The 104154-nt window shown below is 53.3% G+C and overlaps 5 protein-coding genes across 6 annotated transcripts; 2 read left to right on the forward strand and 3 right to left on the reverse strand.

Moving 5' to 3' along the window:
- Window positions 1-1896: 1896 nt before the first annotated feature.
- Window positions 1897-11452, forward strand: SOX10 (SRY-box transcription factor 10; the record flags this gene model as incomplete). Its single annotated transcript, XM_080812435.1, has 3 exons — window positions 1897-2336; window positions 7044-7312; window positions 9511-11452. 3 exons carry the CDS (start codon window positions 1897-1899, stop codon window positions 10212-10214), a joined length of 1413 nt encoding a protein of 470 aa, XP_080668561.1. The 3' UTR covers window positions 10215-11452.
- Window positions 11453-15103: 3651 nt separating this feature from the next.
- Window positions 15104-25563, reverse strand: POLR2F (RNA polymerase II, I and III subunit F). Its single transcript, XM_080810547.1, has 5 exons — window positions 25430-25563; window positions 23521-23590; window positions 20511-20641; window positions 15796-15867; window positions 15104-15275 (listed from the first exon to the last, which is right to left on the reverse strand). The coding sequence occupies exons 1-5, from the start codon at window positions 25447-25449 to the stop codon at window positions 15185-15187; spliced, it is 384 nt and encodes a 127-aa protein (XP_080666673.1). The 5' UTR covers window positions 25450-25563; the 3' UTR covers window positions 15104-15184.
- Window positions 25564-25631: 68 nt separating this feature from the next.
- LOC308347291 (UPF0193 protein EVG1) lies at window positions 25632-32434 on the forward strand (the record flags this gene model as incomplete). The annotated part of the gene is made up of 7 exons (XM_080810549.1): window positions 25632-25791; window positions 26103-26214; window positions 27204-27266; window positions 30943-31125; window positions 31745-31876; window positions 32077-32177; window positions 32363-32434. Exons 2-7 carry the CDS (start codon window positions 26112-26114, stop codon window positions 32432-32434), a joined length of 654 nt encoding a protein of 217 aa, XP_080666675.1. The 5' UTR covers window positions 25632-25791; window positions 26103-26111.
- Window positions 32435-33969: 1535 nt separating this feature from the next.
- MICALL1 (MICAL like 1) lies at window positions 33970-60310 on the reverse strand. Its single transcript, XM_080810548.1, has 16 exons — window positions 59948-60310; window positions 55759-55807; window positions 55155-55296; window positions 50614-50702; window positions 49344-49486; window positions 47249-47694; window positions 46531-46588; window positions 45285-45676; window positions 43076-43491; window positions 40936-41070; window positions 40278-40404; window positions 40052-40142; window positions 39805-39878; window positions 37237-37351; window positions 37014-37060; window positions 33970-35833 (listed from the first exon to the last, which is right to left on the reverse strand). Exons 1-16 carry the CDS (start codon window positions 60091-60093, stop codon window positions 35712-35714), a joined length of 2592 nt encoding a protein of 863 aa, XP_080666674.1. The 5' UTR covers window positions 60094-60310; the 3' UTR covers window positions 33970-35711.
- An 11739-nt stretch (window positions 60311-72049) lies between these two features.
- Window positions 72050-98738, reverse strand: EIF3L (eukaryotic translation initiation factor 3 subunit L). 2 transcript variants are annotated; one of them, XM_080812296.1, is made up of 13 exons: window positions 98659-98738; window positions 98069-98117; window positions 96380-96590; window positions 93766-93845; window positions 90726-90787; window positions 87364-87433; window positions 87077-87150; window positions 83110-83281; window positions 81173-81327; window positions 80254-80424; window positions 78915-79412; window positions 73117-73197; window positions 72050-72256 (listed from the first exon to the last, which is right to left on the reverse strand). In XM_080812296.1, the coding sequence occupies exons 1-13, from the start codon at window positions 98689-98691 to the stop codon at window positions 72218-72220; spliced, it is 1695 nt and encodes a 564-aa protein (XP_080668422.1). In that variant the 5' UTR covers window positions 98692-98738; the 3' UTR covers window positions 72050-72217. The 2 variants fall into 2 exon arrangements, with proteins under 2 accessions (XP_080668422.1, XP_080668423.1); XM_080812297.1 differs by lacking the exons at window positions 93766-93845; window positions 98069-98117; window positions 98659-98738 and having other exon boundaries at window positions 72051-72256; window positions 96380-96586.
- Between the last annotated feature and the right edge of the window lie 5416 nt (window positions 98739-104154).

Here is a 104154-nt window from a genome sequence, read left to right on the forward strand (position 1 = left end):
GGCCTAAGGCCTTGCCCAGCCGCTGAGCTCAGGAGTGTACGTGGTCGCCAGCGTGGGCCCAGGCTTCACGTGCCCCTCCACGCCCACCCGCACCTCTGCCTCAACACCCACTCCCTGGGAAGAGAGAGGGGCTGTGACCTCTGGGGGAGAGACCTGGGAAAGGGGAGAGGAAAAGGAGACTTGGGTGATGGGCGGGAAAGAAAAAGGAGAGAGGTCACCCCACTGGGGAGATGGCCAAGGACAGAAGCGGGCAGAGAGATGGGAGAGGGAGGCAGGCAGGCAGGGAGACACCCTGAAAGGGTGGGGGAGTGCGGGACTTCATGACAACCCTGAATGAGAATCTCCCCCCGAAGACCGAGAGCATGAACCCAATGTGGAGGAAGCTGGGGCCCCAGAAACCTTTCAGACCTAGCTGAAGAGGACCCCCCAGCCCAGTCCCACGGCCAGCCCCCTAGGAACTTCAGTCCTGCCTCCCTCTACCTTGAGCCAGGCTAGCCCTTCCAAGTGCTGCGTGTCTGGTGAAAAGGGCCCAGGGCTGGAGCTAGGGCCTCTGGCCTGGGCAGGGGGTACCCAGCCACCCCTGCCTCTCCAGGTACGGACCAGCGTGTGCTTTCTCTCGCCATATGAGCTGAGGCAGAGGGTAGCCTGGGTCAGGGTGGGAGGCGGGTGAGGCAGGCTGAGAAGCAGGGTCGCTCAGATCACAGTAGGCCCTCCCTAAGCATCTTAAACCAGCAGTGCAGGCCAGGCGCCCTCAGATGTCCACAGAACCTTCCCCTGTGTTCTCTCCAGCCCCAATCCTTTGCCACCTGCCCATCCCGCCACCTGAGGCAGAGGCTGGGGGTCCCAGTTGGACTCAATTTTCCTGCAGGCAACAGGTTCCGACCCTGCCCACCTGCATCCTTTGGCTTTCCCGGCCTAACCACGCCCACTCCTACACCTCCCTGACTAAGCCCAGGCCCCAAGATGGGCCTGGGACAGCCGCGCCTGGAGCTGGGGTGGGGGGGCCTGGCGGAGGAGCCCTGAGTGTTGGGGATGAAGGACAGCGCTGGAGGCTCCACCTTCTGCCCTTCCCTCCCTCCCCTCCCCCTCCCCCTCTCCCCCTCCTTCCTTCCCAGCCCTCGGCAGCAGCTCAGTGCTCAGTCAGTCTCAGGCTGTCCGGCCGGGGTGGTTGGTGGTGAGGTTTCAGGCTCCGTCGGGACGAGGCCGTGGCCTGAGGCTCAGGGCCCCCCAGCCCCTCCCTCCCAGCCCACCAGCGTCACCCCCCAGCCCCGAGCTGGACCGCACACCTTGGGACACGGTTTTCCACTTCCTAAGGACAAGCCCCAGACTGGAGGAGAGGTCCGAAGAGGTGAGTGAGTGCGCAGTCCGCTCCTCGGCTCCTGCCTTCCTGGGCCCGGGCCTGGGACCCCGCGGTGGGGCGTGGGTGGAGAGAGAATGACACCCGCATCTGCCCCCTGCCCCCGCCCGCTCCTCTAGACTCCATGGGGGGCAGGCAGAAGGGAAGACGGAAAGGTGAGAGAAAAGGTGGGAAATTCCAGGAGCCAGGATTAGAGCAGAATAAAGAGTCCGTTTTTCTTCCTTTCCATCAACAAACCTCCACCCAAAAAGAGGTTTAAAAAAACCCAAACCCACCCACACCAAGAGACGGTTGGGACCAGGTGGTGGGAAGACGCGGAGGCGGGCGCTAGGAGGCCGAGCCCGGGTCTGGCATGTGCGCGGGCCCCACCTCGGGGCTGCGCCCGCGTCGCGGCTCGGGCTGCCGGGCTGCCGTCGGGGCTGCGCTCACCGCCGCTCCATCGCGCCCTCCTTCCCGTCCAGGTGGGCGTTGGACTCTTCGCGAGGACCCCGGCGGCGGGCCCCGGGGAGGCGGCCGAGGCGGCGGCGGCCGGGGGCGACATGGCGGAGGAGCAGGACCTATCCGAGGTGGAGCTGAGCCCCGTGGGCTCCGAGGAGCCCCGCTGCCTGTCCCCGGGGAGCGCGCCCTCGCTGGGGCCCGACGGCGGTGGTGGCGGCGGCGGCGGCGGATCGGGCCTGCGAGCCAGCCCGGGGCCCGGCGAGCTGGGCAAGGTCAAGAAGGAGCAGCAGGACGGCGAGGCGGACGATGACAAGTTCCCCGTGTGCATCCGCGAGGCGGTCAGCCAGGTGCTGAGCGGCTACGACTGGACGCTGGTGCCCATGCCCGTGCGCGTCAACGGCGCCAGCAAGAGCAAGCCGCACGTCAAGCGGCCCATGAACGCCTTCATGGTGTGGGCGCAGGCGGCGCGCAGGAAGCTGGCCGACCAGTACCCGCACCTGCACAACGCCGAGCTCAGCAAGACGCTGGGCAAGCTCTGGAGGTGAGCGCCCCCGACTCGCCTCCGGGGAGCTCCCGCGGGCCCCCCTAGCTGCGGGTGGATCCAGGCCAGACGCGCGCTGCCCGGGCCCTTCTCGCGGGGGCAGCCACCGCTCTGATGGGACTGGAAGACCAGGTGTGGGGCTCGGGCCCGCCCTTCCCCCACAAGGACCCCCTTGAGGTTGCGCCGCCTTAGAACTCCAGTGGCCTAGGCAAGGCTCCCCACCCGGGGCAGCGGGCAGGAGGGCGCCCCCTCGTGGTTGGAATTCCATCGGTGGCAGGCGAAGGGCCTGAGCTTCTTCCTGGGGGGGTAAAGGAGAAAGGGGGGGGATCCCGAGGGGCCCACACCAAAGACCTTCACTAACGTCTCCCGCCGGCCCGGCGCACTCGAGGGTGCCACTGCCACCGGCCCCACTAGTCAGGGGGGATGCCCGAGAAATGCTTGGGACAGAACGGAAGTCCTGGCTGGCGAGGCAGGGAAACTAAGGCAGCCAGATGGAGAATTGGGGGGCAGTTCAAGGAAAATAAGGAACTCAGACAGGAGCCTTTGAAAGAGTGAGGGATGGAGAACCGCCAAGGGCAAATCTGTCACTGCAGGATCCTGTCTTGTCCCAACTACCTTCATCGTGCCCTCCTTATCCTCCCCTCCTTCCGGGTTGGGGGAGCGGGGGGCTCTTGTCTTTATCCTCTAGGGAAAGGGACCCACAGAAAGAAGTATCCCCTCCCACCCTGTGCCAGAGCTGCCCGGCCTGCCCCTCTCTCCCTCCCTCCCGAGGTCCGGCGCCATCTTCTTTTCCAGGGCCCCACCCAGCGTTGAGTAACCTCCTACCCCTCCAGCCCCAGAGCTGGAGCCGAGAGCCCTGGCCAGAAGGAAACCTTGGCCCCTCTTCCTACCCAGGGTGCCTCGAGTCCTTGGTTCCCTGCGGCCAGCCCAAACCTCTGGGGGAAAACATGCCCCCCAACGAGGAAGCCAGCCACCCCTCCCCTCAGGTCTGGGGCTCAGCCTGGCCCCTTGGGATATGTTGAGCAGGGTAACCACCTCCCACCTCAGGTGTCCTGGGCAGCTCAGAAAAAGAACAGGGGATCCAGGAGATGCAAGCCTGCAGAGGCCCCCTGATCCCCCCACGAGACTGTCCAAGAGACAGGCCCAGAAAGGAAAAGGGACCTCAAAGGCCATGTCCCAGCTGGTGGCAGAGCAGGGTCAAATCCAGGTCTACTGGTCGTCCTCCACACTGTCCTTGGTGACAGTGGCGGGTCACCCCTTGGCTCTAAGGCGTGGTCAGGAGCTGGGGGGACAGAGAAGGGAAGAGTGGAAGTACAGCACACCTGAGTTCCAGAAAGTCGGCACTTCTCAAAGGAGCCGTCTTTCCCTCCTGCTGCTGCCCTCCCCTGGTGGGCCCCAGCGTAATGGAGATGGGGCCTAGAAGGCCAAAGGTTTAGGGTGGTACAAGAAGCTAGAAAGCCCTCCAAGAGACCAAGAGGGATTCATATCCAGCCCCTGGATGCTGATGGCCTGGTGCCCCTTCATATCCCGTCTCCGCCCTCAGCGCTCTGCTCATCCCGGGCAGGCAGGCAGGCCTTGGGCTTAGTGACCAGCCTGCTGTGTCGACTCAGAGGCTCCAGCGCTGCCCAAGAGCAGGGGTCAAAACTAGCTCATCCACCCAAGGTCCATCTGCACTGGGTAGGGCACAGCCCAGGCCAATACCCTTGGTGTTGTGGGACAGAGAAGAGCAAATGAGAGACAGACAACCAGGAGGGAGACAGGCAGAAGGAGCAGGCCCTGGGGATCAGGAACAGACCACAGCACCAGCTCAATGACAGCATCAACGCAAGGATGGACCCCCACTTGTCCCTCAACCCATTGCGAGGGATTTAAGACTAGACCCTCCATTGTCCCTGTCCTTGTTCCTCCAGCCCAGAACCCTGGGCTTGGGCTCCCTCCAGAGGACTAGTTCCTGGCCATCCGTGATTGGCCCCAAGGGCCAATCTAGCATAGGGCCATCAGGAAAGCGGGCACTGCTTGCTCAGGACCCAAACCTAGGGTAGGAGGGTGGCAGGACAATGACAAGGATCAAAGGCTATCCCCACAGGTGGGCAAGCTACCTGGATCCTGGGTGGGGGCCCCTACTGAAATCCCTCCCCGGTTCATAATTCCCAGGCCACCAGGGAGGGGGATGGGCTAAACAGGCAGAACTAGAAAACAGGGCCCTAAACCCAAAAAGAGGAAGACATGAGGACAGACTACTTAGGGTGCTGGAAGTAGGTTGGGGTCAGACACCCAGCGTCCAGGTCCTGGCTTCTAAGTGGCTGTGTGAGCTCTGACAGTCACATGCTGACGGTTGTACATTGGTTGACTTGCCGGAAAGAGTAATTAAACCCCAGAGACTGGAAAGGGGGGGTCACAGGCTGGAGCCCCTCTTGACCCCCAAGTCCACAGGCCCCTTCCCTAACAGAAAGAGCAGACAGAGCAGCAGCCCGTGCCCCACCTTAGGAGCCCCCCCCCCAAGTCGGGATTTCCAGTTTGCAGGGGGAACCAGCCTACCCTCTCCTGGCCCCTATTCCAGACCCTGGAGATCTAGAGGACAGAGGCCAGGTGGAGTGCAAATGAGGATCGGGTTTGCAGTTAGAGCTGTGGGTACATGGGGGGTCTGGGGGACAATGCTGAGCAAGGCTGGCGCGGGGGGTCAAGATGAACAGAGCTGAGGTTGGAGTAAGGCTGGGGTCGGGGCTTGGAGGCTCGTTAGCCAGCTGGGCTGGGGTGGGGGCTGGGTGTGGGGGGGACCAGAGTTCAGGATCCTGTCAAGGTTAGGGTACTGCTGGGAACTAGCAGGGAGGCAACAGTGTGTCATGTTGGATTCTTCCCTCTCTTGTGGCCTGTGCCCCCACTCCATGGCCCCTACTGTGTTCTTGCTGATTCACACCCAGTTGCCAGCTGGATAGAGGGCACAAGCAAGGTTCTGGCTAGGAGAGGAAGCTCAGTGTCCCCAGCCATTCCAGAGCCTCTGAGCTGGGGCCCTTGGAAGCGCCTGAGTCCTCTAGTGCCTCTCTCTCTCCGCCCCCAACACACACACACACACACACACACACACACACACCCCTGCGGCCCAGCCTCCCTGAGGCCTGGCTGGGGGGGTAGCCTGCATGGCTGGGGGAGAAAGGGGGCAGCCCACTCCCTTGTCCCCGAGGAGGTGCTGATCTGGGGTTTTCATCCCATCCCTCAGCTGGAGGGATCCTTGGAGAAAGCTACATTAGGGCTGGGTTCTGGCAGCCCGGGGGGAGGGGGCGGCCAGGCAGGCTAAGCTGCACAGGAATGCTGCCTCCGGCTAGGAGGTGCCTGGTATGACCACCCCCTCCCATCATGGACAGGAGGGCTAGGCCTTTCACTGGCTGGGGGAAGAGGGCAGCGGAGAGAGGCCCTTTGGGCAGCAGAGTCCCACCCGCAGAGTCCCTCATGTCTAGGACTCTGAGTCTTCTTTCCCCTCAGCCGGCTCCGCCAGGCACTCTATTCTGCCCTCTTTGCCCTGGGGACAGCCAAGCCTTAAACATCACCCCCTCCACTGTCCTCCAGCCCTGGCCTGAGGCTGGACTTGAGTCGGCCCCGGGCACTGCCTTCAGGGCTGGTCTCAGGCTGGGGAGAGGGTCTATCTGCCTCTGTCCCAGGGTCTGGAAAGAAAGTCTAGCTTCCTCTACCCTCTGTCACCCCCTGGACAAGGAGATGTGATCTCCCCTGGGATGCTGTGACCCCACGTAGCAAAGGGGACTTACATCCTGCCCATACCACATTGGGACTCACAAAAGGAGCATTCCAGAGTTGAAAGGGCCCACCCCAGGTCCTCCTGGCCCAGCCCCCAGCAGTATGAGAACAGCACCTGTTTCTCAAGGGTGCCTGCCCTCCACCACCAGGCCTCGTGCAAAGCGCTTCACACCCAGGACCTCAGCCAATCTGACACCCAGTGAAGTAGGCATTATCCTCTACGGACAAGCAAAGAAGCCCATAGGAGCAATTTGCCCGTGGTTCCACAGCTAGCCGGTAGCAGAGACTGAGCCCTTCCCCCTACTATGCTTTGCATACCTCCAGCCCTAGGGAGCTCATCCCCTAAGAAAGCAGCCAGCTCTACCTCCAGACAGATCTGATGACGAAAAAGCTTTTTCTTTCCTTGAAATTAAGTTCCGTGTCCCTCAAAAGCCCTATTCCTGGGGGCACCTGGGTGGCTCAGTCGGTTGAGCATCTGACCCTTGGTTTTGTCTCAGGTTGTGAGCTTCTCCTGGCTCCTGGGGTCAAGCCCTGCCTTGGGCTCCTCAAACAGAATCTGCTTGTTCCTCCCCATTCCCCTCCAACCCCCTTCCCCACCCCCCCACCCCCCACCGTTGTTTGTGTGCTCACACTCATGCTCTCTCTCCCTCTAGGATAAATGAATAAATCCTAAAAAAAAAAAAAAAAAAAAGCTCTATCCATACGTCTAACCCATCCTCAGGGTTGCCAGGAGCCCCTGAGAGTTTAGGGATGATCACAGCCTTCTGAGCCTGTGGCTCCTCCTGCCTCACTTCCTAGTTTGTGACTCAAAGAGCAAACCCCCCCAACTCCCCCTGCCCTGGACCCCGCCCACCCTCTGCACTTGCCACCCCTACCCCCCACCCCCAGGCCTCATTTGTCTGAGGGCAGGGACTCACACTGGCCACTGGGCTGTCTCCCCCAACTGTACCGCCCCAGGCTGCTGAACGAGAGTGACAAGCGCCCCTTCATCGAGGAGGCTGAGCGGCTCCGAATGCAGCACAAGAAGGACCACCCGGACTATAAGTACCAACCCCGGAGGCGGAAGAATGGAAAGGCGGCCCAGGGGGAGTCAGAGTGTCCCGGCGGGGAGGCCGAGCAGGGCGGCGCTGCTGCCATCCAGGCCCACTACAAGAGTGCCCACCTGGACCACCGGCACCCGGGAGAGGGCTCCCCCATGTCAGACGGGAACCCCGAGCACCCCTCAGGTGAGCGCTGGGCTGATGACGAGTTGCGGGTGGGGAGAGCCTGGGCACTGGGGAGGCTCGCCGGGCTGCACAGTTGCCCCAGCTGGGGTGCAGGGTCCCAGAGGGAGCTCGGTGGGAACTCAGGCCCCCAAGGAAGTAGCTGGGCAAGATGGCTCTGGTGAATGGAAGAGGGCACAGCTACTGAGTGAAGAGGCCAGTTAAGGAGGCCATGGAGGCCATGGAGGCCAAGGGGTGAGTTACAACAGGGAAAGCAGAGACAGGATGATTTTGAGAGATGGGAGATCAGATGGAGGAGAGATTGCCTCCTTCCCGCCTCCCAGTCTGATGGGGGAGCCATGGCATGGGATCTTGAGCAAGTGCCATGGAGAGGCCAGACATAGGGCATCTCGTTGCATTTTCATTAATGAAAATACCAGCTAACATTAATTGAGCACCTACTGTGTACAGGCACCCGAATTACCTTATGTGTATTATCATTCAATTACTCTGAGCTGTGATGAGGCAGCCACACTGGCTGGGCTCCGACTTCAGCTGTGTGGCAAATGACGCCCATGTCGCCGATGAGAGAACGGACACAGCTGAGTCTGAGCCCAGGCACTGGACTCCCGGGCCCCTGCTGACACTAGTGCTGCCTTGCTTCTGTTCGTACAACGTGTAGAAGGCCGTACATGGGGTCAGGCACGTGGGAAGTCTCCATCGGCACAGCTCTGCCCTCAGGAGACACGCCCGAGTCCTCCTTTGTGCCAGACCCGGGAGCAGACACCAGGGGCACCAACAAGAGAAGCTCCCTGGTCTACGAGGTCCACAGTGTAGAGGGAGGAGCAGGGATGAAAACAAATGAGTAAATCAAAAACAAGTGTGCATGAAGCCTGCACCTTCCAGAAGGAGGCCATGTCTGAGCCGCTTAGTATCATCTCTGTTTTTTTTTTTTTAAGATTTTTAAAAATTTATTTATTGGACAGACAGAGATCACAAGTAGGCAGAGAGGCAGGCAGAGACAGAGAGGGAAGCAGGCTCCCCGCTGAGCAGAGAGCCCGATGCGGGGCTCGATCCCAGGACCCTGGGACCATGACCTGAGCCGAAGGCAGAGGCTTTAACCCATTGAGCCACCCAGGTGCCCCAGTATCATCTCTGTTTTACTGATAAGGAAGCAGGTTAGAGAAGATGGGCATTTTTCCAGGATCACATAGTAAGTGATAGAGCCAGGATTCAAACCCGGGTGGGCCTCTCAAACTCCAGAGCACTTGGCCAGTGCCGGACCTGGCATTGCCTCTAGCCTGATGGGGGAGACATGGGCCGGCCCCCAAGGAGCCCCCAGTCTCATAGACCATGGGCATGTTCTCTCTCCAATGGGATCCCCAGTCCGGCCGTCTCTCCCACACACTTACATACCTTACCTTCAAAGATTCAGGGACACACACACACACACACACACACACACACACAGCAGAAGACCACATACCAAACAGCCACCTCGGAATACAACTGTGGGCCTGGGCCTTTGCTCAGCCTTCAAGGCCCAGCTCAGCTTCCTTTCCCCAGAGAGACCTTCCCCAAGTGCCCACGGCAGGGTGGGTGGCGTCTTCCTCTGGTCTCCTGAGCCCTCTGCACGTCCTGTCACTTCTGAGGCTGCCCTCCAGTTCTGTGTGAGTCTCTGGATCCTCCCCCAAGACTGGGAGCTTGTAAAGACAGGATCCCTTTTATTTCTGCTTGTATGCCCTACACCTGGCACCACACCCCCTACGCAATTGCTGAATGAATGTGTGAATGAGAAAACCAAGGAACAGGGGTGGAACAAGTCAGCTAAATGCCCATCGAGGGGACAGCTAAGGGGCAGCGGGGGCAGGGAAGGAAGCTGACTTCAGCTGATATGAAGAACAACTTCCCCAACAGGGAAGGTCTTTCAAGATGCAGCAAGTCTCTCCAGGAGGTGGGTAACAGAGAGAGTCCTGCTGTGGGGGGGGGGGGGGGGAGGCAGATGCACCCCTCCAAATGGGGGATTTCAGAAACAACTGGAGACCAGCCCTAGACTGTTAGAGAATTGAGCGCCAACTCGGGCTGCCCAAACGCATAAAGCTTACAAGGTCACAAGGTGATCCATCCTCAGCCCCCGGAGGCATCTTTTCTGACGGTGAACCATCAGAATCCAGAAGCCTCTGACTCGCTTCCCACTTTCTTTCTGTCTCCCTTCCACCCAGGCCAGAGCCATGGCCCACCCACCCCTCCGACCACCCCAAAGACAGAGCTGCAGTCGGGCAAGGCAGACCCCAAGCGGGATGGGCGCTCCATGGGGGAGGGCGGGAAGCCTCACATCGACTTCGGCAACGTGGACATCGGTGAGATCAGCCACGAGGTAATGTCCAACATGGAGACCTTTGATGTGGCTGAGTTGGACCAGTACCTGCCACCCAATGGGCACCCAGGCCACGTGGGCAGCTACTCAGCAGCCGGCTACGGGCTGGGCAGCGCCCTGGCCGTGGCCAGTGGACACTCCGCCTGGATCTCCAAGCCACCAGGCGTGGCTCTGCCTACAGTCTCGCCACCCGGCGTGGACGCCAAAGCCCAGGTGAAGACGGAGACCGCAGGGCCCCAGGGCCCGCCGCACTACACCGACCAGCCGTCCACCTCGCAGATCGCCTACACCTCCCTCAGCCTGCCCCACTACGGCTCCGCCTTCCCCTCCATCTCCCGCCCCCAGTTTGACTACTCTGACCATCAGCCCTCAGGACCCTATTACGGCCATTCAGGCCAGGCCTCTGGCCTCTATTCGGCCTTCTCCTACATGGGGCCTTCGCAGAGGCCCCTCTACACGGCCATCTCTGACCCCAGCCCCTCAGGGCCCCAGTCCCACAGCCCCACACACTGGGAGCAGCCAGTATATACGACGCTGTCCCGGCCTTAAAGGGGGGGGCCCTGTCATCGCCACCTTGCCCGGCCCCTCTGGGTAGCATGCCCCTTCCCCCAGCCCTCGTGCCCTGTTCCTCACCCATCTCAGGCCTGGTGGTGGCTGGAGAGGAGGCTGCAGAGGCTGACAGCTGAGGGAAGGCTTTCTGTCTGGCTCACTGCCTTTGATGACCCCACCCCGTCCTATCCCGGCTCCAGCCCAGGCAAAGCCCTGGGCTACTAGGCTGGGCAGAGGAGAAGGAGGTGACTGTTGCCCCTAGACTGAATGATGAGGGGCTGCACCTTCCCCCCCAGGAATGACCCTCATCCCAGGACCTGAGAAAGACCCATTCACCCTCCTCTGGGAGTCGGGGAGGCATCCAGGGTCGGATGGGAATCGGAGGCCCTGCCACGCCTGTGCCCGTGTTGGCTTTCTCGTGGAGAGTGAGGGATCTGACATAACCCGTGCCACTTGGGCCACGTGCCTAAGATCAAAGCCAGCCAGAGACCTGCGTCAGTGCCTACAGTGGGCTACATCTGCCCCTCGGGGGCTGAGGACAGCTTTGAACAGCCTGGGGCGGGGTGGGGGGTGCTCAGAGGGAGGACTCCTCATCCCCGCAGGGCCCCCTCCCCTTCTGAACACAGGGAGGAATTGGCACAGAGGCCTCCGGACCCATTTCTGTGCCAGCCACCTCATTCTTTGTCTCGCGGAGCCAGGGTATCCTGGTCCTACTCCACGACAGCCCCCCAGACCTTGAGGCACCTCCCGGATGAGAAGTAAGGAGGCAGGGGCTCTAGAAAAGGATTCAGAGACAATTCACAGAGCCTTCCTCCCAGGCTCCCCGCCAACTCCCTCTCCCCTCACCAGGCTCTGCGGTCCCTGCTCTGTCAGCCCCAGCCCCTCGGGCTTCCCAGAGGGTCACAGCTGCTCAGACCCCTGCCCTTAGCTCCAGGAGGAGACACAGGACAGGGCCCGGGACCCAGGTTGCTGGCAACAGGCTGGACACTAGACTCCTGACATGTACGTTCTGCCCTGGCCTTTTGCCCTTTGCCTCCCAGTGGTATCTGAATAAAGTATGTAGCTCTGTCTGCCCCTATCTTCCTGTTCTGCAGCCCCTGCAGTCCACATGTAACTCATTACTGCCCCCTCTTATTTATCTCAGTAGACCCCTCTCCCCTGTCCCCTCCTCCTAGGTACTCCAGCCCCTATTAACTCTGCATTAAGCATTCCACATAATAAAATTAAAGGTTCCGGTTACCTGCTTGGTGGGCCTGACCTGGCCTGTCTCTTGGTCTCTTATCCCTGCACCTGTGCTTCCTCGGACGCTTTCTGGAAGTAGCTAGGGGCATAATGCAAAGGACAGATAATGCAGAGGTCTCCTCTCTCCTGTGAGACGGTGGGGGCCGTGCCGTGTGTTGGGACAACTGGCATCCCGGTGGGGTCAGCGGATGCCCGGGCTGGGAGCTCTCCCCCAGCCCCGCTGTGCTCATCCTGTCAGGGGGCCACCTGCGCTTCCAGCTGGAGCTCAGGAGGAGCAGCCCCTTTTACTTGCCCAGCAGTGGGGTGGGGCCCGGAAGCATTTAAGGGACAGGTATTTGAAAGAGGGGGGTCAAGTCTGATGTCCAGCTGTCTACAGCCAGCAGGCCTGTCCTTTGGGATGTGTCGCCGGGCTTTCTCTCTTTATGCACCCCTCTTTATGCTTCCCCTCCCCTAGCGCATGCGTGCGCGTGCACACACGCGTGCACACACACACACACACACATACACACACATACCCCTCGGTCTGCTCCAGGATCTAGCCAAGTCTTCACGGCAGCTCCATGGGTCTGTGTGTGAACCCGGAATGGCAGACACGCAAACTCATCCTTCAGTGCTCATTCCCTAAAAGCTCTTCCCTCGGTGGAATTCCAACCTGTGCTCGGAGGCAGAAGCCATTCCATGTCAGGGACAAGGGAAACCTCTTTCCTGCCATCTTCCACTGATGGATGGCTCTGGGGGCTGGAGGTCTTCCTTAGGCCGGGCTCCTAACAACAGTACAGCCCCCGTGCTCCGAGTGCTCCCTGACCAAGTGCTCTGCTGAGTGCTTTGTCATTCAGGCCTAGGACCAAGCGGGTCTGCTTGTTATCCCTATTTTCCAAATGGGCGGCTGAAACTTTGAGATGTTGATGCTAATGAGACCCTGCCCACGGCTTGCAGGCCCCCATTCTGCTTGTCATTGGGAGTGATGCTTCTCCCGCTGCTCTAGACCAGCGTCCCCAGCCCCCTTATCCATTTCTTCCACCTGCAGGCTCCAGCCCCTCACCGCCTCGTCGGGACCTGGGGCGGGGCAGGGAGCGCACAGTCCCCCAGGCTGGCCACACTCCCACCTGGAAGCTGTGTCACGCGGGTTCTTCTGCCAATGTCAGCCATAGCCACTGGCTCCCATGAGGCTTAGCGGTAACTACAAAGCCCTGCTCTTACAGACATAACTGCTGCCAAGTCAGATCACCCCAAACTGTACAGAAGCTATTTTCTGGTGTTTTCTTTTGTTGTGTTGTGGCGAAAGGCAGGATTTTATACTGAGTTTTGACAGATCTCGTCTTGTTGGATTTGACCGTTTTCCCACCTGTACTCAGTCCAGGAATTCTGAATCCAACTTATCGATGCTCCTTCTGAGCTTTATGTATCTGCAAACCTCAATATCCCTATTCAAGTCACGAATAAAACAGGTTGACATGAAGAGAGGCCCATGTCCACCACCAAATATTTCTCCATCATCTGTTCCATTATCTACACTCTGAGGGAAGGACTGGCCAGTCAACTCTGAATCTGACTGTATCACCATGAGTACAACCTTCTCCATCATAGCTATTTGGAAAGACCGCCTGATGCCTTGCTGAAATCAAGATTCGCTCTACCTGTGGCATTCCTCCAACCTACCAGACCAATCAGACTACTAACCTTTGAGAAGCGGATATCGGATTCATGTGGCAATATTCCTAGAAATTCTGCTAGCTCCGGGATCTCCTCTTTATTTACCTCTGTGTTCTCAAATAGGCAACAACCTAGTCTACAAATTTTGTCAGGGACGGATGAGGACTGACCTTCGGTGCTCCTAAGTTTTACGACCCAACCGTTCCCCTCTGTTGCCATGCAGGTTGTTAGTCCATTTCCAGGTGCTCACTGCTCCTGCTCTCAGTGGAGCTGTGGACAGAGCCAGTAGGGCAGAAGGGAGGGGCTCCATGGAGATGAAACCACCCCCTTCAGGACCCTGCCTCTCAAGAGATGGAGATGGACTGGGAAGTCACTGGGGATATGGAAGGAGGTAAAAATGGCCCGAGAGAGGAAAAATGACCTTGGAGAAGTCAGAAGACCTGGCTTGTGCTCACCCCCTTAGACCTAAGGTTCTGGATGTGCTTGGGCCTCAGTAAGGCAGTGGCTTCCGTGTGTGGAGAGATGGGGCCAGATGCTTCTGGAAGGGACTGAAGAAGCCGTGCCTAGGCCTGGCCAGCTGAGCAGCAAGGGACTGACTCCATGAAACAGGAGCAGGTTGGAAAGGGAGAGACGGGAGGAAAGCCACCCCTTCCTCCATCTCCCCTACACCCTATCCCCTAAGGGTTAACCCCCTACTCCCTCTCTCAGCCCCTTCTCTCTTCCCCCGCCCAAACCCCATCTCCCTTTAATCACATCTGATACTGAGCGGCCCAGCAGGAACAAAGAGACCATTTAGAGAATCGGGGCCGAGAAAGTGACCCCGCACTCCGGGGCGGCCGCCTGGACGCCAGCACAAAGGCGGCATTTCAGAGCTGGAATTTCAGCACCCTACTTGATTAAAGGACTCCATAGGCTTGGAGGAGGGAGGAAGGGGGTGCTGAGTCCAGGGCTCCCTGGATTAACCCTTCTCCAGAGAGGCAGACACCCCTCCCACTGCTGGGGACACTTGTCACTCCCACTCTGTCCACGGCACACACACCCCGGAGGTCCTGCCTCTTGTGGAGGTCGGGCAAGCTCACTCTTCTTCCTGGAAGGGGAGCTGGAGGGGAGAATGGAGGTCAAGGCTGGAATATTCAGGGAGCCAACTTTCCCTCTCTGTGGGTGTCAATATACACCCTCTCCCTGTCCCCCCAGGGAGGGAGGAAGCAGTGAGATTCGTCTTACTGCAGGTTGGGTAAAGCAGGATGAAGAGAGCAGGACCCAGAACCTAGGACAGAGGAAGCGCCAGTGTCGACTTCATGTCACACCTGGAATCCGGGAGCCCTGCTTCCCTGCCCACTGTCATCCCAGTCAAGGCCTGGGAGGAGCACGGGCCCTATACAGTAGGAAAGGGACATCCTGCAGAGGTGGGGAAGGAGAGGAGATGGGTGTGGCCGACCAGAAGGCCATGGAGGACAGTGGCCTGAGGAGTGGGGACAGGGGTGGGCAGGTGTTCGGTCTCTGCTCCAGCTGCTGCCTTGCCCAGCAGGGCTCTGCCTGGGGAGGGCGGGAGATCACTGCATCCCTAAGCTTCCTGCTGGGGCACTAGCTCCTGAAAGGGGATCCGAGCCCACGATAAGAGGCTCCAGGCAGGTCCTCAGGAAACAATGGGTGGCTTGATGAGACCTGCTCTGTGATACTCCTGAGAAGGGAGAAGCCCCTGCAGCCAGTCCCCACTGGAAAGGAAATTGGGGGTTTCCGTGGCAACCAGCTCCCTGGGCACAAAGACTCGTCTGTCTGCTGGGAAGGCAGCTGAGGTGTCTCCCCGCAGCAGCCTTTGCACTGGTGAACGGGGAGATGGAGGGAGGGACGCGGGGGACCCACGAGGAGTAAGGCCCCCGGTGCTCCTCAGTGCGGACGGTCAGGGGGCCACATGAATGGGTGTCCCCGCCAGGCAGCAGGGCAGTAACAGGGAAGGACCAGGCGGGCATCAGAGAGCTGGAGGCAGAGCGGGCTAAAAGGCTGAACAGTTTATTATTTACACGTAGAAAGAATGTGAAAATAGGATGAGGCACAGTCAGGAAGACGACTCCAGCTCAGTCGGTGATGATGAGCTCGTCCACCCCCCAGTCTTCATAGCTCCCGTCCGGCAGGTAGCGGCGAATGATGATGGGGATCTTTCGGGCCCTGTGGCAGGGGGAAGTCACAAGTATATGAGGGTTGGTGGCCCCGGTTCTACAGCAGATGGCACAGACTGTGTGCAGAATGCCATGAAAGAGAAGCCTGGACAGCATCCTTTTGGGACTATGAGGGCACTTTGTGGGAAAGAAATTACAATAAAAAGAAACTTCCTGCATTCTCAAGTGTGGGACAGTGGGTCTGGAAATCGTATTGAGAGTGGGTCTGCCATCTTATGAGAAAGAGAAAGAAGTGTGGAGGGATACTGGTAAAGCCAAGAGCAGCAGGAAGAGGGAGATTTCGACAGACAGGAGAGGACCGTGTCTCATTAAAGCCACCCTCCTTCACTTGCTCCCTCCCACCCCTCTTCCTACCGGGCTGACTCCTGAACAAACTAAGGACCTATAGGAACAAGAATCACACCTCCTGAGCCAGGGGTGTGGGGGGGGGGGGGCGGGGTATGCAGCAGAGAACCTAAGGGATGCCTCCCAGGGCTCTGAAGAAGTGAACCACAGTCTGGGTGACTTACTTGAGCTCTTTCATAGCGATGAGCAAGGGATCTGTCTCCCCCTCCAGCTCCACCATCACGGGGGCACACATCCTGTAGGTATAGGGACACGTGTTGGGGGAGTAGGGCCCAGCAGGAAGACGGGGGCTCACTTCACACATAGGATCAGATCAGCACCCTAGTCTTCCCCAAGAAAGGTCACCTTCTAGGGAGGCAGGCAAGCATGGGGGGTGGGAAGGGGTTTGGAGGCACTGCCACAGTGACTATAATAAGCAAGTGGGAGCCAGGAGACAGGCTTTAAATTCTACCTCCAGAGACACTGAATTTCTCTCCAAATCTCAGTATCCTCACTCAAACATGGGAGACATAGAGCCGTGACTTGCCTACAATGATACAAAAACACTACTGGCTAACTTAGTACTGTATGCTGTTCCCCGCTCTTTCCACAGAGGATCTCACTTGAGGTGAGGACTCCTATAATCCTCATTTTACTGAGGAGGAAACTAAGAACAGAGACATCAGTGACTTGCCCAAGCTCACACAGCCAGTAAGTGGCAGAGCCAAGACTGGAATCCCACATGCACCTACCCACTATGCTGTAACACCTCCCATTAATAAGCTAAAGATCCATAAACTTGGGGGTGCCTGGGTCACTTAATCGTTTAAGCATCTAACTTCAGCTCAGGTCGTGATCCCAGGGTCCTAGGATAGGGCCTCACATCAGGCTCCCTACCATCGGGGAGCCTGCTTCTCCCTCTTCCTCTGCCACTCTGCCTGCTTGTACTCTCACATTTGCGCTCTATCAAATAAAATCTTTAGAAAATAAAAATTTTAAAAAATAGGGCACTTGGGTGGCTCAGTCAGTTAAGCGTCTGCCTTCAGCTCAGGTCACGATCCCAGGGTCCTGGGATCAAGGCGCGCATCGGGCTCCCTGCTCACCGGAAAGCCTGCTTCTCCCTCTCCCTCTGCCTGCCGCTCTGCCTACTTGTGCTATCTCTGTCAAATAAATAAAATCTAAAAAAAACAAAAAAAATAGGGGCGCCTGGGTGGCTCAGTGGGTTAAAGCCTCTGCCTTCGTCTCAGGTCATAATCCCAGAGTTCTGGGATCGAGCCCCACATTGGGCTCTCTGCTCAGCAGGGAGTCGGCTTCCTCCTCTCTCTCTGCCTTCCTCTGCCTATTTGTGGTATCTGTCAAATAAATAAATAAAATCTTTAAAAATAAATGTCCATAAACTTAATAAAGATACTGTGAACAGGACACATGTAGGCTTTCCTCACTGGGCCATTAAGACATTCTTGTCGGCTCCCTTGACAAGGGCCTTCCACAGACTCCTGAGTCCGCCCCCCTCAGCAGAGTGTCCCAGCACAAAGGAACAACCACCCAAAGGCTAGTTCTAACCCAACTCCTCAGGCCTGCCTCAGGGCCCAGCCAACTCGATTTCCTTCTCTGCCCAAGCAACAACCCTCAGCACCCTGCTCTTCAACCTCCATACAGGGCCTGCGGGCAGATGCTCTCCTCTTTCCAACCCTTCCATAACACCCCATGGTCATCAGCAGAACCCAGTCTGCTCACCTCTCTAGGAGCACCTTCTCACGCTACCTGCCTGTACTCATCCCACGTTCCCGCCATACCAAACTCCCATGGGCCCCGGACACACCCTGGGGGCTCCCTTCTGCACCCTCCAATAAGCTCTTCCTCTCCCTAGAAGCCAGGGATAGGCTCAAATTTCTCTTCTCTGGCAATCCTCTGCCCCGGAAATCCCTGCTCGGCGCCCTGCCGCATTTCCATAAGCTTCTCAATCTCACTGGATCGTAGTTGCTTATCTGGAGTCTTCTGCATTAGACCATAAGCACCTGGTGGCCTGGGACCGCACATCCTAACACAACACTTGGCTGGCGGCAGAGGCTCTCAAAATGAACGGGCAGACCGCCAATTCTATGCTCTAGGAAGCTACCATTCATGATTTCATCACAAGTTTACATGAATGGATCCCAAACCCCACAATCATCAGAATTACTAGGAAAACACGCTAAAACAGGCCCTCAGGGCCTGCTCCAGACCCTCTGAATAGAAATTCTAGTGAAGAAGCCTGAGAACCTGCATTTGCAAAGCTCACCAGGTGATTCTGATCATAGCCAGTCTGAGAGACGCCAGTTTACACAATGTCATTTACAATTTTATTATGACTTTGATTTGTTGCTCCCTGAAAATTTCCCAGAGGCAGAGACCAAATGTTTAACCTTCCCTATATCCCCTCTCAAGTGTTTAAATTTCCCACTAATTTAACGCTTTAAAATATATAGCAAAATGGTTTTCCTGATCCGTGTACACCTTATTCCTTTCAAGATATTAATAATTCAAGTCCACTCATCCAGCCTTGTGCATACAATGTGCGAATCACGAGTGTGCCCTTAGGTATTTTGTCTTGCACCAACGACCCCACAACTTGCCAATGATCCTCAAGAAATGGCTGTGGTAAACATCGGCCACCAGGTGGTGCTAATGACCCAGAGCGACACTTCATCCAAAAAATTCAAAGAAATGTTCAGCACCTTAAAGGTGCAGGGTCCCATGCCTGGTACTAGGTGACAAGATACAGCCCTGGCTGTCAGAGGGCCTACAGCAAGCAGGGAGCCACCAGACAGCGTCCCAGCCCATAAAGTGAAGGAGCACAATAGACCCAACTAAGCTGAACCAAGCTTCTCTCCCAAAGCAAAGCAAGACCCTGGGACTGGTGGTGTACCGAATGTCCGCCTCCCAACTTTTCCCCACACTGCCCACCAAATGCATGCCGATCTTGTGAATTTGTCACTCAAGGCACCGGTGACACCTTTTCCAGCCTTGTGCCCCCAGCTACCTGCCATTCCCCCACCACCATCCATGCTTGCCAGCCCTTCCTTGTGCTGTCTCTGGCACCCGGGATACCCTCAAAACTGCCTGCCTCTCCCCATCCTCCTGGGCTCTCCCAGGCAGCCCCCCAGTGACTCCCTTCTTCCTCGTGCCTTCTGGAAAGCACGGCACCCGGCTGCTGCGGGTTCTGGTGACTTGTGAGCCATCTCCCCCAGCAGACGGCAAACGCCTGGAGGCCTGGGGGCCTGGGGCCATCTGCAGTCAGCTTCCCCTCCCCAACAGGTGCGAGCCCAATATCTCACTCAGTGCTGAGAGACTGTAAGCTGGCAAAGAATCATTCTACTTGTTTGAAAAATAATTTACAAGTTATTCTTTCCGCTGGATCATTTTTAGCCTGGACAAGCGCTGCCCACTGGAATGTTCTGCAGTGATGGAAATGTCCTCTATCTGCACTATTACGGAGACCCTAGCCGCATGTGGCTACTGAGCACCTGAAATGTGGCTAATTAGACTGAAAAACTGAACTTTAAATTTCACTTAATATTACTTGACTTAGGGATGCCTCAGTGGCTCAGGCAGTGAAGTATTTGCCTTCAGCTCAGGTCATGATCCCAGGGTCCTGGGATTGAGTCCCACATCGGGCTCCTTGCTCTGCAGGGAGCCTGCTTCTCCCTGCCTGCTGCTTCTCCTGCTTGCGCTCGCACTCGCTCTCTGACAAATAAATAAATAAAATATTAATTTTTTTTTTTTTACTTAAATGGCCACATGTAGCTAGTGGCTACCATAATTGATGGTACAGACCCAGAGGATCCTGACCCACAGATAATCAGAATTATCATAGTGAGTGCAGCACTAATTCCACCCAGACCAGCCAGGAGTACAACCAGGCTAGAGAGGTCTATTACTTTGAAGGTGAGGAACAGTGTGGGCCACCCATAAAACCCTGCTCAAAGTGGATATGGTGGTCATCTTTACCCCAGAGAACTAGAGGCGATAAAGCCCAATGCTGTTTGAGAACAAAGAAGGGAACACAGATCAGAATCTCCTCCAGCATGCAGGACCCCACAAAGCTGACCCCAGCTCTTCCTTCTAGACATTTTCCCACTATTCCCTACTTACAGCTCCCACTCCTCCAGACACCCACCATTTCCCACACCAGCTTATAAGATGTTTGGGGTCAGGGGTTCATTCCCTCAGCCTGTGTTCCCTGGGGAGGACATTCTACTAGAGTAACCAATAACGTATCTGCCCTCTCTCTGTCCCCTAACTCACTCATCCCCAGGAAGGAGAATAATAACTCCCAAGAGGGGAGTCAGGGAGAAAAAGCTGTTACCTGGAGCCCAGCCTCGACAGTTCCTGCTTTCTCAAAGCCACATGCCTACAAGGGAGGCTGTTTTCAGGGCCTTGGCAGGCAGGCTTACCCCTGCAGACACAGGCCTTGGAGGCCTGCACTGCCTACGGCTGAGAGGGTGAATATGCACCCTGGCCTCTACATGGAGGGCCTCCCCTCTTCTCAGGACTGGCCACAGTCCACCTTGAGTCAAGAACCACCTTAAGCCCGACAGGTGTTCCCGCAGTGCCCCTGACTAACCAGCCACAAGAGTCTACAGCTCCCTGTAGTCACACTTTTTTTTTCTTTGTTTTGCTTCACTAATGTGACAGGCACTCAAGTTCTGTATTTTTATGTTGCTACTGTACTGTTATTTGGCTTCTCGGATGTTCATGTTCTATTTCTCCTACTGGATCGCAAACTCCCTGAGGGCAGGAATCTAGTACAGTGCCCGGCACACAGAGACAACACCAGCCTTGTTTAGCAGATGAGAGCAGGGACAGTGTGTTCAGGGGCCTGACCGACAGAAAAGACCGTGAAGGGGCATACACTCACGCGATCTGGAGGGCGCGGGTGCCGAGTACACGAGCTCGCTCATACTTGGTCATATACGGTGTTGTGATTCGCTTCTGGTTGGCCTGTGGTCGCTCTCCAGAGGGGAGGATCTCAACGTTCTCCTGGCCCTCCTGGGCACCAAGACAGAAAGCACGGAAAGTCTCAGGGAGTATGTTCTGGGTTGAGGGGGAGGATGCTGATGACAATGACAACAATCACCGCCACCATCACCACTTATTATGTTCCTGCACTCATGCCGCTACAGGTAGCGACACCTCATTTAGTCCTCACAATGACATCACATGGTGGGGGTGACAGTGACCATTTTAGAGGCTCAGAGTAGGGGCTGACTTAGCCAAAGGCTCAGACCTGGTGAAAGAGAAGAACCACGACTGGGATTCAGAGAGCCTGGAGATGGGGGTGGGGGGTGGGCGGGTCCCAGAACATTAGCTGTGCGCAAGTCCTGGAGCACAGACAACAAATCTCTCTAAGCAGGAGGCAAGGGGCAAGCACTCCATCCTTCAGACAGGGTAACTGAATCAACAGGTCGGGTGGCTAAGAAGTCAAAGTGAAGACAGGAATGTGCACGCACTCACACGCATTCAACAATTACTTTAAGCGTCTGTCATATGCCAAACATCATGGCAATGGTGGTAAGACAGCAAGCTAAGCGTTTCTGTTCTCAAAGAAGTCAGTCAGCAGAGGAGACATGAGTAAACACGACAGCAGGTGCTACAAAGGGAGGCAAGTGTGCCACGAAGTTAACAAGAAGGTGGGGGACATCAAACTCATGCTGGGGGTACAGAAGACCGTCCAGAGAGGAGACTTGAGACTAGAAGAATGAGTAGGAGCTGCCAAGCCAAGAGGAAGAGAAGGGCATTTCTGGCAGGCCGGGCTGCATGCACAAAAGCACAGGGGTCGGAGAGAATGTACTACTTAGGAAGTATGATTAGAGCAAAAGGTGAGCATAGCATTTCAGGCAGAATAATAAATTCTGTAATAAATAGGGGCCCTTGGCTGGTTCAGTGGGTAGAGCATGTGACTTTTGATCTCATGTGACTTTTGACTTTCAGTCCTATGCTGGGTATAGAGATTACTAAAATACAGAGAAACTTTTAAATAACAACAACAAAAAAAATTAAGTCAACAAATATTTATTGAGTACCTGTGTGTCAGATAGTATTCTAAGTGCTTTAAATAGAAGAGCAAGACAAAAAAAAATTATTTCCCCTATAGAGCTGACATTATGAGAAGAGGTAACAAAATTAACAAGTAGAATTTGTAGTATAAAAACAAAAGAAAAAAATAAGTAAAATTAAGAACAGAAAGTGAAAAAAGGGAGTGCCAGGATGGGTGTGGGAGGAGGGGAAGGATGCTACCACTTTAAATAGGATGATCACGGAAGCCTCACTTAGGGGACACTTGGACAAAGGCCTGAGGGAGGGGAGCCGTACGTCATGTACATACATACAGGAAAAGCACTCCTGTAAGAGGGAACAGGGTGATCAAAGATCCTGAGCAGGAGTCAACCTAGTATGACAGGAACAGTAAGAAGAGATGAGAAAGCAGGTGGCCAGAGCATGGAGGACCTTGTACTTCTGTTTGGCACTTACTCTGTATGAGATGAGAAGCCCCTGGATGAGGGTTTTGAATAGAGGAGAGACACAATTTGACTTAAGATTTAAAGGTATCCCTGGACGCCTGGGTGGCAGAGTCGGTTAAGCATCTGCCTTCGGCTCAGGTCATGATCTCAGGGTCCTGGGATCGAGTCCCACATCGGGCTCCCTGCTCCGCAGGGAGCCTGCTTCTCCCTCACCCCTTGCCCCCCCTCCCTGCTTGTGCACGTGAGCGCACCCTCTCTCTCTCAAATAAGTAACTCTTTAAAAAAAAAAAAAAAAGACTTAAAGGTATCCCTGTGGATGCTCTGTTGAGACTATTCTGTAGGGGGCAAGGACAGCAGCAGACCTTATAGGAAGACCAGCAGTAATCAATCAGGTAAGAGAGAAAACTCTGGCAGCAGGATGGCAAATCAAGCAGCGTGGAGGGAGACTGAAGGCAGGAAAACCAGTAAAACATTTCCACAACAAAGTGAGTGAAAGCAATGAAGGCGGAAGCACTAAGAACGGAGAAAGAGAACCAGGGCTGGCCCAGGTGTGGGAGGCAGAAACAACAGAACAGGGATAGTAAGAGACCAGGGGGATGGGGAGGAGGTTTCTGACTCAGTGAACAGGCAGCTCAGAGTGCCATGCAGAAAGAGAAAATCCAAAAAGGGGGACTTTGGCTTCCAAGTCTAAAAAAATTGAGGGATCGTTCTCTTTCCAGGAGCCATAAAGCAGTTCTTCCTCCATTAGTCACAGGACAGAAAGCTGTATGTCTTTCATGAAGTTAGGAACCCATCCACCTAGTTACGCAAGCCAGAAACCTGGGGGTCGCCCCTGTCATCTCCCACTTTCTTACCTCTGTATCCAATCCACCAAAATATCTTTCAACCATTTTGTCATCACCTATATTACGAGCACCCAAGCCTAAGCCACAGGTCTCTCACCTGGATGGAGAGACGCTAATGGTCTCTTTTACTCCTGTACCTCCCCAACTCATTCGTCACTCGGAGGCCAGAATGCCCTTTCTAAAATGTACACTGGATCGGGCCACTCTCGGCCTCAACACTTGTCAGGGGCTTCCAGAACCTTAGGCTAGAAAATCCTGCCTGATGTGTGCCCTTACCTCTCCAGCTTTATCCTGCTCATTCTCCCCCTAGCTCCTTACATACACCCTGCCCACAGGGCACCTAGTACATAACAAACATTCAACAGAGGCTTGCTGAAAGAATGGCGGTATTTCACCCATCAGCAAACCAACTGCCCCAAAAGCCATAGGCTATGGCCCACCCTGTTGGACTTTTCCACCACCCAGGACTGGGACACTGCTCACTCATTCAGGCAATTATCACCAAATGGCTTATCTGGCAGCTTAGGCTGCAGAGAAAGGGAGCCCACAGCTAAATACTGACCTCCTCAGCATTCTCCAAGTCACCAAGCCCTTCATCCTCCTCCACATCATCGAAGTCGTCACCATCAAAACTGGACAATAAGAAGAGATCAGTTAGCTGGAGCATCACAATAGAATCAAAAAAAGAAGAGGTCTGTGTCTCATCCGATATGTAGAAAGGGCTCAATAAGTAACTACTTAATGAGCGAATCAAACTTCTGCTCCATTTTACTCCTTCATCTTTATTCCATCAGCCCACAAATTTTGCTAGGACTCATTCATTCTCCATCACTGTTTCCCTCTCTATTGGGTCATTCCCATGAACATATAAACAGGTAGTTATTTCCCCATCTTAAAAAACAAACAGGGATCCCTGGATGGCTCAGTTAGTTAAGCATCTGACTCTTGGTTTCGGTTCAGGTCATGATCTCAGGGCTGTGGGATGGAGCCCCATGTCCAGCTCTGCGCTCAGCACGGAGTTTGCTTAAGATTGTCTGTCTCTCTCTCTCTCTCTGCCCTTCCCCACCTCTCTCTCACTCTCTCTCAAATAAATAATCTTTAAAAACAAAAAATGTGCTTCTCTTTTACCTCCCGCAGAGTCCTAGTTCCATGCTTCTCTTAGAAGCAAAATTCATGAGATGCCTATCTTCCCTGTCTCCAATTCCTCTCTTCTCATTCTGTCATAATCTCACTCCAGTAAGACCTTCACCTCCACAGTTCCAGCAAAACCACTCTTCTCAAGCTTATTAATGACTGCCACACTGCTAAATCCAATTGACAATTCTTGTTCTCATTTAGCTTGATCTATCAGTTGGACCACTCCCCCACTCCCCCCACCACCACCACTCAATATACTCTCCTCATTTGACTGCAAGGCCTCCTCTCTCTCCCTGGGGTTCCTCACCTCACTGGCTGTTCCATCTCGGTCTCCTCTGCTGATTTCCCCTCTTTTACCAGGAGCACTCAATGCTAGAATGCGCTAACACCTGGGTCACCAGCCATCTACTCTTCCCTACCGACACTCCCCTGGTGATCTCACCTGGTTCTTAGTTCTGACTAACACACTTAGGCTGCTGATTCCACTATTTTTTTAAAGATTTTATTTATTTATTTTATTGTAAATTTTATTATAAAATAATTATTATTATTTGTTTGTTTGACAGACAGCGATCACAAGTAGGCAGAGAGGCAGGCTCCCCATCCAGCAGAGAGCCCGATGCGGGGCTCGATCCCAGGACCCTGGGACCATGACCCTGGGACCATGACCCGAGCTGAAGACAGAGGCTCTCCTAACCCACTGAGCCACTGAGCCACTGAGCCAGCCACCCCTGATTCCACTATTTTTATCTTCAGAGAAGACTCTCCTCCGACCACGCACAACCGGAAATCTTCGCGCCCTAGCTTCTTAATCAATCCAGAATTCAAAAGCACCTGTCACCACGTCTACTAGTGTCACCCCAGTCCAAGCCACTACCTTCTTTCACCGAGATTACTGTAACCCTTACAGACATTCACACACACACACCCCCGGGGCTCGCCAGACTCTCCCCTGGAGGACTTCTGGGCTACACGCTTCTAGCGCGTACTCTCACACGACCCCACACTACCTGTTTCTGCGCCTGTCCCCTCTCCGGTGAGCAGGACTATACCTAATTCACCTCAATACTCCCAATACAAAACATACAGCCCGGCTCGCCGAAAGTATGCTTTAAGTCCTTTTCACTGCTCCTCTCTGGGCCCTCGAGTCGGGCCTTTCCGTGCCCAGCCTCTCCCCTGGTCTTCACTCCGGGCTCCCCGCCCTTCCCCTCTCCAGCCCCGCGCCCCCTCACTACCCGCAGTCCCCTCAGAAACTGCGCCTGGAGCCTGGCTCCACAGCCTCCTTCGGCCCAGGCTCCCGCTTCACCCGCCCCTTCCGAAGCTCCCGCACTCACTTGTCCTCGTTGTCTGACATGACGCCCGCACCGACGCGACGCGGCCCGGCGCTCGAGACCCTCGCGGAGACCCTCAAACACGGAGCTTGACTCCCGCGCGGTGCCCCGCGTACTCTACGCCTGCGCCGTGACCCAGAGACAAGTACTTCCGGGAGGCAGGCCGGAGCCGTAACTGTGCGCACGCGCCGAGAGCCGTGAGGCCGTTACCATGGTAGCCAGAGTCGCTAGTGGCGGCTCTGGTCGAGGTCTGCGAGTATTTGTGCGGGGTCCAGGCACTGTGCCGCTGCGGAGCCGTGTTTACGGTCTCCGGAGCCCAGCCGCTCTCTGTGGTTGGGGGTAGCCAGCCGGGGTCTCACTTTAGGGTGAGGTTTCAATGTTGGCGTATCCCCCGACGGGCACTGTCCGGACCACGGCTATCCTATCGCCCCCTTCCTCCAGAGACCGCTTCCCTGCCGCAGGCGTCGGGTCAGGATGAGGTCTCCGTTTGTGTGTGTGGGTCTGCCTGTGTATCTGTTCGGGGTTGGGGGATCAGGCACTGTCGCGATAGTGACGGCGACGTCACGATTCTCCTATGGCTCGACAGCCCCCCTCCCCGCCAGACTTTGGGTGGTGTTGTGGGGTGCGGGAGCAGAGGGGAGACAGGGATTGTGCCGTTGCGTTTTTCCCTCCTCAGAGCCCTCCCATGGCTTCCCAGGAAAGGGTGGAGACGGTGACCAAAGGAACAGAGTTCTGGCGCTGCCCCAGGCCGGCCACTTACACCCCGGGGACCTGTGAGCTGCTCAGAGGTCAGTATTTGTAAAGGACAGGAGAAGAGTGGTGGTAACAGTTAACCCTCTGCAACTCAGTTCTCCTTTACATGACCGGCGTCTCAGCAATTTCTTTTGTCATTTTATAGATAAAAAGCCTGGGGTTCAGAAAGCTTCAAGGATCCTACAACTTACAAAACTCTTGTAGACCCCATAGACCACACTTTGAATTTTCCCAGGAAGCCAGGAAGCCTCCCCACCTGCCACCACCACAGTGGAACCAACAGCTCTGCCCTTTCACAACACCAAATACCTTTTCCTTCAATGGACGGCACAACCTGTAGTCAGATGTTTAGTTCTTTCCCATTGGGTTAATATTCATCTACCGCTCTAGACCATGAACTCCATCAGGGCAGTGATTATGCCTGTTTGGGCTCACAACTGTAGCTCCAGCCCCTGGCACATGCTTAGTAAATATTACCCATTCATTCATTCACTCAACAACAACAAAAATTTTAAACCCACTTTACGTGCTTTAGACATTGCTCTGAGTCTTGAGGATACAGCAGTTAAAAAAAAAAAAACAGCAAACATTCTTGCTGTCTCATGGAGCTAACATTCTAGTAGGCGGGGTACAGTAAGTAAAATATGTAGAATTTCTTTTTTTTTTAAGATTTTATTTATTTATTTGACAGAGATCACAAGTAGTCAGAGAGGCAGGCAGAGAGGGAGGGGGAAGCAGGCTCCCTGCTGAGCAGAGAGGCCGATGCGGGGCTCAATCCCAGGACCCTGAGACCATGACCTGAGCTGAAGGCAGAGGCTTAACCCACTGAGCCACCCACGTGCCCCAAGAATTTTGATGGTAGTAAGTGCTCCAGAAAAAGACAATGAAGCAGGAAAGGGAGAGAAGGAGTACTCAGGTGCAGAATGGGGTTAGGGAGTGATTCAGTTTTGCACTGGCATAGAATGAGATGAAGGGCTCTGCTTGCAGCCCAGGAGGCCTCATAGAGGTGCTTTTATCTTTGCAGTGATGATGAAGGAATCCAAACTGACTAACTTCCAACAGCGCCACATCATGGACACCATGAAAAGTAAGAGGCAGTCCACAGAGGCTTCCTGGGCGGAGGGACTCCGGACCACACTTTCAATGCTCTTCCATACTAAGGGGTAGGGGCCCTCATTTTAAAAGACCAAAGAAAGGGCGCCTGGGTGGCTCAGTCCGTTGAGCATCCAACTCTTGGTTTTGGCTCAGGTCATGATCTCATGGGCTGTGAGATTGAGCCCATGACGGCTCTCACTCAACAGGAGTCAGCTTAAAGGATTCTCTCCCTCTGCCCCTTCTCCTGTGCATGCTCCCTCCCTCCCTCTCTCTCTCTCTCTCATTCTTTCTCTAAAAATAAACAAATAAATCTTTATTTATTTTTCTAAAGATTTTATTTATTTTTTTGACAGAGAGAGAGATCATAAGTAGGCAGAGAGACAGGCAGAGAGAGGTGGGGAAGCAGGTTCCCTGCTGAGCAGAGAGCCCAAAGCAGGGCTCGATCCCAAGACCCTGAGATCATGACCTGAACCAAAGGCAGAGGCTTAACCCACGGAGCCTCCCAGATGCCCCAATAAATTAATCTTTAAAAATAATAATAAAAAATAAAAAGACCAAAAAAATGTGAATAGTATTTCTGACCCTTGCTTCTGGGGAATTGACCTTTTAGGATTTTAGCTTCTTCCCGGGACATGGGTCCTAGCACAACAGCAAGCCTCTTGCAGTCTATCTATCTCTAGCCAGCCTTCCAGGAGATCACAGCCCGATTGAGACGTGCTGCCCAGCCAAAACAGTCTCCACGTGGTCATGTCTGCCATCTGTCCCTCCCTGTTACACACATCCCACAGGAGCTCTCCAAAGGAAAGCACTGTGTATGTATGTGTTACTCATAGTTTTGTTCAGTCACAGCTTAGCTAGCAGAAGCAAAACACTTGGCAGAATTCCAGCATAGGAGGAGTGTGCAAAGGCTGTCCGCACCTCACCTTTGGCCACCCAACGTATTAGTTGTTTTGAAGGAAAACCAAACCATGGAAGTACATGGGCACGAGAGCAAGGTGCTCACGAAGATCTTGAACCCTACCGTGCTTCCTGAGGTTCAACTGAATCAGCATTTAATGGATCAGAGACCTGTGATGTGGCCTTGAAGAGAGAGAATGTCAGAATCTTTTCTCTGAGTCTACCAGAAGCGATTGCCTTATGTGCCAGAGGACATGCTCATGGGAGGGCACCGGAGCAGCCACAGAAGCAAAGGGAAGGGAGGGCCAGGGAGGCAAATATCGGCAGTTCAGGTCCGGCGGTGGCCAAGGCCGGCTCTGCCACACCAGCATGGGGGGCAGAGCCTCCTCGCTGGGGACGAGGACAGCTCAGGCTGTCAGAGCCCGGCGTGTTAACCCACGCCCATCCCATCACTCCCATCTCTGCACTCAGCAGTCCACGAATAATCTGGTGCCCCCCCGGGCAGCATGATTACAAAGAAAAGGACCTAGAAATTCCACTAGAAGTAAATTCCAGGAGATGAAGGACTATGTGTGCCTTGTTCACCCCAGTACCCCCGGCGCCCAGACGCTGCGTATTTACTGAAGGACTGATTTCATTAGTAGAGAAACCAAGGTAAGGAACAGGTTTGCCAGACAGTTTTGTTCTCCTAAGTTTTCTTTTTATGTATTTATTTATTTATTTAGAAATATTTATTTATTTATTTTAGAGGAGGGGGGGCCGAGGGAGAGAATCTCAAGCAGACTCCACGCTCAGCGTAATGCCTGGCACGGGGCTCAATCCCCAGACCCTGACATCATGACCTGGGGCCAAAACCAAGAGTCAGACTCTCAGGCAACTGCACCACCCAGGTGTCCCCTTAGTTTTCTTTTTTAAAAATTTGCCTCCGACCATTGGTGTTGAGTCGGCTTTCTTCTGGAATCCCCTCTTTTTTTTCTCCTCTTAACCAAATCCTACTTGTTGTTCTGAGGCTTCATTCGAGTTCTGTGGCAAGCCACAAAGGCCGTCCAAACTCCCAGAATTACTTGGGCTGTAATCATCTGCTGAGGCTGGGCCCGAGCAGGAGGCAGCACATGGCCCTGGGCTTGTGGAAATAGCACGTGGAGGGAGCAGGAGGGTCATTCTAGGAAGCGCAGCATCTCTCCAGGGAAGAGTAGGAAAGGCCCGCTGGGGCTCTAGGTAGAGGCTCTGGGAAGGGGAAGGTCAGTGGGAAGTAATGGCGTCTCTATCCTTCCAGGCCCTCAGGACAGACGCCTCGGAACCGTCCTCGGCTCCTCTTTCTCCTTCTCCCAGACCCCACATCCAATCCATCTGCTTTGGTCTGCTTGACCTCCAAACCATTCCTGACTCTGACCACCTCTGCCCTTGGCCCCCACACTGTATTTTCATCATCAACCAAAGGACCATGTAATTTCCCTGCCCAAAACCCTCTGATGACTTCCCACCTCAAAGTAAAAGCCAGTCTTTCCAGAGGCCTACAAGGCCCTATGCTTCTCTTGCCCCCCCCGACCTCTGACCTCTACTCCCACTATACCCTCACCTTGCTCACTCCATTCCTGCCACCCTAGCCTCCTGGCTGTTGCTCAGACCCTCCAGACATGTTATCACCTCACAGCCTTTGCCCTAGCTGTTCCTTCTGTCTAGAATATTCTTCCCCAAGTATCTACACAGCAGAACTACTCATCTCTGGGGTCTTCTCTCAAACATTAGCCTCTTCATGGGGCCTTCCCTGCCTCCCCTATTGAAAACTGTAGATGCTGCTCTGACCTAGTCTGGTCCGTCCCTCTACGGTCACAGTCTGTGTGTTTCACCCATACCCCTGCAACCCCAAATGTAAGTGCCCCGAGGGCAGGACTTCATCTTACTTCACTACTTTACTCCTGTGTCCGGGGCCTGGCACAGAGCAGACGCTCAGTACATCTTTGCTGAGTGGATGATAGAAGGTTGGAAAAGTAGAAGAGGTACTTGGGAGCCAGATCAAAGCAACAGGTGGGGCCTGCTCTGAGCTGGGCTTTGGGGCGATTGAGAGGAGGAACCAGACAACCAGATAGGAGGTGACACACTTGGCTGGCCTGGGGGAGGAGCCCCAGACCTGGGCCAAGACCATGGGGATGGACAGGAGGAGGGACTGGTTTGTATTACCACCCAAACCATCCCTCCCTGCCTGTGGACCAAGCAGGTGTTAGGAATCCGTCTGTAGAAATAATTGCACCAGGACAGAGGCTTGACGCACAAGAATGTTTATTGCAGCATTGGTTTGAAGTAGTAAAAAAAAGGCGGGGGGGGGGGGAGGAACAGCTTGAATTTCTGAAATTAGGAGACTAGTTGAATAAAATAAATAATGTATCCATTCTAAAAACTAGTATATAGCTATAAAAATAAGTTATATATAAATGGAGTGATCTGGAAGTTTGTCCATGATAACTTGTTAAGAGTCTCTTACAGAAGATAACACAGTAGGAGCCAGTGTTTGAAACACGAAGGTCACATACGCACACACACCTTTGAACATGTTTGTATTAACGTCAGAAAGTCTGGAACAAGACCACCAAATTCTAACAACTGCTCGTTGTAGGGTGGGGGTGGGGGGTTGGAGGGCAGAAGGGAAGACTTCTATACTCTTCGACTTGCTATAACAGGTGGTATCACTTTTATAATTTCACAAAACGAAACCCAACCCAACGCAGGGGGATCCCCGCCCCCCACACCTCACCCGAAACTTCCTTCCCCAGGAGGAGACACTCTGCCCCTACAGTGCAGCCCAACATCCAGCCAGAGGGTCTTGCCTTCCAAACAGCCAGCCTCAGCCATCTACCTGCCTCCCATCCTGGCGGCCCGGCCCCACCTCCGGCCTGCCAGCTTGTGCCAAGCCAACGGGGCCTACAGCCGGGAACCATTCAAGCCTCAAGCCACCCGTAAGTGAGAGGGCCTCGAGGGGGGCCGTAGGGCCAAGCAGCCCACGGGGCAGGCAAACAGGTGTCTAAGGAAGTTCTCATGCTGTTTATACAAATGTGCTTGAGCCTTGGCATGCCTTCGCTTGGGGTGTTCAGGGTCCAGGGGAAACCGGTTAGGTGATCCTTTTTTATTTTCTGAGAACTCTGTAATGATTACCTGGAGGCCACCAGTCCCTGAGGAACGTTTGGCTGTCTGGTCTCATGGCCACTGCTCTCTTAAGGTGACACAGTCGCTCCAATCCAGAGCTCCTCTGCATGCCAGCCTACTCCGCGGAGCCTTTGTCCCCCTTCCTGCTTGGCATCCGGTGTAACTCCACGCAGCCTCTCTGCCCAGGCCGCCGTCACAGCAGGCTCGGTTTTCTTAGCCTCGCTCTGCACCAGAGCCGTGTGTGGGTTCTACCTTCGTTCTCCCAGCACTTCCCCTTCCTGCCTGTCTTGACACAAGCTCAGGGGGGCTCCCAGGGTGGAAGGCGCCCGGTTTGCAGAAGCCCCCTCCATGTGGCCCAAGAACCCTGGAGCAAAGCATGCCATGAATGGGGCGCCCTGCCTGCCTTAATGAGGCCATTTCTGGGCCCTACAGGAGATCTGGACAAAGAGAAGCGAAGACTCCAAAATATTTTTGCCACCGGGAAGGACTCAGAGGAATGGAAAAGAAAGACCCCTCCGGTGCGACAGGAGGACTCAGTCCCCGAGCTGGACCGCTTTGAAGAATGTAAGCCACTGAGGGGTCGCTTATGCTGGAGTGGGGGGCGTGGAGGGGCCCGTCTTCAGCGGCCAGAGTGAGAAACACCGTCTGACACCAGAACTGCTTCCTCTCCCCGAGAGAGGCAACCTGCTGCCCCTGCCACCTGTCCCAGGAGCCTGCGGGCTCCCTATTGCCCTGGACACGGACAACCCTTCTCCGCCTTCTAGTGGTAAAGGAAATCCAGGAGAGGAAAGAATTCCTGGCTGGCATGGAGGCTCTGGGACAGGGAAGACAGTACCGAGGGATCATCCTCACTGAGATATCCCAGGTAGGAGAAGCAACCGGAAGCGGGTGGGGGAGCGCCCGCCATGAGCGTGCAGCAGGAGGCGGGAGTGGATGAGGCAGCAGGAGACCAGGGCGGGCCCAGGTTGGGGAGTCTTCTCTAGCCTCACATCAGCAGCGGCTCCTCAAGTTCCCTCCCTGATCCTCAGCTTTCCCTGATGCCCTTTGCAGAAACTACGGGAAATGGAAGACATTGACCACAAGAGGAGTGAGGACCTTAGGAAGGCTCTTGCCACCCCTTGACCTGTCTCCAGAGACAGGGGCAGGGTAGCCCATCCTGGACCACTGGAGCCCACCCCCTGGCCAAGCAGAGCCATCACCCCCCCAAGTCAGCCCACCTATACCCTGGCCTTCAGTCACATCAGATGGCTATGCAGCCCTGCCTCGGCCTAGGGGACCCTGGGCACACATGGCACTCTGAAAAATGGACCAATCTCAGGGAATGGGTTCGTTCTCCTCAAGACTCTGCCCAGGGGGCCTGGGTCAGCTGGGCTGCTGACCACAGTCACAGACACACACACATATGCACACACACACAGGATGACTTCAAGTCTTTTCTCGGGGAAAGAGCCCATACACAGTGAAGGCAAGGCCCGATCTCACCACCTTGGGCGTGTGTCCAAGGGCATCCAACAGGCCTCTTCCTCCCCCTCCCCCAACGCCCACTGTGAGTTCTACACATTCAGTTCTACACATTCAGTTCTACACATTCAGTGGAATGAATACGACTCCTTCCTTCCTACCTGCCTTAGGACCTACTTATCCGACTTCTCACAGCCTTAGGCAAATGTTTAACCACTATGATTAATTGGCCAGTAAGACATATTTAACATAGGTCATGACATACACCATTCTGTTTTCAAAAGGATGGGCTTGTTTGTTCAAGGAGTTAGAATCTTTCAAGTACAGATGCCTTTTGGCTGTTGTATATCTCAAGTGGAAGTGAGAACCAACACTTCTCGGACACCCCACAGCCGGGGCATTGTGTCAGGGGCTGAATTTCACTTGGTTCGTTCTCTCAATAAAACTGTGCGAAGACGGCTCACTCTCCCTGTGTGAAGCCTAAGGATCCCCAAGACACTGTCACCGAGGTCATTCGACTGGCAAGGGGCCCACTCAGGGTAAGATGTTAGTTCTCGCACTTTCCACGAACGCCACAGCCCACAGAAACACAAGGGTGGGAGAGAGCTAGACCAAAGGAGCCTGGCTTGGGAGCTCCGATCCCTGCCTGTGCGCTGTGGGAGCCCAAGCAGCACCATGGCCTCAGCTCTCACGGCTCAAGGGTGACGCCCCACCTCCAAGGCCTATAGAGGCGCCCCCCGCCCCCAATCACACAGAAGTCCCCATGTCTTCTGACAACCACAAGCCCTGCACTCTGCAGGACTCTGTCAGTTTCCTGTCCCCATACATCAAAACAGTTTGGAAAATTCAACCAACACTTCCACCTGGAGGGATTCGTATAATCCTCCAGGCCACATGACCCAAGTTTCCGGCGGCCGAACAAACATGGCCCCACAGCCTCAGACAGGTTAGCGGAAGGGGCAGCTCAAGGAAGGGCTGGCTCCGGAACATTTCTGGAGTCATTTCCGGAACCTGAGTGCAGAGGGTATACCATGATAAGGACAGCTCTCCTCCACCCCAAAGGCCCTCTCACGTAGCCCCGAGACAGCAAACTGGAGAACCCCAGGACACCTTTGGCCCACCCGTGACAACACAGCCTACCCTTGATTTAAATGCAAACTAGTTGCCAATATTTACAAATCACACACACACAATCTGGATTTCCAGCTTCTTTTGAAAAATGGAAAGGTCTGGCCACACTGAGCCCACATTCCCACAGGCTATGGTTGACTTAAGAACTTGCCCCTTAAGAGTTGGGACACAGACAACCTCGTTCACCTCAGTCCCCACTACCTGAGTCTCGGACACCAAGACAGCCTGACAGAGCCACCCCTCGGGTTACACCCAGCCTCGTCAGGTATGTTGACCTGCCAGGCCCCCCAAAATCTTTGGAGCTGGTGACCAGCTTCTGGTCAACAGGCATGTTTGGAAGGAGACCCCAGGGGCTGCGCAGGCGCAGGAGCCGCTACTCCCGGCAGAAGAAGAGTCCTGCCCGCCGCCAGGCCCTTGGGGCCAAGGTCCCTGGCTGTCCCTCCCAGGTGACCAGAGATGCCTGACCACAGGGCATGGCGGAGGCAGGGAAGAAGGCAGAGCCAGCTGAGGGCAAAGTGCCCAAGGCTCGGGGGCACTGGCAACTGAGGTTGTCTCCATTTATTGTTGGTGAGGAAAATCCTCAGGAGTTTATACAGTGCATACTTTCCCCGGAGGTGTGCTGAGGGAGGGGGCCCTAGAGCACCCCAGAGAGCCCCAGAGATAGCTTATAGCAACAGTGCTTTGACTGAGGGCTGCTGGACACAAGCCCGTTGTCCCCATCGGCTCCTCCTCTCCCATGGCCATCACAGTGCGGTGAGTGGCCCTCAGTCCTTTGGGGGAACAAGTCGGGAGACAATGGACAACAGTCAGGTGTGAGGAGACAGAAAGGTGATGACCACACCCAGGAACACACCCAAGATCAGCCCGGGGTGGCCGGGCAAGTCTGAAGGAGTCAGACTACGGTGTGTTCCGGGAAGCACACAGCTCCCTCCGCTGATGCTTGGGGACCAGAACTACCACTGAGGCCTGTCACCCAGAGGCCCTCTCTGGGGACTCAGCTCCAGGGCACCCACCCAGCTCCAATTCCTGGGAGGCGAGGTTTCCCATGGAACGAGGGGAGATGAGAGAAGCACCTGCTAGAGGTCTGAGGGACAGAGGGAGGAATTTGTCCATCAGGCCCATTCGTGTCTGAGGACAGAGTAACAAGCTCAAACTTAATTAGACTTCATAAATAGAGCTCCTGAGTGAGGAGAAACAGATTCGGGGCCACCTGCACTGGAAAGGAAAATAGGGACTTGGAGCCAGGGCTGGGGTGGGAAGAAGCCGGCGCGGCCAAGCCAGGCTTGCTGGCCTCCAAGAGCAGCAGGCTCTGAAGGCAGGAGACCTGGGCCAGAGGTCCACCACGGGCCGACCGCATGGGTAGAAGGACCTTCGGGTCAGAACTCTGACTGCTAAGAATCCCATCTAGACATGGTACAGAGGGGAAGAGGGACCCGGGGGCTGCCCGTCCTGGCAGGTGGTGGGTGGGACACAAGGCAGGGGTGCTACGCCCCTGCTGCTCCCTGAACCCAGGGCCCTCCGTGTTCCTTGGGTCCATCCCAGCATCTGGGATCATCAGAACCAGACCGAGCAGGGCTGACCCACAGCTGCCTGCAGCCCCGAAAAAAGGGAAGAAAATTCTTTGGCCCAGACCAGCCAGAGGACCCTGAGGAGGGAGAGGCTGTCACCCAGAGGCCCCTTCCCATGACATCATCTTTCCCCAGGACTGATCCTGATGGGAAGCAGGGTGCCCCCTCCCCCCCAGCGGAGCACAGCTCCTCCTGTGTGTGCCAGGAGGAGCAGAAGTCCCAGCTGGCTGCCCTTGCTGTTAGCTCTTGTCCCCCGGGGACTTGCTCTTGGTATCCCGCTTATTTCCTAGCAGCTTCAGCACCTTCATGGTCTTGAACTTCCCCTTCTTCTTGCCCTCGGGTTCAGCCTCCTTCTGGAACTCTGCAGAAGAGAAAGGGGAGCACTCAGCATGTAGGAAGGGGAGTACATCGGGGCGGGCCAGGAGCAGTGACGAAGGCCCAGCTCCGTCCCTCCAGCTTGTCTGGGGTCTTGGACATGTCACCTCAGCTTTGTGAGCCTGCAGGATGGGGACTGTGCCCCTGTCCCGGTGTTTTGGCAAGGATCCAGAAATGAATGACCGTGAAAGCAATCTGGAGCTCAGAAGCACGGCACAGGTTTATCGTGAAAAGGCCCTGCTTCCCTAGGCCACTGCTCACAGCTCTGGGTGCTACAACATGGACACTGAAGGAGCTGGAAGGAACCCCCAAAATATCTGCCTCACCCCCAGTTTTCACGAGGCAGCTGTGGGCGACTGTGGGCCTTTGGAATGGACTTAAGGCCAGCTGAGCTCTCCGCGGGGGCCAGGCCCGGGGTGAGGTGCCTTCCACGCGCCATCCCTAGACACTCAGCATCCCCGTGTGGCAGATGAGGGGCCCAAGCAGCCTGACTAGAGTCCAGACCAAACCACATGGCCATAATATGAGTCCCTGGTGGGACCAAGATGAAAGCAGGTCTCCTGACTCCCAGGCCAGTGCTCTTTTAGCTGTTCTGCGCACTGTCTGATCTCCAGTAGGCATGGCTATTTGAGCCCACAAATTTTTTTTGTAAAGATTTATTTATTTGAGAGTGAGAGTGAGAGAGAGAGAGAGAGAGAGAGAGAGCATGCGCAAGCATCCAGGGTGGGGGAAAGGGCAGAGGGAGAGAATCCCCAAGCAGACTCCCTGCTAAGCGCAGAGCCAGACGCAGGGCTCGACCCACCACCAAAAGATCAGAACCAGAGCTGAAACCAAGAGTCAGGGGTTTCACTGACTCAGCCACCCAGGGACCGCTAGCCCACAAACTTCTCCAAGATCAGATGCAGATGTCAAGGAGGAACTCCTGGCTTCAGGCAACCGGCCTGCCACAGGGTTCCTCGCCCACCCAGCCCTCCCTGTAGCCCACTCTCTCAGCCCAGGCCACAGCACTCCTGGCTCTAGGCTGGCCTGCCTCATCACACATGGCCCTGCCTTCAAGAGAGAGGCCAAGAGCTTGCACACACCATCCCTGGAGCTCCCGCTCTGACCCTCTGGCCCCGCTGCCCTCCCAAAATTCGGGTGGACCAGAGCGCCAGGAGGGGCCTCACCTTTCCTCCTGATCATGGCTTCCAACATCTTGTCTTCCTCCTCCTCCCTGAAATGAGAAAGGGAAGCCCAGTGTCCCCCAGGAGAAAGGACCGGATATTCTCTCAGTCCCTTCCAGCCTGAGTCCTTCCCACGATTTAAGGGAGGGTGTGCTGGGATCACTGAGCCCCTCCTGCAAGGACCCCCCCACTCCCCAGAGTGGGGGAGCCCCTCCCCCTCCCTCACCTCTGCCGGTCCTCGTCCAGGCAGTTGACGATGGCATTGCGCTGCTCGATGAGAGCCATGAGCTCCTGCAACAGCACCTTCTCTCGGCCCCGGTCCTCGTCTGTCCAGTCCTTTTCTGCCCGAGAAGAAAAGTTGGGGAACTGAGCGAGGGGGAAACCCTCCTGCCTTCCCAGGAAGCCAGGGACCAACGCCTGACTGCTGAGGTGGCTGTGGACCAGCCCATGATGAATCCTGCGAGGAAAGGAAGGAAGGGACCACCTTGGGGGGGGGGGTGACAGGTTTTGGGGGGAAATGAAGGTTGTTAAGAGACCGAGGATACTAGGCTGCCTACTGAAAAACTCTTCAAGGGGGCTCTAGGAGGGCGAGCATAACACATGTTCTGCGAACAGAGACCAGCTGTTGCCAAAGGGGCTCCTGCTTCTGCTCATTCATTTATTGATTCAATGAATGTTCACTCGGTGGTTTCTTAGAGGAGGCAGGATTCAGGCTGGGCCTGCTGAGAGCCTCCAAGGGTGGGCTGGCCAGATGGGGCAGAGCTTGGGAGATAATAGGGGACCCCAGGGGTCCTTACGCAGTAGAAACAAGGTAACCCAAGGTATATTGGAACCTTAATAAAATGCCATACAGGAAGGCATATTAGAGGGGACAGGACCCTGGGGGTGGTGAGCCCAGTAAGGAGGTGTCCCTGATGTGTCCTATACCTGCTGCCCCACCAGCCTCCTCTCAAGACCCCGAGCTATCCCACGGGACCATCCAAGGGCCCTCGTGCACCTTCATTTCCCTTTCACCCAGCCCACAGGCTCCCAGGGGAAGGGTGTCCACACCCAGCCTTCCCTCCACACCATCTGCCACCACAGGCCTCCCTATCCTGAAATAAACATTCTGAGCCCCCCCCCCAGCCATGTTCCAATGTCCTTACACCTCACCTTGTCAGAGCTCAGGAGCAGATGGCCCAGCACAGTTCTGGGGACAGCATGGGAGTCATCATCCCAATTCAAATCCTTTGGCTACTTCCCAAATATGGGGCCTGGGGAGGTCATATCCCTATACTACATGGGGAAACTGAGGCTCAGGGAAGTTAGGGCCTTGACCAGTGTCACACAGCAATGGTGGAACCAGCCTTTGATCCTGGGTAGCCTGACAGCCCCAAGCTACAAGCCCTTATGGTGTTTTATGGGTCCCTAACCGACCTGAGGCCTTATAAGCCAGCTTCACCGTGTGAAAGCAACCCCAGGGACAGGATGACAAACCCAGGACATGCAGCCATCACAGAGAAGGCTGGAGAAGCAACACAGTAAGCCCAGGGCCAGGCTGGCCTGGGGCACAGGGGTGCGCCCACTCCAGCCACAGGGCGTCGCTGTGGCTCTCTCTGCATGGGGGCCATGCCCCGGCCTCCAGATGTGGGAATGACTCACGGGGGCAGTGGAATGGCTTCCAGAGACACTTCTGCCTCTGGGTCTTATCCCGCCTCCCAAGTTCCCTAGTCAGTGGAGAGACAGGGCCACTGTCCCAGCAGGCAGGAAGGGCTGCGTGAGCTGGGACAGGCCAAGTCAGAGGCAGGAATGAGAAGCCCGGGCCACCACCAATGGGCAAGACTCAACCTCTGGTTCTCCATTTCCTCATCTGCAAAATGGAAACAGTGAGACCCACTGCCCAAGCCAGAGGAAGTGGTCAAAAGCCCTGGCTCCTGTGGTCTCTCTGCCCAGCTGTGGCTCAACTACACATCAGGGCCACAGACCCCACCTCGGCCACGTAATAACCATCAACCACCAGCCCCTCAGGGGACACTGGGTGTTTCCACATCCTCTATCTCCTGTCCCAAGAATTCCCTACAGGGTGGGTACCTTCGCCCTGTCTTACACCTGAAGCCACTAAGGCTCAGTGAGGCTAAGAAACCTGCCTAGCTCCCCCTTACCCCACCCCCACTCCACCCCCTGCCTCCAACACGTTTGTGGCAGAACCCAGCAGAACACAGGGCTATACGACTCCACACCCAACCCCTCCAGCCGCAGCTCCACCATTCTGAGCCCATCCCGCCCCGCACCCCCAGAGTCCTTCTGAGCCACACTGTACATGGGATCCTTCCACCTTCCCTCCCACCACTGCTAAAGCCTGACCGTGCTCTGGCCTCATAGCCGTGAGCCCCGAGGTGCCTCTGCTGTCACTCACTCGTTTGGGGCAGCCTGGGGCCCTGGAGCCTGAAGGCTCTCCCCAGTGGGGACCTGTCTACCCCCAAGTTCCAAGAGAGGGAGCAGCCAAAACAGGTCAGTCTGACCCTGGGCCTGGCGCTCTCTGCAAGCCTGTCATCCCTGATGCCACAGGAGGCCACACCCCCACACTGGCCACGCTGTTCCTGCTCCTGCCATCATTCAAGCCTATTTATCACCTGCTATGACCCAGACAGCACCTCCTGGCCCTCTGCCCCCAGGGGGCCCTGTTCCCAGAGCTGGCCTATGCGTCCCCATTGGGGTTCTGTCTCCTCCCCAGCCGCGAGGGTAAGAACTGGGCCCACTAGTGAATGTCACAGTCCCTGGCAGGTGCCAGAGGAGCGCCTGGCGCTACGCTCACCCGGCTTGTTAAGGAGGCACCGGAGCTCATACTCCACGTCCGCCTGGCGCTGCTCCAGGTTCTGCTGCTTGAAACTGGAGGGTGGGAACAGCCAGCTGTTAGCCCCGCCCCTCACGCGGAAGCCCCGCCCCTCGCACAGCCGCCCGGCCCCGCGTGGTCAGAGAGGAGGGAAGGCAGGAAAGATTCTCCGTGCTGAACTCCACGGATTCCGGGGAGCGGAGCAGACGGCCGAGGGGTCTGGACTCACACATAGATGAGCTCGGACTCCCGCCGCACCAGCAGATGCTTCTCGTGGATGAGCTTGAACCAGTCCACCAGCATGTCATCCTCGCGGCCCTCTGGAAGCCAGAAGCCCACTGAGGCCCGGGTTGGCAGGACTTGCAGCCCTCAAAGGAGGCCCCGGGGGAGGGATGCTCCCGCCCACCAAGCCCGCCCCCCCCACCAGGCCCTCCCAGCAGCTCCCCCCACCACACCGTTCATTCCGCCCCGCAGCTTCTCCTCCAGTAGGACTCCACGGTGTTCCAGGGCATCCAGCTGGCGCTCGATCGTGTCCATCTCTCCGTGGATGTCCTCCTCGGGGATGTACTGGTCGGCCTGGACCTGCCCGACAACGCCCCGGTCACCGGAAGGACGGCCCACCCCTCCCACCTGCCTGCTGCCAGGAGTTTTGCCATTTCGCGGGCCAGCACTGGCCTGCCCATTCCCACACCCCAGCACGGCCAGGTGCAGGACCCCGGTGTGGGGAAAGGCCGCTGTAGAGAGCGCCCCAACCCCTCCAGGCCCCTGGCCCCAGCCCAGAAAGGCACACCCAGAGGGAGGCTCAACGTCCTGCCTCCTGTGGCATCCCCTCCCCCTCCTCTGCCATTCCAGAAACGGTATCACTGGAGAACACTCTAATCTGTTTAAGTCAAAGTGGATCATGTGAGTGCTTTGATGCTTCAACTATTATTAGTAACAAGTGAAATGACAGTCTGCTCAAAATCCCCCTGGCTGCAAGTTAAACCCTCCCGTTGGGCCCCGCAAGGGCCCCTCTCTGCAGCCCCGGAAGGCAGCTGCCCAGACAGCCCATCCTCTCACGAGTCCCACAGGACACCTGAGGCAGCTGAGCGCCTGCGGACTGCCGGCCAGTACCTTACGCTTGATGAGCGGGAAGCCGTGTCCTGGGGCCGGCGGCCTGGCCGGCTTGGATCCCTTGGTGGTCTTCTTTGTGGTTGGGGATGCTGTGGGTGATGCCTTCCGGTTAAAAGGGTTCTCCTTGCAGGAAGACTAAAGGCAGGGAGAATGGCAGAGGGTAAGTCTGGGGAGGGGGCAGTGAGACACCCCCACCCCTGCCCGGGCAGCCTGACTACATGGGACTGGGGCCTGCACCCCGGGAGGAGGCAACCCAGGCAGAGAGAGAGAGACCCTTCCCAGCACTCCGTCTCTGGTGCACTGGGGCATTCGAAAAACATTTCCATTTCCAAGGACCTCCCACCTCCCACCTCCTGTCCTGCACTGGATCCCTTTAGACATTCTTGTTCTCCCAACCTCTCTGCAAAATGGGTATTGTAATGCCCATTTTATAGCTGAGTATACTCAAGTCCAGAGACGTTGATTAATTGGTTCAAGGTCATGCACTTCCTAAGAGCCCAAGCTAGGGCCAGGACAGCCATCTAGTACCAGAGGCAGTGGTCAGGACGTGGAGTGTAGGGCCAGACAGCCATGCTCGCTCACTCAGGCCTCACAACCACCCCTCTCAAGGGACTCTCAGGCTCAGAGAGAGAAAGGAAGCTCCTGGCCTGTGTCACCCTGCCAGGAAGTATGAAAGCGGGGATCCCACCTCCATCTGGCCAGGAGATGGAGGAAAAGAGTAGCTTCCTTCCTTCCCCTCCAGGAAAGACCCCTCCCCTCTGTCTTCCCCCCACCCCAAGCCCCACCCCCCAGCCCTGCATCAGTCTCGCTTTCCGCAGAGACCCCGCCCCTCTCTGAGGCAAGCACAGCCAGATAGCCCCAGCCCTGGGACTGGGCCTCTCCGGCCACACAGGCAAAATGTCCTCCAAAGGCTTTCCCCAGCTCATTGGACACAGAGATATGGTGATGGGCCCCAAGGAAAGGTCTCACTTGAGGCCAGCAGTGCTCCCAGGAGTGTTCACCCAACCTTCTCCCAAGCAGGTGAGGGAGGCTGGCGGAGCCCTGCTCACCTCCCCCGCACCAGCCCGTGGAAAGATTCCTTCAGGCTGGCAGTGGCTGCCCTGGGGTTTCTGAAGCAGAAGTACGAGGGCCTGAGTCCAGGCAGGGCAGGGAGACAGAGGATGGTTCCCATAGGGCGGCACCCAGAGGGGACCAAGCAGGGTGTCAAAGAGTCCGAGGCACCCAAGGTCCCCAAGGGTTCTCAGCCTTTCAGCACAGACTCTGTCAAGCCAACCTTTCACACACACCCCCAGGACAGAAAGATGATGTTTAAAAGGAACTGAGTGAAGGTAGAGGGCAGGGTGTCCAAAGTTGACCTCTTCCCCCACCTGCCACCACCAGGGAACCCTGGGCCTCCTCAGAGCAGACTTAGGCCCCCAGAAGGGGCAGGACCTTCTCAAGGTCACAAAGCAGGTGGGTGGTGGAGCTGGACAGGAGGGTGCACGCCAGGCCAGGGCAGGTGGCGACTACAGCCACGCCACCTGAGCTGGGCCGCACGAGCCCTGGGCCCTCAGGGGCTGCAGAGCGTGCACAGATGCGGACAATCAGAACTTGGTGGCCCAAAAGGACTGTGGCTACAAGAGAGGCCCTTGGGAACCAGACGCCCAGAGGAGTGTCCTGACCCCTGATGACCCCCAGTTCCTGGCACGGGACTGAGGAGCAGTGACACGAACGGCCACAAAGGTCACCTGGAGAACAAGCGCCCTGAGATGGGTGTCCCAGTCCCCTCTACCCCCGAGAGGAGACGGAGTGCCAGGAGGCCTGGGAGGGGGCCTCTGGCATAAACAGGCCTCGTGAACAGAGAGGTGGACAGAAGGATGTGGAGATGGATGGTGGCTGAGTCCTGGATCCCTGACAGGCACGTATGTGGGATAGGCAAGTAAACAGGTGACCAGGCACATCACTATATGAAGGGTTAAGCAGGTGGACAAGTGACTAGATGGGTGGGAGGACGGACAGATGAATCTGTGCCTCAGTGAATGGAGTCACAAACGGGCAGAGGGACACAGCCAAGTCAGACGCCAGCAAAGACGGAAGACCCTGGACATTCCTGCCCTGACACCAGACAGGCCAGCGGCTCTTCGCAAGGGGGAGGACTCACCTTTACTTGGAGCTGCGGGGACGAGGTTCCAGGGGAAGGGAGGGGGCTCTTGTCTCCAACCAGCAAGAGAGGGGTGGGGGCCGCGCCACTGCAGGGCTTGGCGGGCTGGGGACCCGGGCTGCCCCTAGTGCCAGGGGCAAGGCCAGGGCCGGCCTGAGGTATCTGGTCTGCGCTGGGCTGCACCAGTTCCCCAGAGGAGGACAGGGAGGAGTGGGCGGAGAGGCTGGCAGAGGTCCCAGGGGTGCCGGGGGCATGGACTGCAGGCTCTGAGGAGCTCTTGGGCACAACCGGTGGCTCCAGAAGCTCCCCAGAGGGGGTCTGGCTGGAGCTCTCGGAGGACAGGCTCTCCACGCTGAGGGCCGGCGACGGGGTCGCAGAAGGTGGCTCTGAGTGCGACAGGCGGGCGGTGTGCAGAGCTGAACGAACAAGTAAGCATGTGAGCGCCCCACAAGGAGGCACAGCCTCACCCACCGCCCTCTCCTCTCCGCAGAGAGCTTCCATGTGCCCACAGGCCGAGGCCCAGAGAATAGCGATGGCATGACAGGACCAAGGTCGGCAGCCGCCGAATCATCAGCCTTCGGCCCCCACACTTCGGGACCCGGGGCGCCACCTCGGGGCACGTCTGTAGTCCTGGGTTCCCTCCCTGCCTCCACTTCCCCTCCCGTGTCTGATCTGACCCAACGACAAGCCCAGTGGAGGAGGCAAGGCTGCAGGGGAGGGAAGGACACACAGAGTCTAGGCTGGCCTGTCCTGAGCCACCTCGACCCGGCAGGACAAGGGAGGAACCAGCAGGGCTCGCAAGCAGCCGCCGGGCCTGGCCGGGCGCCGCCCTATGCCGCTTTGATCCTCGTGTGGGCGACGGATACCATGCTTCCAAGCCTCGCCGTCTGTGTTTTCCAGATGAGGCAGCAGGCTCAGAGGGCAGGCACTCGGCCGGCCGGGAAGGGCCGGGGCGGACACAGCCCTGTGGGACTCGTTACTCGGCGTCCCGCAGCTGCCCACCCGCCGTAGCTACAAGATCCCAGGGTTCGGTTCCAGCAGGGGCCACCTGAGCACCTGCTTCCAGGCATCTATCATGCGCTCTCAGACCCTCTGTCCGAGGGGCTCCCGCTGAGGTCCTAGAGGCGGCTATACCCCAGCCATGATGGAAGGTGACCAGCCCTGAGGCCTGAGAAGCCCCCAGGATGGTGACAGACAAAACCTACAACGAGGGGCGCCTGGTGGCCCCACTGGGTGGTCAGTGAGCGTCTGACCCTTGATTTCGGCTCAGGTCATGATCTCAGGCCGGTGGGATCGAGCTCTGCGTCGGGCTCCATCAGGAGGGAGGCTGCGTCGCTCTCTGCCCCTCCCCCCACTTCTCTCTCTTTCTTTCTTTCCCCGTCTCTCTCTCTCAAATAAATAAATAATTTTTTTTTAAGATTTTCTTTATTTGCTTGAGAATGAGAAAGTGAGAGAGAGCATGAGAGGGGAGAAGGTCAGAGGGAGAAGCAGACTCCCCGTGGAGCTGGGAGCCCGATGCGGGACTCAATCCCGGGACTCCGGGACCGTGACCTGAGCCGAAGACAGTTGCTTAACCCACTCAGCCATCCAAGCACCCAGATCAATAAATCTTTAAAAAAAAGAACCACATGGAGCCTGGATGAGAGGGCATGGTAGGTGGAGGGAGGCACAGCGCCCCGAGGCTGACCCGCCACCACCGTCCTCCAGATGGGGACGCTGAAGACCAAGAGAGGAAAGGACCTGCTCAAGGTCACACACAGGCAGGTCATGGCCCACGGTGCCCGGCGACGGGAGGGTAGTGACTAGTCAGGCCTGAAGCAAACCGCGGCGGTGTTGAGCCCCTCAGCAGTGGGGTACATACGGGATCCTCACGACACCTCACTGTGAGGCGGGCTACAGAGGGTTGGGAGTGCAGAGTGTGGAGCCCCCAGCCTCCTTCCCGTCCTGTCGAATCCTGCCTCCACCACTCCAGCGCTCCGTGGCCTTGGGCAAATCCCCTGCCCTCTCTGGGCCTGCTTTTTCACCCTCGAGACGGGCGCATGCCACCCAGCCCCCAGGTGTGCTCTCGAATTAGCTGAGAGGACCCACGTGGCACCTGGCCTAGCAGGAACCCCACCACCCCCACCACACAGCCGTCCCCAGCCTAGGGCTGACCCCAGCCCCCCCAGCCCAGCGCTTCGTCAGGAGAGCTCCAGGAGTTGGCACTCACCGAGTGGGGACGCGCTGGGTGCGCGGGGCGCGGGGCGCTTCTTCGTCTTGGGGCTGCTGGTGGGGGTGATGCCGTACCAGGGGTGCAGGGACTTGGGGGTGACCTCCGCCGAGTGGGCCAGGGCAGGGCCCGCAGCCGGGCTGGGTGCTGCTGGGGACTCCTCCTCCTCCTCCTCCTCCTCAAAGGGGTTGTAGGGCTTGGGCTCCGGGCCCGCTGTCACCTGGCTCTGCTCCTCCTGGCCCTGGCTCTCCTCCATGCCACCGTTCTCCACCCGCCTGCCTTCCCGGCTCGGAGGTCCAGGGCTGCTGCTCGGGGGGAGGGGGGCTGGCTTCTTCCTGGGCTCTGCCTGCACCAGTGTGATCCATGGGGGGTCTTTCCTGGGGGCTGGTGTCCTGGAGGGAGGTGGGAAGAGGCAGACACCATTGGCGGGGGGAGGCGGGCAGCCTCCTCCTGTCCCTGGATAGTTTTAAGTCCATTTCAAAGGAAGTGGATGAGAAACTGCACGCGTCTCCCCGAGCCCAGCGGGGTCAGTCTGGGCTCAAGGCTAAAGTGGACTGTTACGGTCACAACCCAGCGGGGCCCCGTAAGGCCCAGAGAGAGTGAACCCTCAGCCTCCATCAGCCCGGCCCAGGAAAGGACGCACAGGGGCTCTCTGTGTGAGGCTGAGAAAGTCACCTGTCCCCTCGCCATAGTCATCCACCTGGGACAGGAATCTTCACAAGGGTTAGTGCTGACGGAGTGTTAACTAGTGTCACAGCTGGGGCCCACCCTCCCCCTCAGAGACCACACAGGGGAAGAACAGCTCCAGAAAAGCTGGAAACAGCTGTCCACTCGCAGGACGCAGGGTCCCAGGCTGGAGCGCCTGGGCCAGGCACACATCGGAGCTTTTCGGGGTCTTTCTAGACTCAGCTGCCAGTTCTCACAACAGCTCCGTGAGGGAGGCCTAGGTGTCCCATGTCACAGAGCAGCGGGGGCATGGAGAGGTCAAGGGGCTCCAGGGGCCCTGTCTCTACCAGAACTACTCCCCACAGGAGTGGGGACCCCAGGGGAGCCTCGGGGAAGGAGATGTGGGCACAGCACTCAGCCCTGCTGTCGCCCACCCAGAATGAGCTTTGCATGACCTTGGGACAGTGTGCTGGTGAGTCAGGTGCCCACGGAAGCCTTGCCCACCCGCCAGACGCCAGGGGCACCCCCATTCCCAGCACGAGGGCCTCCATCATGGGAAATCCTCTCCGAGCCAGCCTACCTCTCTGAAAGCTTGGGTGTCCCTCTCGGCTTGGGGACGGGGGGTTCGTGCAACCTTCCTAGATGGGAAAGGAGAGTGAGACAGGCCTTCTTCATGGGTGGCTGTGGGCACTAGGGAGCCGCGGCGTGCCCTCCCTTTCTATCTGGCAGAGCCGGGACTCCAGGTGGCCATGGCAAACTCCCCTCCCACCCTGCACCTCCCAGCACTTGGGGCGATTAGATAAGCACGAAAGGTGACAGGTAATGGTCATGTGGGCAAGGCCAGGATACCCGGACACCCCATAGGCATTTCAGCCGAGAAAGGGAACCCAAGTGTCCCTTGGACACTTCCCCAACGTGGACAGGAAACACTGCCTGAACTCAGCCCCAGTGTCACCTCCTGCTCAAAGCCTCCCCTGACCCCCCGAGTGTCCTCCATGAAACCCACAGTAGCCTCTGCTTCCCCTGTCTTAACAGACTTCCACATTCTATGGACATCCCTGTCTGTGCTTGTCTCCCCACTAAGACTGGCAGGGCCTTGAAGGCACAAACAGGCCTGAACAGAATCTGTCCCCAGGGCCTAGCTCGGGCCTGGGCTCAGAGCAGCCCCCCTCCCCGGTGTGTGCGGAACTGAACAAGGCTCAGAGGACACGGACACACAGATACTCCCAACCACACACACATTTAAACACGAGACGCACCCCAGCAAGTGCCCCCCCCCACCTCAGACCCCTGCTCACCATTTACTAGGCCGCTGCTGCCACCCTGCTCCGCCAAGTTCTCGTGCTGCAGGCTGGACCGGGGCCGGGGTGTGGGGGGTGTCAGGGCTGGGCTCTCCGGGGCCTTCCTCGGGGCAGGCGTGGGGCGGCCGGCTGGGGAGCTGCCCAGCTCCTGTGCTTTGCTTGGAAGCCGGGGCTTGGTGGGGATCTGGGGCCGGGCCTCGGGGCTGGCCTTGGGGACATCCGCCTCAGCCCCTGCGGGCACGCTATAACCCACACCGCCTCCATCCACATCCTTGACCTCTTCTGCAAGTTGCCGCTGCTTTGGCTGTAGAGGGGGCCCGGATGTGGCCCCCGACCGCCCCCCGGGGCCCAGCCTGGCACAGTGCTCCGCGCACACGAAGGTGCCTTCCTCAGGCCCACTTTTGTAAGCCCCAGGGAGCAGGGTGCTGGAGCACTGCCGACACCTGCCAGGGAGAAGGTGGGGAGGGGGCTTCAACGGCGCCCGGGACACTGGCTCCTCCTCCCCAAGGAGTCACGGCCGTTCCTGCCCACCCTCCTCCCACCTGCCTGCCCAGATCCTGTACCCGGGCCTTCCCACAGGAGGAGAAAAATGGTAACTGCCAGAAGTGCAGAACAATAAAATCACATGAAATCAAGCAACATAAATTGTGAAACACGCCTTTGGTTTGTGCTGCAAGAGGAAGCAAAGGTTTGCCCCTGCGCGGGGGGACGAGCCAGTGCCGAGGCGGTCGGCCACCGGCCGCTCAGGCTGTCAACCGAGCAAGGTGTTTTGGTGGTGTTTTTTATGAAATAGAATGTCTTGCACCAGGAAGAATATACTGTTTTTCTAGGAAATTCTAATTCCTGTTGTGTGTCTGTTCCCACGGGGCCTTATTCCGGTCTGTACTCACAACTGCTCACAGGGTCCAGGGCATTTTTTTTACTGGGGGTCCCTGGAAAAAGTCCTTAAAACGCTGTCCTCGTGGCCAGATGTCATTGTGTTAGTACAGTGGTGCCCCTGCTTGGGCTGTGACCCCTCAGGTCTGCAGTCAGGCCCCTAGGGTTCCAGGCCTGGCCACCACGCACTCACACCCACACCCACAGACACACACCGACACCCACAGACACCCACACACACAGACACAGACAGACACACAGACACACACTAACCCACAACCTGATGCCTGTTGGAACTCAGTTGCTGGCTTCCCTTGACTATTTCTTTTTTTTCTTTTTTTTTTTTAAAGATTTTATTTATTTATTTGACAGAGAGAGACACAGCAAGAGAGGGAACACAAGCAGGGGGAGCAGCAGAGAGAGAGGGAGAAGCAGGCTTCCCGTGGAGCAGGGAGCCCGATGCGGGCTCGATCCCAGGACCCTGGGATCATGACCTGAGCCAAAGACAGACACTTAACGACTGAGCCACCCAGGCACCCCAACTATATATTTTCTGATTGCTTTTTCACAACACATAAAATGTTTCCAGGGGCGCATTAGTCGGTTAAGTGTCTGCCTTCGGCTCAGGTCATGATCCCGGGATTCCTGCACGGGGCTCCCCGCTCCGCGGGGAACCTGCTTCTCCTCCCTGTCACTGCCCCCTGCTCCTGCTCTCTCACACTCTCTCTCTTGCTCACGCTCTCTCTCTCAAACAAATAAAATCTCTTATAAACATGTTTTCAGACATGTTCTAAGTTATTTGTCTTTTCCCTGTCTCCTATTCCATTTTCTTTAAACCTGGCTTCTTCCGGGAGCCACACATGGAAAGCAAGCTGTTATTGTGATTTTTTAAAAAAAAATCCTTTCTATTTTTAAGGGCTTCTAAAGCAGCTCCTTAATCTCATGAGGTCGTTCGCCTCAAAGAGCTTTGGGCAGGAGGCAGAACCCCTGAGCTCAGCTCCGCTGAGCCCAAGACCAACGAGGCTTCTCCCCTCACTAAGCCTCAGTTGGCTCATCAGTAAAATGGGTTGATAAGCAAGATGCTCTGGCAGGAAGGGCCCCGTAGTGTGCCTGGCCGACTGTGATGCTGAGTCCACGGAAGCTACCTTCCTTGGTAACAGGATGTTAGGTGGGGCTCGCCCCCCGTCCCCCCGACCCCGCTCCCGCAGCCACTCACCGGAAGCAGTGGCGGTGGTAGAGCTTGCCCTCGACCAGGGAGCGCTGGACCAGGTGCACATGCTGCTGGCAGGCGGCGCACGTGCTGCTGGGGGTCCACTGGGCGCCTTGCTCAGAGAGGCTGCCCGATGACAGCTCCTCGCCCTGCAGGGAATGGGGTGGTCAGAGGGGCGTGGGGCTGTGCTCCCCAAACTCCCTGCTCTAGAACAGCCCCCTCCCCCTCCAGCACCCGCTCTCCCCCGAGTGCACACACGAGCTCCACGGTGCTAATGCACATCATCAGAGCCCCGGAGCAGTAGAGGAAGGGACGAGGTCGCCACTTTGCGGATGAGGAAACTGAAGCCCAGAGCAGAGGGGGAACGACTTGCTCAAGGTCACTGAGTCAGAATGGAAACAAAAGTCCTGACTTCCAGTTTCTGGGGCCCTCTCTGCCAGAGACGGCTCCTGGCTGTATAACCTCCCTGCGTCTCTCCCATCCCTGCAGGTCGGCCCCTGATGGGTGACCTCCTTTTAGGCCCACCTCATCTGTCTTCTCTGCCTCTCCTCCTAGAGCTGCGGTGGGTATGAATCCCAGGTTCTCCACTTCCAAGCTGGGTGACCCAGAGCAAGCTGCTCACATCCCTGGACCTTAGGTTCCCACCTGCCGGTGAAGTCCTCTGACCCCTGCCTGTGTCAGCCCCACGTCACTGGGCACCCACACTGGCCAGGATCCCCGGCCCTCAGGAGCTCCTCCAGCAAGGACAAGTTGGGGAGCAGGTGGGGAAAGCCCTCTGCGCCCCGTGACGTGCTACTCAGATATGAAGGGCTGGTGTCTGTCCTCTCAGCATCTTGGGACGGGGCACTGACCTTAGACCAATGACCCTCGGGATTCTCATCTCTCTCTCAGGACTCCTACCGCCCACCTCCCAGGGTTGTTGAGAGGACAGAACAGAATCATGCTGGGAAGCTGAAAGCTCTGTGTGCACAGGAATCAAGGGGAATATTTGCTACATTCCATGCGTAAATCCGGTCAAGGACAGGGTGACAAAGTCAATGCGACTGGCTGTCCAATGCCCCCCCTTCCCAGGCCTGGCAACTCCTGATCTCGCCCCAAGCCCTGGAGAAAGAACGGAGCCCCCTGCCCACAGAATGGGGCTGGGATCTGGCCCATGTCCCCTCAGCCACCCTTGCCACTGAGGCTGTACTTCCAAAGCCAAGGAGGAAGGACCCAGAATGAACACTGCAAGGATACCCACACAGCCTGCCCCCGCAGCCCCTGGGCACCTGCCTACCTGAGCCCTGTCTCCTGGTTCTGCTGGAGTAAGTGCTTCGGAGGGCGGGGAGGAGGGTGCCTGGGCCTTCCTAGGTGATGAGACACCAGCTGCCGAGAGACAGGGAAGAGACCCTAAGAAAGGTGGAGACCCCCGGGGCCCAGAAGGCCCCCAGCTGGCCTACCACTTGAACTCCACAGCTATGGCTTTTGGGGAGAGCACTCAACACTCGGGACCAGAGCTGGCTCCCCCCTCCTCACAGGGCAGGAGACACCTCGCCTTCCAAGCCAAGCGCCAAGGGCAGGATGCTTAACCTCCCCGAGCCTCCACAAAGTAGGGCCGTGACTCCAACCACCCAGGAGCGATGGAAAGGCTGAGGCCAACAGTACAGTCATGGAAGGAGCAGGTGCCCAGCATGTGGCAGGACAAGCAGCTTCCTTCCCACCAGCATAAGGGGATGGGAGGAAAGGCAAAGAGAGGAACCGTGTGGTGCTGGCCGGAAGGTTCGGAAAAACAGACTGGTGTGGCTGCTCTCCCTCACAGCAGAAGAAACTCAGCCACCCCAGCCCACGAGCCCCCTCGGAGACCCCACTCCCTTATTACTTTAGCAAATATTCACACAGCACCTACTCTGTCCCCAGTGATCAAACTAAAAAATGAAAATCCAGAAAGCCGTATACCCCGAAACATCAGTATTACTGTTTGATGATTTTAGGAATAAAATCCAAGTTCCCTACTGTCGTCTAAAATATCATTTACCAAACTAGTTAGTGGACCCTGAAATCCATTTAGTGGTTACAAGCAACACATTTAAAAGGTGAAATAGAAAATATCTTCAGGGGCGCCTGGGTGGCTCAGTGGGTTAAAGCCGCTGCCTTCGGCTCAGGTCATGATCCCAGCGTCCTGGGATCGAGCCCCGCATCGGGCTCTCTGCTCAGCAGGGAGCCTGCTTCCTGCTTCCTCCCTTCTCTCTCTGCCTGCCTCTCTGCCCACTTGTGATCTGTCTGTCAAATAAATAAATAAAATCTTTAAAAAAAAAAAGAAAATATCTTCACGCATCACAAGGGGTTGTGTTGTCCTTTTTTCAAGGAAGCCCTCCGCCCAACGTGGGGCTTGAACTCACGACCCCAAGAGTCACACGCTGTACCTACTGAGCCAGCCAGGCACCCCTGCGTGTGTCACGTGTTCTAAGGGGAAGAATCGTTTCCTGAAACTTGTTCCAGTGACACACGTGTGCATGAACTTGGCCTCTGATGGGAATGTGTGTGATAAGTCATAGCCAGAAATTTTGGAAGCCCACGACCTCATCAAGTACCACTCCCCACCATTCCTCTGTCCTCATCCCCTCCTTCCTGCTCAGTCCCCTGAAGCACAAAGGCCCCCTGCTAGCCCTGGCCTGGAACATTCCTCCCCAGATCTTCAAATGGCCTCCTTCTTCTCCTCGTTCAAGGTTTAGCTCAAATGTCACCTCCTCAGAGAGGTCCTCCGTGACCACTCACCTGGAACAGCCGCTTCACCCTCCCGCTGCTTTTTACCCCATTGTTTTGTCTCCTTCACTGGATTCCCTTGAAACTCTACTACCTCTTCATCTGTGCTCGCTCTCTCCCTCTCCTTCCTATTCTCAGCTCTCTCCCCAGCACCTAGCACGGTTCCTGGCACACGGTAGAGGCTCAATAAATATTTGTTAAATGAGTAAGTACCAGGTGCCGGGGTTATGTAGCTGGGAACCGGACACAGATGGTCTGCAGGGGAAAAGGGAGGAGTGATCCAAATATTATGACCAGAGTCTTATGTGTTCACCACAGGGCAGGGGGCCACCAGAGCACCTGGGGTAAATCAGGGCAGGCTGCATAGAGGAGGCAAAATGTGAAGATTAGAGGATGGATAGGAAAGAATGTTTGTGGGTGGGAGATGTGGAGCAGAAAATGGGGTGTGGGGTTGGAGGATCACCAGGGAGAAAGGCTGAATGGAGAAGGAATGCGATGTATTCAAAAAACAAAAATTCAGTATGCCTACAGCTGGGGCAGCGAGTGGCTCAATGTTAAGTGGAGAGAGACCCTCAGGGGCCCCACTAAGAAGCTGGACTGGGGGGGTAAGCGTCCAACTCTTGATCTCAGCTCAGGTTGTGATCTCAGGGCTGTGAGTTCAGGCCCCACGCTGGGCCCCAGCTTGGGCACGGAGCCCACCCAAAAACAAAAACAAATATAAAAATCAAAAGCTGGACTTTATCCAGATAACAGTCGCCCCGCCCCTGTGATGGCCGATTTCACACAGCCGCTGGGCGTCCTTCACTCACTCTGGTTCCAGACCATGCTGTGGCTCCTGGAGGGCAGGGTCAGCTGCTGGGCCCAGGGTCGCGGGCACCATGGAGCCTGGCGCGAGCGAACAGAGCACAGTGCTGTGTCTTAGCCAGGGCCAGGCTTCAGAGCCACCCGGTCCAGGGAAAGTCAAGTCTGGTTTAAATTGCCCTTGAAATCCTTCTAGTGGCCCAGAAAGCACAGCACAGGACCATCTGGGGGAGTCTAACAGCCAGCTCTGCCTCCAGGGTGGGAACGCACTGCTGCTGTTTCCTTTGGCGGAACAGCAGGCAGGATACAAACGGTTCGTATTTAGAAGCCAAGTTGTATGAGAAGCACAGACTGTACCTTTATCAATAAGAACCCCCGCAAGCCCAGGGGGTGCCCCCTCCTCCCCGGCACAGCTAGGGGAGCTGGGCCCACCAGGGCCACCCTCATCCCGGGGTGCCCCGCAAGGACCCAGGAACAGAGCGGGCACCATCAACAGTATTGTGGGGGCCCCTCCCCAACCCTCCCACCTCACAGGCCCCCGGAAGGGTGGCCCTCCAGAAAAGAGCTTAGTTGGAAGAGATCAGGGTTTGGAGACAGGGAACCCTCCGGAAGGTAAGACTGAACCATGATTCTAGGTAAGCAAGCTACACTCTAACCAATGAAATAAAGAAGTCATAATAGGGGCGCCTGGGTGGCTCAGTGGGTTAAAGCCTCTGCCTTCAGCTCAGGTCATGATCCCAGGGTCCTGGGATCGAGCCCCGCATGGGGGTCTCTGCTCAGCAGGGAGCCTGCTTCCTCCCCTCTCTCTCTCTGCCTGCCTCTCTACCTACTTGTGATCTGTCAAATAAATAAACAAAATCTTAAAAAAAAAAAAAAAAAGAAGTCATAATAATGTTAACCTTGAGTCCTAAATAAGGGCCAGACACAGGTTCACATCTCCTCACTTATGCCTCACATCAACCCTAAGAGGTGGGCACTGTTCTTCACTGCATCGCAAAGGAGAAACTGAGGCAGACAGGTGACCATGGTGGCCCACCATCACCCAGACAGTCAACGGCAGCCCGTGCTCTTAATTTCCACCTTACTGCCTCTCACCAAAGACTCGGCAGCTGGGAAATACTTTCATTTTTGTTTTCTGTTAAAACACATGTAATGTGGGATGCCTGGGTGGCTCAGTCCGTTAAGTGTCTGCCTTCAGCTCAGGTCATGATCCCAGGGTCCTGGGATCGAGTCCCACATGGAGCTCCCTGCTCAGTGGGGAGTCTGCTTCTCCCTCTCCCTCTGCTCCTTCCTCTACTTGTGCTCTTTCTCTCTCTCTCTGACAAATAAATTAATAAAATCTTAAAAAAAAAAACCCCACACATATGTTATTTGTTCAACTATAATACTGATCTGTATCACTGCGGGGGGGCAGGTAACAGATTATCTTAATTTTTATGCTCTTTGCTATGTTCTAAATGTTCTATAGTAAGCATGTTTTGCTCTTAATAAGAAAAAAATGACTTTGTAGTACACTTTTTCTTAAAGAGACAGGCAGAGACTGTCCACAGGTAGAGCCAAGGCAGGAGGGAGAACCGAAATGGGAGAGGGGAGGGGCAAGGCCCCCAGGGATCCAGCACAGGTGTCAGGACACCTGGATTCTGGCCCCACCATTCAGCTTTCCTGTGGTGTGACCTTGACCTCCTTGCTTCCCCTCTGGACCCATTTCTTCTCTGCAGAAGGAGATCCCCAGGAAAGATTCCTGCAGAAGGATGCCCCAGGTGGGAGGCTCAGAAGCCACCCAGTGACCCAACTCAGAGCAGAGAAGCGCCCTGTAGCTCCCTCAACGCCCCCGCCCGCTCCCCAGCCTCTCAGTTCTCAGACCTTGAAGGTCATTTCTGGGGAAGACCGCTGCACCACAGCCCCACAGGGCCACTTGCTGGCTTTGGGGGAAAAGCCCCAGGGAAGTGTCCATACACAGGAAGTGAGGGGGTGGGCGCCAGAGAGGGGAACTTGCCCGCTTTGTCTCCCTACCTGTATTTCGTTCAGTGATGGGTTTTGGGCTTTGTGCCAGTAAGACTGTGGGTGGCACAAGGGCAGCGAAGGCTCCCAGCTGCACCCCCGGGGGCCCAGCACAGTGCTGTCTTACTCATTATGTATTATGAGGACTAAATGAATGATCCAGCAAATAAAGGCCATGCTGCCTCCTGGGCTGGGGAGCTCAGAACACAGCCAGGCACCTCCCCAGCCCCACCCCCAGTGCCAGCCTCCCAGAACAGCTCTGCCCCCTCTCACCTTGGCCAGGGCTGGCGAAGTGGTGGTAATACTGGGACACGTAGGTCATGATGCTGAGGCAGTCGGGGACACTCATGGAGACCATGTCACTGGGGTCCAGGAGAGCGGGGATCCCCAACTCCTTCTCGGCCACTTCAAAGGCCTGGGGTGAGGGCAGGTGTAGGGGTGGGAGGTGGGCAAGGGTAGGAGTGGGGGGTGGGGAAAGGTGGGGGGGTAGAGGCAGGGGTGGGCATGGGGAGCAGGTGCAGGGGTGGGGAAGGTGCGGGAATGGGTGCAAAAACAGTGAGAACAGGAAGAGGAGGAGGAGGCAGGGTTAGGGTGAGTGGCCTTCAGCACAGGCCCAGCTTCCAGCAGTGGGATGAAGGGTCCAGGACTAGGGGCTCCCCTCAGCTCTGGCGCCACAGGGTGACTCGGGGAAGGGCTGGGCTGGTGTTCCAGGCACAAAGGGGCCAGAAGGAAGAGGGGGGGTGGGGAGAGGGGCAGCCAAGGCCCCAGTGCAAAGCAGCTTCTCCCCTCAGCTCCTACTCTGCAACACCCCTGCCCCCCTCGCCCCGCCCAACACACACTCACAGCCTCCAAGGCTTCCCTCTGTCTGGGGACTCACCAAACGGTTATTCTCGAAGACATTGTCCTTGGAAAGCGAGTCAAAATCTCTGTAAGAGGTAAAGGGAGGGAGGAGCACTGAGGAGGTGACTGGGACAGGGGTGTGGAGTCTGGGAGGAATGGAGCTGACCTCATCCCAGCCTGCGTGGGCCTCAGCAGGCTTGGGGGAGGGGTCTGTGGACGGCCCACGAGGAAACTGAGGCAACAAGCCGGGTCTGCCAGGTGCAGGGGGGAGCATGAGCTCAGGGCCCCCTGAGGCATCCCCGCAGAGGCTGGAAATGACTCTGAAGGGGCAGGACTCAAGATCCCTTCTCTCCAGCGGCCAGAAAGCCAGGTCCTGAGTCAGTGGCAGAGACGAGACTGAGACCAGGACTAAGGTTTGTAATGACAGGGACGGCCTCGGATTGCTGACCTCACGCTGGGCACTGTGCTGAGCTCCTGTCGGGAGTCTGTTCTCACGGCAACTCTCCTGGGAGGTAGTGACCCCATTTCACAGATGAGGACACTGAGACCCAGACAGAGGAAGACACTTAGCCCTGAGAATCCGCATTTCTGGCCCCTCCAGTGCATATCAGAAACCCAGAGAAGCTGGGTTACCGTCTTGCCCAATCCCCAACCCAGCCCAGAGACGAATGTTGTTTAATGGGGCTAAGAACAGAAGGAACAAGTTTGAAACCGACTGGCAATTGTACATATTCTAGAGCTATGGACACTAACCCTCTGGCCGACCGGCTGGGTTGCTCCTGGGGCCTGCTTTCCTTGGGGGAGCAGTAAAGTGTTTCCCAGTGTCTAAGCTGGGACAGGTGAGAGGCAGGCAGCAGGGCCTGCCCTGGGGACCCCAGCCAGAGATAGCTGGCCCCCCTGCTGGCCCTATTTACCACGACCCCCCAACCCTCAGCCCCCTACCCCCCACCCCCCACTCCAGCGCTACAGGCTGCTCAAGTGCCTGAAGGTAGCTTTCTGGCTTGGCAGCCTCCTGGGTGCACCCGCCCAACACGTTGCCCTTCTATGGTTGCAAACTGCAGCCTTGACCCTCCCACGTCGTTGGCGGGCCCAGAGGCCTGAGCAGGCAGCACCGCGTCCAAGGTCAGGGTCTCAGCCTCTGCTCTTCCAGGCTTGGCTGTGCGACCTCGGGCAGGCCGGCAGTCTTCTCTGCCTAGATTTTCCCATCCGTCAGTTGGGGGAAGAAGCTCTAGCACCCACCGCCAGGTTGGTGGGGAGGGCTGGTTGAGTCTGGGCTTGGGGAAGGGCAGGCCTCGCCCCCCTCCTCCTGCCCCCACACTGCTCCAGGAAGGGTCCAGGTAGGAACGGTGGGCAGAGGCAGTAAATGGTAGCCTGAGAACCCTAGAGGGAGGTGCCCCAAGGCTGGGTGGATTAGGACAGAGGAGCTGACTAAGTATGAGCCCTTTTGCCACCTCTGGCCAAGCTGCTTCCCTCCCCACTCCACACACACCCCCACCACCACCCCCGCCCCTACCCCACCCGAAGCTGGGTCCCTAAGCCCTCTCGCTTTGCCACTGCCTAAAAGTGTGACCACAAGCAAGTTATTTAGTCTCTAAACCTCAGCCTCCTGGTCTGTGACACTGCGAACAGATGAGGGGGGACACAAGCCCAGCCCCAACAAAGGCTAGTTTGGAGACCAAAGGAGACAAAGGCAACTTCTCTCGGCAGATAATTTCAGTCTCCCCGGCAGTGTTCCTGGGAGGCTGGGTGTCACCTTTTGTTCGCCCTGTGCCCCCAACACCCTATGTAATTCCTGGTACTTAGTAAGTGCTCAACAAATGTTGATTGAATGAATAAATTCCAGAAACAGTGTGAAAACTGCAAAAACCCCAGAGACACTGGTTTTTCCTGCAGCTTCTTCCCCGCCCCCATCCCTGTCCCTAATGGACATCTGGGCTTTGGTAACACAGATATTTTCTGAGAGTTTTCAAAAGCTGGGGAAGTTCTATTTGGCCCTGGGGGAGATGAAGTACACAAAAATGAAACCCATATGGTCCCTGCCCTCAAGGGAGCTTAAACAGGCCTGGATTGGGGGTGGGAGGGCCAGCGAACAATGAACCAGGCCCCCCAGCTTGGCAAACCCTGCCCCTCCAGCAGAGGCGAGGCCCCAGCTCCAAGAGCCTGAACCTCTTCAGATGATTCTTGCCGCCGTCCCCGCCCTCATAGAGAGCCTCCCTACGCCTCCTGTGGCAGCTGGGCCTCAGTCTGTCTTCTGTACAATGGGCTAGTAGCCAGGAACTGGCCTGCTCTACAAATGAATGTCCACACATGATTCTGGATCTCGTCTCAGGAGGGGAGCTGCCCTCTGCTGCTAAAAAAAAATCCCGCAAATCTCCATGTGGCTCCACCCTTCCCCCCACCTTAGCCAGCAAGAGGCCCTGGTGCTCCGGGCCAGCTACATCTCCCCGTCCTCCCTACCCTGAGCCATGGGCCCCAGCAGTGCTCCCTCCCAGGGCTCGGCTCAGGTGGCCCCCTCCAGCTGCGGGACCACCCTTTCCTCCAGCGGCACCCAGCTCCTGCTCTCTCTATTACCATGCCAGGCCCAGCACACAGCAGTCACTCTGTAAACACTGATGAATAAAGAAAGGGGTAACATACACTCATCACCCCCGACTGTCTAATCACACAACTTACAATAACTCAGGTTAATAGAATGCTCGTTGCCTCATACCATCCTCACAACAGTTCTGTGACCTAGGTCCTATTATCAACCCCACTGTCCAGATGAGGAAACTGATGTCTGGAGGGGCCCGGTGACTGACCCCAGGTCGCACAACTAGAACACGAAGGAGCTGAACAAAGCCAAACAGCCTGGCGAGCTCAGGCCCGCCGATTCCCTTAGCTGGACACGGAGGTCCCTTCAAACACTGGCCCTGTCCCCTGCCTCCTGCCTCATTGCCTGCTTCCCCAGGGAAAACAGAAGATCCCTTGAGCCCTCTGCTCCAAAGCAGGGGTCCAACCTGGGCACCCTTCTCCATCCTTCCATCTCCCACTCCGGGGCTGTCCTGTCCCCATTCCGTGCCGGTGACCAGCCCCACAGCAGGTGGAAGCCCAGGGACGTCTCCACCTCGTCCCCTTCGCTTCTGCAGCCACATCCTCCAAAACCCTCTCCTCCATGGCCCCACACAGGGCCCGCCCCAGCACCCAGACATGCTAGCACACAGTACAGACACCCAAAGACCGCAGACCCAGCCAGGCTTGGGGAGCCCTGTCGGGGGCACTGTTGGCAAGAGAGGCAAGGACCAGGTCTCTGAGTCTCAAGTTGCAGATGAGACAGGCACCCAAGGAATGGTGGGCCCCCGCTTAATTTTCAGTCTGTGTTGGATGAATGAGTGAACGAGTGGAGAGGTTCCAGAGCCCAAGGCGGGGGAGCTGAGAGAGAAGCCCCAAGTCCACTGCTCTGGGGTCTGAATAAAATTTTCCAAGAGAACCTCGCTGGGTAGCTGGGGGTGAGAAGGGCCCATTTCAGACCCGGAGCCGCAGGGCGCGGGGAGCTGGCTGTCAGTCAGAACTTGGGACTCTTCACTCAGTCTCCGACGCCCACTGAGGACCGCAGGACTGTGGGGCACACACTTGGGGGGCAGATTCGTGTCCTAACTGGGGTGGGAGGTAGGCAGGGGGTGTCTATCCATTCATCCAACCACTATTGACCTAGGATCTCCTCTGTGTCAGGCACCATGCTAGTGCCCTGGAGACAAGTCCACATGGGGGAATCAGAGAAGTGAGCAAGAGGACCCCCCCCACACACACACACACAGAGGGACGGGCCTCAACGCCTCGAGGGGAGGGGGCTGCTCAGTCCGCCTGTTTGAGAGCACCATAGTGCGAGAAAGGCCCACGGTCCCCAAGGAGGGGCTAGGTGTCACTTTGGCGGAAATTGGCGCCCTGTGGGCGGGGCCAGGGCCCTCGGTGCAAGGACCAGTATGGGGGGCTGGTTCAGTGTCCCAGTAGGCGGGGGCGGGGCCTCGTGGGGGAGGGGTCCCCCGGGGGACGGGCGCTCGGTGACCCAAGCGAGTCGTTGAGGGCTCGTCCTCAGGGTGGGCGTCTCGGTCTCCGGGGGGCGGCGCCTCCCACGGCCCGGGCTCCGCGTCACTGAGGGGGGCGGGGGTCCCCAGCTAGGGCCCGCGCCGCCCGGCGCCCCGGCTCGCCCGCCCTCCCCCCTCCGCTCCCCCACACCCCGCACTCACAGCAGGTCGGGCCGGTGCCGGTGCAGGATGGCGCAGAAGGCCAGGCCGTCCCGGAAGGAGCTGCTCAGGTCGCGGATGTCCACGCCGCGGTAGCCCTCGCACTGGCGGCGGCACCAGGCCAGCAGCGCGCCCCGCGGCCCCGCCATGAGGCGCGCGGGGCTCGGGACCCGCTCCGGGCGCCGCCGGGATCGGGCTTCACCCCCGGACCCGGCTCCGTCCGGTTTCCGGCGGCGGCTCCAGCTCCGACTCCGGCGCGGCTCCGAGCTGTGGGCGCCGACCCGCGGGCGGCGGGCGCAGGGCGGGGAGGAGGCGGGGCCGCGGCCTCGGTGTCCGCGCTCGGGCTCCGGCGCGGGGTCCCGGCTGGGCTCGCAGCTCCCGGCCCGGCCCTGCCCGGACCTGCCCGAACAGCCGCCGCCCGCGTGGCCCGGCCCGGCCCGGCCGCCGCCTACTCACCGCCGCCCGCCCCCCTCGCTGTGGGCCGGCCGCGGGCGCGGGCGTCCCGCTGGCTTCGGTCCCCGCCCGCTGCCGCCGCCGCCGCCACCGCCGGGAGCGGGGGCCTGGCGCCCCACCCAGCGACGGCTCCGCCCCCAGACGCGCCCCCGCCCGCCCGAGGGCCCGACACCCCGCAGTCCCCCTGCTGGGCGATCGCGGCCACCGCTTTCCCTCGGGAACCCCTCAAAGAACTCCGGGACAGCCCCTGGACCCCTCACCCACTGCCAACTCGCCCGTCCCACAATGACTTCTCCACCCGACGACCTCCACCACGCTGCCCACCTGGAATTCTCCTTTCTCCCAGCCTGCCTTCTTCCCCCTCTGGCCTAAGGACCTCCAGATCCCCCACCCTGACTTCTCTAAACCCACTCACCTCTCCTGCCTGAAACTTTGGACAGGCATTTCCCGCGCCTCAGGCCAATCGGGCAGTTCCCCCGCTGACCCCAAAGCACCCCCAGGGGGCCACCAGCTTCCCCGACCCAGTCTCACCAATCCAAAACGCCCCTGACCTCCACAGTTCTGCCACCAGCCCCTCCCCCATCGCTTGTCAGGGAGACTTCATGCTCTCACCCCACCCCCATCGGTCCAGGTGTGTAACCAGTGAAGTGTTGAGCTTGATAACTGGTCTTTCAGAGTTCTCTGCCCCCCCCCCCCGCAGGCTCGGCGGTCTCCCCATCAGAATGGTGGGGGGTGGGGCCCCCCTGCGGGCAGAACCCATAGGAAGCAGCCCTTGTCTGCTGGGCTCTGAGACTCAGGCCCTCATTCTGCTCCCCTCTCCAAGACCTGGGTGAGCCACTCCTCCCAGAGGTCCCTCCTGACCTCATGAATCAGCCTTCCACTCCGCTTCCCCGGTGGTGACGTCACTCTGACCGATGGAATAGTTAGTCGGGATGGGTCTGTAGCTCCACCTCCCCTCTCCCCCTCCCCCAAGGGAAGTAGCAGGATCTTAGTCACCTCTGTCACCCCTCAGCCCTTGGAGTTTGGAAAGAGCAGGGGCTTGGGAGTCCTACACACCCAGGCTGGAATCCTGGCTTTCCCCACTCCCTGTGCCGTGGGATCTTGTGGCTCCCTGAACCTCAGTTTCCATGCCTTAAAAATAGGGATACTTCCTGAGTAATATATAGAATTGTTGACCCGTTGTGTGCCTGAAACCAAGATAACACCGCATGTTAATTATTCTCCAATTTAAAAAAATAGGGATAATTCTAGCTTTACAAAGTGGCTGAGAGGATGAAGATATAATGTGATGTGCCTGGCCTTGAAGTCATCACCCACAAATTCTAACTCTGGTTACCTGGTAACCTGGTATTTCAACATGAGGCAAAATGGATTGAAAATATTTTGTACCGGAAAAAAAAAAAAAAAAGAAAGAAAATATTTTGTACCGGCTTCTCACGTGGGCCTTTTGAGGAAATTATGGAGGAGAGAAGCCCACTTGGGGCTTCCCACCTCCTAAAGGACATACCAAGCCCCAGCCCAGAACGCCACTATGACCCCAACCCGGCCAGCCTCCCATCTTAGATCTGTTCAATGTGTGAAGGCACATTCTTGGCCAGAATGTGGACTCTCCCTGGCCACCTAGGAAGTGGCTGCCGTGGGCCAAGTGGCCCAGTGAGCCCTCCTGGCCCCTCACCAGCCTGTCTCTGGAGTGAAAGCCACTCCAGGAAAGGAAGGTTTCTTTCACTAAATCAGAGACTCAGCCTCAGGACCCACCTTGGCCTTCAAAGACCATCAGGATTCTTTCCTTAAAACCCAAGAGGGATTACACCTCTGTCCTCAACAGCCTAAAGGGCTCCCTTCAGGTCCCTGAAGACAGCTCCTGATCAGACCTTGATCCCATTGCCATAATAATAACTTAAATGGCACAGCCCTCTGCGTCTGCATTAGCCCATTTGTGGGCTTTATAAAAGGGAAGGGAGGGGAGAGGAAGGGAGGGGAGAGGAAGGGAGGGGAAGGGAAGGGACAGGTAGTTGGGACCGTGTTTACAGGTGGGGTGAGGTCAGAAGCCACAGAGGGCTAGGCAAGTCAAGTCACTGGCCCCAAATCCTACCATAATTTCAGGATTAGGACTGAGGGGTCTGGGCCCTTAATTCCGTGTTTTTCTTTCTTTTTTTTTTTTTAAACTACCAGTTAAGGGATTCCATTCTCATCAAAAATTGAAAAATAAAAGCTAGGGGCGCCTGGGTGGCTCCGTGGGTTAAGCCTCTGCCTTCGGCTCAGGTCAAGATCTCAGGGTCCTGGGATGGAGCCCCAACATCAGGATTTCTGCTCAGCAGGGAGCCTGTTTCCCCCTCTCTCTCTGCCTGCCTTTCTGCCTACTTGTGATCTCTGTCTGTCAAATAAATAAATAAAAGTCTTAAAAAAAAAAAAAAAAAAAGAACACCCATCCCGCCAGAAAGCACATTGAATGCAAACTAGTGAGAGACGTCCTTGCAGGCAGAGGTGGAGTCTTTTCTGATTGAATCCAGGGTAACAGCTGCAGGGGGCCAGTGGTAGGGCCGGACTAGTCTGGTGAGTGAGCACGATAAAGGGCAAGGGGAAGGAAGGTGTCCAGGGGAGCTCCCAGGCTCCTTTGGGAAAGAGAGCCTTGCTTTCTCCACTGGCCGTTCTTCTGCCAAGCTGTCTTGCAGGAGGCGGAGGTAAAGACTGGATGGAAAACCAGAACCAACTGGGGTAGGAGAAGCTAACAGGATGAACACTGGTGGGAATGAAAGAGTGAGGGACTGACCAGGACCTAAGGCAAACCTAAGTTTGCCTTCCCACGCAGATCTCAAGGTCAGTTTCAGAAAGACAAAAGGGAAAGGGGTTGGGGACCCCTGGCTAGCTCAGTCCTTCGACCTTGAGACTCTTGATCTTTGGTGATTGAGTTTGAGCCCCATGTTGGACAGAGAGATTAAAAACAAAGGAGAAGGACTGACCTAGAGGGGACCACGAGGCACCTCTGGCTGTTGAGTTTATCTGATTCTGCACCTGCTCGGAGATCGGTGGATAGAGGCCTGTGGACTGCTTCTGTCTCAGAGCCAGAGAGCTCCATGTATGTATGTGCGTTCCCAGGGGTGGGATGGGAGACCTGGCTCGCCCCATTTCACCCCTCACCCCTCTCCGCTTCAGACTTGCTAGAAGATCCTGGACAAAGATGTCATCTGCCCAAGTTCAACATCAACATCTATAAAAGGTGGAGGATTCCGTCTTCCAAAATACTATCCCAGGAGCCCTGAGATGCACATACAAATATGGTCTTTGTTTGCTAACAGCAAAGCACTGGAAACATCCTGAACATTCATTAGTTAGGGACTGGGTAATTACGTTCCAGCACCAGCTACATGACAGAAAACCACACAACTGGTAAAAAGAATGTCCTGGAAATACATCCTCGAAAGAAATGAAAAAACCAAGCTGCAGAGTAGTAGGTATAAAAGGATCTCATTTTTGCAAACCAAAATTCATATGCATGTGATAGATATTTCATATCGTATATATTTACGTATTGAAACATTGACATGAGCATACCTATGGAATTTGTCAACATCAGGAAGAGAGGGTACCAGCCCAAATGCTGGGGGTGTTAACTCTGGGAGTGAGACTGGGGGTATGGCAGACTCCCTTTTTGTAAGTCATTGTGGTTTGAATTTATGACAATTGCTGGTATAACTTTAAAATAACAGCTCTGAGATAGAATTCACACACCATAAAAGCCACTCTCTTCAACAGTACAGTTCAGGGGTTTTTAATACATTCACAGAGTTGTGCAACTATCACCACTATTTAGAACATTTTTTTGGAAAGATTTTTTAAATTTATTTGACAGTGAGAGAGAGCACAAGTAGGCAGAGCGGCAGGCAGAGAGAGGGAGAAGCAGGCTCTCCACTGAGTGGGGAGCCTGACATGGGGCTCGATCCCAGGATCCTGAGATCATGACCTGAGGCAAAGGCAGGTGCTTAACTGACTGAGCCACCTGGGCGCCCCTATTTAGAACCTTTTCATCATGCCCCAAAGTCTGTACCGCTTGGCACTCGACCTCCATTTTACTTTCTGTGCGTTTGGCTGCACTAAGTACCTCTTATAAGTGGGTCATACGATATGGGTTAATTTTTAAACTTCTATTCTGGTCACAATATTAACCAATCACTTGAAAAAACTCACTTTAACTTTCTCATACCAACACAACATTGTTTGCCACGGGATCAACCCTGCCAGAGGAAAGTCGGGCTCGGATTTTAAAGCAAAACAGGCCCCACGTGAGCAAGACGAAATTTGTCCACCGGGCCACGGGGCAGATCACAGGAGAGATGAGAGATCTGGGTAGGTCAGGTGGAGCAAGTCAACCTTTAGAGCTGAACAACTAAAATAACACAAGGGAGTGGGGCGATGGAACCGGGCCATCCCTCCCTGAGCGCGGAGCCTCAGCCCCCGTGCTGTTCTCACTCTATGATTTCCTTCTAAGCTTTTCTGCCAGATCCTATGATTCTCCAAGTTCCATGTAGGTCTGTCGGCTATGCTTTTCTGTCCAGGCTGTGCCCCCAGGAATCAGGGCCCTGCCCAGGCCCTTGGCTCCGAGCTGCTCCCTGGGGGCAGCCTGGCAGGGCGGGTGGACAATGGGAGCATTGTGGGACCTCAGAGCTGGGGCCTGGGAGCCGCAGGAGGCGTGTGGGAGGCTCGGGTGGCAGAAGTGGCAGCTGCTTCCCCGCTCTTCATCCCCACTGGGCCAGAAGCCCGCCCTGAGCAAGCCGGGACAGCATCCTGAGCCCTGACCCCAGCTCGCCAGGGTGAGCACGGTCCCCTGGAATCCCAGATATGTCTGAGGATAGGCAGCTCTCCCAGATCTTTCTTCAAAGGCTGTGCCTCTCCCCACGTACACACGTACAGTGAACCCCATCCAGGACTGGGCACAAGGGCTTGTATCCTTACCCTAAAACCAAACAGCCTTCCCACTAAACTCTCCCGAACAGAGAGGGCCACAAGCTGCCTGTCACTGGGAGGGTGCGCTCTGAGCCAGGAAATACTCCTACTTTGGCATCTGGGGCTATCCCAGGAGGGATGTCCCAGCTGGCGAGGACTGTTGGGGTTAGCTAGCACAGCCCGCCCCCTTGTAATACTGACAAGGGAGACTAGAGCCCAGGGAGACAAGGTGTTGGCTCAGGGTGGTAGAAGCACTTAGAGGGGAAACGGATTGAACCCCATCTCCCTGACCCTCACTCTCTGTGCTACAGGTGGCTACCCGGTCCCTCACCCTTTTCAGCTGCCCCTGAAATGCCTACGGCTGCTGTTCTAAATCCTGCACGGGCTTCAAGGCCCAGCTCAGACATCACCTCCTCCCTGAAGCCCTCCATGATAGGCCCAGATAGAAAACACAACTCTAGGCCTTCTCACAGAATCCCACCCTTGCCATTAGATCGAACCTAGAGGGGATATCCTTGCCGATTTCAGGAAGGAATTTCCACATGCCTCCCCTGGAGGGACTGGCAGAGTATGGAAGACAGGTATGTAAACAATTGCAATAAACATTCACAGAAAGACAAGGGATGCTTTGGAGAAATGAGCAAAGGACAACAGGGCTTCCAGAAGGAACTTCTCATCTCCCGCCTGGGGACTCAGGGTACATCCAGGAGGGCCACATGGAGGAGGTGGCATCTGAACAGTTGCTCATGTGGTGTGGCATTTATTTGTGTATCTATGTCCCTCCCCAATGGACTGTGAGATCCTTAACACGCATGTTTTTGTTGTTAAAGTGCATTACCTCTTTGACTCCTCGCAGCAACTCCGTGGGCTAGGGACAGTCACCGGATCCCCATTTACTGATAAAGAGAAGGCTTTGCGAGGTTAAAGTCTGTCTGAAGCCATTCTGCCTAGCTCTGACTTCACAAAGACCTTTCACCACAAAGATGTGTCCCCGGTATCCTGAAGCAGGCCGTGTGCCCCATTTACCCCCGCACACCTCAATTGTACTACGGATTCGCTCCTTCTTCTCTCCCTGTGAGCTGGGTGAGCAGAAACCCTCCCCGGTGCCTTAGCTCTGCAGCGTCCAGAGGCCCTGTCCACCAGGCTGGAGGCCAACCCTGGACAGGGAGCCCCAGGGCCTCTGGCCTTGCCGCACTTGTGACTTCCCATCTCACTTCCAGCTGCGATCAACGTGACTGGTACTGGGGTTCTTCTAGCAGGGTTCATGCTCGAGTGCTGATGCAGAATTCAAGATCCTAACAGCCCGCAGGAGGGGCTCGGGGCAGAAAGCGGACAGGAAGGAGCAGGGAGGGAGCAGGAGGGAGACTGGAAGGCCTGACTCAGAGTTGAGTCTGCAAAGCCTGCCCTGCTTATCCCCTGACTCTCCAGGGATGACAGGGGGTTATGGTGGGGACGGGAACGCTGAACCCCTCCCCATGACCCCTCTTGATCTACCAGGCCAGCTCCATAGATGAAAAGTGGAGCAAAAAATGGTCTCAGAGCCTTTCCGACACTGGACGGTCACCTCTCCTCTGAGGACCGAGCCACAAGGGAGGGGCTGTCAGCTGGAGAGAGTTGGGTTGGACGGGGGTCAGACCAGTTGACAAGGCTGCTGGACCCTAGAGAAGGACTGCTGGTCTCCCGCTCACCTGACTGTCTACACGGAACTGCGAGCAGGGCAGCTCTTCCTGTCTGAAACAGAAAGTGAGACTTTGCCACGGAAGCTCTGAGCACCAGTGGCTTCTTCCTGACTAGAACAGGGTTTGGAGAGGGTGCGCCTCTCTGCCAGGTGACACAGCACAGCATGCCCGGCGACAGGCGTAACACCCAACACTTCCAGCACATGCTCCGGCTCTATATGCTAAGACTGAGAGCGCCCAGAGAGGCAGGTGGGGGACAGTGACGCTCTCCACTTGGCTGAAGAGGAAGCCGAGGCTCAGACAAATTAAATGATGTGCCAGAAATGTCCCCACTTGTAAGGGGCGGGGGGGGTGTCAGGACTGGGACCTAGGCTCCCTGCCACTTCCGAACCATGACCAGAGCCCCTGTCCACTGGCCCCAGGGGAACCTAAGGGGGGTGGCGGTGAGGACAGAAAGGAGGTACCTTGCTCTCGATCGAGTGGCTGGATGGGGACGGGGTGGGGCCAGACGTAAGGGCAGGCTGGGACTTCCAGCTGCCGGCTTGACAGGAATGTGGAGCCATAGGAACCAGGATGACTTGCAGCTTCCCACAGCCCCTGCCCTCCGGAAAACATCAGGAAATTGCTGGTTAGGCTTTGGACCTCCAGAGTGCCCCCTCCCCCCCGCTGCACTCCTGACCCAGAGCCACGCTGACTGAGTGGGTCACAGCCACCCCGAGCGTGGCTCCCTCCAGCCCATGTCCAGGCTGCGGGGCGGGCTGGCTGGCGGAGGGGCTGAGAGGCTGCCGTGAGGAGCCAGCCCAGGCCCAGCCATGGCTCTCACCAGCCGGATAGTGCACACACTCATCACTTATTCATTCTCTGCCTCTCCGTTCTAGAAAGGACTTAAGGCCCACTCCATCACTTATTCATACGCTTACATTGTTTCGTTCAATCATTTTTCACTCGCCTCCCTCAGCCACTCATCATTCATGCAGCTCGTTCTCTCTACTGCAAAGGTCACGGTGCCTGAGGGCAGCCTCTCTTGCCTCGAGTGCTCCTGGGACTCCTGGCCCATGTGGATCCTAGGATATTACCCGGAATGCCGCAGCCCTCGGACAGCTGGTCTCACTACCTCCCGTGGTAGATGAGGAGAGGATCAGTAGCCACCTAAGGTCAAGGCTGGGCTGGGAAGAGAAGCCCCATCTTCGGTTTGCAGCCCAGTGTAGAGGAAGCCGGACAGAGACACCGTGGAGAAGCAGCCGAGGCCGCCAGAGGATGGTCTCTGTACCGAGGAACCAGCTCGAGCCTTGGGGTCTGAAGACCAGGGGTCAGCCCCAGCTGTTCACTGCCTCTGCCCAAATTCCTACACCCTGGCCATCTCCACCCGGATGCCCCACAGGATCCTTGAACTGATGTCCAAACCCAGTTCCCTACCTACCTGCATGCGCCTCTTGTACCAAACCTGCTACTCTTACCCCCACATCTGAGTCCACAATCGCCCCAGCCGCAAAAGTCAGAGGACTGGGCATCTCTCTCCCCTCCACCTCCGGCCAACTACCAAGTCCTGTCGTCCGTGACCTCCCCAATTTGCTCTTGAAGTCTCCCACTCCCCCCAGCCCCCACCCCGTGCCTGCTGCTTCCCCTGCATGAGGCCCTGCTCCTCTAGACAAATGTCTCAGCCTTTCTGTGAACCAGTCTCTTGGGTGTCTGTACACAGGTCTGCCCTTGAGGGCACGGAGGAACAGGCCGCGGAGAAAGTCCCCGGGTGAATCTGGAAGCTGGGAGTCCCAGCTCCACCCCGAACTAGCCACGCTGTTCTCCACAGGACCTTTTGCATCTGTCATCTAGCACCCTGAGTTCCAAGATCACAGCCAGCTAATCCCTAAACACACTATGGCCAGGTGCTCTGCTAAGAACTTTGTATGAGTTAATCAACAGAACAGTCCTCAGGCAGGTGTGTGAGACAGCGAGGTGCTAAGTAACTTGGCCCGCGATCACACAGCCCATATGTGGAGTTCGGATTCAGACCCAGATCCAAGCCCAAGCCCACACACTCTGCTGCGCCGCCCTGTCTTGTGGGCGCAGAACTTGGTAACGGCCACCAGCCAGAGCTGCCCATTCCCTCACAGAACCTGCATTCCCTCTCTGTGTGGGAGGATCCTAACCTCGCTTCTTCCATTCTAGGCAAGCTGCACGAGAACTCCGGCAGGCTGGCCGCAGCTGCTGAATGCCCGGCATTCCTCGAGCCGTACCAGGCAGAGTTCAGCTCTGCCTGCCCCCTCCCGAGGGCTGCTGGCTGCCCAGCACTGCTGCTGGGCCCGGACCAAGCTACTGGGAAGTGGCCCCAAGCCAGGCGCTCACACACTGGGTCTGTGTGACCTTGAGCTTCTGAAATGGCCTGTCTCCTGGCACAGTAAGGAGATGCTGAGAGGCTGTGTCAGACACAACACACCTTGACCTGGCAGAGTTTGAATGATGGAGACAAGAGACTGACATGAACTAGGAGACGTTGGAGTTGGATTTAAAACAAGTTAAGCCCAGGGGGCTGCCCAGGTGGGTTTAAATTCCTGAGCCATCAGAGCCGAACTTCGGGGCTCACGGTTGGGGGAACAGCCTAAGAGCCGGTGCTGGACAGGCCAGCCTTTGGGAGGCCGGGGAACCACAGACTGGCACCGCAGGGATTCGGTCTGGCTGGCACTGGCCTGGCAATCAAAACGCGTGGCAGGATCCTGACTCTGCCACTCGCCAGGTTCCAGCAAGGTAAGAAATGTGTAAGTGCTTAGGAAGCTACCAAGAGCTCCGTGAATGTTTGGACTTATTACATACGAACAGAGGCTGCTTTTGTTTTTGCCCCCTTTGTAGGATGGTTGTCCCAGAGACAGCACGGGCTCAAACACTGGGCTGACCTGGGTTCCAATCCTGGCTCCGCTCTAGCTCTTGGCCAAGTTCTGTGACCTGCCTGGTCTCCCACCTGACTCAGACTCAGTCATAGTCCTTGTAAGCCTACAGATGACTGGGGGCTTCACCCGTCTCTGGCCCCTTTCTCCCTCCCTCCCTGGCTCACTCCACTCCAACTGGCCTTTTCACTACATCCTCTTAACTCGCAGAACACGCTCTGGCCTCATGGCCCACACACTTGGGTTTCCTCATTCTGGAACATGTCCCCCAGTAGTTCAATGGCTGCCTCCCCACCCCTCTCAGGTCTCTGCCCAAATGATACCCACCACAGGTCCTCTCTGACTATCCTATTTAAAATGCTAACTCCTACCCCTGACTTACAAGGGGGGGGCTTCTACTGAGAGCCATCCCCGCACCCACCTCAGGTGGGAGGCACAGCCCTAACACCCACGGTAAGGAGGAAGCCACGCGGCCCAGCTCCAGCAGATGCCTACCATCCGAATCCCCACGGCAGCACCTGCGGCAGGCCCGGCTCAGGCACTAAGACCCCTCAAGGGCACTTCCACACCCACCCTACCTCACAACCGGGGGAGGCACCGGAGACTCTAACAGAACCCACCGCACATCAGGTGAGCACAAAGTCTAGCTCGAGAATTCCTAGCAACCCTGTCACCAGGACATATGGAGCAGCCTCACCAGTCCTGTCCTGCCAAGTTCCAGGAAATACACCTTCGCTTTAGGGCTCACGGCCCGTGCAGATTTGTCCAGGCTATCCCCTGCTGCCTCGTCTCTTCCTGCCAGTCTCAGGGTAGGACTTTCTAAAGTCAAAGTAGATGGGGGAAACTGTTTTCACTATTACCTTGATCTTGGACAAACTATGTGATTAGCCCAAGCCTCGATTTCTTCATCCATAAAATCAGGACACCAAGTCCACCTGGCTCCAGAACAAACACGGAAACACACAGACTTCATGCAGACCTCGCTGAGGACGTACCTCTGCACACAAAGCTTCTGCGGCACCAGGAATGTGCGAACGTGCGTGAGTGGGCGAGCGGGACCCGTGAGATGCCTGAGGCAACTAGCCTCAGTGACGTCTTCAAGCATCACAGATCCGGATCGTTTGTGCCTTGTTAGAAGGTTAGAAATTGGCTCTGACAGGGGCGCCTGGGTGGCTCAGTTGGTTAAGCAACTGCGTTCGGCTCAGGTCATGATCCTGGAGTCCCAGGATCGAGTCCCACATCGGGCTCCCTGCTTGGCAGTGAGTCTGCTCTCACTCTGAGCTCTCCACTCTCATACTCTGTCTCTCAAATAAATAAAAATGTTTAAAAAAAACAAAAATAAAAAACTTAGCAACATGAAAATCACTGGTAACCTTGCGAGGAGGAGTTTTGGGGAAGGGGTGTGTGTGGAAACCTGACTGGTTTAATAGAAAAAGTGGGAGGAAACAGAATTAAAAAAAAAAAGAAAGAAAGAAATTGGCTGACAGTACGTAGTGTGGGTTTGCTAGGTTTTGAGGTGGCTCTTCCCAGGGAAGTCCCCAAGATGGCAGAGCCCCTCGGGGCGTTTATGGAAGGAGTGGCAGAGAGTGGAAAGCACACAACTGTCGTGACTGGCCGCGCGAAGTTGTCAGCGTGAGGCATCGAAGACAGGGGCAGCACAAGGCACCAGAAGTAAGTACTTGTTGGGAACCGAGTCTTAGCTTTTGTAGAACTCTCTCTCATTCTGATAAATAAATAAAATCTTAAAAAAGAAAAAAAAGAAAGAAGAACTATACGACCTCAAGCAGTCACTTTACAACCTGAGCGTGTCTTCTCCTCAGCAAGTGGGGATCCGACGGCGAACCGCACGCTGGGAGGTGTCAGCACGCACCTGGCTTCCTCCCAGCGTGGTTCATGGCCGCAGGAGGGGTTCCAGTTTCTGCCTGAGACCCAGCACCTCTGCTAACATGCGTGGAAATCATGGCAGGTCACTTAACGCTCACAGGATTCTTGTGAGGTACAAATAAGGTATTGAATGCGAGAATGTCCTGCAAACCGCAAATTCAAAGGAAACACCAACATCGGCTGCATCGGGAGAAAAGTGTCACAGGAAATCACGTACTGTTGCCCCGACTACAGATCCCCCCCACCCCCAACAATGATGAGATGACAAATCTGGTTAAAGATCTTTTACTGAGACCTTTTAAAAACATTTCAGTCCTTCATTCAAATAAATTTCAACTCAGCTGCATGGCTGATCTAGGTAAAGGCTTCACGGTGACAAAAATACGCCCCGCCTGCAGAGACCTCAGAATCGGTTCCTAATGAGTGTGTGAAGGTACTCAGGGTCTCTGTCCCATCTTCTTCAGGGTTCGATTGAGCTAGGAGAAAAAGAAAAGCCAAGTTAGATATGGAGATCTCACGAGCCCCTGTCCTCCAGGGTGCACGATCCCCGGGACGGACCCCTGGCCACCGCTCTGAAGTCCGGGAAGGGTCTCTCTGACGCGGGCACCGGTGTCCACCTTGTGTGCAGAAAGCCCCAGTCAGGTGCTCCCCTCCTGACACTACCACAGCCCTGCACAATTCACACGCCACACCCCCACCCACACTGCTCTGTCCGTTTTCTAAGACCCGCGGCTCACAGAAGCTAAACTTGCCAGGGCTGCTCACTTCCTGCAGGAGGAGCCCTGTGGCTGGCCCAGAGCAGAGCAGTGACCTCTGCTGGAGAACTCAGAAGACCAGCACGAAGCGGTTCCAGCTACGGCCACACACAGAAAGCACGCACACACCCTGCGTCCTCACAGTATTCGGCCTGACCCCCAGGACCTCTCCCAGGGCAAGATGTGAAATGCACCAAGTCTGTCAAAACCCAGCTTCCTGTCCTCTGCCTGCAAGAACCGGCCAGACCTGTCTACATTGGAGAGTAACTGCCAAACGGGGAGGGATGGGTAAGAGCAGGCAGTGAAGCCACCCATATTAGGAAATACCAGGGAGGGAGAGGAGAGCTGGCCACCCGCAGAGAGAGATCTTGGAAAGAGATGCTCTGGAGAAGGCTGACACAGCAACTGCTACAGGCCCAACCCCACTCCCCAAACCCCAAGGAGCCAGCCAGTCTTGCTCAGAAACTTTTTAAAGGGCCAACTCGGGGCTTTCTTGAAATGAAAAATTAAAAAAAGGTCAAAACTCCCCACTAGTTCCGACCCTCTGTCTCCAACCCACACACTGCTCTCCAACTTCTCACCTCCTCAAATTTGTGAATCTGCCGGATGAAGAAATCCCCATAGCGCCTGGCGACCTTGGTGTCTGCGATGTGGATCATGTCCTATGGGAGAAGCAAAGCAGAGTCAGAGACGAGCAGGGAGGCAGAGGCACTTACACTTGCAAGTACATAAAGCCCCACGCTGCCTTCCAAACACAAACGTTGGGGGGGACACACCCTACAAAAGAGCATTACCAGCTGACGGCAGCTCGCTCTTTCTAGATGCTTGATTTTTGCTTCCTTGTTAATTCATTTACTTGAGGTGGGGGAGAGGGACAGATGACCCTCCCCCCGCTGCCAAGCATGGAGCCCGATGCGGGCCTGATCCCAACCTTGAGATGATGACCTGAGCTGAAGACGGGGCTTAACCCACGGAGCCACCCAGGCGCCATTTTTATTTTTAAGTCTTTTGTAACCAACACGAATCTTTCAGCAATAGAAACATTTCAGACAGCATTTTATCCTCACACACTGTTTAGGAGTGTGAGGCTACAAGTGAATCCAGATTCTAAATGGATCTTTTTTTTTTTTAAGATTTTATTTATTTATTTGTTAGAGAGAGAGAGAGAGAGAGTAAGCACAGGCAGACAGAGTGGCAAAGGGAGAAGCAGGCTCCCTGCGGAGCAAGGAGCCCAATGTGGGACTCGATCCCAGGACGCTGGGATCATGACCTGAGCCGAAGGCAGCTGCTTAACCAACTGAGCCACCCAGGCATCCCGTGAATCCAGATTCTAAACTTGTTTTTTAACTCAAATGTGGTTGAACACCATTTTACTTGTAAATTCCTGCATAATCTAGGTTAAGGCCCAAGAATTTTCTGGATCTCTTTGACAGGACTTTTTCAAGTTAAGGATGAAAAAGAAAAGCCAAGAAAGCAAGCAGGGACACCTGGCGGCTCAATCAGCAGAGCATGCGACTCTGGATCCTGGGGTCATGAGTTACATAAAAATACAATGTTTACCAAAAGAACCACCACCACTACCCAGAAAGCAACATTTTGCCAAAGACAAAAGTGAACCAGTAAGAGGAAAAAAAAAAAAGCCCCCAAAACATGCAATCAAAAACATTTTCATGGGGCGCCTGGGTGGCTCAGTCAGTTAAGCATTTTCCTTTGGCTCAGGTCATGATTCTGGGGTCCTGGGATCAAGCCCTACATTGGGCTCCCTGCTCAGGGGGGAGCTTGCGTCTCCCTCCCTCTCTCCCTCTACCCCTGGCTTGAGCTCTCTCTCTCTTAAATGAATAAATAAAATCTTAAAAAAAAAAAAACTTTCTCATGTACAGACTTTAAATGTTATAAGTATTTAATTATGTTATAATTTAATTAATATGTGAATATAACTTCATATAAATTTTTTATAATAACCAAATTGTTGATTCTTGGGAGAAATGTTTTATTTATTTATTTTGAAGTAAAGCTTTTTACTCCATCCTCAAGGTGGAACTTGAAATCATGACCCTGAGATCAAGAATCACATGTCTGGGGCACCTGCATGCCTCAGTGGGTTGAGTCTCTGCCTTCGGCTCAGGTCGGAGGGTCCTGGGATCGAGCCCCGAGTCAGGCTCTCTGCTCAGCAAGGAGCCTGCTCCCCACCTCCCCACCCCGCCCTCTGCCTGCTTGTGATCTTTCTCTCTCTCTCTGTCAAATAAATAAATATATAAAAATCTTAAAAAAAAAAAAAAAAAAAAGAACCGCATGTTCTACCAACTGCGCCCACCAGGCTTCCCAGAAGTGTTTTGTTAAAGACCACCCAGATAACTGGGACCAGTTCAGCGGGGTTACAAAGTGATGACGGGGGGTGGAGCAGGTTACCAATACTGCCAAACATTTATGCCAGGCAGGCACTGAGAACAAATTCGAGAAGGACTTTAGGTGGTAGAAGTGATACTACAAGGGACAGTTCTGGTTTTTAAAAGCATGGATAGAACAACACTGGAAAACTTCCCTAGTGACATGTTTCTACTTTCGGTGAGACCGTTCGTGTCAGAGAAAGCCAATTTCTGCCAAACATCAAGTCTTCCCAAAGCCATAAACTCTAAATGAGAGGGTTCGGTTTAGCAAGATGAGCTTTCAAAACTAACCACCCAAACTGACCCAGCAATCCCAGCAGGTATACACCCAAGAGAAGACATCCACACGACAACCTGTACACAAAAATTCCTGATAGTGGCGTTACCCGCGATATTCCAAAGGTGGAAACTCGACTGTCCATCAGCTAATGACTGGGTCAACAGAGCGGCGCACCCTACAGCGCGGTCCTTCATGGCCGCGAAAACGGACAGATACGTGCCACGGCCTGGACGAGACCTGAAAATGTGCTCAGTGAAAGAAGTCAAACACGAAAAGGCCACATGGTTTATCACAGCAAATATCAAAAACAGACAAATCCACAGAGACAGAGAGCAGATTACTGGTTTGCCAAGGATGAGGGGACAAGGGGACTTGGGAACGACTGCTCATGGGTAGGGAGTTGTGGAAATGTCATGGAATTAGGGGAAACCGACTGTGTGACACTGTGAATATAACAATAACCACAGAATTTCATCCTTTAAAATGGTGAAGTTTATGTTATACGGTTATACCTTTAAAACACTGCCAAAAAATACAGTATGTGTAGACCAATACTTTCTCAAAGAAATACAAAATAAATAGTTTGTAATAATCTCCTCATAGCATCGAAGAGCTGATGAGAGAATAAAGAGCTACTTAAGAGAAAATATACCATTCTAACCGAAACACAGAAGCCTGCTCTGCAGGGAGTGTGTTCGCTCCTCAATCCCAGGAGACTTGCACAGAGGGACAAACCAAGGCCAGGGTCAGTCTTACAGAAGACGCTCCCTGCACTGCTGGATCCCTTGAGCTAAACCCTCAAGCTAAAGGCAAAATGGGGACTGGGCAGCCATCCCACTCCAGACACCAAGCAATGCTCACCAAGTTGGGTGAGGGACATAAAAGAGGAAAGAGACACATTCCCAGGACATTATAAACACAAGGTGATTCTTCTGACAATCCGTAGCCTGGGCTTGTTTCCTGGTTGGTCCAAGGGACCCGAGGCTTTGAGTCTATGGTGGTCCCAGACCAACAATCTCCCCAGGCACCTTCAAGAGGCAAAAGCAAATCCCTTCTAGAATAATGAACATTCGGGCGCCTGGGTGGCTCAGTGGGTTAAAGCCCCTGCCTTCAGCTCAGGTCGTGATCCCAGAGTCCTGGGATGGAACCCCGCATCAGGCTCTCTGCTCGGCAGGGAGCCTGCTTCCCCCCCTGTCTCTGCCTATCCCTTCTTGTGATCTCTGTCAAATAAATAAATAAAATCTTTAAAAAAAAAAAAAAAGAAGAAGAAGAATGAATATTCATCCTACACTTCAAAAAATGTCAACAAAGTTGTCCAAGGACAATAAACTGTATGTAGTAAACAAACAAAAAAAAGGAAGGAAGGACATTTATGGAAACACTTCACCATGAATTTAAGAAAAATCAGAGAAAGTAAAAATAGAGCTGAAGAGATTAACGAGGATAGAATAATCAATCAAAACAAATTACCCAGAACAGAGACTAAAAAAGATGGAGAAAGGGTTTAAGAGACACAGAAGACAGAATGAGGTCTAATATACATCAAGTAAGAACTCCAGAAGGAAAACAGAGCACATAAAGTAAAAGATATTAGCCAAGAACATTCTAGAAGAGATGAAAGACATCAGTCTATTCATTTTAACAGACTGTTGTAAGTCTGTATCAGCGCTCCACATATGTTAAGTAGAACATCGTCTTTGAGTGTGCGCACATTAAGGAAGAGGAGAGGGTGTGACTTCGTGGGAAAAGCAATTCTAGGAGTCTAGCATATTTTACATCTGAAAAAAACTCACCTACAAAACAGAACTTAGTTCTTTTAAAAACCTCATTAGGACACCAAAATGTTAACTTGAACTTAAAATCCAGCAATGCAAACGAACACTACCCCTCCTCCTGAGAGGAGCCTAGGATGTCGCTCTGTGCCTCCTTCCAGAAATAACTCTGCATTCAAAAGCAGATATAAATGAATCACTTAAAAAATATATATATATCTTCAATGAACCACTGAGAGCCACTCTCCAAAACCATGGACACTTTCTGTAATAAACAAAACCACTGAAAAGCACATTAGAATGCGAAAATCACAGCCAACTCCTGCAGCAGCAGCTGGCTGAGCGCCGAAGGGGACTCCTGCTGTGCACAAAAATGCTGGATGGTGACGCTCTTAAATGTAACACAAGAAAAAGAAGCCAAACACGAAAAAAAGAGCACATGCTGTGTCAGTCCGCTACATGAAGTCTAAAAGTAGGCAGCACTCATCTAGGGTGGCACAAGTCGGGACAATGGCTCTCACTGGCTAAACTACGTCCCCCAGTCTATGCCACACCCTCCCACTTTCTTCTCTGATCCTCTCTTCTGCCACAGCCTCCTCTCTCAGGTCACTGCAGCCACAATGAGGTTGTCCCTCAAACATACTCGGTTCACTCCTGCCCCAAGGCCTTTGCCCTTACAGCACCCATTCCTTGGAGCGCGGCTCCCTCAAACATGTGTCTGGGGGCGCCTGGGTGGCTCAGTGGTTCAGGCCGCTGCCTTCGGCTCGGGTCATGGTCTCGGGGTCCTGGGATCGAGTCCCGCATCAGGCTCTCTGCTCAGCGGGGAGTCTGCTCCCCCCCCCCGCCCCGCCGCCTGCCTCTCTGCCTACTTGTGAATCTGTCAAATGAATAAATAAAATCTTTAAAAAAAACAAAAAAAAACATGTGTCTGGCTAGTTTCTTCACCTGCTTCAAGTCTTAGCTGCAATTTCACTTCCTCAACAAAGGAGCGCCTGAGCACCTATGCAATACTGCCACCTCCGCCTTCCACCACCACTACGCTTAACTGCACAGCACTTGGCAATTTCTAACCTATGATAAAGGAAACTTTCCACTTTTCATGTTTGTAGGCCCCGCTCCTGGTAAAACATTTACCCAAGGTCAAAATGACTTGGCAAAGTCATTTTGACTTTGGCAAAACCTCAAAACGTGGGCTCTATTCCTGCCCCAAGTACACACTGTACATCTGCTTCGTTAAAAAGCAAACAATACCCACCAAAAAAGAACATTCCAAACAGAAATGCAAGGAAAAAAACCTCACTGATTCCCGTATGATTCCAGTCTTACAGCCTTTCTGGAAAGTCTTTCATCACAACTTGTAACTCTACATAAAACAAGAAAAAAGCAAAACCATATATAACTCTTGCACCAACCCTCCCTTCCCTGGAGCGCTCTCCTCTTTGTGAAGACTGTGTACCCCAGGCAGCTCTCTTAACTTGGACTAGAATGAAACTCTTTTTCTTAAAAAAATAAAAAAAATAAATTGAAAAGATTTGAGAGAGCGCAAGCGAGCGCGGGCGGTGAAGAAAGGCAGAGGGAGACACAGAAGCAGGCTCCCCGCTGGGCATGGAGCCCGATGTGGGACTTGATCCCAGGACTCGGGGATCATGACCCAAACCAAACGCAGACGCTTAAATGACTGAGCCACGCAGGCGCCCTTTCCTTTAAAAATGTTTTCAAAGGCTTCTTCATTTTGCATTGACGCCTACTCCGTGGTCTGCTTCACTGTAACGCTTACTGTCTACTTTCTCACATGAGAAGATCAGTGCGAGGGCAGAAACCTCTGCTGGTTTTGTTCACCACCAAGCCTCGAATGCTCCGAGTGGCGGGTGCCGAGGAAACCCTGACAGCTGAACAGATGGAGACAGGCCGCAGCCGCCCAGGCCGGAAGGCAGCCGTACCTTATCGATGTAGAAGTCAACCTCAGAGGCCGACTGAAATTCGCCATCGAGGGCGGAGATGCCACTGGTCCACACCAGGTTCTTCATCTTGTGCTTGAAGACCAGCAGCTGGATCCGGAACTCCTGCTCCGTGAGGTCCAGGAAGCCAGCCAGCTTGGCCACGGGCATGGTGGTGTAGAGCTTGAGGAAGCTGCGGATGGTGGACAGCTGCGCCTGCTGCTGCACCTCATCCGAGAACACCTTCAGCTGCTGCAGGAAGGGCTCCTTGTGGTAGTTGGGGTGCACGTTGTCATAGTTGGGGACCACGGGCGACAGGAATTTGGGGCACGAGTAGCTGAAAAGTTCCTCGTAGACCTGCGGGTCGCCCTTCTGCATGCGCAGCATCTTGTCCCCGTACTTCTCCCGCAGCTGCAGGTGAATGCTCTCGTCGATGCGCATGGGGTACATGGTGAGGGCGATGGCCAGCAGCGCGTGCATCTGCTCGTTCTGCTTGTTAATCTGCGGGCGCGAGACCAATTGGTGCGGGGTCAAACGAGACGGACGTTCTGAGGTCCCCACCACCCTCCCAAGTACACACTGCACAAGCCTCTGGTTTCTCCCTGGTCTTGCACCCGTCAGGTAACTTTCCTGAAGTCCCTCCGCATCTGCCCTCCAGCTCTACTGAACTTCCAGCCCACTTCCGGGGCCTCCTCAGCTGGTTTCTGGATTCTTCACTAGGGCCTCCTCCTCCTCATTCTTCCTGGTTCACCCCATCCTCACCGGCGGATCGATCCTCCCACACCGTTATGACTGAGTCACCCAGAAATTCTGATGGCACTGTAAGGCCTATAAAGATTAAATACTTGAGCTAGACAGTGAAGGTTACCCCAGAACCTAGCACCCTACTTTGACTACTCTACAGCCCTCCAGCAAAACCGTTCCTTGTGCTGCTACATCACCGTACTTCCAAGTCTCTGCCTAGAAACTTTGCTCTGCCTAGAAACCTCCCAATTCTGTGCACGTCTTGGACCCTCCCCCTCCTCCATGGCAAACTGCTTGAGGGTGGTACCTCCATCTCCCTCAGTTTTAACTACCCAGAACCCAGTGAACACTCAGCAAACTTGCTGAATAAATGTAGACACTGCTGGGGGACAAAAGTAAAACAAAAAAGATACTGTCCTTATCGTCAAGGAATTAATGATCTGAAGTAACAGGCACAACAAAAGAAACTTAAGAGTAGTCCAGCCATTAAGAAATCGCGCTACTGAAAAGACATACGAAAAGCAAAATTTGGGATAGCTTTTACCAAAAACTGTCGGCACAGGTGCCAAGGGGTCAAGCTGGTCAGAGGTTTCCTTACCATCTCGTACTTGTATGTGGTCCTCTGGAACATACTCTTGGTCCTCTGGATATAGAGGAGGATGTTGGCAAAGACCCGGATGGCATCCTGGTAGCGACGCATCATCAGATATGCAAAACCGACGTAGTAGTACGTGGTGACCTGGCACTCGGGCACCCGTGAGTACATGCTCTGTGGACAGAAGCATCCGTGAGTCACAAAACCAAGTCATCCTGGAGAGAATCTGCAAGCTGGTAGGGCCCAGTGTCAGCTGAGCGGGAGCCCCCTATGGAGGCCCCAAACTACCCAGCAGGAGAGTGCTGCCCTCTGGAGTTAAGAGGCTCCGAGCGCAGACCACACCAGTCACCAATTAAATCGTGTGACCCAAGAGCTCCACACTGTTAGATGTTAACAGGAAGAGACTGGACCAGGTGACCCTAACATTTCTTTCCACTCCAAATCCCTCCACACCTCAGCTGTGTACTCTTCCTCGCTTTCTACTCCTTGCTTTTCCAGATAAACCCGATAAAGGAACAGATAACAAGACTGAAATAAAGACACACACACGACGACGACAAAAAATACAGATTTTTCTGTGGCTAAGAAAAACCACCACAGCTGATCGTCATTGTCTATACCACCTCAGAACTAAGTCTCACTCCTTAAATAGTGAGATCTGAATAGTAAGAATCTGCCATTATCATGGTCTTGAAAATAGAATCAAAGACTGCCGAACATTTCTGAGTGTTATTAAGCAACAAAGAGGAAACACCTTGCCTATGCGCAGACGTTCACTACAGTGCTTCCCCCACGTCTCAATTTTCAATTGGCCTGGGGAAGACTCCTCTTTCTGATCCCTAACATTTGTCCTTCGAGATCAGAGTTTCTCTTAACACAGACTCCGGCTCTGGGCAGGGGGGCAGGGGAAACAGGCAATCACCTTCTTATTCAGTTCGATATTCTCCAGCACCTTGATGGCCTGATAGTAGTCCCCTAACAGGGAGTGCAGACGCAGAAGGCCCACCAGGCTGAAATACCCAAGCATCTTGTAAAGGGAGTGCCGTCCGTACTCGCCAGCCACACTCTCGGGGTCACCTGAGAGAAACAGACACTGTGACCATTCCAGCAGGGACACGTAAAGGAAGGTAAGCCTAAGCCCTAAATGTCACTCAGCTGACTCTCTACCTACTACAGGCCTCTGAAGCTTTCTGCAATGGGGAGTAACTGCCTTCAAAGGACTACCCAGAAGCAGCATGCCTGACTTTTTTTTTTTTTTTTTTTTAAAGGTAACCTACACCTAAGGTGAGTCTCAAACTCACAACCCCCAGATCAAGACTCACATACTCTACACCGACTAACAGGCCAGGTGTCCTTGGCCTCACACTTATCTTTTACCAAGAGGAGTTGTGCAGGGCAGGGGGGCAGGCAGGTTTTTGTTTGGTTGGTTCCAAGACACTGAGATTACTGAGATGACCCCTTTTATCAGGAGCAGCTACTCATCAAGGCCACTGCTTTCAGGAAGTGCATGAGGTCAAAGCTACTTTCCTAGTAACACTAACACGCTATTTGTCTCACTGAAATGCCATGTTGCACTGATGATGGTGCAAACACAGTAGGTAAAACTGACAACTCAGCATAAACCAGGCAGTGGCAGCAAATTGTATCAGTAATTACTGTATTCCTTCCCACCACACACGGCAAAAGAACCAGCCACTTTTTCACAAAACACCATTTTTACTTGAATGACTGACACACAAATTACGGTTACTTAGATTTGGGTGTTTAGCAGACATTTTCTCAAAAATGAACGGGGTGAGCCTGTTGCATGTCAATAAAGACAACAGAGTGCTCACTGCCACTGAAAATAGGAGCTTTTAAGCAAATTCTAGTTTTAAAAACGTGTATCTGCCACTATGAGCTTCCAAATAAAGACTTACCTGATGAAGCTGATGATCAAAGTGGGTTTTTTAGGTTGTATAATAAAATACATCAGCATTTAGGAAATCTTTATAACTCAACGAACCAGTATTTTACAAAATTGTGCAGGGGTAAAAAGATCCATTCGAGCTGCAGGGTAGACCAACAAAGCTTAACATAATCAAGTAAAAGTTCATTGCTAAGGGGCGCCTGGGTGGCTCAGGGGGTTAAGCCTCTGCCTTTGGCTCAGCTCATGATCTCAGGGTCTTCAGATCGAGCCCCGCATTGGACTCTCTGCTCAGCAGGGAGCCTGCTCCCCCCTTTCCGCCTACTTGTGATCTCTGTCAAATAAATAAATAAAACCTTAAAAAAAAAAAAAAAGTTCATTGCTAAGGTTTCAGATTCCTCACTGCAATTCACCAGTATGAAACACCCATTGTCTCAGAACTACCTGAGAAGGCTGTGAAGACACTCCTCCCTTTCCCAACTCCACGTCTAGGCAAGGCCAGGTCTCCCTCATATACTCATATTGTAATTCCAACAAACCGAACGCAGGAGCAGAATGAGAATCCAGCTCTCTTAGTATATGCCAGGCACTAAGGAGATCTGCAAACATGGCACTCTTCTCACAGGGAAAAAAAACTTATATGGACAAACTCTGTGATTCTCAGTCTTTAAAGACTATGTAAAGCGGTCCTGACACCAAAAAGCGTGAGCAGTGCTTATCTACACGAAGGCCCCGGAGACGCGGTAGAAGCGTCTGCGAATCAGACCCCATGAGTGCCAGCTGGTTCCGCGTGTCGGCCAACAGACGGCCGAGCCCGACAGCCCTCAGCACCCGCACTTGGCTGCTGTTCACCCCCAGCACCAAAGAAGAGCAGCCCATTACCTAAGCCACAGTGGCTCCCCCGCGCTCCCCGGGCCTCTCTCCCCCCAGAACAGATGGCAAGCAGCACTCACCTCCGCTTGTATACACCTCCAGCTGCCGGTTAATGTTGGACTTGTCAACCAGGGAGTGAAGGACATTGAGGACACTGTGAACATTCCAGATTTTGGGATTGGAGCGAAGGAAGTCGATCTCCTCCTCTGACTTCTTGGCAGTCTTGCAGCGGTACTGACTGAATGACTGAAACTGTTGGGAAGAAGGGAGAGAGGCAGGAGTTGCGTACGATGCTGAAATGGAGGGAGAGCGGCGCGGGGGTCAGGTGGGGCGTGCAGCACCGTCTCATGCTAAACTGTTCTGTACGCTACTTGTTTTTGCAAAGCAGTCTTTCATTAAACTGAATTGTGTTCATTATGGAGTATGTCACTTCTTCCATAGCTAAGTAAAAAATCTCTAAGATGAAAGGTAGTTTGTGGGAAAAAAAATTCAATTTGGAGTCAAACACAGCCTAGAGTCACTTAACGTCTCTGGGCTTCACAATGCAATCGATCTGGCTGTCAGAACTGGATGGCTTGTACAGATCTTCTCTTGGGCTGTGCCATGCCGAGTCAGGATAACAAATGAAGACACGTGGGGACAGGGTAGTGTCTAGATGTGTGTCTTGACTACTGGAGCTGACCATCTGTTCGCCAGGGACAGGAACCCAGTCTGGGTCACCTCCGTACCAACCACAGAGCCTCGCCAAGTAGAAGGCACATCTAGGGCCCACACCACAGGTAATCCTTAAGGCAGTGGTTCTATCAGGGACCAGCAATGGGATGACTCCATCAGTTACCCAGATAACAGCACAAGAGACCCACCCACTCAACCCGTTTTTAAAAGATCCTTGGTCAATTCTGGTACCAGGTTTGGAAACCAGTGACCTAGAATCTAGGTCCTAGATGACATGACCCAAGAATGCTCTTCAACTCCATATTAGCACCTTCCTCTAAGAACACAGAAAAAAGTTTCCAGATTTATAATAAACAAAAGAGCATCCGGAATATAGAAGGAATTCCCGTAATTCAGTAAGAACAAGATAATCCATCAGAAAAATGGACTAAGGATAATGAGGATCACTTCGAAGAAAATAAAAACTAGCCAATTAACACGGAAAATACTGAAGCTCTTCACATATCAGAGAAATGCAAATTAAAATGAGATTACCGGGGCGCCTGGGTGGCTCAGTGGGTTAAAGCCTCTGCCTTCGGCTCAGGTCATGATCCCAGGGTCCTGGGATCGAGCCCCGCATCGGGCTCTCTGCTCAGCGGGGAGCCTGCTTCCCCCTCTATCTCTGCCTGCCTCTCTGCCTGCTTGTGATCTCTCTCTGTGTCAAATAAATAAATAAAATCTTTTTAAAAAATAAATAAATAAATAAAATGAGATTACCATTTCTTTCCCATCAAACAGACAAAAATTAGACTAATAACATCCACAGCAGAGAAAAACTCTCAAATGCTGCTGACAGCAGTGTAATTTGATAAGCCCTTAGAGGGGACGATGTATTACTATTTATTAAGTTCCAAAGTGATTGAAATGTTCTATATCGACTGTGGTGGTGGATACACTCCTGTTCAATCTCTTCAACAGCACTTAAAAATCAGTATTTCATTGTATACAAGTTTTGACTCTATAAAGCTGATCTTAAAAAACGTAAAAGCGGGGAACCTGGGTGGCTCAGTCAGTTAAACATCACTCCTGGTGGCTCAGTCATTAGGCATCTGCCTTCGGCTCAGGTCATGATCCCCAGGTCCTGGATAAAGCCCCGCATTGGGCTCCCTGCTCAGCGGGAAGCCTGCTTCTCCCTCTCCCACTGCCCCTGCTTGTGTTCCCTCTCTCGCTATCTCTGTCAAGTAAATAATAAAATCTTTAAAAACAACCAAACATGACTCCTGATTTCAGCTCAGATCACAATCTCAGGGTTGTGAGATCAAGCCCCACGTCGGTTCCACGCTGAACATACAGTCTGCTTGAGATTCTCTCTCTCCCTCTGCCCCTGCCTCCCTCCTCCCGCAGGCACTCCCTTACTCTCAAAAACAAAACAAAAAAACTTAAAAAGCAAAAATTCTTCAAACAACAATTCTACCTCTGGGGATCTCTAGAGACAGACCAATGCGTAACACACACAAGACTATTCAGGGACTCACTATTTGTAATAGTGCAAACTCAACACCCAAGGGTGGTATATCCATGTCACGTACACAGCAAGAAAGAATAAAGTCAACTCTACATAGACATGTTAAGTGTTCCATATCACAACAAATTACACAACATAGTATTATGCCATTTTTAGATGGTGTATTTGATACGTACATATTTATATAAACGCCTGAGAAGCATGAATGTAATGCCTGTCTTTCCAGACAATAACTGATGCTGCCACAAAGGCAAGGAAGACACTTTAAACTTTATCTGCAGTTTGGGGGCACCCGGGCGGCTCAGTCGGTTGGGCATTTGCCTTCAGGTCAGGTCATGACCCCAGGGTCCTGGGATCAAGCCCAATGTCAGGCTCCCTGCTCAGCGGGGAGTCTGCTTCTCCCTCTCCCTATGCCTCTCTTCCCTGGCTTGTGTGTGCACATGTGTGCTCACTCTCTCAAATAAATGATCTTAAAAAAAGAGAGATAAAAACAAACTTCACCTGCAATTTGAAAAAGACAAAGTTTTTAAACACTAATGACATATCATGTATTACCTGTACTGATAAAAATAAACGAAAGCGGGGGTGGGGGGGGGGGCCCATTTACCCTGTGTGACATCTACCTGGCCGGGAGGAGTCACACCTGGCTCCTGCCAGCCAGTCTTTGTTACAGTGAGAGCACTTTAAGCCCCTTAAGAGAACACCAGCTAAGCCCAAGCCCAAGGAATTATGATAATCTTAAGAAGGGTGAAGAACCTTAGCACGGATGATCCTCCTTTGACTTGCTGTGAATTGAAAGGACCGCCAACCTTCTAAAATTTGCCAAAGAAAGGGCTTACACAGACCAAGGAGCCAGAAAAGGCAAACAAGGCCAGTGTGGTTTGTAGCCTTCTCTGCACAAAGGCACCGAAGCCTCATAAGCCTCCCTCTGGACGGGCCAGCCCTCGAGGGCTTTCTCAGCATACCAATCACAATCTGCCAGCACTTCTTAAGTCTGTTTTGTCTATGCAGCTCAAATAACGGCTTTATTAAGAAACTCATTTCTCCTGAAATACCCAATGAGAGATACACCATCCCCATAAAACTCATGGAAAACAAGTATTTTTCCAAATTGAATTATTCTGTTTTTTACCGGTTTTTTAAAAGATTTTATTTATTTGAGAGAGACACAGACAGCATGGAGGCACGCAAGAGAGGAAAGGGAGAAGGCTCCGCTCTGAGCACGGAATGGACATGGGGCTCGATCCCAGGACCCTGAGATAATGGCCTGAGCCAACCAAAATTAAGAGTTGGCCACTCAACCAACCGAGAACCCAGGTGTCCCTCAGGTTTATTCTTCAGAAACGGAGTAGACTTAAAAACAGAATAACCGACTCCAAAGCTTGTGATGCCTTTATTTTTTCCAATCAGACCAACTCTCAAGATCAGGTAACAGCTTAGTGAAAGTCAGCTCAACCCTGCTGACTTCCAAGTTCATATCCAGAGCTCTTAGGCCTGACTCTTCAGAAAATTATGACATCAAAGACCACCACCGTCGGGTCTTTCCCACGGTGATGGGACATTTTTATCCCAAGCATGGTTTCGTTTGTTTGTTTTTTTTTTTTTTAAAGATTTTATTTATTTATTTGACAGACGGAGATTACAGAGAGGCAGGCAGGGAGAGAGGAGGAAGCAGGTTCCAGCAGAGAGCCCGATTCGGGGCTCGATCCCAGGACCCTGAGATCATGACCTGAGCCGAAGGCAGAGGCTTTAACCCACTGAGCCACCCAGGCGCCCCCCCAAGCATGTTTTAAACAACGCAAACAATGGTAACAGCTAATCCTTTGTCGGACTAGTTATTTCAAATTAGACCAAGGCTGGCTAGATACCTGATAGATGAACTCATCAATGATATCCCAGAGCCACTGGTTGGGTAGTTCAAGGGGAGCAGGACCATCGGCATCTGTGCAGGAGATCACAGAAAAGTCAGACGCAAAGCAACGACTATTCTCACTTAGTAAGCATACAAAGTACATTTTGTAATTTTTCTCTTAAAAGAACTATGAATCACGGGACATCCCTCCTTCCCACCCTTTCTAAAATCCTGCTGAGAAGAGCTGGAGGCTAACACCAGGCCTCACTGTAGCCTCACCCCCAGGCCAAACCTCAAACTCACTAAGAATGTAGTTGAAGAGATTGCAGTAGTTGTAGTAAGACTCAAACCTCTGCTCCAAGGAAGGACCTCCCTGGAAAGAGAACAGACATCAAGACTGACAGTTAATTTAAATGTGTTTAACTCATGGTCTGCCACAACAGCTGAACACACGTGAGAACCAATGCCTCTTCTTGCCTTCTTAGTACGCAAACAGCACTCAGGCCAGAGGCACGACAGTAAGTGCTAGAGCATTCGAAAGGACAACGAATATCTTGACCACAACGATTAGGCTTTATGGCAATAACCTCAACTGACTGTTCAAGAACAAGCAGGCAGATCTGGTGAAGCAGAAAGACGGAAGTACTAACAAAAGCAAAGGAGTAAAATCATGGTGCTTGAAGGATGGGGAGAGCAGGTAGTGCTACACTAGGCTATGCCAGACTGGACTAAAACTGGCTAGGAATGCAGGGGTCTTTCAGTGCCGAACAGGAATCCAGGCCACGGAGATCACAAGTCCACCGTCACCTGGTTTTTGTAAATAAAAAGCTCAACGAGAATATAGTCATAGACACTCACAGTCTGTGGCTGCTACAAAGGCAGAGCCAAATAGATTCAACAGAGACCATTATGGCCTCAAAGCCAAACAACTATCTGGCCCTTTGCACAGAAGGCTGTTGACCGCCCCCCAATCTAGACTGATGTTGCTGGCAACTGAGAACCACTGAAGATTTCTGAGCTGGGAAAGCATATGCTACTATTTGTGATGAGCTAGAAAGAACACGGCCCTGGAGTTTTAAGTATTCGATCTCTCAGTAGCTCGAGACTATGTAGTTGAAGTGCCCAGTACAATAAATGCTCTTTCAAAGAACTCCCCCTTGCCCCTGACAAGGTTTCAAACGGGTCATATACATGAAAGTACTTTGGTACCTAACAAAGAGGTTATAGACTCAATAAACTTCTGCTGAATCTTCATTACAGACCTAAGGGAAGATCAGAAGTGGTAAAACCAAGAGAACTATGGGCTGTGATGCCATGGTCTTCCCAAAGAAGCGGTGTTATACAGGCTAGCTAGATTCTCAACCTAGGCCTCAGAGTACCTGAGCTGGAATAGCAATGGGACGAGGAAACCTTTACTTTCTAACAGCTAGGACAGAGAGCTCACTGGAATGCCAGAAAAACATGGCCCCCTGCACTGACAACAGGAACTCCTCCAGCTACCACTGATGGTGGCTTCTGTGGCAAGGCAGGAGTCCTAGCCAGGTCAGGTGGTCTTCAGAGATGAGAGCTGACTGGGAGAAGAAATACTCTATGGCGAGATCATGGTGCCGGGTTCCTCCATTTACACATGCACATATGAGCTCCAACAATTAACTTGTCACCATCGAGGATCAGGCACCAGATTACAGCAGTGACAAGACGAAGTCCATGCCCTGGTGGAGTTTTACCCTCTAGTGCAGGTAGCAGACAAAACCCAAGTAAACAAATACCACATTGTCAGCTAGTGATGTGAGCTCCAAAGTGCCAGGGTATGGCCAGGAGCCCAAGAAAGGAATGAAAGTCGTAGGAAAGGAGACTGGCAAGGGAGCCAGGGGCCAGATCAAACAGGACTATGACTGAGACCTGGGGTTTTCTTCCAAGTGTGATGGTGAGAAGTCATGGTAGGACTGGGAGGGAGGGTGTGACTTGACAAGACTATGTCTCAAAGGGATCATGCAGGTTACTAGGCTGAGAATAAACTCAAGTGCAAGAGTGGAACCTGATACCAGGTAAGCAGCTACACAGCTCAGGCAAGAGATGATACAACGCCTTGAACCAGGGTAGCAGCAGTGATGGAGGTAAGAAGTGGGTGGTTTCAAGAAGCATGCTGAAGACAGAGATGAACAGGATTTGTTACAAGGTTGGAAGTCAAGTCAAGACCACCACCAAGGTTTTCATTCGAAGTCACTTGGGTGAATGGTGGTATTATTTACTGAGTTGGCTGACATGAGAAGAACAGGCTTCGAGGGAAAATAAGCCTTCCGTTTGGAATACGCTAAACTTGAGGTGCCTGGGTGACTCAGTCAGTTAAGCAACTGCCTTCGACTCAGGTCACGATCTCCGGGCCCTGGGGTCAATACCCGTGTCGGGCTCCCTGCTCACTACGGAGTCTGCTTGTCCCTCTGCTCCTCCCCCTGCTCATACTCTCCCTCTCTCAGATAAAATCTTTTTTTATTTTATTTTTTTTAAAGATTTTATTTATTTATTTGACAGAGATCACAAGTAGGCAGAGAAGCAGGCAGAGAGAGGAGAAAGCAGGCTTCCCGCTGAGCAGAGAGCCCGATGCGGGGCTTGATCCCAGGACCCTGGGATCATGACCTGAGCCGAAGGCAGAGGCTTTAACCCACTGAGCCACCCAGGCGCCCCTAAAATCTTTTTTTAAAAGATTTTATTTATTTGTTTGAGAGAGTACACGCAAGTCAGAGAGCACAAGGCAGGGAGGGGGAGAGAGAGTAGCAGACTAGCTGACAGGCAGGGAGTCCAACACGGGGCCCAACTCCAGGACCAGGACCTGAGCCAAAGGCAGATGCTTAACCGACTGAGCTACCGAGACGCCCCAGAATAAAATCTTAAACACCCAAATCTGAGATGACTATCAGACAGCCAAGTGGAGATAATGGAATAGGCAGCTGGATATACAAGTACAGACATGGAGAGACAGGGGCTAAAGATAGAGATTTTCAGTCATGGTGTATATAAATAGTACAGACAGTTACTTTAAGCAACTTGGAGCATTCTAAAATTCAGAAACGAGAGAAGAATCAAACAAGTGCCCAAACCTGGGAGAGTACAGTGGAATGAACACTGGCATCACAGTAAGCCAGGCCTGGGTTCAAGGAGTTTTGCCACCTACTCATTGCATGAATGTGAGAAGAAGCAACCCCTCTGCACCCCAGTTTGCCTGCCTTGCAGGGCCACTGTGAGGATTAGAGGAGAGATGCCCGCCAGGTGCCAAGCATTACGCCGGGCACACAGGGACACTTCCTCTGTGTTTCAGAGAGCAGAAGGTTCGCAGTCCTGCACTGAACGTAAAAAGCAAGGGCCTCACGAGCTGAAGCAGTAGGAGTTTGGGAACACACCATTAGGATGGCATCCCGAAACCCAGCCGATGTGATGAGTGCCAAGTCAGGAACTGCGGGGATGGAGAAATTGACAAGGACACACAAGCTATGCCAAGCAAGTTTGTCTGAGACAGACACGCAGCTTATGGGATTCAAGCATTCCCTCTGTCATTTCTGAACACTCAGAAAACATGCCAACCACTCCTGGATGCTGAACCAACAGAAATGAATGATTGTGTTCCAAAGGCAAAAATGGCATAGAGCTAGCAACCGTTAGATACTCACACTGACTTTGGCATATATGTGCCTGTAGTATAATTCTTTGTACAAAATCAGGAAGACGGCATCTGAAAGAAATGGCACAGACCTGCTTTAGTAATCCACAAAACAACTAGGGTCTTCAGGCAGTTTTAGCCCACCGAAGGGAAAAGAGGGATAAACATGATTTAAGATACAAAATGACATCTAAATTCCAATACACCCTAAGAATACATGCGAAAAGGAAATTCGTCTCTCGTTTTATCTTTCAACCTCATCTTAATCTCATTCAGGCCCATTTCCCTTTGCTAACATTTAGAGATTTTTGCCATCCAGTCCCTTAACAAACCAACACATAAATAAATAATAGCTCTAAAAGAGACAATATCACATCATCAAAACTGCAAACACATGGGTGTTTTTGACTTAGAAATTCTACTGTAAAAAATTTATCCTATTGATATGATACAACCACTAAAAAGAAAGGAGGGAAGAAAAGGTCTTTGGGTACTGATGTTGTACAGAAAAGAATTAAGGAAGTAGGTCTGAGACTTCTATCCTTTGGCTAGTAAAGTTGGTCTTGGCTGGCATCTGGGAACCTGGATTTCAGGAGGGTCCCCAGTATCCTGACAAGAGTGATCTGCTGAGCCTAAACTATGCAACACTATGGTTTATCCTGAACTCCTGCCTTCCTTCTGGGGAGTCTGGAATTTTGGTACGTGCTAGGCAGGGGGTGTGCCCACATGACCGGCACCCCACAAAATCCTTGGACATTGGATGTGTTACAGGTTTCTCTGAAAGACAACTTTTCACACACATCACAATTCTCTGCTCGAAGAATTAAGCACATCCCAAGTGTCTCCACAGGAAAGGACTGGTGATAACACACATGCACGTGGTTTTCTCTGCATTCCACTCTGCGCGCCCCTTCCCTTTACCCTGCATCCTGGCAGTCCTCCTAGCAAATCATCAAACCTGGGGTGGTCTGGGGAATCCTGGAGATGCAGAATACTCTCCAAAAACACAATAAACTTTAAAAAGGGAAGAAAATGGCATTTGCTTTATGTAAAAAAGGAACAAACACGCCATTCCTACTTGCTTAGGTAAGCACAGACTATCACGGGAGGGATAAAAAGAAAGTGTTACCACTAGATGGCTCTAGAGAAACTTAAGGCTTGAGGAGGAAAGTGGGAAGAGGATTTTTACACCAAATCTCCTTTTATACTGTTAAGCCCTGTGATTACTTACCTGTTTAAAATTATACACAGCTGACATTTAAACAGAAGGGGGTTAGGGACACAGATCCCCCCCCCACCTCATGCAGTCAAAAACCCACATTTAACTTTTTTTTTTTAAAGATTTTATTTATTTATTTGACAGACAGAGATCACAAGCAGGTAGAGCAGCAGGCAGAGAGAGAGGGGGAAGCAGGCTCCCTGCTGAGCAGAGAGCCCGATGCGGAGCTCGATCCCAGGACCCTGAGATCATGACCTGAGCCAAAGGCAGAGGCTTAACCCACTGAGCCACTCAGGTGCTCACATATAACTTTTGAATCCCCACATATTTAACTGTTAACTTTAACAGCCTACTGTTGACTGGAACCTTGCTAATAACAAACAGGGAACACTTATTTTGAGTGGTATACATGTTATACACTGTGTTACCACGGTATACAATATGTGAGTAAGCTAAAGAGGAGAACTGCTAAGAACATCACAAGGAGCAGAAGATATATGTACGCTATCATACTGTATCAAAAAAAAATCCATGTGTACGTGGATTCACCCAGTTCAAACCCATGTTGCTCAAGGGCCAACTGTATTTCAAGACTCCAACTATTGTTGACACACACAATATGATTCTTTACAGGCAACGTATTAAACAGAGCATAAGGTCTGAGCAACACAGAAAGTAACACCTCCTACAAAGTGAGTTCTAACTTGTGTACCAATAATACTAAAAATAAAGTGTCCAAAAAACGCTAGCTATATCAAAGAAGTACAAGACTTGTAAACTGAAAACAGTAAAATGTCATTAAAATAAAGATCTAAATAAATGCAAAGACATCACATGTCCATAAATTAGAGGGCTTAATATGATGGCGATAATCCCCTAGTTTATCTTCAGATGCAACATAATCAATATGAAAATCCCAACTTCTTTCCAGAAACTGACAAACTGATTCTGAAATTCATACGGAAATCCAAGGGACTCAGAAGAACCAACAACAAGTTTGAAAAAGAAGAACACAGAGGAACCTGGGTGGCTCAGTGGGTTAAGCCTCTGCGTTTGGCTCAGGTCATATCTCAGGGTTCTGGGATCAAGCCCCACATTGGGCTCTCTGCTCGGCAGGGAGCCCGCTCCCCCCCCCCCCAACACGCGCCTGCCTCTCTGCCTACTTGTGATCTCTTTCTCAGTCAAATAAATAAACAAAATCTTAAAAAAAAGAAAAAAAAGAAAGAAAAAGAACACAGTTGGAGGACTTAATGCTTCCCGGTTTCAAAACTTACCACAAAGCCACAATAATCGACAGTGTGGCACAAGCATCAGGATGGATGGATACCAACGGAGTTAAACAGAGAGTCCTGACATAAATCCTGACATTTACACAATCACCAATTTCAACAAAGATGCCAAGACAATCCAATGGAAAAAGAAGAGTCTTTTCACAAACTGGTACTGGGACACTAGATACGTACACGCAAAAGCGTGAAGCTGGATCTTCCTACTTCACACCAAAAACAACAAACACCATCATAAGGTGAGAGGTGGGAGGAAGCCAGACACCTCATTCCCAAGTGACTATACTGACCCCCCAAATCACAGGGGGATGGAAACAAGTTAGGACAAAGATCTGTTTCAGCTTCATCATGTGTGAGAGGTCTCTGTCCCCTTTTCATTTATTCCACCGTCACTCAGCAAGCTCTTTTACTAAGGGTCTACTATGTCCCAAGCCCTGGGGAAACACAATGGTGAGCAAAACACACAACAGACTCTTCTGAGCTTCCTCAGGACCCCTCACTCGCAGAATCCCATCCAGCGTACAGAACACGGAACTCATACCTACCGTTGCCAACCTGTGGAGCAATGGCTTCAGCCTCAGGCCACGGTGTATTCTTGAAGAACCTTTCAGTCAACTTGGTCCAGCTGAAAACCAAGCAGAAAAATTCTAAACTCCGACACAGAAAGGACCAGAGAAGAGGCAACCCACACGTAAGGACCCAGGCTCACAAAGAGGGAGAGGTCACAGAAACCAAGTCAGGGCCAGAGCCTTCCAGGGCTACAACTCTCCTCAACAGAACTCTGCACCTCAACTTTTCTTAATACGGTGAACGCTCCCCTCCACCAGTCAGGCAACGGCCATGCTCTTCAGGATCATTTCCTGCCTCTGTATCATGATCTCTACTCATACAGGACAGCTTGCCGTTCCCTGGTCTGATAACAACTTTCTAGACACCCACGCTTTCCCCTTAGCAATTTCCCCCTACTTTCCCAGAGCACGGCGCCTCCTCCCCCATCCAAATCTGGAAGCCAATCAGTCTGTTTGTGGCGGTCTGACGCTGCAACAGAACTACGATATCCAACCCAAACACTCACAGCCCTGACCCCCTCAGGAGAGACTTCAATTGACCCCCACTCTCCTCAAGCCCCACCTCTCCTCTTCTCCAGATTTTTCTTTTCTTTTTTTTTTTTTTTAAGATTTTATTTATTTATTTGACAGAGAGAGAGATCACAAGTAGGCAGAGAGGCAGGCAGAGAGAGGGGGGGAAGCAGGCTCCCTGCTGAGCTGACAGCCTGATGCGGGGCTTTATCCCAGGACCCTGAAATCATGACCTGAGCCAAAGACAGAGGCTTTAACCCACTGAGCCACCCAGGCGCCCCTTCTCCAGATCTTTCAGTTCAGCATAGAAACATGCTCAAGTCTCCACTTCAGGACATATTATAAAACATAAAGCATCTCAATAACATTGGATTTTCCAAGGCACCAGCCATTCTTCTCACCACACATTCTCCTACAGAAAGACCTACCACATGTTTGGCTTCAACTATAGTCTGTATCCGCCTGTACTGTCAAATACAGCAACCATTTGCCACATGTGATTATTGTGACTAAAGTATTGAATTTTAAATTTTACTTAATTGTAACCAAAAAACCCAATACTTGGTTACTGCGAACTTTCAGCTACATTTAGAATTACTTGGATATCTGCTTTTTCTATTGTAAATGCTATGAAATCTAATCGGAGATCAGGTATTTCCAACATACACAAATTGAAATGTGGTATAAATACAAAATATAGGTTTTAGAAGACTTAATACAAAAAAAAGTAAAATAACTCATTAACAGTTTAATACTGATTATGTGTGCTAATAATATTTTAGATGTTGAAATGTCATGAAAATCAATTTCACCTGTTTCAGTTTTTTTAAGATTTTTATATTTAAGTAATCTCTACATCCAATCTCACCCACCCAACGTGGGGTTCAAACTCACAACCCTGAGATCAAGAGTCGCACACTCCACCAACTCAGACAGCCAGGCACCCTTCCTTTTACATTTCTTAAACATAACTGATGAAAAAAGTTAAATTACACATGTGGCTAATATTACTTCTATGGGACAGCACTGATCTACACATTTCTACTAGAAAGACCTGGAGATGCAGGAAAAAAAACAGTTCAGGGATTAATTCTATTCATTAATCCAAAAAGCCTTTGGCTATTCATTTTGTCCACCCATCCTCCTAGGAATTAACTAATTATTACTTTAAGTTTTTTTACTTATTTTAAAGTAATTTCTACTTTAAATAGTGGAGCTCGAAATCACGACCCCGAGATCAAGTTATGTGCTCTTCCAACTGAGCCAGCCAGGCACCCCTCCCAGGAATTGTTTAAATTCTATATCCTTGGTGACGTCTTTCCTGACTTTCTCAACCCTAACAAACTGGTCTCATCTCTAATGCCAATTAAACAAGGGCAATCCCCTCAAAACAGAAGCAGCCACTCAAAGCTTGGCTCACCCTGTTATGCATTAACTTGTACAGTAACTCAAAACTTAGGCTCTGGGGGTGCCTGGGTGGCTCGGTCAGTTAAGGGTCTGCCTTTGGCTCAGGTCATGATCCTGGAGACCCCAGATCCAGCCTTATGTCCCCACTTGGAGGGGTGGGGTGTCCCTGCTCAGCGGGGAGTCTGCTTCTCCCTCTCCCTCTGCCCCTCCCCCTGTTCCTTCTCTCTCTCAGATAAATAAATAAAATCTTAAAAAAAAAATTAGGCGCTGATGTCAGAGTTCAAAACTCAACATATGCACTCAACTTGCTATATCCTTTCTATGCTTTGTTTCCCTCATCTGTAAAATAAAGAAAACAATACTACCTACTTCATGAGGTTACTGTGAAGAGTAATGAGTAAATATGGGAAAGGCGTTCTGAACACTGTCTGATCTATACTGGACAAACATACTAGTTGCTGCTACGACTACTGATAATGATGTTATTTTAGGCCCTATATGAGTTCTGGGAATACAGAATATTCCAACAGAATAACGTCTCCTCATGAGGAATCACAGAAACCCCTTGGGCACTCTCTTTACAGAGAAATGACTAACAGACCCCCTTTTTAGGGGCTGTATCAGTAAACCAGTCCCACCCAGAAAGACGGTCATTTCAGTCAGTACTCTGTACCTGTTCTCATAGATGTCCTGGATCTCATACACCTTCTGATCAATGACATCGCTGGACACACGACTGGCCTGCAGCTCATACACCTTCTGGTCAATCAAATCTGAGACGGTTTTGTGGAAATACTGGATAAAGTTTTTGATCACTTCAGGGATCACCTGATAGGTCTGCTGTTCATACTGACGTTCATAAGCCAGATCCTGCTTTGGATCACCTAGAGGTCAGATACAATAAATACTTTACCAAGTGTTTTCAAACTCACACGTTACAAAACAAAAGGGCAAGACCATCCCCCAAAGAAAACTCAAGTCTATAAAATCAGGTACAATTCCCTTTTAGACAATCAAAGATGGGGCGCCTGCGTGGCTCAGTTGGTTATTTGCCTTTGGCTCAAGTCATTATCCCAGGGTCTTGGGATCGAGCCCCGCATCGGGATCCCTGCTCCACGGGAGCCTGCTTCTCCCTCTCCCTCTGCCTGCTATTCCCCCTACCTGTACTCTCTCTCTCTCCATCAAATAAATAAATAAATCTTTTTTTTTTTAAGATTGTTTATTTATTTATTTATTTGACAGAGAGAGAGAGACACACACACACACACACAGAGAGGAACACAAGTAGGGGGAGCGGGAGAGGGGGAAGCAGGCCTCCCGCAGAGCTTGATCATGACCTGAGCCAAAGGCAGAGGCTCAATGACTAAGCCACCCAGCCGCCCCAAATTAATAAAACTTTAAAAATAAACAAAGATAAAATTGTCCCCAACTCACTCTCAATCCCATCGCTGTTTCTTCAGAACATTTACCACTATTTACAATTATATATTTGCTTATCATCTGTTTCTTCCACTAGAACTTAAATCCTGTAAAGGCAAGAAACTTGTCTGTCTTGTACTCAGGTACACCCTCAGCACCTATAACAGTTGTAAGTGTGTTGGAAGAGAAGGGAAGACCATCAGAAGGGGAGGTAAGTAGGAGGCCCCTTATGTACATATATTTTAATTATATACATTTATATATATTTTCTAAAGTAGGCTCCACGCCCAGCGTACAGCCCAACAGGGGGCTTGAGCTCAAGACCAAGATCAAGACCTAAGCTGAGATCAAGAGTTGAACACTTAATCAACTGAGCCACCCAGGTGTCCCAGCACTTAGTACTTCTTGAATGAATGACTGCCATTTACTATCTATACAACAGTGCTAGTTACTAAACCTCTCTGTTCAGTTTTCTCATCTAAGAAAATGGAGACATTAATTTATGTACTTCCTAGAGCTCTCTTAAGGATTAAAGGAAATACTTCACACAGAGTACCTGTAACAATGTATGGCACTTACAAAATGCTAAGTCAAACTAACTCACTGTAACACTTTAGGAAACCTCAAAACCTTCCAAAAAGATTTCATTTGGGCTGGTTTGAATCACTAATTTTTCACAACAAGATTTTCTTCTTCAGCAAGCAGTTTAACAAGGAAACCTCGGCCAGGACAGTAAGCCTTCCCTTCTGAGACTTTGAGGTGAACCATGAAAAAGGCTTCATTTATTAGGCGCTGTACCACCCTCTTTCTGAGAACTAATAACTGACTCCAAACCTGGACCATGGAGAAGCAGCGCTTCACAGATGCCCGTCAAGAGCTGTTCCGAGACATTCAAAAAGTTGCAAAACCCTAGAAGTACCAGCTAGCCAGCCCGTAGTCTCACCTGTGTGCATATCATAGTCACCAGGGTAAGCGTAGGGATCATAAGCAGCCTATTAACGAAACAGACATAGGAACAGTCACCAATTCGTGAAAGCAAAATGCTCGTTCGACCTATGTGCCAAGTAAAAGTACTAAGGATACAATAGTGGATAAAACAGAGTCTCTGCTTTTGAGAAACTAACATGCTCGTGAGAGAAGGGCGAATAAGCAGACAACAATACAAGTTACGGGTGCGATAAGGTAAAGCAAAGCACAAAAGGCTGTGGGAACCAACGGGGACAGACAAGAGTGAACCAATCCCACAGGAGCTAAGTTACAGAAACCCCACAACCAGTCTCCGTCTCCGATCTCGGAAAACGAGAGGACGAGGAGACCGGACACGCGAAGTGGGCGGGCAGAGATCGGGCTGGAGAGGAGCCGCAAGCAATGGGAACAGCATGAGGGCCGCGCACGCCGGAAGGCAGACCGCAGCTAGCTGCGGCCCGCGGAGGCTCCCAAAGGGACCCGGACACCGTCTCACCGCGGGAGAGAACGCATCCAGAGAACGCTGCCTCCGTCACGGAGCCCAGTACACGCGCAGGGCCCGCTTACCTCGGACTCGTAATCATCAGCCGGATACGACATGGCTGCACGACTCACGAACACCGCCAGAGAGAACGAAAAGTGCGGCCCGCGCCTGCGTCGTGATGCCGGAAGTTCAGGGCCCCTGGGCCTGCTGGGAAGCCGGAAGTCTTTAGGAAGCCTCCAGCGATAGGAGACCGCCACGTTAAGAAGGGCGAAGACGACAAACCCCTGAATTTTTCCTCTTTCTTCAAACAGAGGCTCTACAAGGAAGGCTGACTCTTTATCGCTTGCGTAAATTCAGAAATACGGTTGAACCACTTCGGCATAACAAATGGGCAAAGTAGGAGAAACCACAAATGCCACACAAAAGATGGCTGGCAGCCTCCACTGGCGATTTCTCGCGAGAAGGGAAATTTGAGTATGGGGGCCTATTGTTGGTTTTAGGTGTAAGCAGTTTGCCTGCGGCAAGAAGTGTTTTGGAATGTTCGACCTCAGAAGAGTAAACTTATTGGTGTAAAAGTTGAGAACTGGTCCCATGAGGCGAGAGGTCATTGAGAAAAGGCTCCTGCCAACTTTGGACAACAAGGCTGGAGCAGGCAGTGTGCGGCCAGCTGTGGTGTGGGGGCCCAGGAGCAGTGGGAGGTGGGGTAGGTTCGTCTCCCGGAGAACCCTCGAGTTAGGGATGGGGTTATAAAACCAGCAGAAACCAGCATGTGGTACAGGGACCTTCGTTCGGTCATCTGCTCATACGCAACACCTAATAGAAATTTGGATTCCAGTCCCTGCTCTGCTACTGATTTGCTGTGAGCAGGAACTTGTCTCACCCATCTTAGGACCCAGTCTCCGCTGCTTCTTGTCAAAAAACAGCTCTTCCATCTTTTCCCTGTGAGGCATAGGCCGCCTGTGGTCTTTCGCATTCACATTTACTGGTGTAGATCATAGAATGCAGCCCTCCCAGATATCTGCAAGGCTGGCTCTGTCACCTTCAGTTCTCTGAGATCCTGTTTAGGATTGCCATGCCCTGCCCCGCCCCTTGGGTCGCTTTTTTGCTTTGCTTTTTTTGATACCTGAAACTGATCTAACATTCTATGTTAACTACAGCAGGAATTTAAAATGAAATATAATAAAAATGTTGATCTAACATGCTAGAGGACATTATTTTTCCGTTCACATTATGGAAAATGAGGATACAAAATTATTGTCATATAAAGAGGTGGTCAAAGCATATTCAACCTAAAAAATAAAAAGTGGAAGTGTTTAGGAAAACTAATAAATATGTTTCTTTTCTGGACTTTGTGGTGTTTGTGTTATCTGTCAGCTTTTTGAAGTTGCAAATTGCAATTTGTAATGGGCTGATTTCTCCCACAACTTGTGCTATGATTTCTTGTTCTAAATATTCTCTTTCCTACCTAGTTTAGTTTTTGTAATTTCTTATTATTATTCCTCAGGTAAGCTTCAGTCACCAAAAACTTGGATCCCTTGTTTATAACCATTTAATTATGTGTATGTATTTATGTGTATATGTAATTTATATATTCTTGTACATATTCATGTGCATGCATTTGTTACTTTCTACCTCTTCTAGGGTATATACTCCAACTTAGAGAATAGTAAAAAGGCTCTATGAGGACTTTCCTCACTGGCTACTCTTTCTCACTTTCTTTTGTTGATTTCTCCTCTTCTCTCCAATCACTAACTAGTGGAGTACTTCTCTCTGGGCTTGTTTCTTCTCTGTCTCCCTTTACTTTTTGGGTGGGTTGTCCATTCCACTAGGTTTAAATATCATTCATATGCTGTTGACTCCCCATATTTATATCTCCATCCCAGATCCCACCCCAGAAGTGGGCTAAGTGGCCAATGCAAGTCCCTGTATGTCTGAAGGCACCTCAAACTTAACACGTCTCAATGGAGCTTCTGGTTTTCTTCCTCACCCTTGTTCCTCCCACAGTATTGCCCATCTTAGTTAAGGGAAACTTCAGTTCGTTCAGTTGCTCAAGCCAAAGCCTTCAGAACCACCGTGGACTTGACTCTCCTACCACACATGTCAGTGCATCTGCATTTTGCTGGCTCGGCCTTCAAAATATTCCCTCTCAATTCTCACCATCTTGTTTCTTTCATTCTTGTCCAAACCACTATCATCTCATTAGTGTTGTAATACTACCTCACCGTGCTTGCAGTTCTCAACCCATATTTGTTGAACTGCCTTTGAAATGAAACTTAGGCCATTGCTTGGCAGCACCTTAAGCCCACTTAGAAACACAACTTTGAAAAAAATAAAGGAAGGAAGAAAGAAATGCAACCTGACCTGAAAGCAGCCAGAATCCCATTACAGACTAGGAAATGTCTGATCACAGAGTGTTTGATTTTGCAAGGCTCCCTTGTTAATGGTACAGCTGTACTTCAAAGGCAAAGAAACTGTGGACAGACCAAAGTTCCTGGAATAATTTTACCTGGGGGAGTCACTGAGAGGACTGAGCAGCTAAAAAGCTGCCCTGATTTTCTTGATCTTCTTTTGCCTGGGATTTGAGGCAGGAAACTCTCTGACTCAGAAAAGCCATTACTTCCATTTTCCAGTCTGCCTGGTCTCTTCAATGGGGTTCATTTCAAGCTCCTCTTCCCAGAAAAACCCTCATTTGTCTGTAGTTCACTTACTGTCCTGCTTCTTTTGCTCTCTTGAGCATGGTCTCACAAACCCCTGACAGCCCCCTTTACTGCAGTAGTGGGTGTGCCCTGGGAGAGCAGTAGCTCAGTCTCTGCAAGACAGAACTACAGACTCCTTAGGGGTCATCTGGTACAAGGAGTCCACTAGACAGAAACACACACACACACACACACACACACACACACACACAAAACCAGTGAAGTAGCAGGCTATTTCCTGACATGCTAAGTTGTATCCCTTTTTCGCCATAGACATGAAGATTATTGTTCTTGGGGTGCCTGGGTGGCTCAGTGGGTTAAAGCCTCTGCCTTCAGCTCAGGTCATGATCCCAGGGTCCTGGGATTGAGCCCCGCATCAGGCTCTCTGCTCAGTGGGGAGCCTGCTTCCTCCTCTCTCTCTCTCTGCCTGCCTCTCTGCCTACTTGTGATCTCTGTCAAATAAATCAATTTTTAAAATCTTAAAAAAAAAGATTATTGTTCTTTCCCACTGTTCACAAATCAAATTGAACTACCGAGTAGATTTAAGGATCAGTTTGGCGTTATTCAACAATTCATGTATGGGGCACACATACATCTAGCAATAGAAAAGAGCTCCACTGAGCTGTAGACAAGGAAAGGTTTTAAAAGGCAGAGGACAGGAGTGGGGCTTGGGTGGCTCGGTTAACTGTCTAACTTTGGATTTCTGTTTAGGTCATTATCTTGGGGTCCTGGGTTTGGGCCCCGCGTCAGCTCCACCTTAATCCAGGAGTCTACTTGAGGATTCTCTCTCCCTCTGCTCCCCCTCGACATGCATGTGCGTGCACGCATGCGCTCTCTCTTTCTCTCAAATAAACGAATCTTTTTATTTATTGCTTTTTCTTTTTTAAATTTATTTATTTATTTATTTATTAAGATTTTATTTATTTATTTGACAGACAGAGACCACAAGTAGTCAGAGAGGCAGGCAGAGAGAGAGAGGAGGAAGCAGGCTCCCCGCGGAGCAGAGAGCCCGATGCGCGGCTCGATCCTGAGATCGTGACCTGAGCCGAAGGCAGAGGCTTTAACCCACTGCGCCACCCAGGCGCCCCTAAATTTATTTTTAATTAACATATAATGTATTATTTGTTTCAAGGGTACAGCTCTGTGAATCATCAGTCTTACACAATTCACACTCACCATAACACATACCCTCCCCAATGTCCATCATCCAGTCACCCCCTCCCTCCCACCACCCCCAGCAGCCCTCAGTTTGTTTCCTGAGATTGAGTCTCTTATGGTTTGTCTCCCTCCCCAATCCCATCTTGTTTAAACGAATCTCTTAAAAAAAAATAGGGGCGCCTGGGTGACTCAGTGGGTTAAATCCTCTGCCTTTGGCTCAGGTCATGATCCCGGGGTTCTGGGATCGAGCCCCGAATCGGGCTCTCTGCTCAGCAGGGAGCCTGCTTCCTCCTCTCTCTCTGCTTGCCTCTCTGCCTACCTGTGATCTCTGTCTGTCAAATAAATAAATAAAATATTTTAATAGATAAATAAATAAAATAGGGGTGCCTTGATGGCTCAGTGGGTTATGTATCAGCCTTCGGCTCAGGTCATGATCCTGGAACCCCAGAATCAAGGCCCCCATCAGGCTCCCTGCTTAGCGGAGAGTCTGCTTCTCCCTCTCCCTCTGGTCCTCCCCCCAGCTGTGTTCTCTCTCCTCTCTCAAATAAATAAAATCTTTTTTTTTTAAAGATGGTAAGATTTGGGCACCTGGGTGGCTCAGTGGGTTAAGCCTCTGCCTTCAGCTCAGGTCATGATCTCAGGGTCCTGGGATCGAGCCCCACATCGGGCTCTCTGCTCAGCAGGGAGCCTGCTTCCCCCTCTCTCTCCACCTGCCTCTCTGCCTACTTGTGATCTGTCAAATAAATAAATAAAATCTTTAAAAAAAAAGATGGTAAGATTTATAATTTTAAGAGAAATAATATAAATTTAAAATTTTTTTTTGAAAAGGGGCAAATAAAAGTTATTTGCTTGAGAATGTACACTTGCAGGCAAGGTCTCTTTCTTAAGGGGAACGGAAGGGCTCTATCTGGCAGATTATTTCCCTAGTGCTGACCAGGTAACCCTATAGTGACTGGTTAAAGTCTAGATTCGACGGGGGGATTGTTGAAACTGCAATTAGTTTAGGTATTAAGTTTTGGTTTGTGATGTGGGGCTTAGCACAAGTGAGTCCCTTTGAGCCCCTTTGGGGTCTGTCTGTCTCTCTCTCTTTTAAGATTTTATTTATTTATTATAGAGAGAGAGAAAGAGAGAGGAGGAAGCAGGCTCCCCACTAAGCAGAGAGCCCAATGTGGGACTTGATCCCAGGACCCTAGGATCACAACCTGAGCGGAAGGCAGACGCTTAACCAACTGAGCCACCCAGGCGCCCCTCTTGTCTCTTTTTTAACACCACAAATAATCACTTTTCTGTTTAAATTTATTTATTTGAGAGAGAGAGAGAGAGAAAGAGAGACCATGAGTGGCGGGGAGGGGCAGAGGGAGAGGGAAAGAGAATCCCCAAGCAGACCCTCCACTGAGCATGGAGCCTGACATGGGACTTGATCTCCAGACCCCCGGATCATGACCTGAGCTGAAATCAAGAGTCAGACCCTTAACCGACCAAGCCACCCAGGTGCCCCAATAATCACCTACTTTTTCGTTTTTTGTTTTTTTTTTTTAAGATTTTATTTATTTATTTGACAGACAGAAATCACAAGGAGGCAGAGAGGCAGGCACAGAGAGAGGGGGAAGCAGACTCCCTGCCCAGCAGGAGCCTGATTCGGGGCTCCATCCCAGGACCCTGGGATCATGACCTGAGCCGAAGGCAGAGGCTTTAACCCACTGAGCCACCCAGGCGCCCCCACCT

This window comes from Martes martes (genome assembly GCF_963455335.1).
Source record: "Martes martes genome assembly, chromosome: 8".
Taxonomy (NCBI): Eukaryota; Metazoa; Chordata; class Mammalia; order Carnivora; family Mustelidae; genus Martes; species Martes martes.

Excerpts from the sequence above, each read along its gene's own strand:
- POLR2F (XM_080810547.1), bottom strand. The coding sequence starts at position 25,449 with ATGTCAGACAACGAGGACAA. Across the intron at positions 23,591-25,429 it reads ATGTCAGACAACGAGGACAA|TTTTGATGGTGACGACTTCG; the intron begins GTGAGTGCGGGA and ends CTTATTGTCCAG. Across the intron at positions 15,868-20,510 it reads ACCCGCGCCCTCCAGATCGC|GATGTGTGCCCCCGTGATGG; the intron begins GTGAGTGTATGC and ends CTATACCTACAG.
- EIF3L (XM_080812296.1), bottom strand. The coding sequence starts at position 98,691 with ATGTCGTATCCGGCTGATGATTACGAGTCCGAG. Across the intron at positions 87,434-90,725 it reads ACATATATGCCAAAGTCAGT|GGAGGTCCTTCCTTGGAGCA; the intron begins GTGAGTATCTAA and ends TTCTCTTTCCAG. Across the intron at positions 81,328-83,109 it reads GGAGGTGTATACAAGCGGAG|GTGACCCCGAGAGTGTGGCT; the intron begins GTGAGTGCTGCT and ends TGTTTCTCTCAG.
- MICALL1 (XM_080810548.1), bottom strand. The coding sequence starts at position 60,093 with ATGGCGGGGCCGCGGGGCGCGCTGCTGGCCTGGTGCCGCCGCCAGTGC. Across the intron at positions 46,589-47,248 it reads CAGCAGCGGCCTAGTAAATG|GAAGGTTGCACGAACCCCCC; the intron begins GTGAGCAGGGGT and ends TTTCCCATCTAG. Across the intron at positions 37,061-37,236 it reads CTGGACGAGGACCGGCAGAG|GGAGGAGGAGGAAGACAAGA; the intron begins GTGAGGGAGGGG and ends TTCTCATTTCAG.